At 39.2% G+C, this 144,179-nt stretch overlaps 1 protein-coding gene across 2 annotated transcripts; it reads left to right on the top strand.

The window, feature by feature from the left end:
* Positions 1–34,057: 34,057 nt before the first annotated feature.
* ADGRL4 (adhesion G protein-coupled receptor L4) lies at positions 34,058–110,698 on the top strand. 2 transcript variants are annotated; one of them, XM_009944902.2, is made up of 16 exons: positions 34,058–34,242; positions 35,754–35,903; positions 74,175–74,327; positions 80,634–80,789; positions 81,313–81,383; positions 83,060–83,233; positions 83,326–83,509; positions 85,689–85,805; positions 86,896–87,089; positions 88,358–88,528; positions 90,043–90,246; positions 91,247–91,467; positions 91,562–91,628; positions 106,594–106,685; positions 108,266–108,434; positions 108,994–110,698. In XM_009944902.2, exons 1-16 carry the CDS (start codon positions 34,221–34,223, stop codon positions 109,054–109,056), a joined length of 2,208 nt encoding a protein of 735 aa, XP_009943204.2. In that variant the 5' UTR covers positions 34,058–34,220; the 3' UTR covers positions 109,057–110,698. The 2 variants fall into 2 exon arrangements, with proteins under 2 accessions (XP_009943204.2, XP_075280897.1); XM_075424782.1 differs by lacking the exon at positions 80,634–80,789 and having other exon boundaries at positions 34,126–34,242.
* Positions 110,699–144,179: the final 33,481 nt, after the last annotated feature.

Genomic DNA, 144,179 nt, shown 5'->3' with positions numbered 1-144,179 from the left:
AGCAGTGTTATTCACACTTCGAAATACAATCTCCCTCAAATAGCACTGCCTTCTGATATGCGATATGGGCCTGATCCAAAGCCTATTTGAGTCAGTGGACTGATTCCCAATGACTTTAATGGGCTTTGGATTACACCCTAATTCCACTGATGTTCCCTTTACTAAAGCTTTTAGTTATAATGAAGATCAACAATGCTGTGTTTGTTTTTCCCTTGTTTCCAGGTGTTAATATTTTCTGTGTCTCCATCTAAGAGAAGCCTCAATTATCAGGGAGGAGAGAGAAAAGCCCAAATCTTTCACCAGTGGTGGTGATCTGCTGCACATAGATTGCTAATGCTTGGTGCTGAGTCACAGCAAGCAAGAGGATGATCATCATGTAAAGGTGGTTAATAAAAGCAAAAGCGCAGTGGCATTTCAGGCCTGATTTGGCAATAAATGTCTCCATGCATGAATAGCCCACCCTAGTCAGAGAACCAAAAGTACCTATGAAATAGGACACTATGAAGTATCAAATGGACCAGAGTTCAGTGGGAGGAAAAGTCTTAAAAGAATCAATGAGGGAATTTCCCTTTTGCTGTAAAAACATAAAGAAAACAACTCATAGTTCATAGGGATAGTGACAGTTTCTAGAACTTTTTTCTAAAACATATAAACAGCAAAAATCCTGCCCAGGTATGCCTTTTTTGAGCAGGCCTTACAAATGCTGGGGTAAATTGCCTTTCCGCTCTCTGGTGGGCAGCTCCCATGACAACGTGACTATCTATCCTTTCACTATAAGCAGAAGGTAGATACAACTTCCTGTGCCTATTCCCATGATGTAAAGCAGGATTTCTGACAAAATACGAATATCTACATCATTAAATTCTCATATCTGACAACAAAAAATCATCTTCCCGCTACTCCCTGGCTTCCTTGGCTTCTTTAGTAAGATGGGATACTCTTGTGACAGCTACTTGCTAACTGAATTTATTGACAGAAGCTGTCTATAAATTAATTAATTTCTTAAGCAAATTAAACAGATGGAAAATGGGCAATTGGCTATGAGGGAGGGATGGATGGACAGTCAGGGATGCACACATGCACACTGCTGATTACAGCCTCCCCTTTCTCTCCCTACAGTCTTCTCCTTTTTAAACAAAGAATATGGAGGATACTGAGTTTTGCTCATTTGATAAACACTGTGGTCCAGCTGAAGTAAAGTGGTAGAGCCCAGTGAAAGTGAATGGAGCACAGTATTTATTTTAGGTTCTCACTATAACAGAGGATGCCATAGATTTAACAGCAAACTTTAAGTTACTGAAAAAGTATAGGTCCAGGAATACTGGAAACTGAAAAATATTTTGCTTCATTTGTTTTCTTAAAGACAAGCAAAAAATTTCTTTTTTTTACCTCAAGCAAAATATTTTGCCCCCCTTCCAATTTATCTAATACATTTTCATTTGAGGTTGTTTCAAAATAAAATTTCAGAAAGGTGCATTTAGAAAATGTCGAAGTGAAAGCGTATGGCATTTCAAAAATGGAACATTTCTTTTTCAAAAGATGTCAAAACAAAACGTTACTTTTTTTCGCTGAAACTATTTGCCTAAGTTAGCCTGAATCTGCTAATAGATTCTCTCCTCCCACCCAAGAAGGGGTTTTTTTGTTTGTTTGGTTATTTTTTTAGCAAATTTATTATTCACCATTCATATTCAACTCGCGGATTTGATTCCATGTGTGTGGTTTTTGGTGTGGAAAATATTATTTTACTAACAAGGCAAAAATACACTATCACAAGGTAGAAAGCTTTATCTGAAAAAGACAATAGGTGAGATGGGCTAACGGAATGATTTGATTCTTAAAGTATGAGCAGAAACCACTTTACATACGCTGTCTGACAACTAACTCCTCGACAAGCTTGAATTGCTATCTCTCAGTAGTTCAGAATTTGCCCACAAAAGGTATGTATGTTCTGTAGACTATTTCTATCCCACAGAATCTATAGCATGCTACCTTTTCTGTGCACAAAAGAAAAATAGAAGTTCCAGAATGTGGAAAACATCAGAAAAACTTTAAAATCTCCTTAAAGTAAAAATTCCTCAAAAATCCCTGGCAATTAAAAACTTTCATGAAGAGTTACATCTTCAAAATCTTTATGGGACAAAAAATAGCAGTTAAATGTGTTTCAGCAGCTGAGCATCTCTCTGCATTACTGCGAACCACTGGTATTATTTTGTTATTATTGTTCTTATTGAGGGAAGATGCAATATCTGATGCTAAGTCCTTTCTAGTACTTTGGGAGTTCCACTTACCTGTTTTTAGCTGTGTGAAATGCCTGTATTTAACTGACAGTTTTTCTGGTTCTGCTCAGGAATTGTATAATATTGATTATTTAATGGTAGCTTTTTCAGGTTACAGGTTAATAAAGTTGCTGTTGTAAAACAAACAAAATGTTTACATGTCAGCAATATTGTAGAAGACTATGAAAAATGATGCCTAAAAAATACTTTAGTTTTTAGGTACTTTAGAACACTGTCCTATTTTTCATAGGTAATTTCCTCTCTCCTTCTAACCTCTTTTTCTTTGCTGTACAAATATGCAGTAGCTGGGTAAGCTATACTCCTCTCAGTGAAACATTCCTCAGGCTGTAAAATCCCACATATAACTTACCTTGGTCTCTTAAATTCATATTATTTTCTTACTTGTGTATGCCACACCCATTATGGCTCTAATCCTTCAAATATTAAGACAACCATGCAACATTTCTTAATTTTAGCTGTCTCTGTTGTATGATGCAGGACAGGAATTAAATTGCGAGCCCTTACTTAAATAAAGGCTTCAAAACAAACCTATAGTGCAATTTTTGTTGCAGCTGTAGCAATTTTCAAAAGTTTTCATAAAAAAAATTTAAGTTACTATGGAAATATTTGTTTACAGTCCTGGGTCTAAATATTCACTGCTTCAGCTGTCTACTACTTTGCCTATAGTATATCAATGGGCTCTTTTCTGACAGTCACCTTCTTTCCTTTCCATGACCTGCAGCACTTTATTGTCACATGCAGTCACATAAAGTGCATCAGTGGTGTCTCTTTCGCAGCCAGTTAGGGCTCCGGGAAGGATTATTTACACGTGTTACTCATTTGGTCTCTGCTTGGCCTGGCAGTTTTTCTCTTTAAGGGCTGTTGTATCAGTGGAAGCTATGATGAATAATCAAAGGCTTTCTAGATTAGAGATAACTGGTATCTTGAAATTTCTGTTTGATTTTAAAAGCACAAAAATATTTAGGTTAGTTAACATTGATAAGCTATATTTCCAGTAACACTGAAATGAGTAAAGGGCCCATGGTGAATCATACACTGTTAGTATATTTTTTGTTTGATCTTGGTCATAGATGTATTATTTTCTTCTGAAGTCTGAGTGTAATTTATTTGTCAGGTTGAATGATCAGAGAGAAAGTTGTTCATTGACCTGAAGAAATGTATGTTGTCTCCATGATGATGAAGAACATAAAAGAGTCTCCTTCTTGGGAAATATTAGAGTTGATAGGGAGTGTTTGAAGAAGAATGTGTCAAAGAGACTGACAGCAACATGAACAAAAGGAGGAAGGGAAACAGAAGATGAGAGAATGAATTTGTTCTCTTTGGGATTTCGCATTTAGGAATTTTAACAAAGAAAGGGTCATTATCTGGGCAGCATAACTTCCTGAACCCAGCTTTTATCTCTTCTTGTCCTTCTTTATAACTGAAAAAAAAAAAGGGTCTTTCACACAGAAGAACAGTGGAGAAACTGGAGGAAACATGATGGACACAGGGGAAAATCCCTCCTGCACACAGCTTTTCAGTTCTTCTCACGAGGCAGGATGTGGCAACCTCTCACTTGCACCCTAGGTTCACTGCTCTTTGGATGCTGGCTGTCTCCCTCTGAAGTCAGGAACTATTTGTTGTGCTCTTTAAATGTTCTTCTTTCGTTTTTTGCTAGTTGCCATTCTTCTCAAGAACTGTGTTAAGTCTTTCCACAAGCTGTGTGATCTGGGTCTGCTCCTTTACTAGTGCAGTTCTACTTAATCAAGGAGAAATTCCACTCTTCATTCATAATCCAATTGAAATATTATACATTAAGCCAAATATTTGCTATACTGTATGAAGTCCATACAGGTTTGTTGTTTGTTTTCTTTTCCATGGATGGGGTTATTAGATTGTACATCCCAGTAATGCAAACTGTGAAAGGCAAATAAGCTCTGAAGTTACCTAATATTCTGCTGGCATTTGATTTATTATTTCTCTCCTTGGCCTCATCCTTAACCCTTCCCTCCTTAAACCTTAGATTTCTTAACCTAGCCTAACTCAAATCGTCACCTCTTGCCTGGCTTGAGACTGGTGAATCTCTTCAGGCTCAATACGAAGAAAGCAGCTTGCATCAGAGTTACGAAGCCTGTTGGGTAGGGGCTGTTCTGCGGCGGGGAGTTTGGCCATTGGAATAAAAAAGGGGAATAAGTGAAGGAGTTACGAGGCTAACAGCAGGTCTGTAAAGAAAAGCTTCAGAGCAGGAATGAATGAACTACATAATTGACTCAGATTCTATCCAATTTCACAACTCACTTTTCTAGTCCTTATGATTAGTTGTGGATCAGTTCTCTAATTCTGATGAGTTGCCTGGGTCCACACAGAAAAAAAGGACGAGTGAATCCAGGGGGCAAGAGACTTCTCTTCATCGGAATAAGAGCCTGCATGAAGGGTCTCTGCTACATACAACTCCAATAGGTTGGTTTAGCAAAAGAGTGTTTTGTGCTAAATTTAGAATTTCTAGAGTGGTCTATGTTCACAGTAAGTTACCAGGTAAGAGATACACAATGGGATGTAGGCTGTGTACATACACATATATGCACTTATGTATTTGTGAAGTTTGCTGGGCTTAAGGACTGTAAAAACTAAGAAAATGAGACACCAAAGAAAAGCTGTTTCCTTTGCAACTTTCCTTTGCAAATATTTAATAATTGTGGTAAATATTTGCTAAAGAAAATAAAAAGGAAAATTCTCTGAAGTTTACTGTGCCAAATTTAGAGACTACTCAGTCATTAAAGTGTGACACAAGGGGATTTCAGCCTTGATTTAAATGTAAATCTCAACCCAGTCTTAACTTGGGAGTCATTAGCAACACACCATTATAAAAGAAACCATTCAGTGTATTTACAGTGCTCAGTTTTCCTGCCATCCTTCCTCCCTCAGTGTACCATTCACCAGGAAGGAAAGCTTTCCACTTGATAAGACGCTGGATAAAAGATGCTACTGGCCAAAATCCAATCCTATAATTTATACAGGTTTTACATGAAATTCTCTTATTTCCTCTGATAGATATCTTTTTAACTGCTATATATGTCTGATACCATAATTCATGCTGGCATGTATGTAACTTTAGAATTGCCAATATGCATGCAAAAAGTAATTCACTTCTTCGAGTGAAATGCTAGCTTGTTTTGCTACAACATGTCAACAGTTCAGAAATGCTCATGACAGTCAGATGCTTACCTCTTTCTTTTGTCAGAGGTTTTGGCTACAGATTGTTTTAGGGCCATGTTTCAGTGGTTGGCTGAATATTTATATTGAGCTCCACAATGTTGAGGAATCCAGGCATTTTAGTTTCTGCTCCAGGTAAACAAGATGTGTAAGAATTCCCCTGACTTTCAGAACTGCACTTACAGGTCTTTTATCTCACCTTAGCTGATCAATGAAGTGCAAACTCTTCTCATCGATTGCAAGTTTCCACTTATACAATGGTCAAGAAATACCATTTCTTAGGGTTGTGACTATTTGCTGTAGGTCAGTGCAGGTGTAAAGCCAGCTTGCATGAAGGCAAGACTTTAAACATAGATTTTTCAGTTTAATGCCCAGTCAATTTCATATGACAGTCTAATGGACTTTGCTATAGGTTTTAGTGGATAGAGGAGCAGTTTCAAGGACTGTTCATGAAATAAAAAAGAAATACTTGAATGTTGCAAGAGAAAGAGACTTGATTAGCAAGCTACACGTTTCAGCCCTGATCTGATGTACAGGAATGCTCAAAGGTCTTCCGTGAAATGCTTTTAGGGCTTAATTATCTCTTACAAGGAGCTAAATATGGTACCAAAGGAGGATGGTCCCAGGCAAGACAGATGTAAGCACTTAACCTCACTCTCAGTTTAATTTCTGGGATTCAGCTCTTGTGAGCACAGAAATACTATTCATGGAAAACACTGAGATAAGATAATTCAGTCTCCCAGGCTGCTGGGTTGAGGTTTGAATCAGAGTTTTCAGAAGAAACATCAATACTAGTATCTATCTGTCATATAATACCTATATATATGCACATATATAAGGGAAGGAGAATGAAAGGGGTGTATCATTATTTCCGTGTTACTGAGAATAGATGTCAGCAGAGTTAAATAGAAACTTAAGGTAAACATTTGTGTTCTTCATACATTGCCTGCACTGGAATGTAGATTTTGGCTTCTTTTATAGTCAGATTCATTATTTGAACATATTTATTCATTTTTAATCAGTGTGCTTCGTTTTAAAATAGCTTCGTACTTTCCCTCCATGCCCACACTTTATACTTTATTTAAAAGAGAATGATAGAAGTGAATACCTGATTATGGAAACCCACTGAAAAACACTGCCTGCCTACTCATTGTAAAAACAAATCAAACATCCAAACTTGATTTTTAATAAAAGTTTGAGATCAAAGGACAAAGCGGTCATGTTCTTCAGAAAACAGCAAAGAATCCTTATATTAATGTATTTGAATAGGGCAGGTGGCACTAGCAAATTACATCACTGTCCCTGAGTAATACAACAAGGAAAATAAGCAAGAAAATATACCTTATTTGAACTTACTACTACAGTGAATACTTGGTTTTATTTTAAAAAGCTCTGTCCTTGTCACTGTACTGTTATTAAAGACAAAAATTGTTTGGTACCTGCTCACATCTTATGACTTTTTCTTTTCAAATAAGGATACTGTTTCTCTGATCCCAGCCATAGTTTCTGCAATGAACTGGAACACAGCTGTGTCTTAGCTAAATCGTATTTAGACTGTTGTATGCAGGAGGCTGCCCATTTAGCAAGGTTTCCAGGTAGTAAATATATAATAGATACTGGTTTCTTATGGGCCCCTGAATTGATTTAGGGTGTGAATTTTAATCTATAGAACTCACGAGAGTTCGGAATATGGGATGCACGATCCACCTCAGCCATTGCTGTGGGCAGTAGCAGTTTGCCACCTGCATCCCCTGAAGTTCTGAGAGGGATGGCTGTGAATGGACTAGGCTTCAGAAAACCAGTCAGAGGATGGTGAAGTATCCACCAGGTCAAAAATAGCCAGAGTTGTTGGTCTTGACAACATGTAGGTAGGAAGTCTGGAGAAAGGATGGAAGATAGGGTAGAGTGTCTGCAGAGAGGCAAACATATTAGGGTTTAGATTTGCGACAGGGAAAGAAATCGTGTTCATTCTGTTGTAGGCAGAGTTCTGTTGGGAGATTGAAGTAAAAGACTAAATTATTTTTGATCATTGCTTGTACCAGAGTTCAAGACTCTACGCATTGGAGAGACAATGGATCCAAGTAATTGTCATAAATTACTGCTGGTTGGGCAGGGGAGGGGAGGAAGGCATGTCAGAGTTTTATGATATTTCTATAGCTTTTAGTGGAAATATTAGTGCATATTACTTGCATAAAATTCACCCACATATTCAAGATAAAAATGTGCTACAAAAACTCTGGGCCATAAAAATAAATAAATAAATAGAAGTCATTAAAATTGCACTTGATAAAAATGAACTAAAGCCAGAAAAATCTAACTTGATTCGGAGCCAAAACACTTTTCTTCTTTGGATTTGGCTCCTAATTGAAGATGAAAATAAAGCAGATGCTACAAATGTCAATTAAACACATTTTTCAATCTGTTTTTTATAATCTTTAGCTCTTTATACATGGATAGACTTCTGCTTTTCAAATCATTAATACTCCTTATTTTTATTTTTTTAGGAAAGGAATTATGTTGGAACATGACTCAATGTACACATGGTTAGTATGTTCTTATAAGCCTGTTTTGCATGCCATTTTCCATCATTTAATAATTTATCTTCTTTATTAAGAAGAGAACATTGCAGTTATAGTATGTAAGTATTTCCACAATGGCTAGTGCAAATTATTACTACCTCTACTGATCACCTACTTACTCCTGTTTTATAAATACAAAATATAGAGTTGGACCCTGTAATATCTGCTATGGAGACTCATTGTAAGATGAGAACCTGACGAAGTTATACCTGAGAGACTTCAAAAATTTCATTTACTTTTCACTGTTTATTCTGTTTATTTCCAGTTTTCTTGCACTAAAATATATGATGTGACAACTCTGCTTTATTGTTTATTTCCCTGTTACAAGTGTCTTGTAAGAAAGTTTTGCCAGAGTTTTCTCGGGAATTTATACACTAAAACCTTAGAAAATATATACAAATTGCTCTTTTGTTTTTTAAAAATGGAATCTTGCGAGGTGTCAGTTGGGAACTGTATTTGATCTTTTCAGTTGGCTTTACCTAAAGGAGAAATTTACTTCTTTGGCAGAATGATTTGAAAGGTTTGATGTTCCACAGTTTTACAGTCTGGCAGCTGGTTGTGCAAAGACGCAGCTGAATTTGGCACTTCCCCGCCACATGGTGGCAACTGTGCATGGTCTGGGGTGTTAAAGGGAAGGGAGGAGAGGCTGCACCTCCCTCCTTCCACCACTCCTGTGGGGAAAACGTATTGCAGAGCCACAGAGCGATCCACTACAATATGTTGTAGCTCTGGGGAAAATTGGCCTGGACCCTCAAACTACTATTTGCAGCTTGACTATTCACAGCTGGAATAGCTATGGGTTTGTTATTTGTAAAACATCCATGAATTTCACCACAGGCTTTTCTAGCAATATTGAAGCATCTGTGAATCAAACTGTTTCCCAGCTGTTCATTCACTACCTGCCGACTCCTCCAGCACCACAGCCCTGTTAATGCTGATGGTTACACCGTGCTCCTGGTGAGCTCCTGCCACACGGGTCCCCTCTTACTGCAGCTACAGGCGTTAATTCCCAACGAGAAGATGAGTGTTATTTCTTCCAATAAAAAGTTCTTGCCAATGGTTGGAGTCCTTGCCAATGTTTACGGACAGCTATTGATATTTAAATTTCAATCATTTTTTGGTTTAGTCTTTGCAAGCCAGTCAGAAAAACTCAAGGTGATTTCCTACCTTAAAAAAAAAAAAAAAAAAAGAAAAAGAAAGTATTTCTGTTAGGAAGGGGAAAAATTAACTAGAGACTGTGGACAATATAATGAATGTCCAATAAACATTGTTCAGAGCTTATCTGCAAAAGAGAGAATCAGCTCAGAAGTCCTCAATAAATGGCCTTATCAATAAACCTCAGAAACTGTAGTTTCTTTTTACAATGAGGCTATATTTTAGGTTTTAATTAAAAGCTTTTAGTGTTAGCTAAATCATTGTAATCAATTACTTGTTTTTAGGAAACATACCACATTTACAGATTGGTGAAAACTGTTTGAACCTTAATTTAGTTGGTTCTTTGTTAGACAAGGGCACTGGAAAAAGACATCAGAGACTAGCTGGTGTCCCCATACTCAGAGAAAATTCCTTGGCTTTTCAAGTGTACATAGTGTTATTTTAAACTTCTAACACAGGATATCTGAAGATTGTGATGCTTAGATAGGAATTCAGAGGCTTAGGAGCTTTCCCAGGTTTCATCCGAGTGTGCCTAAGGCCAAATCTTATTGCAAAATGTCCATGACTGTTGTATGCTTCATCCTGAACGACACAGGGAAGTTCTTCTATTTTAGAAAGCTTAAATCAAATTAATTAGTTTGTTCTGTTGATCAGGGAAGTACATGGTATTCCTCCATGTGAAGGAGAAGTTCTGGTGCCTCCAAACTGTGGACCAGAAACTTATAATTCTATGGTAAGAACTGCCATACCTGAAATGTATTAGATTCTTACTGGCTTGAAGGGAAGTTTTGCATTTGACCATCATGGAATCATCATTTTCTATATTCTGAAGAGATCTGCAGGTTTTCTTCAAGGAAGGAGCTCACACCTGTTACGCTAATTCATGATTTAAGCTACCTTAAACTTCTCAGGGGGCAGCGAAAGTGTAAAAACAATTAGTGAATTGAAAGAAGGTGGAATTGCTTTTTCATAATTTATTTTTTTTAATCTTGTTTTCTGTCAAGGTAATTTTGTCATGGGAGGTAACAGCATCCTCTTGCTATTCATCTGTCTGTCTGGGCAGAGGGGAAAAGATGAGATGACATATATGTCTTGTCTGAAACAGCCTTTGAACAGAGCCATCAAACACATACACCCTCTAGCAGATGTGGTTGCCTAGAATCTGAAGAAAAATGGGGCTGATACATACCCAGACACTTCATAGGGACTGCGCTGGAACAGGTATTTTAGTTCTGTTTTATAGAGAAACTGTGCCACTGATGTGAAGAGTTAGAATTGCCTGCATTAAGGTGTGTGACTTTTTTTCTTTTTTCTATTTGACCAAATCTAATTTTTTATTATTATTATTACTACGACGGTGATGACAAAGACATTTTTTACTAACACTTACTCTGGGGGGTAAGTTCATAAAAGTACTATGCCAATCATTTTATTCTGGGCAGTGATAATCAAGCTCTCATTAAGGGAACTTCATGAAGTCTTCAATGATTACACTAAATTTGTTGGTTCTTTGCTTGTTAAGATATGTCCTCAAGTATTTTCTCTATGAACATTTGATATCTCTAGGAAGTACCATTGCTTTAAAAAAAAACCCCTCTGTGTTACTTTTTTGGAATTCCATTTGCAGTGATAGCATATGACCTAAGAAGAGGTTTCGTCCTTAAAATTCAGAAAGAAAGAACTGACCAGCTGTGCAAAATTTGCCATGGTTTCATTTTGGTTTGTTTTTTTTAAAAAAAAACCAAAACAAAACACCTAATTCAATGCTTATTATTTTATACTAGTTTTTCTGTAATCTGTATTTGGTATTAGGGTAGCTAGATCAATTGGATCGTCTCAGATCATCTAACAGTGAAATGGATCTATTTATTTATTTTTAAGTGGTCCTTTATTTCCTTTTATTTTCCATTCTTCAAGTTTATGTTTTCACCTTCCACAGCTAAAGGTGCTGGATGGTTTAGCTTAAGTTCTCTGAGGAAGTTTTTAGATCAGTTTTTGTATTAGAAGAAATACCACAGAATTCAAATCACTTCACTTTTATTTCAAAGATTTTTGGCAAGCTAAAATATTATGGACATATGAGAACACTTGGCATTCATGGTTTTTTTTCCCCCTCTGTAACATTTCTGCTATACTTGCATAAATGAAGATATACTGCAAACAAGGGAAGATATTTTTTTGTCCCATTGTCTTGCAGGGCACTTTGATGTGTAGATTTAGTAGAGAAAACGGGAACAGGATAGCTAAGTGGTAGCCATGCTTTCTACCGTTAGCAAAATATATTTGTGCAGGTTTTGCCCATGGCTGCCTGGCACCCCAGCTCTGATGCTACGTCCCCATTCACAAACTGCTCCTGGAGCGGCTCTGATTGCTGCAACATTCTGTGCATACGCCAAAGCCCCTCTCTAGCCGTAGCTAACAATTATTAATGGCTATGTTTAGCTGTGTGTCTGCAGTTCTAGTCTTAAGATAATATCTTGGAGAAGTTTTTCATTTTTCTCAGTGAATTAGTGAGCATTTCTGTTCACTCCATTTAGAAGCTGAAGATTAAGAGGAACATCATACTGCAGGTATTATTAGACAAAAACAATGGATATTAAGCCATTATTTGTACATTAGCAAGTTTTCCCCAGGTAGGTTTTATCATTTCAAGACATTTTGTTTTGTGTTGTTCTTCTTTTTTTGTCTAATCACCTCTAAAATTATGAACACTACAAGAATAAAACATCCTGAATAGCAAAGCAGCTTGAAATATTCATAACTAAGAATGCAACTGGTAATGCTCATAAACAAAGTTGTTTGGAGACCCCTTTATTAATTTTTAATTTATTTTCAGTCAATTCCTTATTACTTCCAAATTCCTGTAGGGGATTCTGTTAATTAGTCATGTGTAAAATATTCATTAAAAGCAGCTTCCTATTTTCTTCTTTTATTGCAAATTTACATTTCTAATCTTATAACCAAAATAAATGCCATTGGGTAGAGAGACCACATTAATTTTGATCAACCCCTTGAAACAGAAACCCAGAGAACAAAAGATACGGTAATAAAATCGTAGTTACATTGTGATTCCAACTCACTAGAAACAGGTATGCATATTTCAAATTGTTGTCTGCTTGAGCTATAAACAACAGAAATTTTAGATTATTTTAGGAATTATTTTTAGGAGACAAAAGAAAAAACAACAAGCAAGCAGAAAATCAGTCTTCATTTGGCACTTTCCATGGGCTTTTATCCTTCTGAATTTGATAGGCCTAGGTATAGAAAAAAGATACTACTTTTGAAGTCTGGCCCAAAAATGGAGGCAAGAATGTTTCCAGAGAAACTGAAGTTAAGTATTTCTTCAATCTCACTTTTTATCTAATGATTAAATAGAGGAAATATGTTCTTGTGATTTAGTTGTATGATTGAGTCTCAGAGGCCTGAATTCAATTTTACTTCTGATATATAGTCACTTCCTGGCAACTCACGTAATCCCTGTAGACCTCAGTTCTCTCTGTGTAAACCCTGACTCATATTTCTGGCCTTGTGAATTCTTTGGTTATACTCCACTTTAAATATGTGATGAGGCCAGTGGAAAGGATTGATTACTCATAGTAGCAGAAGTTAAACATGTGCACAAATGTTTCTGGGGCCAGAATCTTTGGATTTTCTATTCTAATGAGTAGGAAAAGGAGATGTTTCTGTCTTTCAGCTGTATCTAGAAATGTGGAACATCACCATGTTTTGGATGATAATCATGTAATATTATGCTTATGTTAATCCAGTTATATTATGTTTTATTATGTTATGTTATAGGTTCCTTCTATGGAAGTAAGGCTAAAGCAATGTTTCTTCTTTTTCTCATCTGCTTTGGTATTTATCAACGTAACCACAGAGGAAGAGTTCCAACAAACCTGTGAGCATCAATAGAAGTTCAGTGTTCAGATCAGAAGCCAAGCCTGTATCCTGGCAAAGATCTCCATATAGTCAGGGGCTATTCTTTCCTCTCAATGGGGCACATCTCCCACTGATGCCAGGTATATGGTTAATTTGTTAAAGTAAGCCAGCTTGGTTCCTTTCTCTTTTGTTGTCAGAATGGCAGACACTCCAAAAGAAAATGTTGTTGTTATTCTTTGTTTTCCTGGAGAAAAGACACTAAAAAAGCAGGGAGAAATACTCTGGAAATGGAACCTACTGTTGAGTAGCAACCTCTGAGAACGTAAGCTGTGGCAAAATATTGGCCAAAGCCACAGTCTTTACTCTTTAGTCTCTTTTTACACTAAATACAGAGAGGTTGATGTGGTTTCCTGCCAGGCAGAGAAGACTGGAAAAGGTGAAAACACATCCTGTTAGAGGGATGGGAATACAAAATTTTGTATATACAAAGGAAAATTCAAGACAACATCAGGCAACAAAAATTAGTATTCCAATTCCAGCACATCTGGACTGGAACCAGAATGATTGACTTCTGAAAGAGTTAAAAATATTGAGGCAAGTCAGCATAATTTTGCTACTGCCAGCATTTCTGGTTTTGACAGGTTTTTATCCCCACCAAACTGATCCAGTTGTAAGAAAGCAGGGCTGGGTCAGAGAATCCATACGGTGATCAGTGGCTCCTATGACTTGTTATCTGCTCTTCTGCGTGTACGCTGCACACCAGAAAGGTGAACAATATGGGAAACGATGAGACCAACAGGCCAGAAGGCTGTTCCCTACCTGGGAGAAGCATCTGAAACCCACTGCAGCGGTAACAACGTCAGGGTATTGCAAGAGGGACTGTTGAACCTTCCCCCTACACAAGTGCAAAATAATTATTTGACTCTCCAAGTAGTAATACATTTTGATCTTCTCTAAATCCCAGCCTGGGCATTGTGATGGAGGAAAATGGATGGGGTTATGTGGAGCGGTGTTATTGGCAGGCAAAGTAGAGCTTTTGTAGGGCTGTTGTGGAGAAGGAAGGCTCAATTCCGCATCAGCTAGGGAGATCTGCATTCAGTGTTAAATTTCCATTTCATGAACCGCTTCTCTCTTTGTGATGTCATTTATAGAAATAATGCACATGGACATAAAATGCATGGTTTGTGGTATTCTAAATATAATGGAGGCAATTTAGAATTTCTTTCAAGCTTCTCTGGATCTTTGCTGACCTGATTCTTCCACTTGGTAGTGCAAGCAGTCTGTCATGCTCCTGAAAGTGGTGAGAAACTGCAGCCAATGCTTGGTAGCATTTTGTACTTGGCTCACACAAGTACCCATTAGTATACAATAAGCATAACTTACCTGCCCGTGCATTCATCCCAGAAGAAAACTGGCAGTTCAGCGGCCTTTTTACGTGTATTCTTCCCCTACTTTATCCACTGCTTCTCCCCCATCACTATCTTTGTAATCATTTTCTAAATAACACTTTAAAAATGGATTTCTAAATCATGACTCACCAGCTTTTCTGTTCCTTGACATAAGAGCCTCATAACTGCTGCTCAGTCAAGACACAGAATCCTCCTCAGATGCATTGAATGTATATAAAATCAGCTCTAAGGAAATAATTATTTATTGCTGCTCCCAATTCCAGCAACAGATTTGATCAAGACCAAATTAATCACTGCCTTAAAATCATTAGAGATTATGTAGTACAGTGCTGGCTGAGCTGAACCATGACTCAGCCCGATAATACTCTATCCGAAAGCTAATCACCATCTACCATATCATCATCTTGAGCCAGCAATTCATCTCCATTATCTCAGTGGCTCTTATGATTGCAACTAGATCAAAACATCTTGCTGAAGTCCAGATTAATTTTACCTCATCCTTTCTTGCCCAATTTAGTATGTGGAAAAAGTCGATCAGTAATGTTAGCCTGAGTTCAGCAAACCCAGGCTGACTCCGCTGAGACGTTTTCCGCTCCATCAGTTCTCATAAATTAATTCCTCTGTGATCCTTTCAAGTTCTTCACCTGGAACAAAAGCCAGGTTAAAAGTTTACATGTCCTGGTCACTCATCCTTTCCTCTCTGTTAGACCGGAGCACTACTTTTTGTTCAATATTTGGGTAGTGGATCCTGGTCTGCAAAATCTGCCAGATGCCCCCTGCTAACATCATTGCTAGTTCCTTGTCCCCAAGGAAGAAAGTCATTCAGATCCTGAAGTCTTCTTTGGTTAACTTTTCTTAAGTATATATTTACGTTCTCTTTACTGAAGATTAGTTTTACATTTTCCGTTTGGTTTCTTGGATTTTTGTCCCAATACATCTCTGCTTCTGATTCCTTCCTACTAAAAGGATGAAGAGAAGTATTTACACAGGAATTTTGCCATGTCTAAGTCCTTTGTGATTGTTTCTCCTCTGTTATTCAGAAATCTTACTTAGTCTTTTGTTCTTCTTTCCCCTGGATATATTTGCAAATTCTCTTCTTTTTCTTGATTACTGTAACACACAGGAGTTCATTGTATTTTTAAGCATCTCATTTTTCTCCTTCAGTTCTTGACTGCTAGCATGCATTTCAGGTGTGTTAGAGGTATTTTTAATCATACACTCTCTCTCTCTCTTAAGAAGTCTTATGCAAAACTATTCTGTACTTGATACACTTCTGTTCTGAAGGAGAAAGTTTTTAATGATTTAGCTGAAATTCTTCAAATACAAAATCCACACTACTAAAATGTTAAATAATGAAAAGCGTGACTTCACATTAGAGCAAAAGTTTTAGCAGGGGACTTCCACAGGTCTCAATGAAATAATGAAGAAAGAAACTGTGAAATACATTATTCCTATGGCAAACTTACAACATACATCTCTTTAGAGGCATTGTGTATGCATTGTTACAGGAACCAAGATCATTTCCAAGTGGGCTTATATTTTGATGCTTTTGCTCCGTTAATCCAGTTGGCCAGTACAGGGTGGTAGGGCAGAGTGCAGGAATGGCTGCTTTATTTCTCAGATTGGGGTTTGGTGAAGATTTTCCCCTTTTAATGTTTCCAGCATATTGCTGATTCCTACCTCATTATTTATTATTGATTTCATGCTAATGTACTAGGAGGATAATTTTGCTAGGAATTGTATACAAAATACATGTTAATTTTTTTCAAGGATATTGTGCATACACTGTAGGCTATAATTGTTTTGGTAGATTGCACTGAATTAGACAGAGTACTTAGATTCAAAATGAGATGATATTATGCCCTCTAGGACTCACAAGGTGTATATTTAGATCCCGCCTTGACAAAGACTTCCAGCATAACCTTGGCATGTCCCCTCATCTCTGTTCTTCAGGTTTGCAGCTACCCAACCAAGACAGAAATACTCCACGTTTCATCTTTTTGGGCTAGATTGTGGCACACTTATGTGTTTTGCTTGATTTTTCCCCAGAATGGTCACCGTGATTTTGGTGGGATAACTTCCATGTTTGAAAACTCTGTCCAAGGCAATTTTTTTTCTAGCACAAGAGGTAGATAAAGATTTAACCAAAATAATTTTAATGATATGTGAATTATGTTGTCTCCAAGAGAACACTAAACATTTTTCTAACTTGTACATCCTAATCACAAAGGTGGAATTGAATGACATTGTGCTCTGAAAAGTATCTGATAATTTTTGTATATTTTCTACTAAAGGCATAAACTTTTCCCTCTGTAAGTTTAATTCTTTCATTTAGCCCATAAGATCACTGTCCAGTTGTTGTCTTTCAAAAGTGTATTTCCCTGTTATGAGAAGACATGTTATTTTTATCTGAAGTGCTTAATATACCATATTGTAAAAGCTTTCCCAGAAGAGTAAATCTTCAGCCTTAAAGGTTATTTCACTTTAGCGTGCAATATACCACAATTTCTGCTGTGTTTGATCCATTTCAGCTGTGGAGTTGGTAAGATTATACATGGTTTACACTACTCGAATTTTTAATGTGTCACACATTAGCTTTTAAAAATTGCCTTTGTAGTCCCTATATTGATTTTTTTGGGTCCCAAAATACAGCACTCACTGAGTGGATTTGCCAAACTCCCCTGATGAAAAGATGATACAGGAATCCTCATCAGGGGCAGAGACAACCATGGATTAAAAAAACTAGCATCCAGTTGACCATTTTTCTTAAGCTTCATTGTAAGCTTTTTTTTTTTTTTGCTTTTTATGATGGCATGCACAGTATAACTGCCTAAGGGCAAGCTTATTATAGACCGTATTTTAAAACTGATTAAAAATAAATTCTCCATGCCTGTCTGAAACTTATTCCACAGAGAATCTTTTTTCATATCGGACAAGTAAAAGGATCTGTTGATTAGTTAACTAGGTTCACCTTTTACCTCAGCACACATTTATAAATTCATATCAAATTTCCATTACACTTCATTTATTATCCAATCTTTCTGCTTTCATCAGAGAAAGCGTTATAATGACTGTGACTTTGAAAAGTTTTATAACTAATGTGTGCGTGTGTGTACATATATATTTATGTATTATTTTATTTATACTCCATATAAAAATTAGGGTATCAAGTCTGACAGAAAGATCTTGGTACTATAATAAACAGCCTTGTCTTCACAATCGCTCTGCAGCACACAGGACTTGGCAAACTGTCAGATGGCAGGATGAAGAGGTAAAGCACAGAATCTGCAAATTCTGGCCATGCACATGGGAATAGGTTCTGGGCTTTCCAAGAACTTGTGGAGAAAATGAAACTTGGCAGGATCCATGCGGAAATTCATTCCATCTGTTTTCATTTTGCACTGTCTGTCATCTAGTTTCTGATCACTAAAGGAAAAAGAAAAATGAAATTCTGCCATATGCTTTCTATAAATTTCAATTTAGCTATCAGGTGTCACACCTGCCACAACTTTGCTTTTTGCTGCGTTTCAGACAACAGACATAATCGTTTGTTTGTGTTACCAATGTTGGTTTGGGAAAGTTTATTTGTGGTAGCATTTGCTGTAAAATTGCTCGTTTCCAACCACTGCTGAATAAACCTACTCCTTGAGATATAGACAGTTATGTCAGCTTGTATAGACAACATATTGTATAATGTTAATTAAATAGCAACATTTATACTCTGTGCTCCTCTACTGAAATGCTCGGAACCCTGAAACTGGCTGCTATGACATTTTGAACAAAGTCACACTGCACAAGTTTCAGGCCCAGGTTCCCCTAAACAGGAAAGGGTGATTTACATCTCACATTCCTGGTGTGTCAGTCCCCACCACGCGTGCGCTGCCCTGCAAGGACGGGTGGGCAGCCAGGTTCACTGCCCACCACCTCCCCGCAGGACTCGTTTTCCCTGACCATGAAGGGCTCGGCTGGGTGAGGTCAGTGGTGGGCTCTTGGGTGTGTGGCCGATCAGAAATTTTGTGTTGCTGTGTTTGGCCATGAAATACTGACTGGGGCTTTGGGCTTTGGTCTTCATGAGCCACACTTTCCCCACACCCACAAAACCCTCAATGCACCTGCATAATAATAAGCCGCTTACTTTTTCCTTAATCTCTCCATACCTTACTTTTCATACCCTCAGAAGGAGGACTTTGTGCCAGGTGAATTTATGCTGTTATTAGCCAGCAGGATTAATGGCAGTAAGTTATCTCTCCATGAGCTGTCAAATATATTTATGCTGGCACCTCTTCCCCAATTGTTGTTGTTTCTTTCTGGAAAAACATAAAAAATAAACTTGAAAAATTCATAAATAAACTAATCTCCTTGCCAAGTATCAGGAGAAAGCTAGAGGTAGGTCAAATTTTGTTGAAAAACGCTGATTAGGTGGCAATGAATTTTTGCTTGGCTCCATTTCAGTTTCTCTGAATTGTTTGTGCCAAGAAAAGATGGATGGAAATTTAAATAATAACTGAAACAGAAGTCAAAACGCTTTTCTCTGATTCAATATATTGATATTTCAGTATTTTAAATTGAAAGGATTTTTCTATTTGAAGATTTTTTTCTTTACTATTTAAATTTTTTAAATGATGTGTTTTCAGACAGTTCATGCTTTCTTATTTTGACTCAGGTTTTTTGGAACTGTTTCAGGCTTTTTAGAATTGCTGGAAAATCAGAAAATCTTCATGTGGTTATACACAGAGTAGAAACATAAGCCTGTTGATTTACCTTTTTTATTTCCTCTTTTCATATTCTTTTCTTTAAACAATAAATCTCTGAGCTATAATGTGAGACCAGGTATGCAACACAAAATGCAAGCATAATCTATTTAATATTATTCCAGTAATAAAAAACAAGTTATATAGCAGTCATATTAATGAAACAGCATGATATTATGCATCATGCTATATACCTGAGTTTTGTTGTTTTGGATTACAGGATCATGAAGTCCCTTTTCTTTTTTAGCTGGGAGTTGGAGGGAAGATTAACAAATGCATTGTGGTTCAGCTTTAATTTATACCATAATTTTTAATGACACTTCATTGCGGGATTTTATACTTGCCCTTGGATAGGTAAGGATTTTACAGGCTTTCCATTAATTACAGTAATTTTGAAAAGTTCCGATTCATGCTCTGATAAATGTTGGTCCAGGATTTGAGAAAAATATAATTTACTTTGAGGAAATAAGGGAGAGGATTCATAGGGTAAAAGTGAACATCTGTAGAGCGACTTACTGGATATATGATTTTTGCAACTAACCCACCTGAGTTATAATTAGAAAGCAGCTGTAGCGGAAGTTGTCACGTTGCATACCAATAAGCGTTGTGCAGATGGGTGGATGTTCTCCTTGCACACATAGAGCCATACACTCCATCATACCCATCCAAAGGTGAGTGCATCAATCAGTATGAGATTCATATATTTTTTAGCTTCTCACAGCAGAAAATTTGGAAAAAATATCATCACATTATTGCTAAAACTTTTTTGCCAATAAAATTAAGAAAAAAAACATTTAGGGTAAGGTAGTGTATTTTTTTTTCTTTCTCTTTGATTTCCTGGTATTTCACAAACATATGTATAATACATTTTACTGTAGTTTCTTTCTTGGAACAATGGCAAACCTCTGTACTTCAAAGACACTTGGTCACTGTTGCCAGCCCCACCTCTTGCTGTCGTACACCTCTGCTGCCTCAACAGTTCAGCTGGTGACGGCAGTGCCAGTACCCCATTGCCAGGCACATTCCCGCTCACCTCATGAATCGGGCTCCTTCTTGTGTGCCTTTCACAGGAAATCCACTTAAGTGTAAAAATATACAGTGTCTTATACCTGCATCGCTAAAGGATCTGAAGCACCATATACCTATTAACAAAACTGTTGAGACTCAAGTATATCAGAGCATGTATATCCTGCATTTTTAGAAGCTGACAGATTTAATCAATTCCATGCTCTATTCATAGCTCAAGTCTTTTTATGGTACAAAGATTTGCATTCTAATTAGCACTGGTAAAAAAAGTTTTCATGTTAACCTGATCAGTAGTATTTCCCCCTCCTCAGTATCTATCTTATTCCATTGAGACTGCAGCTATGTGTCAGGCAGAGCATCTCTGTTACCTTCTGATTGAACGAAACTCTCTTAGGCTTCCTTTGAAATCTTGAGGGCTTGTCACTTGAGATGTTATTTTTCTAAGCATGAACAAATCTTGTCAGCCTAAGCTGAGAAATGAGCTGTATTTTATCAGCACTTTGGGATCAAACTTCACATTCAGCGTTCAGCACTGGGTGCTGTGTGTGAAACAAAACTGGAGGTTAAAGTCTGCTTTCGGAAGACCATCTCTAGTGGCAGAGGGGATCAGTTTCTTACTGTTTACAGAATAAGTTTACAAAAAAATAACTCAGATACTTCCATTTGTGTGATATATAAAGTGCTTAATATCTTGCAACACTTGCTTAGTTATGTAGCTGCATTATGTTGAATTAACTACAGCTTCTTTGACTTTAAGTGCCTGGAATCCACACACAACTTTTTAAAGAGAATTAATTGGCATCATAGGTCTTTTGTAATTAATGCTCCTTAAAACTGAGGTAATGCTGCTTTGCAGCAGGTCTATCACTTACCCAATTACACACTGATTGCTGCACTCCCTAGTCTTCCATCTGGACATCTGTAGAGCTCTGGGATTCAAAGAGCTGCAATCGCAGTCCCATCTGGAGGAGTGTCACAAAAGCAAACATCTACAAGATGTCGTTGGAGCTAATAAGACTGAAATGGTAATTCCTGCTTCTGCTCCCAGTGCCAAGTCAAAGCAAAAATGCTCTGTGATAGTGACTGAAGATAGGACAGGACCAAGCCTCAGTCAGTGCTCCCAAGACCTGCCTGTTTTCTTGGGAAACGGAGAGCGCTTTCGCAAGCCATTCTACCAAGGCACATATAGTGTGTTTGCCAACACACTGGATAGTTTCTCACAAATTGCTATCACCAGACAGGCACCCAGTAAAAGGCGTCAGGCTCCCAAAATACCATAAAGGAAAGAAAGCAACAGTTTCTATATACATGCTGAGCTCTGACTAGGAGGACACTTTCAACAGCGATCATCAACTGTATGACCCAGCAGACAGGTGAGAGCTCATCGTGCACAGACGTTTCTGAGTCTGTGCTGTGAAGCTTGTAAAAGCCAGGAATGGAAACTGGGTCCCAAGACTGAGCTGTATGTCAGTGCTATAGTGCAAAGAGAGCATTGGGGCTGAAACACGGCGTGGCATCCATAAATCAGAATGTATAGATATGAGCATCGATGGGCTAATGTTTGAACTAGGGACACTTATGAAGAAATTTTAATAGTTCTTAAAGCATTCTTTGTACTCTGCGTGCAAAGTGAGATGTGTTAGTGTTGGTTTCATAAAGGAGAGCCCATGGCAAAGCAGATGGTTTGTTTTAGCATGCTTATATCAAGACAGTGTTTTTCCTTAGAATTGTACTTCTAACCAGGTCTTCTTCCATTTCTGAGGCAGTCATTTCCCACCCAGTGGCAGCACTGTATTTTGCAGGCCTAGCTGAATTTGCTCAATGGCTGTAGGGAACATCCAAACTACCCAGTACATTCCCTGCTCTTTGCTGCTGCCTTTCAAGATTTTCCTTCTTCGTTATTATAGGCAACAAGGGTATCACACTGTTTTCAGTTTTGGAGAGAAAAAGGGTTTTCACATGGGTATTCTGTCACTTTAACTGAGCACCAAACAGCTTAGTAGGATCATCACCTTCCCCAGCACAAAATTCTTCAGCACTGCCTTTCCTCCCAGGATTGCATCATAGCAGACATTCACAGCTCACTAAGTAAAGCAGCAATGTTGCACTTTGTGAAAGCATTTGCGGAGAAATGCCTCCAAGGACAAAAACAAAACAAAACAAAACCAAGAACAAACCACACACTGCTTTTTACTTCATCTTCCAGATTTCCATCTTCTGAAACCATAATGCTACTCCTCCAAAGCTACAAATCCAAATCCATATGACTGTGTGAGTGCCAATACAAAACATTATCCTGTTTATATTAAAGACTGCTGTAAGTGAGCAGTGTGTCTTCCAGGCTGCTTTCATGGCAGTTTAGAAATGGAGCTGGCAAAACGCAGTTGAGTTATGGGAGAAACATCATGGCAGTCTAACGCAGCAAGTCTCAGGCCTCCTGCCAGTTCTAGGAGGTATCTCATAAAGCATAGTGAGAAGAATCACAGAGCTGACATGCAAAAGTTTGCACTGGGTTCTTGGCCAAAATTGTCAGCTACGAAGTCAAAAAAACAGAATCTGTAAATGAAATGGTTAATATGGGAATTTCTGTAAACTAGCTTTAGGAAGCGATGTGGAAGCCCTTACTTCCGTTTAACATAGTCTGGCACTAGCTTCTTTTCCTCATGTTAAAATCCCCGTGCAGACAAGCTTAATATGCTAATAAAACATCAAGATAGCTCAAAGTTTAGATTTTATTTTCATCCAGAGCAGCTTAAAATAACTTCTTTAGGCTTTTCATACATCATATCAGAAAGCAAGAAATACCAAACATTTCTTATTTCATCTACCATCTTGAGCACACACATAAATATATATTTTAAAGGAATGTTTAAAACATCTTTTTCTTACAATGTAGACCAGTGTGAGAACCCTGAGAAAAGAATAACAAGCATGCATAACAGTCACGTCAGTTTAAAAACCATGCAATAGCTAAGCATGAAAGGGAGAGTTAAGGGATTATATGTGGAAGCAGTAACTGCAAAATTTGTGTTATTCTAGGTTTAAGTCCCACCATTATCATTACTTTTAATGGTGTTTTTATATACTGTTGAGTAATAGTTTGTCCACATCCTGGCTTTTATTGGAGGAAACTGCTTGTACAGTAGTTGTGCTGACAATAACCTCTAATGCAGTTATGGTCACTTAATTAAACAATTTGGATGTTTACTTTAGGTGACATTTAAGATTGAAATTTCAAGTACGTTATTCTACTGTGTTCTCTTGGTATTGTTCAGTAAAATGCCATATTCAAGGAAATCGATGAAATTACAATTCAAAGACTGTGATAAGAATGGATTAGTTTTGTACTGTTTTTAGCTCTCATTACAATTTTTGTTGCACGACTAAGTCTACAGATTGAGTATGAAGTATATCAGACTTTAAATTCAGTGATAAGTCATTGTTAGGACAGAGAATTTTGTGATAACACAGGCAGAAGATTAATCCACTCTGATGACAGCCTTGCAAGTCTATGAGGAACAGAACACAGCAAGATTTATCCGTTGCATTGACAAGGACGGTAAAGGGAATGGGAAATGGAACAAAATGAGTCCATTTGCATGACAACCTAAGACTATAATCATATGGTTCCACTCAAATCCTACAGTAATGGACCATAAAGAAAAAAGCATAAACAAGGCACATGATTTGAAACTATATTGTACTCATCAACCTTTCCACTGTCTGTAGAAAACATAATCAGGGAAGAAAAATTAATTTCAGTCTGCTAAATTACACTGTAAGTGCAGAGCGGATAAAACAGAATTGTTCAAACAAAGTTATTCATGTGGCTTTCATAAGTCTGAATAAATTCATTCTGCTCTGTATTCACAAAGATGAGACTATCTAACCAGATCCTCAGCTTGCATAAAGCGGCATAGTTCCCTTGACTTCAGTGAGCTCAAAATCTTCGCAAAATCTCCAAGGAAACCCTCTTCTTGATAGGGAGGCTTTCAAAATACTGGAATAAAAGATAATTCGAGATACCTAGGGGAGAATTTTAAAGCATGGAGATTGGCAAACAATGTGAAATATAGAATAGCAAATGTATGTATGCATCTTCCGCATCCCTGTAGCTCCCTGAAACACACTGGAACTTCTCACACACATCTGTTTGTGTGCCCAGATGTTTCTAGGATCACGGCTGTAAGTCTGTGGGGAAGGGCTATGTGAGCTGAAGTCCAGCATATCATGATTTGAATTAAAGCAACAGTGATGAGTGTTAGGGTTATAAATTATATAGCATATCATGCATATATTATAAATCTATAGTTGTTTGATTCTTTGTGTAATTAAAAAAATGCAAACTAAGGCATAGGCATCAAGTAAATATGATGTAATTACTGGAAAACTCTTAAATGTTTTGTCTAAAGGTCAAAACCAGAATTACATTAATTTAGTCACGAACCTTTGCACTTTCTCATCTAAACAATGGAATCTCATTTTAGTTTCCTTTAATTACAGGCTTTTCTGTGAAGGAAGTTGCATATGAATATCTGCACGTCTCCTTTCCTGCAACCTTATGAAAAAAGCTGTATCGTATGGTCTAATCAGCACTGAGTTGCCACTTACATACAGCAGCAGTATATTTTGAAAATATTTTAAATAGTTAATCTGAGAAATCTGAATTAGTAGGTGAAGACTTCAGTGTACCAGTTCAAGCAGTACATGAGTAGACTCATTGTGTTTCAGTTCTTTCAAAGAACAAGTCTTCTAGCCATGCATTAGCAAAATTTCCATTATCTTTAGTTTACAGGCAGGAATTTTTTCAGGAACTGCCTGCCATACTTGGGTGTTCACATAGTGAACTATATATGACAGAGGCAAATATATATATCTTGCTGCTTTTTCAGCATTGCAGACTGTATTCTGTTCTATTTTCGTCATTATACTAACGTGCAGAAGAGACCTTAAAACAATTTAGGCTAATCATCCAAAAGGCCAAATGATCCTCTGTGAGTGTGTGTGTGTGAGAACTTTGACATTGTGTTCACACAGAGCTTTATGTAGAGCATAGATCTGAATTTACTGAAGCAACGGAAGAGCCTTCTTGTCCTTGTATGCACACTTAACACAGTATCAATGCTACTTAAAAATAATAAGGAGTAAAGCATGGGGAGAATCGAATTAAAATGCTTACCAGCTGCCTCCATTCAACCTCCTCTTGGTGTATGGAAGACAAATAAATTTAATCTTGCTGCTGTAGCAATGTTTCTCATGAATTGTGTCACAGTATTGCAAATTCCCTGCCTTATTTACAAGCTTTGCTTCTCCGTTTTCCCTTCCTTGCATCTGTGTCAATTTCAAAGATAACCTTGATCATGGTTAGTGTTGCCGTGCAACACGGAACAGAAGTGGTAACAGACTGGACCAGTTCTTAACTGCTATTATAAAATATCTCTTTCTTTTATGATCTTGGTTTATGACATATCTTATGATGTTGTTTTAGAAATACACGGGGTCACATTTAAAAAGAAGCTGTACCTCACATAAACATTGCAGTCTTTCTTGTATGGGGGAGGGAGACTGTTACTTCTTGAAATGGCTAGGACCAGTCGGGTGCCTCAAAGTCCACTGGCCTGCCTGGGGCTTCGTCCGAGTGTGTAGCTGCAGACCAGAACAGAGATGTCGAGGCCGGAAGCCTGTTAGCAGGAGCTGTGAATGGCTCAGATGACAAACACCAGGTAGCACCTGTGCAACAAAACCTGATGTGAGCCCACAATCCCCTACCAGATGGGACTGAACCAGAGTGCCAGGATGCATGCAACAGCTAATCTATAAGCCAAAACAGTGGGAAATACGCGACTGGTCAGGAGCTACTGTAGATGGCAATGGAGGGCGAGTCAGGACCGCAAGTTTTGCTGGGCGTTGGGTGGGCACGGACACAAATGGCAGATGGGATGTGTCAGAAATGGAGTTCTCTCCTTACTTGTCTTGTGTCAGATTGCCTCTGCATGAGAAAGGGAGGGGTCATCCAAAACATACTCTTAGCTTCTGGGTCTGTGTCCCCTCTCTAGAGAAAACTCCTCTACCCCTGAAATGTGAGATTTGCCTAGAAACATGCAGGTTGAATTTTGTTTGGAGGGATTATTTGCATATGGGAGTAAAACGTGAATTTCCTGCATGCTTTTGCACTAGTAAATCTTTAGCACTCAACTGTTTGCGGAGAGTGAACAAGGGGTAGTCACAAATGCTGTCAAAATGGAATTTGTTTTTAACTTCAAATGAATATTCATGAATAATTTCCTCCATTATTTGCTCACCACTCATATTTAATGATATGGGAAATGGGATAATAACAAGGTGCTGAAATTTGCTGATGATACACAATATTTAAGTTAATATAAACCAAGGAGCAAAGTAAGGAATTTCAAGAGGAGCTAATAAAACCTGAGTGACTGAATAACAAGATACCAGATGAAGTTCAATACAGACAAGTACAAGATAATGAACATTGGAAGAAATCTTTTGAACTACTTGTACGTATTAGTGGGGCATGAATTAGCTCTAACATCTCTGGGTTAGGATGGACATACTGTCCAGTGGGAGTGAGGATGGAAAAAAGGCTGCAGTCCACGCCTGGTGAAGGGTGGGTCCAGATCAGAAGGATCTCTTCAGTCCTACTGCAGCCATAAGCAGGGCTCATGTAAAATAGAAATAGTGACTTCTAGACCTCTGTGCAGAAGTCTAAGTTGGGGGAAAAAATCACTAGATTTATTTATTTATAATTAATTCCTCATATCAGGGATAGAATTGCACCAACTTAAGCTAACAAGCAACTCTGAAAAGACACAGTCAAAATAAACTAATTCAGAGAAAAGGGCAGACATAGGTGAAAAGTAGCCTGAAGGATGCAAGCTAAAAAAACAGTTTGCTTTCAGAGTCGAAAGAGCATCATCATCATACAAAATAATATGAAACTCCATGACAGGCATATTTTGAGGTTCTTCAAGACATGCCACAAGCCAGCAGCTAGCCTTTGAGAACAAACAGAAAGGTTTAGTAATGAGAAATTAGGTTTAAATGAAGATGCTGAGCTTTTCGTTGGAGCAACCGAGACAAATTTTTGTAGTGGTGATCTCTAGCAGAGGGTCAAACAAGCAGTTTTAAACTTCTTCAACAGGACTTGTCAGAGCTGAACCATCAGTGCTGTAATACCTCAGGAACATGAGCCCTCAGCATGAAGAAGTGAGTGAGAATACGGCTCTAAGTCGATGTCCTAGGCAGTAACAATGCATGAACTTCTCTGTGGCTGCGACTAACTCTGTCCTGTGCAGTACTGAGGTTCAGAGGAAGCTCTTTCTGCAGTTAGTCCACAGCAATAACATAGTGTGCCAAGTGACTGAGATGTTAGAAAAGCAATCAGATAATAGCAGGGATGTCTCAGGACTTGTCCCTGCCATTCCTTCTGCTTTTCTCTCTGTCAAAGCATTATCCATGCTGTCATTGAGTGGAGAGACTTCACTCATGCTCTGTGGGCTACTGGCAACTTTTCTCCAAACTTTACAACTGCCCGGTGAGCTATCATGTTCCTGAAACCTTGAATGAAGGAGATGATATCACAGAGCAAGAATATTACAGAATAATTGATTTCTTGGCCCATGCATCACAGAGAACCTTCTGCCTAGGAAAGGATAATGCAAAAAGTCAATAATAATACAGTTGTTGTTTTCAATGCAGATGTTTTGTTTTGACTTATAGCACTCTTGGCAGTTCATAGGACGAACTTTCCACTCTAAGTCCTAAATGATCGTCCATTATTTTTCTCTTCTGAGTATTATTTTGTTCCCCACCATGGTCTTCAAGCGGCTTTCCTTCTGCAAGTGTTCTTGGATAGGAAATGCACAAATTCCTGAGGAGTCACTGGGAGAAAGGAGGAAGGGATGCAGCTGGGAGGAGGTGGTGAGGAAAGAATGGGGGCAGGGGGAAGAGAGCTCTGGCAGAGCACAAAAGCAGCAGAGAGCTGATACGTCTAGGAGCTGTTAGCCAGAACATTTGTAACTGTGAGGGACTGAGAGGATGGAAAAGAGCATCTTCTATTCTAACATTCCATATACCTTATCTGACCACAGTCCTCTCCATCCCTGTGGCCACATCCAGCTGGTCACACCTCCTCCTCTGCTCCCTTTGGGCCTGTATCTCTGCAAGATACAATCCCAAGGCAGCTGGAGGTTCCTGGGAAATGTAGGACCAAATCCTGAGATCATTGCTTAAGATATAGTCATTCCCCAAAAGACACAGAAGTTAATTTAATAAGGACTCAAACCTGTGTCATAACGTAAGCATTTTTCAGCCTATTACCTGAGGAGAAAAAATTCTGGGTGGCTATGTGGGATACTGGCTTGCTGGAATATTGACTGGAGTGTTATGAGGGTAAACATCTGGATAGGTTAGGACAGTGAGTGCCACTATTTCAAGTGTAAGACTGTATGATAGATGAACGAGAACTGTCAGGAATCTCCTCTCATGTGAATAAAACAAAGAAGAGATAATTGTGGTCTTGTAGGATCTGGTCTGGTTACCTTGTGGTTAACATATTAGCATTGTACTGTAAGATCCCTTCATGTCTAATGCTCTGGTATAAAATAAGTGTGGATTAAAAGCAACAGGTAATCTGACATTTCATTGGTGTAATTATTCACAGGGTTCACTCTGTTCCTCTGCAGAAATGTGACTATCATTAGCACTACCATAGCAAGACCACTCCCAGGAGAACACAAACAGACATGGAAACTGAATTACTTTATCCCTTTTAGCTGTAAGGATCTTTATACTCAGTCTGTAAATCTCTTCTGTATTATAGCAGATATGAAAACAGAGCCCAGTTTCAGGGCAGTTAATCTGGCTTTCAGAAACACTGAATTCACTTTTAAATTCCCTCATTTCATGACTTCATCCACGGTAAAGCAAAGAACAGAAAGAAACTGGCTCTGAACACTGAAATGTGCAATTTCTTTGAGATGGACATGGCTACGCAGGTTTAGTAGGATGTGTGCATGCATGTGTTTATGTGCGTTTGTGTGTTTATTGTTTCAAAATTGCCTAGAGTTACCTCATCCCAAGAGATATATTCAGCCCTGTATGCTCAAATGGAATATGATGTTTGCACATAAAATGATAAGGATTCGTAAGGCACTCAGACGGGAAGGTGAGGCAGTTATAAAACAGATGCTAACACTACTGTTGGGTTAAAGTCCTCTGAGGTAGGCTGCTCTATGATACGCTAGTCTGTGTTCAAAAAATGTTTTCTCTGGAGTTTTTAATTGAAAATAATTTTAACCAACCATGGAAATTCATTATCTTGATCTGACATTTAAGTACGTTTTCAATTGTATCCAGATTTTATTGACTAGAAAAAAAACCTATAATTGCTCTAGTGACTAGGATAAATGAAACATTTCTGAAGTAGTATAAAGACCATCTAAATTCTGGATGTGACAGGATTTGGTTTGAAACCAATAAATTAATTTGATATTTAAAAAAAGCAGCAAGCATCAGAGAAAAATCTTCATCCAAGACATTTGTGCATCCTCAGCCTGCTTTACATCCTATTTTCCTTTCGGCAGCAAGCTTGGAGATTCAAGTGAACAGTCATTTGTCAAGAAAAGCAAAGGCTGAAAGGAAAGATCATGATCATCTTTTCGTTATTGGCATTAAATATTTGTCAGCCCAATTCAGTAATAGATACATATATGTGCTTATGTGACAGTCAAAACGTGAGTGTGTGCACTCTGCATATATGGAGTGGATGATATTGGAGCACACTGTTGGTAGGTTAGATATCAGAGTTTGAGGGTGCTGAATATATGTGGAAATCAACATCAAGGAGGTTAAAGACATATGAACCTGAAGAGTTCAGGATTTCTCAGTCTGATACACACTCTCACCATCCCCTCTCAGGACGATCCATAGTGGTCTGAAAGTGCGGTCCACAACCATGGCGGATATATTTGTAAGATCCACATCAGATGACATCTTTTGGCTCTTGCTAAGTGTCTACTGGCGTACTTGTAATTTGAGAAAGAAATATATATCCTGATACACTACACTTGGTTTTCCCCACTGTAATGTAAAGCTGCAAATGTGCTGAGACTCATTGGTATATATCCAGCTAGCAGTCCAAACTTGATCACACCAAAGGAATAAGTATCCTTAATACAGTAGATCATGATGATGTTCATTTAAAGGAAAAACACCTAATACTAGCTCTGCTCAGGTTTTTCTCCTTTGTTGGTACTATAGACAGTTTCTGGAATGAAAGCAGTTACTCTATATTCATCTATATTTATCTTTCTGAAAGATACCTGAGACTGAGCTCTAGGAAGCATTAACTTCCCTCCCTCATCAGATGAGGGTGTTAGTTTCATAGCATTGTCTCCACAATCAGCATCCCAATTACCTGTAAAACCACTGTGAATAAACACATTTCTTCATAAAGCAAAGCTTGGAAAATATCCAGTAGTTTCTAAAAGCAGGCTGATGTCTTCCTATCGGTTCACCGGTAAAAAAAACGACTTGAGAATTCTACAGTCACATATAAGATATTGTGATCACGGTGATCAGTAATCAAAAATGTGTGGTTTGAAGTCACGCATGTTAACCTGTGTATATTCATTTACTTACGCCCTCCTAACTCAGTCTTGCAAAGATAAATGTGCTCATTATGAAACGAACAACAGGTTCAAGTTTAGAATTGGGGCTTTGCTTTCCACATGTAAGAATGGAAAATCTGTCTTTTGGAATGATTCCACAAACCATTTATTTTTAATGCTTCTTTATTTCAAGGCAAACATGGACGGATTCTGCAGTACTGACATTCCACATTCTTGTAGTGTTTTTATTTAGTTTAGACATATTCACATATTCTCCAGTATTCCAGGATTATGCATGTTTGTGCATGTCCCTCATCTCTACCTCTAAAGACAGGCATCCATCAATACTTCAGTTTTATGACACCTCAATATTTTTTCTCAGCATATTTTGAAAATTTTGACAGCACAAATTTGACAGTGTCTTCCTTCTCGAGTGTTCAGCTGTTCATCTCCACTTGTTTAACTCCTTATCCCTGTATGCCAATAGATATTATCACTAAATCCTCCTGGTTTAATCTCCAAAATGTCTCTGAAATCTCCCCTTTCCTCTTCATTCTCCCCATAAAATGTTTGTCAAGTCCATCCTTCTCCACATCCATGCGTACTGCGACCTTGCTGTCCTCAGCCTCTAACTGACACTCATATTAGCCAGTTTTTATAGTAGTCTAATGCAAAAGTAATCCACTGCTCCCAGTATTGAGATCTCATTAAGATATTCCTAAATCCCTCTTCTTCACTGTCTCCCTATTGCCTTCTAAATCTGATCGAAGCTCCTTTTATCACCCAGAATTCCTCTTGACCTAACCTTCCTTCTCCTGTCCTTGCTCTGTTCTTCCACATCTTTCTTCTTTACGTGCTCCCTCCTTACCCATTGCCGGTCACAATGTAAACCGTTTGCCAATTAGACCTACGCACCGCCTTTGAAGTTGTCCACTATACCTGTGAGAGGAGTAGTTCAGCTATACCATTCTAGATGGAAGGTATCCTGATCAGATTGGCATAGTCCTCTTAATAGGTTTGAACCATTGACTACTAAAAAACAAGGTATCTTGCTTTTCTAGCAAAACGAAAAGGAGGTATTTGTCTTCTTATATTGAGATTTTGAGTTTTTTCTGAGTCAAGCACAATTTCTCCCGTGTCCTTAGGCCTTGAATCAGAAAAGGAATTAAAGTTTTTATAGAAATTTACAATTGCTGTTTCATGAAATTGCTTTCCGACCAGTCTATCCAAACACCCCTTGCAGAAAGCTGATGTCTAGATGAAACTGAAACATGCATCTCTGACTTTTTAAAAAATATGTTTCCATCTCCTAAGACCTGAATTTTACATTGTGACTTCTTGCTTTCTCCGCCTGCTTACTATTAAACATCTCTTAGCTTGATTTTGGGGAGTAAAGAGACACAGGGCAATAAGATATAATTCCTGCATTATAGGATTTCCAAACCAAGTCCTTAGTAGTCAGCTGAAATTCAGCAGCAGGATCTGTAAGTTAGTACAGACAAGCCAAGCCTATGATACAGCACGTCAGCATGAAGGACAGGACGTGCGGATCAAAGCTCTCCTTAGTTCATTTGACTTTCTGTTCCTCTGTGTCTCCATGCATTAGATTATGGGAAAACTTAACAAAACAAACTAACTCCTAGTCTCTTCCTCTCTTCCTCTTTAAGTTCTGCCCCCCCCTCACAATATCAAACAGGAGAAAAACAGTCTTCCTACACCTGCACCTTTTGTTCATTATTTTGCGTTTCATTGAAAATTAACATCCGGTTACTGGAGCTTCCTCTCTCTTTGCCAAGGTGCTGTAGAAGTGCTTTGTGCCAACCAGACACCTACGTGCTATTTCTACACGTCTCACACCTCCCTGACCTGATCAGAGTTTAACCAGTGGAACTCCAGCCAGCAGACCATGAAGCTGGAAAATGATGGTGAGCAATTAGTTCCTAACAGGTTTAGAAAAAATGTTGCCACATCCACAGATAGTTCCTAAAAGCAAGCTGATGCCTTCCCATCAGTTCCATACCAAAGTCCCAACTTCAAAACTTTCTAGTCAGGCATCAGATATTTTGTCTCAATGACATTCCACAGCCGTATGTCTGTTGTATTTATTTTAGAGATATTCTCAGTTCTTCCAGCAGCATGCCTGTTTGTGCATGTCCCTATGTTTCCATGTGTAAAGACAGGCAGACATAAATGCTTCAGTTTTACAATGCCTCAGTGTATGAGTTGTCATCTCCAGGAAGCTGGGAAATGACAGTATGCACATCATCCGTAACAAGCTTAGAGAAAATATTACCAGGTCCATGCATAATATAAGTACACGCTGAAGTCTCATCGATTAGGATGCCATAATGAGGACAGAACTGCTCTCACGTTTAACACAAAGAGATGCCAAATGCTTTACCAAATTGGCTGTATTGACTATGTCCTATTACACAACACCCTGTTTCAGTCCCACGAACTGTAGAAATTTCCGCTCCTTCGGCTCCTGGTATTCCTGACCTTACAGTTGTTTTCCTGCCTCTTTCCTCCCTGCCTATATATCTTTGTTTTCCTCACAAAGCAGAGTTCAGTGGATTTCCTGCACCTCCTCACATGCAATTAGCCTTAAAGCAAAATTGCTTGGCTGCAGTAAGGATCTATCTCAAAACCAAAGAAAGCAGCAGGAAAAACAATAGCCGTCAGCCAAGACTATCTCCAAAAAAATGGGTCTTGGGGTTCATGTGTACTCAGCTCACCGGGAAAAGGTGGAAGGAAGCATGTAGACCATTACCTCTGAGATTGTAAATGGTGAACTAGTTACTAATCTCCTCCACGACTTCCTCACCCTTCCTGATCCGCTCCACCATCCTTCTGCTGCTCTTTAATCCTTCTACCAGCAGGCTGCAGCTCACCCCTTGAATCTTCATCCTTCCACTGCCCCAGGCACTCTCCCAGGCAGCTCCTTTTAACCCATGTTCCTCTAACCCACTCACCTCTGAATCTTCTTTGGTATCCACTGCAAGACCCAGGCTCCTGCTTCTCTGTTTTCCAATTTATTTCCTTCCCATTTATTCCCTACTTGCCAAAAGGCCAGGTCCTCAGCCCCTCGTGACCCTTCCTGTCGTGCCTGTGAGTCTCAGGAGCTTTTGGAAACGCGAAGCTCAGGACAAAGGGCAGTGTCAGGGCAGCGCCTGCACCAGGACGTAGCTTTCCTGATAGGCATGTGTGCGTATTTGGCACATGGTCATACATTTTAAGGAAGGGAATTTTTTCTGCGACACAGGCACTCTGCACCAGGCACTGTACAGCAACAGCATCACCAATGAAACTGCTTCCATTCCTAGGTAGGTGAAATCTCCTTCCCTGGGGAATGTGTGGCAGGTGGGAAGGGAGTGGGGTCTGGCAGGGAGAAACGAATTTGTTGGAGATAGTGGAAAATCTGCTGGGTGTATGGGACTAAAAGTCCCCATAGCTTTGATCAGTGCTGCTACCGGATTCGTTAATTGCATGGTTAGGATGATCCCAAAACCAAATCCCACAAATGCCAGTCTTTATCTCACTGTGGGTTTTGTTCTGTAAAAACCAGAAACATTGTGGGTTTCCCTGGGTTTGGATTTTTGTGTTTTTTCTCTCTCTCCATCTGCTTGGGAGATTTTAAGATGTCACATGTTAAGAACAGTAAAACGGCAACCAAATCCCACAGGTTTCTGTTTTAATCTCTGGAAGACGGTCTCCTCTCTCAAAAACAGAGGGAAAAGATGAACCTTGTTGATACATAAATTGATTTGGATTATATATAATTGTTAAAAAAATGTGTGTAATTTTTAGTCTTTTACATTTTTCATGAAATTTTAATTCGTCCAAGAAAACAACGCCTCGGTGAGATTTCCTGAAGCAATGAAACCTGTAATTGTAACACTAGGCTAGCAAATATCCAGAATAATATTTGGGTAGGGAAAAGCAGAACTGCAGGGGAAGACATCATCCAAAAGGGTCTTTGTGTTCTGCAACTTTTATTGTGTCCTGCTAACAATTTATAAAGTACAAAGTAAAAAACTTACTTTCCTGTCTGAATTAACTGCCTCATTTCTAACCAATTACAGGGTACGTATGATAATTCAGTGAGCTGTTAGTTTTTTCTAAGGGAGAGATTCCTTTTTTTCTTTGTGTTTCGAACCATACACATTCATACAATAGGAAAGTAGTTATTTCCTTTAGAAATCATCCAGTGGATGTAAAAAAAAAGACAATACTTTTAGAACATGGAAACAGTATTTCAAGATATTAACTTTAAATAATTTGGAGAAGTTTTTAAACCCTAATGTCATAATGCTGTAAATATTGTGACATGTCATTTTAATCTCTTAGACCATGCATATGTGTTAGCTACAAAAGTATGGAAGTGCTTATAAAAATGAGAATTCTGATCAGGGGAACCCTCTGGTATTTTTTACTTGATATCTGTAGGGTAGTGTAGATTACACTCAATACATAATCCAGAGTGCAAATAAATGTCTGTGCTTTAATGGAAAGTACTAGAGAGCTCTGAAAGCCTTTCAAAAGTTTTCCCCAGATCACGGAGTAATTTCTACGTTGTTTACCAATTTTGTACTAGTTGAGTACATACACAAGTTCTCTATCTACAGTGTCTGCTCTTTCTAGCCCCTGGGTAGTTTTATCAAAGAAGTCCCTGTAGTTGGTGGCCCTTGCCCCATCCTGAAATATAGCTGAGTCTGATGATATGAAGTTCACTGGAATACACCAGTTTTGTGAATACCTTTTGCCCAGATCTGGTTTTAGAGCTCGGAATGAAATTTTTAGATAAAGAGACGATTCTGATTTTCCTTTGTTCCAGTTCTGATTTCCAGTCTGCTGGACTATGGCTGCACTTCTGCAAGCTGCAACATGACATGCCATAAAGACGCCAGGTGTGAAGTTCAGGGTGGGACAACAGGCTGCTATTGCTCCCAAGGATATACAGGAAATGGCATAACATTCTGTTACGGTAAACAGATTTTACCTGTATGCATTTCTGGTTTGTGCTTGCTTGAAAAACTTACTGAAGAGACCATTAGTTCAAGGGTTAAACTTCATGTCACAACATCTTACACTAACATCTTCTCAAAGCCAAAAATTTTAGCAGTTTCTGAGAAATTCTGCAACTTACTCTCAGCCTACTATTTTAATATAGCATACTGTGCACCTTAGTTGAGTATGACCTGTTTTCCAGCTTTCCTTTTCCATGACAGATGCTGATGTATCTTCTCTGATTTAGCTTCAGCAATTTCCCTTGTGACTCAGGACTTCTGAATTTTGGAGCTGGCATGACTGCTACTCTACAGCCCTCACATCTCATCCACATACACATCGTGCTAAGCTAATCTGCCCAGCAGCTGATCATGATCAAATAATGCAGCTCCTGGGCTACTCTAGCAGGCTGAGGGAGGTATGTGCGCCGCAGAGACATGCCCACATGTGAGGCCAAAGTTAATTTTTTCACTACAGCTGCTTGCAAGGGAAAAATGCCAGAAACCCTATGGAGGAGTCTGCCTCTGGATGCCTCTATCTTCCATACAAAAGAAAGGATATTTTCCCTGCCTTCATTTCTGAGACGTCCTCCACTATGAATAGCTCTAGTACTTATTTCTACTGTCAGATATAGCTATGGCTAGCTGCAGGCGGGCTGAAATTCATATGAATCTTGTCAGTGTTCAGTGTCCTGAGAAATAGTTATGCATATTAACAATCCATTTGGTCAGTTCTTGTGTTTCTTGCATCTTGGGAAATTTAGCATTAACAGAGGCACTTTGGTTTGGTATAAGCATAGGTAAGTGGCCCACCTTTAGTTTGGATTTTTATAGCTCATTTGCCACTGTGTACTTGGAAGTGTTCTTCTTTTAGGAAAACTTAGAATGCAAAGAACTTTCTCCTAAGAAAGCTACTTACCTTTTCATAAGCTGGGAATGCTTTGAAAGAAAACACAGAATCACAGAATCACAGAATGGTATATGCCTGGCTAAAACAATAAACAATAAGGAATCACAAAAATTGTAATATAACTCAGTTTTGAAGAGACGTCTGGAGGTCGTCTGATCCAGTTCCGCACTTGGAGCAGGTCCAGCTTAAAGAAGGTTGGACAGGGCTTTGTCCAGCTGAGTTTTGAGTATCTCCAAGGGTGAAGACTGCACTCCTATGTGGGCCCCTGTTCCAGTGTCTATCAGAATTTTGAAAACTTTTTTCTGATATCTAGTTGTGGTTTCTCTTGATGCAGCTTGTAACTTCTGCCTTTCATGTGCACTTACTGCTGTACATTTCTAATAATAGTTTAGCTTAATCTCCTCTATAAACCCCTGTGACCTCCCATTAGGTAGCTGTAGATAGCAATATGATTTCCTCTTTGCCTTCTCTTCTTAAGCCTGAACAAACACTGTTCTCTCATCCTCTTCTTTGCATCATGTGTCATGTAGTCACTAAACATATTTCTTGAATTTAATTCTAACCTTGCCATAAATACAGGTCAATCATTATTTGTCTATTGAGCTGCTCAAATGAAAACAAGAAGAAATGGCCTTCACTACACTAGTATTGTATTTGCACTAATTCAATTTTACTACCATGAGTAAGCTGGTTGATTTGAAAGATAAGTGCACATTAAGTTTGCAGAGTCAAGGCCCTGCGCTTTTGGATAATGCAGAGAAAGAAGAAAAACAAGTCAATTTTTAGCAGTACTACCTGGAACAAATCAAACCAGCATTTACTTATCTACCATGATCTGGTGTCCACTACATTGTCTGAACTTTTCTAGAAAGTTGTGATTATGAATCATCAATTAAATTTAGAGTAAAGATATCTGTTGTTCTTCACTGACATTACTGATGTTCTTAAATCCACCCATTATATATATATCCATTATGACATTATTAAATCCATTTGTGTGAGGATGGATTTATCTTACCTTCCACATTCTTTTTTCTCATACAGTGTCTTTTTCTCACTTTCTTTTTCTCCTGTATTTTCTTAGGGAAACCTACATTCAAAATTCATAAAAACATTTATTCTTCATCTAAAGAAAATTCAGTACAGTGAAATGTACAATCACCAATCTTGTGAATTGATTGTTCATTAAGAGTTATACTAAATGCTTGGAAACTCAGTATCTAAAATAAAATATCCAATGTCAGTTTGGGCAAACTGGCTACTAGATGCATTTGTGGTGCTTTGCAGTTAAGTGGCAATGGTTTGAAGAAAGTCTCATGTCAGGGGACCAGCGTTTTCTCTGGTAAAATACCTTAACAACCACCAAAGTCACTTACCCTCCAGCCAAGCAGCAAAACTTGTATCAGAACTGTGTGACTGTTGCCCCTGAAAGAGAGACGAAGTTTCTCTAGGGCAGCAAGTTACACAGTGCGTTATTAATATTGTGCAGTAGTCCTCTAATAGCATGAACAAGTAACCTGAATTTTAATTGGGTAGCCTTTAAAATGGATTAGGAATACAGGCTAAACTGTAACATAAATAGTTTAAAGCTACAAAAACATGAAGTAAAGCCTCAGTTGTTTAATGACGTGTTAGATCTTGCTGTTCTGTGTGGTGAAAGCGGCAGGTGTATCTGCTGTTCTAGAGATAGCTTCAGTTAATAATCTTACCCTTTTTACAATGATAGTCCAGTCACCTTCAAAGGAGATCGTCAGTTATGTGCTAATACAAGCATTTTCTAAAGATTATATATGGTACATTGTGCTTGCATATTTGCCCTTTTAGTTATTTAAATAGGTCATAAGAGTCATAATTACCGTCAACAACATTAATAGTTTTGCATAGTGCAGAACCAAGTTCTTCATTGTGCGTCTCCTGGTAGACAAATAAGAACAGTGGTTGTTTTGAGGGTTTATTCTGGATCAAGCAATTCAAATTCTTTCTCCTTGTAAAAGTGTTGAACAAAAATGCTAGTTTTCATGTTAGTCCTCTTAAGCTTGTATAGCTGGAAAACTGTCTCATTTTCATTTATAGGCACACTCTCACTGTATTTAAAAGGTTTACATTTGTTTCTCTACTTTCACTTGCTTGTAACACCTCTTAAATACTTGTAAAAGTTATTTCTTTGCTAGTTCTGTCTTTTCAATGTGATACACTTAGACATTTTCCCTTGAGTTTACTGTGCTGCAAAAAGCAATAATGCCCTGTTACTTTTATTTTCTATCACCATTATTGATGAATCATGAATCACTGATGTCAGTACACCTTAGGAATGGGGTTTGTTAGTTTTTACTTTGCTCCCTTTGCCAGCTGGCTAAGTGACTGCAGAGAGCTCAAGATTATTGGATTTGCTGTGTATAGATAAAGACATATAGATATGAATTTAATTTCCTGGTGTCAAAGTCATGGCTCCCAAAATAATTATCCTCTTAAAATCTTTCCCACAAGATTTCAACCACTTCAAATTAGGTCATGTTTTGGACTTTCTGAAGGCATACTTTGGCCAGTCTAACAAAAAGCTAATCCTCTTCATAATCTCATTGTCTTCAGTAAGAATATGTGCAGGAATTCACATAGTCAGGAGAATAACTGATTGTAGGATCTGGCCTCTTTTAGATATTAGAATTTTAAGTTACATAGCAATAAATTCTTTCTGTACAGTATCTTCCAGAAAGCCATAAATGAGTCACCTTGTCAAGCTTTATGCCTCTGAGGTGCAAAATACCATCCCATTTTTCTTACTTCTTTTGTATTTATATTCCTTGCTTTATGTAGTATAAGATGAGTGAATGGCCTCTGAAAATATAACTGTTTGCCTTTTAGGACTCTGTTCTTGGACAGATGTGTATTCTGAATGTAATACATGAGGCTTTAGCTTCACATTATCATACACTTAATTGAAGTAGCACAGCTAGCGCTCTTGGCATAAAAATAAAAATATGTCCAGATAAGACTGATTTATAGATTTATAGACTTCCTCTTGTGCAAAAATGCCATGGATTTTTTACAGATAAATGGCATATATTTGCCACTTTTGTAAATCCATTTCTTTATATAAAAAGAGTCGGCTGTATAAGTTAGGTGTTGCTCATAATCCCAGCTTTCTTCCAAAAGAAAATTAAAGGAAACAAACAACATTTAAGATCCTTTAGAGAAGATTGGGATGGAAGTAAAACTTCATAGAAGCCAATATTTTATTTTTAAAACTGAGGGAAAAATAAGTTGGCATCATCGATGCTTCCTAAGCAGCTCTGCTGTTTCAATACTGGCTGCTTCTTGATTGCTGACTGCCAATTTGCTGCTTTGCTGGCACACTGCAGGAAATTAAAGTAAACAGTGTGATCACAGTGTTTACTTTAACTTTGCAAAATACGGAAGGAAAATGAAGCGGTGTTGTTTGTTCCAGGAGGGTAGGCAGGCAAGCAGGAAAAGTCTGAACACAATATCCCTCTCAGATATCCCTGCACAATATTCCCTTGAAATGTCACTTGAAAATTATACTGCAAAATTAATCAGTCTTGTAAAAGAGTTACAGTGCTTCCAGAAATAGTGAGCAGGGACTTAGGCTGTCAGGGAAACTTTGTACTGAATTAAGGCACTAACTCTCCTTCTGAAGTGCAGTGTAGGATGTTTTATCATTTTCCAGAGGCAAAAGATACATCAGTGCAAATTGGTATTTTTCATCAAAATACAGAATCACTGTTAGAACACTGGGCAATTTGTGTAAACTCAGCTGAATCAAACTGAAAGCCTACGCAATATCGGAACATAAACATATTTTCTTGTTTTACTGAGGGTCATACAACAAACTCTCTGGCTTTTGCCAGCCATAAAAAGGAGCTTTCCTGTGAGACATCAGCTTCTTTCTCTAAGGTGATATTGCTTTGTCCCACCACAGACTTTTGTTGCAGTCACTGATCTTGTTTTGATTCACTGGTGTCACCATTGCCATTCTGCAGCACCCAATTGGTGTATATCTTTGAGGGAATTTTTACTTTTCAAATTAACATGACCATGTAAAACCACAGTGTGTAATCATTTCATTCTACCCAGAAGTGTTCCTCAATAGAAAATGATCTAATCCAAATGCTGGTTCACCACAGAAGAATTTTTTTTTTTTTTTGTTACCAGCAGGCATACATCACTGGATGTCACTTCTGTGTTTATTTAATAGTCTGAAATCACTGATATGGAAGATGCAATCCACACACTTCCTAAATTCATTTCACTGCTAACATCAGTTACCACAAGCTATAAAAAGGCAAACTGCAGCTGCTCTAGCATAGCACAGCAGGAGAAAGATATGCCTTAGCCAAACACAAATAACAGGGCTCAACACAGTGAGTGACAGCTTGGAAAACTTGGGATGTGCTACGCAGGAGACCAAAGCAGACCACCGATTCCCAGACCTTTTAACATGCTCCTGATAGCCTCTGGGCTGGTCTCTCACTCTTCCTTACCCTTTTTCCTTTTCCCTCCTCCTCCTGTGTCTCACAATCTCTGCTGCTTTACCTCCAGATTCTGCCCGAGCTTTTACACAGTTCCAGGGTAAAACCAGAGCATAGGCTGTGTGAAAAGGCAGGAGTCGTCTTCAAATTTAGAAGTCCTACACCAGGATTAGGTGTCTGGCTTCCCGTCCATGTCTTCATTGGTCATAACGTAGCTGAATTTTTTTTATCTTTTCCTGATGTGCAGAGATTGAATGTTGAGCTGTGCTATGTTACCTGGTGGAGGTACCTTGATCAGATGTTCCAGATTAAAACTGTAGGCAGATCATGGAATTGAAAAGTCTGCACAAATTAGCCAGGGTTTTTTGATATTCCGGTGCATGATGGTCCACTTTTGTGAGAAAGTGTGGGTGTTAATGTACAGGTTAACGCAGCAGGTTCCTGGCTATTTGGGGACCTATGGCTTTATGTATGGCTTCTCCCTTTACACTTGCAAGATGTTACACTTTCCTGTGAATTTGGGAAGAGTTTGATGGCTGTGATATATGTAGACTGCTGGGGACTAACCAGCTGTTGCATGGTTGCCTTCCAGTTGCAAAGGATGGAGCTATGTTTATGTTCCTCAAAATAGTCATACCCTTGGCTAACATTGTTAGTCAAAACAGTGTTTTTGTAGAGTTTTTTTTAGAGTTCACTTTTTATAACTGAAATTGCTTATTGTAACTAGCTTCTATTGAAATTATATCTCAGTTGAAGCTTTTAAGAGTAGGTCGGGAATTTGAAAGGGGGGAGTGTGTTATGACAGTGCCTGGTGATGCATGAGAACATTGGTCAGATGAAAAGCAGGGCAGGATGTTTGAAGTAATAATACGAGCCTGCTGAATAAGGCACAGTGGAGGGTGTCTTACTCCAGTTGTCTTACCTCTGTAAATGGCTGAGTCCATAAAATTTTTACTTGAAGCATTTTATGCATTCAAAGTGCCAAATCCAGTATTCTCACTCATATGAAAAAATCCTTCCCAGTTTCTCACTTGAATGAGATAGAGAGAAATCTTCAGAGGGTTAGCTCTCCTTCCTACTGCCAAAAAAACGTTCACCTGGGCCAGAGATACAGCCCACTATAATAATTCATAAGATTGACCATAATTTTAATAAGCCTTGGACCAAGCCCATGATAGCCTCATAACATTCAGAATTTGGGGGGGGTGGGGAGGAAAGGGTAGCTGTATCTTATATTCCATGTTTTTGTTTACTTTTTCTTGAAACGGTACTTTGAGCATGACTAACATACTATAATGAATTTTTTTAAATGGCCAGGAAGAAAGAAAACTTCCTCTTGTTACATCTTTAACCATATCTAATCTCTCTTTTAAATTAGTCCTGTTCCCATCTAAAAAGAGTTTTAAAAATGTGTGTAGATTGTGTGGTAGAAAAGAGTCAGTTATGTCTCCCAAAAATGTACCCAAACTTTCAGGCTGATCAGCTGCACATGGATGGTTTCTTATTTGTTTAATTCAAAATGTGTTTCAGCCTTTGCCAAATAATGATGATTTCCTTTTTTTAGAAAATACTCTTTTTATCCTGCTTTATGATCCTAAGAATCAATCAATATGTTACATGTTTAGAGGATGTGGGAAAATTCATTTAAGGAGCTTCGAACTTATTATCTCAGAGTCTGCCTACTTTGTGTCTGCCAGAGACGTGATTCACTTCCTGCATCTCTGGCATGTGAAGCAGTCCCAAAAGGTCCAATGGTAACAATACAGTCTGCTCACTTGCTGGTTTGAAGAAAAAGGATGGAAGATACTTGCAGAATACATATACTCATACACGTATATTAAATGTACACAATTGTGTACATAGGGACCTATGGAGAAGTAGGTATGTGAAGAAAAACCAAACTTTTCTATGAAAAAAATTTTAAAGCAGTCTCGGAATTGTCAGTTTACTCGTTCTGTGTTTTTATATTTGAAATCAGCTTTTGTTAAGGAAAGACCAGGATTTACTGGAAAGAAATTGCTTCCAAAAATTCCACTTCCTTGAGACATCATCTGTACCTAGATCTGCACACAGTAGAGCCTGCTACAGCTATCCAATTCTGCAACTGCCTTTGGGGCTATGAAGTTACTGTTACCCGTGTAACAAGGAAAGTGTCATAATGAATTACATGCATACGAAATGGTGATGTCATTTCTGTGCATCTACATTGATATCCATGTAACATTCCACAGTCTGGCATACTGATTTTAATTTTGACTCTGTTCAATAACTTCTACAGTTCAATAGTAGAAAAGTGTTCTATTTGGGATTGTTTTTGCTTTTTTTGTTGGTTTGTTTTCCTCTTTCATAATAAACTGTCCAGCAGTGGTGAAGTTGTCTGTAACCTCATCTGAAATGTGTAATTTATCTAGGATGATATGCTGGTGCACATTTTTTCTGTGTATGACTGTGAACAATTGCCGACTGAGCTGTTGGCAGACAGACTATCAAACCCCACTCAGCCCAGTGTTTATGAAAGAGTTTAAGAAGGTAATTGACACTTTGTGCCTCTATTTGCCAAAGAAAGAGATAATGACGTTCTCCAAGAAGAGTAGAATCTAACCAAACATTGTGCTCTAAATACAGAGCACAAAGCCAGGTGATGCTTGTGAAAACATGGCTTGGCTGCAGGAGGAGGAGGGGGCTGAAGGACTGCAATTTTGAACTGTATATTTTTTAGGTACACAGATTTTATTTAGAGATTATGGCTTGAAAATGAAATTTACAGTAAGTGTGTTTTTCGGCGATAAGAAATTGATTTTGTGACCTTGGTACACACTAATTGAAATATCTGGCACTGTGTTTTGCTGAGGTTAAAGGAAGCCATATATGCCTGGAACGGCATTCTTCTTTCACCTTGAACTGTGCAGTTAATCACAACCACAATCACTGGCAGGAAGGAAGCCGCTGTTTCCCTGTGGTACAAGGAAGCTGAATAATCTCGGTTCATTGTCTAATGGATAGGTTGTTGTGTGATTACTTTGGGCTAAGTGTAAGAGATTCACAATAACTTCAAAATCGAGACTTCTGGTGGAATTAACATTCAACAAGCACCAGGGGCCGGAGCTTCACCTGCTGCCATGCAGCAAACGGAGGGAGCGGACAGGTCTGCAGAGCAGGGTCGCGGGGGCTTCTCTCTTCATCCACCCGCCGCGAGCATGGCTGCTCATTCAGGGCTGAGACAGCTCTGTCCTGTGCTCTCTGCTGCTGTGCCAGGAGATGATGCAGAGCAAAGGCTCTCTGGTTTTGCTGTCCTATGTGCTGTTTCAGCGGTGGAGAGGAGAGAGCAGCCCAGGGGCTGCTCTGCCCTTGGACTGTTGTTCCTGTGCATCCTTCCACCTGAAAGGCCAGTTGTAGCATTTAGGAACAGCAACTATGCCCCAAGGGACTCTGCTGGTGGGGTTTTGATTTAATATGTCTGCTTTATTTAACCGGGTTTCTGTCTTAGCTTAGAAAGTTGTCTATAAACTGGTGTGGCAGAGTGTCCCATTATTTTGCTTATTACTTAATGTTACACATTTGCTAGGTTGGCACAGGATCATGTTTTTCAAAAAGGAAAATGAAAGCTCCTGAAAGGCCTTGACAATAAATGGTTATTTGTTCAAAAACAGCCGAGTCAAATCTTTGTTTATGTTAGTAGGCTTCATGTAATGGTGTTGCAATAAAGAAAAATAGCTCTTCAGGATATGCACTGGCTTTTATGTTTTATTTGTAATGAAAGCTATGCACATAGGTGGCAATCTATGTAAGTTACAGTGAGGGAGAACATAAGCATAGATGGTGACTTGCATGTTTATATATTTAATATTTATTTGTGGCAAAGTGTCTGAATCTCAGTTTTAAATAATGTGAAATTGGGCTGAGGTACTGCAGTTTTCATTCCCAGAAATTTACCAAAGCGAGCCTAAGGGGAAAGGTGAATTTGTCCTACACCAGGAGACCACTGCGTCCCTCCTGCGCCATCCGTGCAGAGGAGCTGCAGGTCCATTCCCACGACCGTTGCCCTATCTTCTCATGTTCAGTCCCAGTTTGGGAGGGAGTCCAGTGACCCTCACAACCCTCCCAATGTTGTAAAGGTTTTTGAGTATCCCCAAAATTCAAATGGGCTGAGGGCAGCACAGCCCTGGCTCACAGTTTGTGTCAGGAGTCTCATGGGGTGCAAGGAGTTACTGCAACATTGATCCCTGCACTACATGAAGGTCTTCATCACTGATCTCTGTAACATCAGTGGCCCTAAAAAAACACCAGAGAAACTCTTCAGGATGTCTGCATGAAATGAAAGAGAAGTTCAGCTAAGCTCCGCAGGCCTAAATAGGAGCTCTGAGCCTTGCATTACTTCTTTGTAGTGGTGGGAAAGGAGTAAGTGGAAAATCATGTTACAGTGGAGGCTTTGCCTTATATTTTGTCTTGAAGAAATCATTTTGGTGGGTAGCATTGACCCTGAGGAAGCTCTACCATTTCAAAACCAGCCTGCAAGAAGTCAGAAGGTGGATCAGCTGAAGCTGGAGGTACTCTGGTGAACAGATTCGGGCCCTCTGTACCTATCCAAAACGTTTCACTATTTAGAGCTATGATGAAGGATGCATCAATTTATAAATACCACCCAATGTGCAATACAAAAATATCAATACTTCTGTCCCATTGTGTCAGGGTTATCTGGTACATACAGAAAGAATTTCATCTCATTAACTGCCACAAAGAAAATAGGAAAGGCAAATAGCCTTCAAAAGTGTATTGACTTGAAAGAAGAGATGAGAAGTTTCTAAAACTTAATACAGCTTTTCAGCTTGTCACCGAATATCCGGGAATAAAACCTCGTAACACCAATGTAGTGTTAAAAGGCAGGCATTCTTTATTGCAGCACTGGATGCACGGGGGATAATTCCACCGAACGTGCATACCTCATACCTTTTCCGTGCAGTTTATATAGATCAAAAATATACGTATTCATTAGGTTTCCCAGTCCACCTATACATATGCATAGCCTATCCCTTTCATATTAAAATCAATTCCAAGATGTAATTTCCATATTAAAATCAGTTCCAATAAGTCATTTCCATAGACTCCTCCCAGCTGCGCTTGCGCAGTGCCTCCTAGTGGTGGTCGTTGGGGGTCTCAAGATGAAGGCTCATTCTCTTTATCACAGTTTCTGCGCAAACTCAGTTCTCTTCTGGCTCCCATCCACACAGTGGGGTCGTCTTGACTGGTTCTAGGCGACTTCCAGCCCCTATCAAAAACTAATCCCTTTGTATGGAGATGCAAGACTCTCTGCTTCAGTTAATTTACACAATAGATAGGTACTATAAATGCACCTGCAACTTTTAGGTAATGCTATTTCTATTAAAAATCCCCTTCACTACTATTGTTTAACATTAATGGTTACCTAGAGACTAGACCCTCTGTTCCCAGACCTAATGTCCAGATGGGTAGGGCTGTACAAGCGACATAGCAGCATTGTTCGTGTTTATGGTTAACTGATTCTATCTCTCTGTTACAAGCTGGGCCAGTCAAAATAGAAACTATGCAGGGTAACAGCTGTAAATGATGCAGAGCTGCAATTAGGCCGGTTTTTTAGAGTTCTCGTGCAAATCTTGCTACGTTGATTCCACAAAGCTTTCATCATACTTAGCTCCAACCTAGGAAATGCTTAGTAAAGCTGTCTTTCAAAAAGTGAGGTCACTTCAGCGGTGCATCATACAGCATCACTGCTCTCAGGAGAAACTAGATATTCAGTCCTAGGTGTGTCAGGACACACTAGTGAGCTACAGAACGTGGAGCTCTGTTTGTATCATTTTGCACATGAGGTCTGAGGCTTAGATGGATGCCCAAGGAGAGGCTGGGATAATATTTACACAGCTGCAGAGAAAAGAACTGTTAACTGAACTTTTTGTACATCCTCTTGAATAAACAGGTAGTATGCTAATACCACCAAATGCTTCTTGTTGGAGGGGGGGTGTGCTTAAAGGCTTCTGGGCTGTTCTCAGAGAAAGCTATTGCAGCTTTTATTAGCTGTAAAGTGCTCTTGAATTATTACTCAAGTTTTGGCCTGAGACTGATGAACATTCAGAAAACTTCTAACCTGGCAACAACACATTACCCTCAAGCAATGCCATGCAGACAGCAGCGTTCAAGTCCAAGCTTGATATTCAAACTATTAAGAGGTCTGTGCTGCAATAGGGACACCTGGTTTTGAGCGCTACAGCAGAAATTCAAATGTAGGGCTATTGCTGCTTGCACTGGCAGTGTGGTAAAAATAGTCTCTTGATACACCTGCTGCCTCTGTTCTTGTTGCAGTAGGCAATGGCAAGAGCACGGATGAGTACAATAATGTATTTTGTTATAGCTTCCTGCAGAAGGGGTGATGCTGATGACTTTCCTCCGACAGGGAGGTGACTTGTGATTGACACTTGCAAGCCACAATGGCTGTAGGACACAAAGCCACAGTTAGGGGTGGATTTTCTAAAGAAATATTTGTTGAGCACTTTTGAACTGTCTGGCTCTATCCTAGGTGCCTAAAGGAGGATTGAGTTTTTTCAGAAGAATAATCCCAGTTGTGGGTGCTCAGCAATTGAAAATCTGTCCCTGAAGTGCTTTTTTTTCCCTATAACCTGTTGGTATTTTGTGCTTTTGATTGATTTATTACTTTATTTTTAACTGCAAAGACCCTTTAATTAAGGAGGGGAACTATGTGAATGAGCTGGAGCTGCTGGTGGCAGCAGCTCCTTGCTGTCGGAGATTCGGTAATTAAATAAGTAGATAATATCCTCCTTATTGAGAAGATTTAGAAAATCATAAGGACTTTGCATTATTACAGTGTTTAACATCCGCAAATGGAGGTAAAAAAACCCATAATGGCAATTTTCATTAGCTGCAATGCATGTGGAGGGCTCTTTTTCTTTCTTTGAACAGCCAAACACTAAACAATTCCTAAATCCCTTCTTGTTACTTATGTTTTCTTCTTAGTGGTTAAAAACACTATAAAGCAGAAATTGAAGACTTGCTATTAAAATACTTGCTGACAGCTCCATTCAAAACATCTTTTCAAATAGTACTACCACATCATGATTCATCTGCTATTCTGATACATTTCCTTTAACAACAAGTACCTTCCTTCTTGGTTAGGGGCCATCTCTTTTCATGGGAAAATTCTTCCTTTAGACACTTTATTGAATCCCTACTGTAAACAAGTCTTTCTCTGGTTTGGTACTGTTTGTGTTACAGAATGTCTGTAACCCTCAAAAAAGCACAGTAACAGACTCATTCGGCATGAAAAATGAGAGATGGTCTCAGCACGAGAAAGAAACCCTACCCTTTTTCACCTCCTCACCTGGAGTATGAGTGCAGGTGCCCTGTGCTATTAGCGTGGCAAGCCAGGGTTTCTGGCTCAGGATAGTGACTCTGCGTCCCTCAACGCTCCGCGAGTGCATGCTGCCCTGTTGGCTGCAGACCTAGCAGGGAGCACCCCGCTTCTGCCCGCAGGCTCTGCCAGTGCCGGGTCTTCACCCCGTGTAAAGCAGCGCAGCTCTATCAATTACGGCAGAGTTATGCAGCTCCCACCAGCTGAAGACCAAACCTAGGAACATTCTGGGGATTAAGTGGTCCCTAGTGAAGCAGGGTGAATTTCACTCTTCAAGCTTGAAGTCAGAATTATTTACAGTCACTTTAACAGGACAACAGCTGCTCTTTACCTAGAGATGAGCCAACAGCACTGAAAGAATTTGGATCTGAATTGCAGATGGATGGATTTCAATTTGATTCATGTAGCTGGACTGCATGATTCTGTACCGTAAGCTCTCAAAGTCAGAGATTGAGAGAAAAATCATTAATTTCGAAGCTGATAGTCTGAAATACTTTTATGAAGCAATATATTTTCATAGCAGACACAGATCAATTTAGAAGTAGTAATCAAGGGCCATGTGCTACATGTTCATGGACAGAAGATGTAAAGAATCCAGCCAGAGCCAGACACTTAACATTCAGAGCATTCAGACTAGCACTGAGGATGTTGCCTCTATGGAAAATACGATGGTTCAGAATTAAAGTAGTGTGAACTTGTGAGATAATCACCATGCTGTGCAGACATAAAGATGCTGCTGGATGGCTGACAGAAACAAGCTCAACATAACTTATCAAAGCAAATTTGGGTTTAACTTCTGTATAAAATCGGTGGAAGGAAAAGTCCCTGCAAATCTTCCACAGAAAAGATATGTTCAATTCTTGAGACAAAAGAGAAAATTGTAATATAATAGAACCCATTGAAATTACTTTTTATCACCTTTGAAAGGCATTCTCTAAATTCAAAGTAACCACACCAGTTTTCATCAATTGAGATTCAGGCCCAGGGATTTTTCCCTTGCCAGTCCTAAGAATTTTATGAGATGTAACATTCCCTTAAAAATAAAGCATCCACACACTACTGTTTTATGTCATGCAAGTAATAGCATTGTACTAAACCAAAATTTACATTTACTTGGATACTACTGCAAGTAAACTCCTCCTGGAAATTTTTAACCCTGCTCCCTTAGTATTCTCTTTGGGGATACTTATATGAAAAAATAGTGGCCGCTGGCAGTGATAGATATTTCAAAAGGCTGATTCATTTCATCTCTCACAGCAGTCATTGAAGGACTCTGCTCTGTACCATGCTAAGTGTCTGAAATCAGATCTTCAAGCATTCAGGATTTGTACTTGGAGCCAGACATGGTTTTCACTCCTTTGCTGACGTTGTCCTCTGTCATAACTTGAAGCAACCTGAAGGCACCTCAGTGTGAATTATTTACGCCCTCACAGGTTGATTTTTCTCCAGCTTTCCATATCAATCTTTACCAGCCAGGAAGGAAAGTAGAGAATAATGAAAACTTTAATGGGTGACTTTATTTTAGCTGATGTGTTAAGGTTTTCTGTGGGAGTGACATTGAAGCGTGATCATCCTCAGTAACTTTTGAACTCGCTTGTCTTCCACCAACTATTGTAAAAAGAACAAAGTTTTTTAAAAATTTGAATGTTTTGCGTAAATAATTTCATGTGAAAAGTTACACTGTTAACTCACACATACTGAAGAATTCACATGGAAGGGTAATTTTACTTTGGATTGAGCCATGAAAAAAATTGACCTTGAGCTTGCATTTCCCTAGCCACCAAAGTCAAGCAAATTCATGACATAAAACGGTAGGAAGCCAGGTTTCAACAGTTATTGGTCTTGTGTAACATTTTGTTTGCTGCAATTATTAAGAAGCATTTTTATATGAGATGTTCTTATCTATTTTGGTTGGCTTCTTTTTAACTAATTTAATGTTATCTTCAGAGGCAAAATTTTATTTGAACTGAAGAGTCTCGTTAGACCTACAGTCTATTTAGATTTTTCTATTTCTTGGGCTATAAATCAGTAGGGAAAGATTCTTTATAAATACACACAGGTATATAGACCATACTGTCTACGTACATTTAAAAGGCATTGAAACAATGTGAATTCCTTTAATCTGTATAAAAGATCCAAAAACTTAATTTATATAGTTTAGGTTCATATCCAGTTCATCATACTAATGTACTCCATAAATGAATAAGAAATAAATAAAACATACTGTAGTTAAGCACTCTGCATATAGTTTCACTAAAATGTATTAGGACAACGGAATATTTTCACGGGTTTTTCTATAGCACATAGAGCATAGTGCTTGAAAAAGATCTTATTTTTTTCCTTCTTTAATGTGGGATCTATTAGGCAGCTGCTGCAAATAGGTAGAGAATTTATCTTTGCTTTAATATCTCTAAGCAGATTCAATTCAGGCGGTTGAGTTCTTGTGGAGAGTGAAAATCCTGAAAGAGCTTATTATCTCTGTGTCAGTTTTTACTGCTTCTATTCTCTTAATGGTATAAGTAAACAAGGTATACAAAGAAAATGGTGAGATTTTTACCACCGATTTCTCCTCAGAAAAGGGATGTAATATAGCGATGTGAAGACAGATGACTCTGTATTACACTGCTATATGCTACTTTATAGCTTGCAACCAGGTAAAATCTTAGAAAATCTCAAACATTAAAACTTATTGAGACTAGAAATTGAGACTGAAGCCTTTTCTGGGATCTTTTGGGGAAATATTGTAGTTAATAATTATCTCCTAGCTGGTTTTGTTGTTATTTCTCTGCTCCAGCCTTTGACAGACCAGATGTAAACTGCTTTGGGCTGGTGTGTCATTGGGCTCCTGTTATTATCAGCTGGGACATAAAAGTCTCCCTCACATATTTGTATAGGTAAATCTGGTCACTGACTCTTCCCATTCCCATCCTCTCTGCTTTCCCTCTATATAGTATCTCTGTCCCAATTGGTGTTAACAACACCTAGTAATTTAGTATCATCTGTGAATTTAATTCTCAGGCTGTTCATCTCTTTTTCCAGAGCATTAATAAATATGTAAAATAAAACTGGGCTTAACACCAGCTCCTGTGGCAACACAACTGGATGCCTCTTCACAGCTCAGTGCAGTGCTGTTTGTCATGACTCATTATCCTTTGTTTACATTCCTTCAGCCAGTTTTCAATCCACATGACAGCACTCTTATCCAAGACATTATAAATTATTTTTCTAATAAGATTTTGTGAGCCACTGTATCAAATGCTATACTACAGCCCAGATATATTGCAGCCACTCTGTTCCTTCCGTACACTAATCCAGAAAATGGTGAAGAAGCAATTACATTTATCTGGCATGATCTGTTCTTTGAAAATACAAACTATTTATTGGTCATGGTTCCCCTGTTGTTCCGGATGATTTTTACACTCATAATATTTAGAAGAAATTGAGAACAATTGTACAAGAGATAACTGCAGGTTTGCTCTCCTTCTCTTCCCCTTCTTCTTGGAATACTTTCAGCAATTGCTGAGATTCACACCCAGGGATTTAAGGCAAAGGGGGCAAAATATCCCAAATGCATACCCTTCAGCAATGGGGTGTCACATGTGAGGAGTACCTCCAGAGCACAAGGTGTGGCAGAGAGATGGGATTAGCTATAATCTAGGCGATACAGTTAGAGAGAAAGGACAGAAAGGCATGGCATGGCTGTTGGGAGGGGGTGGAGGACTGGCATGATGATCATCTGAACAGAAGAAAGGTGCAGGGAAAGTCAAAGAGAGTCTCAAAACTGGGAGTCAATTTGACAGCTGTCAGCTCTAGGGGAGGATCCCTATGCTGTTACTTGTTCAGTGATTTTGTCTGGTGCTGTTCAAACCAGGAGCCATGGCTTGGTCTCTTTCATAGCAATTCTTGTACTGCTGTTTGTATTGCATGTCACTTGGGGCTTTGGAAAACAATTTTAAAAGTAACCCAGTTTCTCTGTATGAATTCAGATGTAGGCATCATGTTTGTGAACTGCGCAGCTTGTATCCATAGCCCATCTCTTCTCATGCCATCTGGGCTATATGGATTACTAGGGACAGGAGCTTTTGCCCTTGTAACCACACATTTGTGGCTTGTCCCTTACTCAGAATGGAAATACATGGACAGACCTCGCAGTTGGTTTACTGAGAGCTATTCTTGCCTGAGAACTGCAGGATCACACCACGGATCAAATCCTCTTTGTGGAGGGATTACATTTGCTGCCAACTATGTGACATGGTTCAGTTTCAAGCACATACAGAACAAATCTGTGACAAGACAGACGTTTAACAGTGGCTTAGTATCCAGGACTGTCATGGGAGACAGCTCTCAGCATCTGATCTAGCAAGATCTTCTGGTCAATGTCTGCAAGACCTTGGGATCCACCTCTCTAAAATAATTTCTAGGGATGGTGTCTAATGAAGTTTCAGTACTAATTTATATATACTGCATAAGTGTGGATATATACAGTTAAATTGTTCTGGGAGATGACCACTGAGAAGCCACGTCTAAAGAAACTAGTTTTCCTTTCTGCTAGCTCTTGTCACTCCTCTGCAAATCTTCAGTCTTCTTTGTGTCATTTACCCATGCTTATCCTTGGACTTTAAAACGCATTCATGAAAGAGATAACAGGTTTCATTTTGTATATAACTGAAGGTTATCCTGTGAAAACAATGCTACTGAAAGCATGTGATGGCTGACTTGTAAGGAATGTGTGGACACTTTGTACGTATTACAAAAATTTCAGTCCAGCTCCTGGAAAAAAAACCCCCAACATAATCTTGTTCAAGAGATTCCTGTTTCTTGCTGTGCTGAGTGCCTGCTCTGGGAACTCCCGAAAGCCAAACTTCCTGTGCTGGGGACAATCGGAGTGGCAGCTGTTGTCAATTCCATCCTGGAAACTAACTGCCAATGTAGTTAATACCCTGCTCTGACTACTTACTTAGGAAAGTATGGGTAATAATGGAATGAGATTTTTCCTTACACAACAATGCAAAAACAAAAGAAGAAGAAAAAAAGGGGGGCAAAAAACATAAGGAAGTTTTAAACCAGATATGATAGCCTTAAATATTTTGCACCACCTTCCTCCTCTGGAACTAAAGAATGTTCAAAGCAGACTAACTTGGGGTATGTCAGCATGGCTATATGATCGCAGGATCCAACCCATACTTCAAGATTGCACTGATTGGAATAATGCTCTCATGAATAAAATAATGCAGGATGAAGTGTTGTTTATGATTTCTTTTCTCAGCAGATTAGCTATGTACATCTTGTAACACAGGCTGGCTTTGTGGAATATCAAGCACGGCAAGAGACCTGTTAGAAAATGAATTACATTATCCAGCAAAAGCAATATCAGAAATGTCCTGGAGTCTGCACTATCCTAATGCTGATTTAAAATCATATATTTATATTACCTTTTTATGTCTAGTAAAGCAATGTGATGGAGCCTTTCTTTTGCCAAAGTTGTATTATCCCATTTCTCTGAGTTAGGTAAACTGTAATGTGTCTGCTTTACAGATGGGTAAACTTAGCATAAAGAAAGGGAAGCCATTGTTTTCAGTCAAGAATGTCTAAATGTAAGCAGTTTCATCTATATTGCCCATCCATAGTGGCAGTGGCTCTGAAAATGAGCCTCTTTCTATTCATTTATATGACAGATTATTTTACTTTAAACAGTTCTTGGATAAAATGCTTTAGGCATCCCTAGGGCAGGAACCTGAAATCAGGACTCCCGCATGAAGACTCTACCTGCCCAGCTGGAGAGATGTGCTGATGGGCTCAGGGTGATTGAATTGGTTTTGCCAACTGGAGTAGCTTCAGTAAGAGGGATGGAGTGCATTTCTGCTCAGGTGCTGCCTACAGCTGGGTGATTAGGGTGCTTTTCAGGACCAGAGGAAAGCAGATTTGTTTATAACTGCCTTTTAATTCCTGCATGCTAAAACACTGCTGATGAAGAGGACATTGCCACTACCTCTCCTGCTCTTTCTCCTTTTCCTCTTCCTCTATTTGAATAAAAGTGGCTTCAGCCATGCTGAGCATAGCACAGGTTCCCATAGGTATGTTACACATATTATGTTCACAGGACCCCACCCTCTTGGCAAAGAGTTCCCAGTGAAATTGAGGCATCGCTAAAAAGTAGAGACTGAGTTGCTTATGGCTGGCAGGGTCAAGGCAGTCCCAAGCATATCAAGGAGTACAACACAGGCGTTTGTCAAAGTCCTGCTTTTGGTGCCAAATTCCTTTGTCAAGTCGTAATTAAAGAAGTAAGTAGCCACAGAGCAAGGAATTAGAGTACCCCAGTCAGTAGCCAGTCTTTCCCAGACGGCATTTTGATAAATGTTGTATAAATTGCAGTATAGTATAAATTATAGCCATATAAATTACAGCTTGTAGCATGGGATACAGGACCTGCTGGTGGTTTTAGCCTGCATGTATGGTATAGCCAACATACTGTTTCCATCATTTTAATAACCTTTATAGAGCAGGTGGCTGATGTAGTTAATGCGGCTATCATTTTTCTTTCCTTGTGTGATTTGCTGTGATGACAGTTCTGTAGTTTCATTATGAGTATTTAAGGCTATTAGGAAGCATTTTTAGGCAATCATCTAGCATAGGTATTTTCAAGCATGTCTAAAGCATATAGGGAATCCACCCTCTTTTAAACTGCATAATTCTAAATAAGTATGTGACATATTCTGTGTTAATCTGTGGAAAAACTATGGACAAGATCACCAGCTGTGATAAACGGCCTAGCTTAATTCAGTTAGATGGAGTTATGCCCTTCTGTTCCAGATGAGGATCAAGCCCAACATCTTACAATTGCGAAGATTTCAAAGATGTGAAACATTTCTAAGATCATTGAAATATATATTTTGCATTTCAAAGATAAAATACAGAAACTAATATGTCATCAAACCATTTAATTTTCTTCCAAGTTTGAGCGTAAATTGACAAGAGATCAGCAATTGGCAGGAGAAAAAATGAAACATATTGAAAGAGCCAATTTGCTAGTATAGAGGGAAGCAGATGCGTCAGCTTTACATCTGCTCAAGCAAAGTCCTTGTTGCTGGTTTTTCCCCTCCTGCTTTTAAAAATTATTTCATTATCTAAAGGTTTAATTATTAGATAATTGAGTAATCCTTTATAAGTGACCAAGGAGCACTGTTCATTGAAGAGCCCCTTTCATCACCATGCTGTATTTCTGGCAGTTGCAGTTCGTTTGTGGAAGTTTCTGATTTTTTCCCAGAACTCATTGCACCTGACACACACCAGATTTTAATTGCAGCTGAGTAGTTTCCTGGGCCCCAATACTCCAGATGCCAATTTACTACCTCTTTCTTGAACTAGCTATTAAAAGGGAAGGAAGTGGAAACAGCCCTGAGATTTTTACTGACAGTCTGCTTCAGGATGTAGGCAGACATCATGGCAATGAGCAGCAGAAGGGAAAAAAATGCAGGTAAGGGTAAATGCTTCCATGTTTTTAACTGTAGATGGCAAGGTGGGACCCTTACATAGTTACTTTCTCTGTGAAGCAAGTAGGCAGGCATGAGCTAAGTCTGTCAATAGGTGTTAGTCAGATCTGTGAGTCTGAAGTGTGGAAGTAGCTGTTGTTTGAAGGAACCTGTATAGATAATGAAATGAGTAATTTGCTGCCCTTGACTTTCCCAGTAACTATTTGTTAGTCTATTCTCTCTATTGTTATCATCTGTTTATCATCTGTTAAATACTTGTGAGGAGGATTTTTAAAATGTGTCAACAAAATGAGGTAGTACAATTGTGTAATTCTGAATATTTTATTAATTTTCTAGAGGTCTGATATGTGGTATACCTGAAGTGCGTATGCAAAATAGGAAAACTAAATAATTTTATGAGAGAAGTTATAGAACTACTGGATTTGCTGAAGCTTTGTTGCCAGTTCATATAGCTGTGCATCAGATCTCATATATGTGTGTATCCTACAAATCAGGAAACTAGAAACATGAAAATATTTTCTTTTATTTAAAGATGTTTTCTGTTTCTGGGAGTTTGATACTTTAGTTTTGTTTTGTCTTGTGTGAGCTTTGAGTATTAGAGTTGTTAATGAGACTTCAGGAGTTAAAGCTTTAAGTAAAAAAAAAAAAATATTTTAAAAGTATTCGCTTTGTACACTGAAGGCATTTCTAAAGCACTGAGCACTGTAGCCTTGAGATACCCACTGATGCTTAAAAATAACAAGCAATTCTGCTCAAAATAGACTATCACAACCCTTTTTTTTTTTTTTTTGGACACAATTTTCCTCTTAAATTCTATGCTAGAAATGTTTTTCCGTAGGAGAAGAAACTCTGCTTTAGGGAAGGGTTTGGTCTGCTTGCTTACTGCAAGGAAGGCATCCGTTGACTGCACTGGAGTACCTTCCCTGTGTGTCTCCAGACCATCTCTGTTGCTCAGCAGTGGGAATGGTAGCACAGGTAAAATCTGGTTTGTGCAATGTGTAACATCCCTGCAATATTGAAAGGGTATTCAAGGTTAAATCTCCTAACCACTTGACTCCATGACAGGATTTCCTTTTTAGCTCTGCTTGTTAGCAGGGAAAAAAGGTACCTTTCTAACTATGCAACTTATTCTTGCACCATCCTTCACACAAAGTAAAAACGTTTGGAGAGTAGTGCTTGAAAGGAAGTTTCAGTTTGTTTCATTTCTTAGGATTCAGTATTTGGTTTGTGCTTACCTAAACAAGATCAAGGTGCCAGATGAGTTCATACTGTTATTGAAGCACATGTGACCTTTAGGAGTTTGGGTCTGTTTCACTTAAAACAGACAAGGTAGAAGAAAGGATTTTGTAGATAGGCAACAGAGACAAAGGCACGTTAAGTGATTTCCCAGACTTCCACCCAGAGACTATAGCAAAGCCAATAAATGAAAATGAAACCTGTAAGTTTCTCAAGGTCATATCTCCAAGAGTGCATGCAGCTCACAACCTCCAGTTGTGGAGGTGTTGTCAGGAGCATGGATAGAAGTGGAAAATCAGGAAGGGAGACTACTGTGCAAAGGAAGGACCAGGGTCTGCCTTCCAGGAGGAGAAAGAGCAACACAGACCTGTAAAAAATGTGGCAGAACCCACCTTTTGTATCTGGGAATTACTGGGGGGGAGGGGAGGGTTGTGTATGTCATTATGTCAGGGCTGTTGGATTCGGCACCAGTGAAAATGCCTTTTGACTCTCAGGAGACATATTGTATGTGTAGAACTATGAAGGTTAACAGAGATGTCTGTATTTGCCAGTTTACACTTGCCTGCTTTGCCGTTGGCTACTGGGGCAACCTCTTGTTGAGTAGCCACCAAAGATGAGATTTTCTGCTGTGCTCATGACTTCTAATTGTGCTGTTCCCATTATCATGCCAACCACATCCCACAGCAGAACTTGGTGTGTTTGAGCACTGCTGACATAAAAGACGTGGAAGGTATTTGTCATACAGTCCATTGGAAAGTCTACAGCCCTTCCCTGTGCTTAGTATAGATGGGAAGTCTTCAGAAGCAGCTGGCAAATGTTGAATTATTAAATTGTGTCTACAGCACTTCTTATAATTATTGCCCAAGTGATAGTACAGTGAGATAAGCCTGGTGTCGACAAGGAGATTTTTCTACCTTTGGAGTTTGGTTAACAGGCTTGCTGTTTTGAAATTCAAGAAAAGTCCGCTCTGTCAGGAAGGATTTAAATAGAAAATTAAATGGGTTTGCATATTGCTCTGCATGACAGATTTTTTGTTAGCCTTCAAAGTCTGCATGATCTAACCAAGCATGTGGAAGTAAGATACATATTTCTGAGTGCTGTAACAGTTGTAGTTATTGTGGAGAAATGTTAAATATAAGCTTCTGTTATTTTAATGTTATTTTAATCCACTAAATATTCTTTAAATTAATAATTCTGTATGTGGAGATGGGAGAACAGGGATGATTGAAGTCATTTTTGGGTGGCTTCTTGATTGGCTATCCATTCAATGGGAATTCACTCTCTGGTGGTCTTGTCTACATTTGTTTCCTTGAGGAAGAAAAGCGAGATGACTACAATTATGTCTGACTAGAAATAACTGCGGCAGAAATTTTGCTTGCTCTTCCCATCTCTTTCTGATAAAGTGCAATTAGTACACCCCTTGCCTCTGTGAGATGTTTGTAGGCAGTGTTACTGTGAAGGAACATAAACTGCCACTGCAGTCGTTTCTTTAAAGATGCAGTTGAAAATAACAGCTCTGCTATGGTGACAGAAAACATCAAAGCAAGAAAACACACTATTTTATCTGATGGGGGTAACAATATATCAGCTAATAAAATGGCTGTCATCCCTGCCCATTGTATAGATAAGGAAGCTAAGGACATTTGGATGCTCTTTGTTGGTATGCCAAGTTGCAATTATCCTATGACAGAGCCCTTCTGGGCTATGATTGATGAAACATTTTGAGGACGACAGCACATCAGTAAGTGAATTTCATTGGATTTGATGATGACATCACTCACACAATGGTTGGCAAAAACAAAAATACTTTAAGCAGAACTAGGAAGACTTGGCCTCATTTAATCTGCCTGGGATGTCCTTGCCACATTCATTTATTTGTATTGTATGTTGGATGTAAACAAGTCTAATTCTGAAGTTCTTGTGTTGACCTTTTCTGGCATTGAGATCAAAGTACTCTCTGTAATAAAGATGAGAAGACTTTAAAGACTTCAGTGGCTTGTCAGAGGAGGATATGTTTAAACATAAAATAATGCAACAGTGCAGCCTTTGGCTACAACAGGCACCAAATGAAGGTCTAAAGAATTTCGCTGCTTCTCAAGAAAACCCATCATTATCTTGCAGTTTAATGGCCTAAAAGTGGACCTGCTTTGAAAACAGTTTTTCCTTCTTTCCTGGGCCTTAGCTCACAGGGTGATTCTGCCACTTGCTTCTGGCAGATTTAACATGCATGTCACCAGTTAAGAGAAAAGGAATGCCCTTTCCTTACTCAAATTCCTGGGCAGATTTGAGGACTGGTAAAGCCCTCATCTGAACAGTAGTCGTCCCTCTGTAAAATATCAGCCTTTCCAAAGCATGGCATTACCCTTTTGCGACAGTGCGTGCTGCTGTCCCATCCCCAACATGCCCTTTCCCCTGGCTCTAGCTGTCTCCTATCCCTGATCTCCAGGATCTCCTCCAGAGACCCACTGAAATGTTGGCTTTACAGTGCCTGATCTGGAGCAAGGGCAGCTGGAGTAGGAATTTAAGCTCTAATCCAGTATTTTCATATTTAACAGCTTGACCATTTGAGAATAAATGTCTTTAAACAGTACTTTTCTCTGCACATAGTCTGTATTTAGATTTGAGATGTAAACCTACTCCACTTGACTGAATAAACAAAAGAAATCTTTAATGCTTACTATAAAATGAAGTTTGCAACAAATCCAAGCACAGAGAACCTTTTCCAACAAACTATTCTGGGATCTTCAGTATCTTGACGGAGCTGGGACTTTTGGAGCAAAACTAAGGATATCCTATAGAACTGCCTGTGCTGGTACATCCAGAGATGGGTGCAGAGGACAAAAGGCAATGACTTCTTTAATGAATAAAACATTTGATACATGATGTAATAGCTTTCCTGGATTAAAAATAAAGTAACGATCTTCACTGTTGCTTTTTGTGAAACCAGTTTCTTGTCCAATACTTTCAAAAAAGAAGCTTGCAGCACTTTTCCAGATATCTAATAAATGATCTAATTTGAGGGATATTTAACATGCTGTAGAAATCTACCTAATACTTCTGTGAGCTCAGTCTATTTGATAGTGAAGTTGTTTGTCGTCGTTATGTTTCCTTGAGCTTAGATTTAGGTGCTTACTTTGAGTGGTTTACTTGAAGGAAAAAAAAAAAAAGTAGCTTCCTTTTAATTTATTCGTGTATGTGTGATTTGCTTGGGAAACAACTTTTTAGCATTTCCAGCTGAGAACTTTGCAGCTGACTATTACTTAAAGTACTAGTGGAGGTTTCTTCAGTGCCTCAGTCTCTGACAGATCCCCAGCATGGCAGTCTGTGGAAATCTGTTATTTTTTACATGCCTTTATTCACTACCTTATGAAAATCCTCATATTCTGTGGCTTCTGCCTTCTTAGTATGTAAATTATACCACTCTCTTTAATCGGTGGCAGCAGTGTTTTCTCTGTGTTTTGTAATTGGGACTTTGTCTTGGAAGTGTCTGCTGAGCTGACACCGTGCAGTACTGGGTAAACCAAGTCAAGCAATAGCAAGCACTGTGGCTATGCAGTATGGTGCAGTGTCCAGGCTCATAGAGACCACGTTTAAGGAGCTAATTAGCTTGGCTAGAGAGCAGCACTAACATAGCATTGCTGCTTGTGGTACGCCCTACCCCTGGGCTGCCCTCCAGTGTGGCGTACAGGCATATCTCCTGTTGCCAAAAGATACACAGTGTTTATACAACATATATACAGCCTCCTGCCTGTCAGTACTCCCAGGCATAAAATGCACATAATAACACTATGTGGCATGTTGTATTATAGTAGGCAAACCTGAAAGTGTTTTCAGTTCTGACTTGTGCCATGTTTCAAAATTAGTCCCTGTTATAAGTATTACTTCTGTCCAAACGGTAGATATGTTTTTAATAGAATTTTAGATTTTTGCCTGCTAAGTATGTTTCATATCTTTGGGATAATAAAGTCCTCAGCCCCTGTACCCAAGAATAAACATCTTTACTGGAAAATGACAAGGTTATGTAGACAACAGTGATTATGAATAAATGGAACATTTCGACCTAGTATGTAATAACTATGGAAGAGCAGAGTTGTTGTTGTAGTCAGCCAGGGAAAAGTCACTTTAGACCGAATTAGGATACTGTATATTCCACTTACATTCAAAATGCATTAAGGGACTGTAGTGGCTTAACTCATTCTGCCATTTGACAGGAAGCTGAAGTTTTCCAGATTGTATGCCTTAGATCTTTCTGGACCTTTCTTTCTCTCAAGACCATTTGGCATAAGGAGACCATGGTCTCCATCATTTCAAAGCTGTAGGGCTCGGGGGACACATGAAAGAAGAAATCTGGCCTTTAGAGCAGTCTGTTTTTCGGAAGAGTTTTCTTCAGAAAGGAGGGAGGCTATATACATTTCAAATGAGCAAATTCCACTAGGGTGATATTATATGGGAAAATGACTGTGATTGCCCAAAGATCTGCAACACTTTAACTGAGCCTGAGCAGCACCATAGACCCAACTTCTCCCGAGTTTTATAACCTCTAATTCCTCTTGCATTATTATATTTATCTTTAATTCACATCAGAAGACAAGCATGGGGGAACCAAACCCTATATGTTTTTATAGTGAGCTTTGTTATCCAAAATGAATCGCTGGGTCAGACTCTGAGACTATAACTGTCAGTAGTTAAAATATTTTCACCATGGAGTTAAATACTTACAGCATTGACAGTAGCTGGAAATACTTCAGTGGTTATTGTTGAAGTCATTAGTCTAGCTGAAGTAATGCTGGCATGTTTTCCCTCTGGGTAGAATTCCTCAGTCTAATTGTCTCCTCCTTGCCAGACCATATTTGATATCCTCAGGTTTGGAGACTGGATGTTTTCCAGTAATTAATGGCTTTTCTCAGTTATAGATTGAAATTATTTCCTTTTCTGAATTAGTCTATTATCCAGTAGTGAAGCTATTGAATTCCAGAGCATTTAGATGGGATAGCTTACTAATAGAGATAATATGAAAACACACTGTCACCAACCAGCATGAAAGCTATGTTGGCCACTTTAGAAGATTCTTAGTTCACATGTAATTTTTTACAAGAATGAAACAGTATTGACTTTAGCAAAGACTAGACTTATTTTTTTTTTTAATTGGTGTTATTGCATTATTGCATGACTTAACCTTAATATTAACTTAGAGCAATGCAGGTCCATGCATCTCATAGACTAGTGGTCACCTCATCTAGCCTTATGAATAGTACTGGCAATCAAATTTCATCAAGCTACTCTTGTCTTGAGTGCTGTAACTTGGGTTTGACAAAAGTACATTGTGAACTCAATGTCTCTGATGCCCAGACTAGACTCCTTAGTACTTTGTCCGCTCAGAGCATAATTAGCCTGTGGTTTCAGGAATCAATGAATACCGTTCCACAATGGAGAAAAAAAAAAAGCTTCTCCTGTAGTCACTGTTTTATGACCTTCCATGTTATTTGAGCTATTATTTCTTTCAAAGCGATTTTACCACATCTTTTATTGTATTCTGCTTTCTAAGTCCAAAATGGAACATAATACAGATCTCAAAACTAAAAGCCAGAAATGTTTTAATGCTGTTTCAGATACGTTACAGCAAATTTTTTTCGAATGACAAAATTTATTGTAGAAAAGGTACAATGGTACCTGCACTTCATAATGTACCACCTATTTTTAAGCAGCAGATTCAATAGCACGAAGCATGTTTAACTTGCAGTTAAACACTGATGAGCCTAGTTGTCCTTTCTACATGTAGATCTGTCCTTGTTGCCTGAATAAAGGCTTCCTGCTAAAGCTCTTAAATCATGTTATATCACGATTTAGCAAAAAAACTTTTTGATGGAGTTCAAGTTTTCTTTTCCCTTTCAAAAATGCTGCTAGAGTGGCAAATATAAGCAGAGAGAGTTTATCTTCCCTGGGTCAGGAAGGCAGTCTGCACATGTGAGATGTAGGAACTCATGTTCATCCTGACTTCCAGCCTTGCATTTCATTTGCCATTAGATGGGGTGGTGTTAAAGAAGCCAGAGAGATCAAGACCTCTGAGTGATGGCCCCTGTGTAACTGGCCGTAGGGGACATCCATCTAGTAGTTGTCAGGGATTAGATATCCACAGAGTAATCCTGATATGGTTAAACTGCCTTTCTTAGAGGCGTTTAACAACTGCTGGATGCAGTTCAGATGGATCCCAAGGTTTGGTGCATGATAGTGTCCAATCTCTTTGCAGCTACTGGGGAAATATTTCCCCTACAAGAGGACAGTTTAAAGTTCCTGTTGTAATATGCAAATGAAAGCTTGGATTTAGACAAATAGCAGAATGTGCCATACTGAGTTTATGTATTTTGGTTCACAAAGTTCTGCAAAACAGATTTTTCAGAAATTAGTTTTGGAAATAACAAGAACCAGGTGCATTAGAAATTGAATAACAACTTTGAGTCTTATTTTCCTGGATTCTATTACACAGTGGCTACTGGAGTATTGGGGACACATGTGTACACATAATGCACCACATATATGCATACAATGCATGTACAGCAGAAATCATGCAATTATCTTCATAAACTGAGGAAAGGTTTAAATGTAATCAAAATTTCAGCCTCATGTTCTGATACTTCTACTTTCATGGTGCCAATTCTATGTCAGCATTACGGTACATGGGAAATGTAATGGGAAGTCTGCAAGAAATTATAATGCAGATATTGTCTGACTATGGATTGTTTGGGCTTTTTTGGTTTTGTGGTTTTTTGTTTTGTTGCTTAAATACAGTTCTATTTGTAGTGCTGAAACAGAACTTTTACTTGGGCTGCCCACTCAGTTCTGCAAGTGGCATAGTTATCCACGGGCAAACCCTCTTGGGAAGGGCTGCACTTAGTAACTGTACTGCTCACTTTCCCTTAAGCAAAAATATTCTGATTGTGTATATGCTGTTTTACTTTTCAGTTAAAGAATGGCTTGCAGGGAAAACAAGCAAGTTATAAACAAAAGTGAAAACTGGATTGAGAATGATGTAACTGAATCACAGGAAAGTTTCTAAAACCATCTGCTGGTAGCACTGAGAAAAACATTGACACCTGCACACAGCTGGTAGTTCAAATACAGCATATTCTCATTCAGCTGCACTTCACCTTGTAATGGTTCTGTGTTTTTGAAGGAGACTAACCAAGAAACTGATGATGCGTCTCAATTACTTTCTGTCTAATCCTCGCGTAGTAACCTGACACAGGGCGCCTGCCAGGATGTTGAGGTTGGTCTTGGTAATTAGATCTATGTGGGATGAGGAAAGTAGAAGCAATGTGGTCTTCATTCTCAACTTCTGCTCTTGGCAGATTTTGCCCCTTTGTTTTAATAAAAGTAAAGATGTAGGTTAATGGAAGCCACTCCTTGGACTTCACTGAGTTTGAGGTCAGGGTCTGTTATGGAAACAGACTTTTTGCATACTTAACCCAAACATGAGGATGTTCTGTTGTCTCAGAAGTGCAGAAGCAGTCCTGCTATTTCACAGCCTGCCACAAGGAGTGACGGAGAAGGTCAGCTGGAGGGGAAGCCTTCTTCAGGATTAGTTAGAGATGAACCTGAGCTTGCCCTTTAGTTCAGACACATCTGTCTTCTCACTCTAGGGAGGAATTCAGCAACTGAATCTGAATTTCTGGCTCCTGAACATATAATACAAACCACCGCAAACAAAATGACAGTCAATGATTCCCATTAACTCCAATTAAAACTACCTTTAACACACAACTAGCTTTGTGCCTGAATAGTTGCTTTATAAATCATTACAGAGCTCCATGTACTCTCTCATTTGTATCCACCACCATGCGACTTCTGTGCAGTGAACTCACAAGCCTCGCAGTGTCACCGGCATTAAATGTTTGGAACTGCCCATCATGTTCTGCAGAGGGCTCCCAGAGTAGCATGGTGATGATACTCTGTGGGTGCCACAGTGATTCCAGCCCTAGCTCCCTGGCACAGTGGGAATGCAGTGCTGCTATTGCTGTGTGGTGTTCAAGACCTGAGGACTTAATCCTATGTGACTGAAGGATAAGTCCGTATCCTGACAGAGAACAGCATTATTTCTTATCACAGCCTTTACTGCGAGTTTGATTAACTTCATCAGGTAAAGAATGTTTCCTCTGCCTCACTCAAGCTATGTTGTGTCTCGCTTACCCTCTTTCTCACATCTTGCTTACCCACACCATGATGGCACCGCAGTGGTTTTCATATATAAACTGTGAAGTGGTGATGAATTTCCTGGTTGTATCTTTTCTGGTTTTGTTATGAAAATTGGGAAAGTGCTGCCTGGAAGTTTTTCTTCCCCTAAATCAAACTGTTTGCTAAGCTGTTTTCCTTCTGTCTTATCTCTTGCTTGGGACTGAAACGTTTAGATTTGAGTGGTAACATCTCACTCATTTACATCCTATCAGATGGGAGCATTGGGTTGTTTGAGTTCATAGTATGGTTAGCCAGAAGACATGTGTGACTGGAACTGGAGAAGGGATTATCTTTTTATCACCTCCTATTCAGTGTCTGTAATCCAGTTTTCCAGAGAATTCACCCATTTGTCACTCCTCACCTCTAAAGCCAGTCTGAGAACTCTAGCAGACATCTTCATCCCGGATTTTTTCTGTTTTACTGTCTCTGATATTACTCTGCTGCAGTCTCTCTCCTTTAGCTTTGCATTTTAACAGCTCATCAGACCAGGTGCTCAGCTGGTGAATTAATGCCACGTTGCTGGGAGGAAGGCTGAAGGGGAGCCTGGAGTGCTCCAGGTGCAAGGAGGTCATGGTCTGCTTCCCCGAAGAGTGAGTGGCAGCTCCCAGTCTCCTGTGCCTGAGCTGCAGTGTGAGTTGTGCTCTTCACCTGCACCCCTGACAGCTGCCCTGAGACCCTGCTCACCACATCACCAGGGGATGCCTGACCAGTTCTGAGTTTCGTGTGTAATGGGAGGGGTGGATCTTCACAGCACTCACAGGTCTTCCCTCATCATCCACTAAGGTAAGGGGTGTCAGCCAGGCAATAAATAACTAATTCAGGCTTTGGACACCCAGAATGAAGCTCCTCACTTGCAGCTGCACAGCTCTGAAGCTGTCTTGCTGAGTCTCTACTGGTCAGTGCAGCTCTAAGGTCTCCTCTGGGGAGAGTGGCGGGGGCCTGCTGCTGCTGTCTGCTGGCTCTCCAGGGCAGGCAGTGCTGGGGAAAAGGTGAGACAGGGCCATGCAGCAGTGATTTATTCACCCCTTTCCCTCTGCTCCACTAATTTGAGCACCCTGTTCCTTTTTATTCTCAAATTCCTGCAGATGCTTGTCTGGCTAAATGTTTTGTTTCCAGTCAAGGACTAGCACTTTTGCAGATTCTCACCCACACACCCCCCTCTTATTCTTCACATATGAGTGAACACAAATTATAGATTTTCTTTTTGATACTTCACAAGTGTTGAAAAGGCAGGTTGTTCTGTGTGGCTAAACAAATGACAATTTCATCACTGGCACTTACCCAATAATAAATGCTTTTCATGTTTAATTTGTAAAGTCTGAAAATACCAGCAAGAGATGAGGGAAGAAGTTCAGATAATATGTTAACCTCTCCGAACCTTGTCTGATCTCTGAAACTCAACCTGAGCATGTTTTGAATATGATTTTCCTTCTTCTCTTACTGTTCTGCCCTGTTCCTTAAACTGGTATTATAGGAATTTTTTTGTTGTGAAGCCCTTCCTTTCAGCTAGACACACAAGAACTGGTGAACAAAAATCATCTCTGTATACACATAGCCTGTGAAGAATGGGAGAGAAAATATTTGTTTGCTGAACTAAGGGCTTTTAGGAGTCCAGCCAGCTGCATAGCTATAAAGTTCAAACCAGTTAAAAACTCCTGGCAAGCCATAAAAGCCTGAGAAGGCACTGCAAAGAGCTAGTGCAAGGAGGTAGAGAGTTACAAAATTTTAGCAAGACAGAGCTTGCAGTAGCAAGAATTCCTATGCAGCAACTGCGTGGTCCCCTGCCCCAGCGTAGGACAAAGATGAATCGGGCCCATTATGAAAGCAATTCATATTTAAATGAGATCTCCAGCCCAGTTCTGCAGTCTCAAGTGTCTTTTCTAAGCATCTGCTCTTTCATGCTGATTTAGACCGAACTTGAATGCTGAATCTTTGGAGAATCATAAACAAATTGTGTTAAATTACCATTAATGGAAACGCATCACAAGGAAGGAACACCAAGGTTGTTAATGGTATCGCTGCTCTTAACTCAGGCTGCGATGGCTGTAGACGCACAGTCCTGCAGCACAGAAGTAATGTATGTAAGATCACCCACTGTTCCGAGACCTCCAGATAAGCTAAGCACAGCAGGGTGAGTAGCACTGGAATTTGTTTTACAGGAAGCCTTTCATTTCCATGCTTTTGAGGGGTTAAGTGAGGCACTTCAGGTACTGTTCTCCCATGAGGGTTACACGGGGGAAGGGTAGTTTTAGTTTCCCCCAGGGGCTCCATAGCAGCTTTGGCAGCAGAGGCTGATGCCGAAAGAGAACAGCCGGATGCAATGAATCAATGTATTCCCTAGTCGCTCCAGCTGTGTTTCCTTCCTACCCAGTGCTGTCCACTTTTCAGGCTGCTGTGTCCAATACTGGTCCCCAGCTCTGTGCTGCGACTGCTGTTCTTGATAGGTGGGTATGCCCCAGAGGCCTCCAACCTTGGTTTCAGAAGGCCTGGATTGAGGCAAAATTAATTGTTGATGACATAAAGAAGCGATTAAGACATCTGGAGAATGCACTGCATGGAAGGTGAATGTATTGTAGTATACAGTAGTGGCCTCAGTATAGGCTGCTTCATTAAACTTATGCAAATCACACTATTGTGCCCATGCTTCTTCAGGCATGGCTTTGGGAAAACCCTGGTTATCAAACTCAAGCTCTGGCCAGAAGATCTTAATTCATTAAAATCTTTCTCTGGAATCTCAAGTTGTCAAGAGTTCACCAGCAACAGCCAGATTTCTGGTGCCTCTCCAGCCAGCCTGATGGTTATCCAGGTCAAAGCCCACAGAGCACCCTGGCTGCAGCACAGATTACCCTATGTGGGGAGCCAGGACTGTGGCCCTGCTGAAGAAGCAGAGGAACAAGAGGTTTGAGTGCTCTGCCTGTAGAAAGCCTTCACAGAATCACAGAACATTAGGCGTTGGAAGGGACCTCTGTGGGTTATCTAGTCCAACTCCCCTGCTGAAGCAGGGTCACCTAGAGCAGGCGGCACAGGGCTTTGTCCAGGCGGGTCTTGAATATCTCCACAGAATGATCCAAGACTTTGGGAATTCCAGCTCTTCTGCAGAAGAGATGAGAGCATGGAAGTCAAGGATTGAGCTCACAGGCTGTGCAGCTCCAGGCCAGGCTTTCCATGTGGTAGGCTCCCAGGTGGCAAGCTCCTGCAGCCATAGGCCAGCCCACCACTGGTGGCTACCACCAGTAACCTAACTCCAGGTTCAACATCGCTAGTTTTCCAGTGAGGTCACTTTACCAGTTAATGAATGCCAACAACCTGACTGATATCAATTTAATTCAATGCCAGAGAGCTCAGAATATATTCTATAATACACAGTTTCCCTTCTACACTTCTCATTTTGCAGACTAGTGAGGACTGAAAATACACAAATCATTCTATTTAACTTCGGTGATTTCCTCCTTGTTTGTTTGTTGCTTGAAGTGAAGGGAGAAACCATTTACTTCTAATTTTACAAAGGGGGGGGGGAATTTCTGTGTGATTGTGAATCAGTATGATAGGTTTCACCCCATAACTAACTCATCATATTGTATGTCATCATATCATCAAAAAGCCTAACATGGAGATGTACCCAGTGCAATGGAAATCCTTCAAAGCTGTTTTCATAAATCTGTTGCAATAAGACTTTTCCTCATGACATATTTAATGTAAAACATGTAAACAGCATTACAAAAATCTTATATCTAAAGCTGATAATACAAAGCACTTTCTCATGCTTGCCACAATAAAACAAATTGTGTCATTTTGTAGCTGTAGTTGCTCTGGCGCTTTCCTATTGTAGGTTATAATTTTATAACCATCCAGTACTGAAACAGGATATATGACAGGGTAAAACTTGCACTTCAAAAATGACATGGAATATAATAGAAGAAATTTCCTCTATGCTTTTTTCCTAAAATCTTATCAGATTCCTCTTAGCTTCAAACTGCATCATGGCCCTAAAATCCACAAATCAGTCTTCCTTTTTGTATTTATGTTGTAAAGTTCCTAAAATAATTTAATGCTCTTTATACAAAACTGTATTATATGAATGCTAAACAAAACTTATACACATTTTACTTTACAATGAACAATGCTACCTGATGTAAAAATGATTGTTCAAATACTGGTTCTAATTTAAAGCTCTCCATGATAGGCAAAGACTTTCACCAACACCCTAACTTATTAGTGGGGCTACTTAATCCTAAACCAATGGTGTTCTCATATTAATGAACATATGCATTTTTAATACAGAATGACCGCCTTCAATTAAAAATGGTGTTTGAAAGGGATATATCAGATTTTAAGATTTTTTGCTTTTGAAGATCCTTACACATTTTCAAGAGATTAGTAGAGAGATGATTATATGCAACTAGTAGCTAATTCCATCTAGCCATAATTACATTTATGTACAGTAAAATACATAGTAGCTGCATTTTTAAGGTGAAAATTGAGACTCAATTTTATTTACATCTATATTATGTAAGCAACCTACAATATCCAGGTAGACATATATACGCATTCCTGTATCCCCCTATCTTTGGGTTATTTAACATAAATTTCCTAGGAAACGATAACTTTCCTTGCACCATGATTTTTAATGATGAGATTTTAGAGCTATCCAAATATCATAGAACTACCATGCTAAAAAAAAACACACACAAAAATAAACAAACAAAAAAAACTTCAACAGCCTGCTCCCCGCCTCCACATCTGTCATTTCTCAAGACAGTTCATCTATTCAAGAAATGTCTTGTGTATCAAATAGACTTGAATGCAGCATTACCATTAGCCACAATAATTAACCTTGTCATTTGGCCAGTCTTGTCTCTAAAAGTCTCCAAATTTTTCATCAGTTACTGGAAAAGAAGAAAAAAAATCTTTAAAGAAATGTGCACTCCTGAAATACTGCCTCCAATGTTCAACGGATATCTGTGCCAGAAGTGAATGCACATGCCATAATTAAGTTAGGTGGCAACAAAGCAGGAGGATTATATGCTTGCAGTTGTTTAAAGTATTCTCTCTGTATAGACAGAAAATTTTCTTTAAAAATAAACAAAATTTAAATACATAATATTTTTCCATCTATAAATCTGTTATTTTTTTCTAATGTCCTTTAAATCACAAATCCAATAATATTATAAATCATGTAAAATATAGAAAATTACTTTAAGCCCCTGGGCTTCACATTGAACTAGTATCTGAACAAAAATTCAAGTTGTTTATATAGAGAACTAGAAGATATTTTTGCCATCATGGTTGATCTGGTAAAACAAGATGTGTGAAATTAGGCAGATTAAACACATCTAGTCAAACTAGATATGAAACTCCCCTTTTTTTTTTTTTTTTCTCCTCATTCTCTGTCATTTGCCTTTCTCATTATCCCACTAGTTTTCCATAGTGAGCGCCACCCTGGGCCTAATTACGTCAGTGACTTTTATGCCATTAATTTCAATGGAAGCAGGATGTGGTCCAGTAAATTATTCCCCAGCATGATCTGCTCGGTATTACATTAGACCATGGCAATAGAGAAAAGAAAGCTCCTTATGAACTGAACTCTTTAAAATATGAATTCTTGTGTTTGCAATGTAAGTTACTGCTATTCTTCTATGATCTAAAGGTTTCCCAAATTATCAGAAAGGTGGTCTCAATAGGCAAGCCTCATAATGCAATATAGTCACCATTAAACTCTTACAGACATCCTAAATATTGAGGGAAAACACCAGTAATCTAGTAAAGTTATTTAGGCTTAATTGTGCAGCTGTCATCAATAAATTCTTTATAAGCAATTTTAATACTGCTTGTAAACTCTTTGGACCACCACTTGTGGGTGTCAGGAGGATGGGGCCAAACTCTCTTCAGTGATGCCCAGTGACAGGACAATGGGCAATGGGCACAAACTGAAGCACAGGAAGTTCCGTCTGAACACGAAGAAGAACTTCTTCCCTCTGAGGGTGACGGAGCACTGGAACAGGCTGCCCAGGGAGGTTGTGGAGTCTCCTTCTCTGGAGATATTCAAGACCCACCTGGACAAGGTCCTGTGCAGCCTGCTCTAGGTGGCCCTGCTTTAGCAAGGGGGTTGGGCTAGGTGACCCACAGAGGTCCCTTCCAATCCCGAACATCCTGTGATTCTGTGAAAAGGCAACATTGCTGGATTTTGAGGACTACACTTGAAGTACTAGAAAACAAATCCAAAAGAAAAGTGTTTATATGTAGCCTGTAGCTTTTCTCTCCTTAGCTCTCTTACTCCTCTACTTTGAATAAAGTCCTGCAGTCATTAGTGTCCTCCTACTTCTCATCTTCTGTGATTACTATCCCATGAGCTTTCCAGAGTCAACACATATTGTTTTCTAGGATCTGTAGTACTTTCCCAAGACCAAGCTTACTTGTCAGCTAAAATAGGATAGTCCACTTTTTTTGTCGTGAAATGCCAGTGTCTGGAAGCAAACTGGTGTTGCAAAAGACCCAAACAGATACATACAAATGATATTCAAAGAAGTGGACCTTGTTACCAGGATTTGTAAACTGTCCTGGGGCCTGGTCTCTGCAATGCCGTGTGCCAAACTGGATGCTTCATATTCTTATTCTTTGCTTTTGAACTTGGATTCACACCGCATTTTTTCCTCCCTATCATAACTCCAGTTAAGCTAATTTCATTTTACTTTGGCATTCTTTAAGATCTAAATCATATACCTTCTCTGCTGTATTCTCAAGAATACAAAAGCTGTAGAACAAATATTATTGACATGTCTTGGCAAAGTGCTTTTATACTTGGTTTCTTCATTAAATTACATTCAGTTTTACTTATAATGAGCATAATCCATTTGATACTGTTGCCCCAAATTCCCCTGAGGAAAGCTGAAGTTCTGAATCGATATTTGCATCTGAGTCAACTGAGTAATGTTCAAAATCACATCAGACTTGAAATCTGAAAAATGTCCTGTTCCAGGATTTTGACTAAGTTATATTGCAGAAGTGTGTTCCTGCAATGCTTTACAGCTCTTGGTGTACTTTAATCTTGCCACTGCAACAGGTTACGTGACACTTTACTTATCTGTATCCTATCTCTGTAAACAGCTTAAGAGAACACTGACCATCAGGAAGCAGAAGCACATTTCTGAAACTCATCCTTGGGCGTCTTTTCTGAAATCATATTTCTTCTCCCTGTCACACTCCTTAATCGTTCCTCTTCTGCAATAAATTGTTATTTCTCTCCCTGTTAGAATTCTTTCCTGTCATTCATCAAGTTATGAGTACCTTTTGCTTGAGTACAGGAATAAAATCCCAGTAGATTTCAGGAAGCCTTTAAACATTTTCCTTTCTCATAATGTAGATAGTAGGGAACTCCACTCAGAATGTTGTCTGTGCGAGAGTTTCGTTGTTTGTTTCAGAGTTTTGTGGTGCTTTGAGACAAATGAGATATTTGGAAAGATGGAATTATCGGTACTGTGAGTATTATTCTCAGTTTTGTAAGCAGAGTGTCTAGATAAGGAAGCTTTTGAAATTTTTCACGTTTGGTCTGAAAAGTCTTTAATAGACAACGGGACCTTGGAAGATTCTGAAGAGGAAACAGTTTTACTGAGTTACTGCAGAAGTTCAATGCATGAGTTTATGATTTCATTTGACTTTTGATCAAGCTAGATGGATCCCTGTGCTCACAATGATAGCACATGCAGAGGCTCTGCAGAGACGAAGTAGTCTTAAACCTTGTGTGTATAGTTCCTTTTTTATGTATTATTGGAGGCATGGGATTAGCCCTGTAAAACAGATCATGTAAGTTTGCAGGTATGAAAATGATGACTTGCACAGCAATTGCTAAGAGGTAAAGATAGATGAAGCCATGAAAGTTGCTCATCTGTTTGTTAAGATCTTTGGGAAAACTAAGAAAAAACAATGCACTTGAAGACTCAGGTCAGTCAGTAGGACAAACTTTGTACGTTTGTCTGGGACCACTGAGAAATACCACAGAAGGTCTTCAAAATAGGCTGAAAAGAAAACAAACAAACCTCTTTAGCTATATTGATCCTGCTTTGGTGTTAGGGAACAAAGTGGGTGACTTCTTGATATCCCTTTGAGCTCTGTTTTCTATGATTCTAAATTCCCAGATGCATCCTCAGGGCGACTCTCTACCTGTAGATTTTTGGATAGCAAAAAATGTTATCAAATACAACTGTGGCAGAACATATACTTGTCTCAATTCTTTATTGCAAGTGAATATCCAATTAAACCTTTCACTTCAGTATCCCACTGGTTTTCTCATTTGTTGACTCACGCAGGATGAGGGCAGAAGAGTGCTGCTGAACACCTGATTACATCCTTGGCAATGGGAAAACTATATAGACAAACACCAAGACTGCTAGCTCAGCATTCAAAATTCATATAAATAAAATACCGAAGGCCAAATTAGGCTTTTACTTTACTGTTTTCTTCAATCGGCAAATGCAAATATTTCTCCATAATTTATGTCTTGACAGATGATAATGAATGTGAAAATGCTACTCAGCCTTGTGGAGAGCATGCCAATTGCACAAACACGGTGGGAAGTTATTTCTGCATGTGTATGCCTGGCTTCAAATCCAGCAATGGTCAAGAAACTTTCATACCTAATGATGGAACCTTCTGCGTGGGTAAGTTATTAACGTCTACCAGCAAGCTTTACATGTCACTCTTCTCTTATTGCTTCTGTTAATTATAAAAATCTAGAAAAATGCTTTCATATTTGTGAAGTTTGGAGTCTGGATATAAAATTCCCACAATCTGGACTGGTACAGACTTAATATTCCAGTTCAAGCCCACACTTCTCACTGATAACACAGCAGCTGCCATTGCTTTCAGTAACACTTCAATATTGACTCTCCTTGCAATATATTTAATCCACATATCACAGTTTTAGATGATGAATAGATAGTTAAGGTGACACAGAAATCCCCAATCCACCTATTTATGTCACTGTTTCAGTGATCTGTAAGGTGGTCATGTTCTTGAAACAAAGCAGGGTGACAATGTATTCTGTATTCAGGTTGCTCTGGATCAAAAAAATTCCCTATACATTTGACCTAATATGCTCCAAATATCTTTTGTTTAGGGGCTTTGATTGGGAAATTTTGGGTAATTTTTCAAGTCTGATCAAAAGCAATGAGCAGGATTAGTTATCCTACCTCCTGTGCCATTCATCAGCCTCTGTTTCTGTAGCAGCTGGATGGAATGTGTTCACGATTACAAGGGAGCAAAAGTTCTCTTGGAAAAATGTTATTTCTGAACCGCTATGCAATCCTTTAGGATTCCCTTTGAATGGAAGAACTGTAACTATTTCTCTTTTTTCAAATTCCTGGTAATTTTCTCTGTATGTTGCAACAGTCCTCAGGGAATGGGAAAATGAGAAATAAATCTATTGCCCTTTACACCTTTATGCTGACTGTGTCTCATTCTAGATATGTCTCCTGTGAGCTTGTGAGTGCTGACGACCTCTCTTCTTGCTGCTCTTAATATCAGCAGAATGGCTGCATATTAAGCCAGAAAGTGATCTAATCAACATTTCTTGCCAATTGCACACATCCATCTAAAAGAACTCTGCTTTATGCAGCCGCTATGAATCGTTCCTAAATTAGCTGGGATTGAGACTGTTAGCACATTGAGCTGTAAATATTCTCACTGTTTCTGGTCCAGGCTTTGATTTTTTATGTTATGACATTTCCTCAGCTTCAGAATTTTTGTCTTCAAAGTTATTTCTCTGACTGTTCTTGTGTCACTTTAGCTTTTTACCATTAGCTTCTTAATGTCTTTTTTTTGCCCTCTTTACTGCGCAGACTGATCTTTTTTTATCCTCTACTGGGGGTTAGTCTACCCCTCTTCTTCCCATTTTTGCAAATCCATATGGGAGGAGCTGAGAGCTTCCAAAATTCATACTGAAATAAAAAATTACCTGTGGGCACCTTTTCTCATTAAACAAGTGTACCAATTACTTTACCAAGCAGTGAGTCCTAAAGACAAACTTTTGATCCACAATTAATTTTCTACTTAATCTGTCAGGGAAACCATAATAAGATATTTTGTACCCAATGGATCTGCTGCTACAGATAGTAGATATGACTTGCACACAAGCAGCTGACCGTAGTATATTCAAGGTGTACTACACACAGCAGAAGCAAGACCAAAACTGTCATTGTAAATACAATGCAAGTTATCCAGTACAAGCTGGAGGACAGACCTACCAAGTTTCCATCCTACCCAAGTCTATAGGGCCCCAAAATATTTTCAGATTCTCCAAAGTCTGAAGTTTTCTTTTTAATATATGTGTATAATGCCTATGGCAGTAATTTCAAAATTACTGTGGCTGAATTTTGGAAAGTATGCCGTTATGCAACATATTTGTTTAGGCCGTCAAACCTATCTGGAGTTCCCAGTGGTGCAAGTGTGGTACATCTCACTCTGTGTGTGAGTCCATTTCAAAGTCCATGTGCATACGCATGTGTGTTTCTCCCCTCTTTGGATACTATACTAAACTTCCGAATACAAAGTGATTATAACTCTCAAGGTAGTCGACCAAGAGAAAACCTGGGACAACAGCTTTGGGAAATGTCTATTCACCCATAATCCAACCAGAATGTTGAGTTTAGAGTTGAGTCAGCAGTATTTTGTCCATGTTATCAAGCAGATTGCTGATGAGAGGACACTGAAACATGCAGATAGAGGAGGAACTGGAGGGTAGGAAGGGAGAGAGAAAAAAAGAGAAGGAGAAAGGAAATGGAGAAGGAAAAAGAGGAATGCAGAGACATGATATTTCCGAAGATGATATTTTTCTTCTGTCCTGAATGTGAGCTATTAAAATATATTTACTGTGTAAAAGCCATGCTTTTTCCTTAGACTTCACATTTTCTTGAATGTTCATCTGCAGATAAAAAGGTGAAGTATAAACCTACTTTTTTCACCCTGATCAACAGAGTGAAAACATGAAAATGACAATCTGTAAAATGAAAGTGACATCTGTGCCGCTTCGCCTTTTCCAGGAACGTCCTGTTAGTTTTTTTTCAGGTGTTTCTGAGAGCACTGGAAAGGCACCCATTTTCCACCGCATCCTTTTCTGTGTCAGGGGAGTTGTACAGTGAATGGGGTATGGCATTATGCCACATTGCTAGCTTTTCTTTTGCCTATGCCATTTGTAGGCTTTTTTATTTCTACTTTGTGTGTGCTGCTGCCTTCCACAGTATGGAGACATGGGGAGGGAACATATAGTCCTTTGCAATTCGACTTTTCAATCACTTGCAAGCTACTAATAAGCAGAAGGTATAATGTAGACATCAAGCTGTCTTGACTGACTGGTGAAGAATCAAAGCGATGTAGGTACAATCCAGTAATTGGCAAGACTGAACATAATAACTGTTCTCAGTACTTTTAATTTAATTGGAATTTCCTTGCCTGCTGCAGTAAATGAGGAGTGACAAAGCACAGAAATAAAATAAAAGGTTATAAATCTATTTTCACACTAGCCTAAATGGTGTTGGTGATATTATTTTTCTGATCGGAGCTATTATAAAAGCTTCAAAGTTCAGCTCCAGGATTTGTTTTGAATATTTACTAAAAGGCCAGGGCTTTTTGCAGAGCTGTGGCAAATGCTCTTCTGTTTAAAAAGCTGCTGTTCTTCAGGCTTTGCTCAGGAATGTTGTCTGTGAAGACTGCTCACGAAAGCCTTGGCAGCCCAGTCCCACTCCCGTAGTAGATCAAGGAGGATGGTTTGAGATCCTCACCCCAAAGCTCCAGTAAAATTGGATTGCTGAAAGCACTCACAAGCTGTTGTCCCTGTGTGGTTCAACAATTGCATATTCAGTTAAAAGGCATAACTACAAAATATAAAGAAACAAAAACCTACAGCTACTGCACACAGTATTTCAAAGCAGGAACTTAAAAGCAGCATTCTTGCAACTGTCACAAATTGTTGGCTGCCCCTGACAATCTCATTGATTTAAAAGGAATATGAAGCTGATTAGTACCTTGCAAGATCAGGCATATTGCCTTTTAATTTTGTCATCCAGGATAATTTTTTTTTATCCAGGAAACAGTAAATTAGATAGGCATGATATGGAATCATTCCATATGGGCAACTCAACTGCAGAAAGTCTATTTGCATATACTCGACAGGGTGTCTCTATCAGACTTTAAATAGCCATCCTGTTGCTAGAGATGTGCCTTGGTGCTTGAGTTTCTGCTGTTGTTTTGGATAATCCTGACTTCTCATTAAAATCTCCATTACACTTAATGTCTGACATAATTAGAAAAGGAAGGGTAATTTGTGTGACCGCCCCATAATAACAAATAAATAATTTACCAAACTAAGAGTTCATGAAAAGCATAATAATTTTGAAATGCTTCTATCAGTAAATCATATGGAAATGGTAGTCTTGTAATGGTAGTCTGGAAAGTATTCAAATATTTATTTATAAGTCATTCTAAGTTTTAGCAAAGCTTTTTGTCATTTTCTGGTGTTCTAGCACTGTATAACATGCTGAATATCTTGTTAAGATGTACATGTCCTTCTCTGTGTAGCTGACAAGGCCAAAGAAATCTTTGGTATAAGGCTGATGTGTGTTCTTGTTATACAAACTGGTATTGTCATGGTTTTCACCCTTGCCACTTCAACTTCTTTAAAGTTTGTCTATTTTACACAGAGTCACCCAACAGGGCACTGACAGGCACCCACTTGTTTCAAAAAGAGCTTTATAATTTACTGATGAGAGAGGTTATTTAAATGCCAAGAGTAAGAACTTTGGCCTTATGTCTTTAAATGACAGCATATAATTATGAGGTAGCCTGCGTGTAGCACTGTATCACGCTTTTTTTTCCCCCTTTTTCTTCACTTGTGCCAGATTCATTGATGTATAGTGCGGTTAGTTCCCTGACTATGAATACTGAGGTCACAGAAACCATAGAAATATGGATAATGCCAAACTCAGTCCAATAAAGAAAAAGATTTGCAGTTTGGGGCAGTAAATATGGAAACAAGCTATTGCCCTAATGCAGATAATTATAATTTAACCTCATACTTTAAACTTCTGTGCTTGCGCAAACCCATTCAAAAACATAACCTCCTTGGCGGCTCTCCCTGAAGAGCAGAGGTGGTTGTACTGGGGAGGGCAAATGCGCTTCCAGCTCCAGTTCTTCTTCCCACCTGTGCCATGTGGAAGTCTGAACAGCTTTTAAAAGGGACCTTCTGAACCACAGGCTTAATACGCAGTGATTCATGTGCAAATCGGAGCTACTGCTCAGTGACGAAAATGGGGATGTGAATGTGAGGTGGGCCTCAACCATCTCCTTCAACCTCAGGAAGACCTCTAGGATTGTGGACAGAAGAAAGGGAACTGGGGATTTAAGCATGAACAGCAACAAGAGTGTGGATGCAGAAACTGTTGTGATATTTAATTAAAAGTTTAAATGTATTTTACAGTTTTACAAAAAAAACAAAAAAAAACCACACAAAAAAAAAACCCCAAACAACATTCATCTGCGTATATTTATAGAGGCTCTCTTGCCATTAGTAAAGAACACTCTATAAAGCTACCAAAAATGCTGTCCAAATAGGCAGACGGCCCCTAGGTATTCTTCAGACATCTTTATGCATTCCCTAAAAATATCCATAGACACACAGTACACTTTTCCATTCTTCCATGATTTCTGTTTCTCTAGCAACCTTGTTTCACATACATTATTGTTACACTCCCTTTTGAAAACCACCAACGACTGTGTATCAAAATAAGTGTGCAAAAGTCATTCCTTTATGCTAATAGTGCATTTCCAGCCCCCTATATCTGTTCTCTGTCTGTTTGTTCTTGAAACCCACCTGGCTGCACAAAGGCCTCCTATCAATTCGGGTAGATATTCTTCTTCACTAATTGGTTAATCAGTTCTCCTTTTTCACCAATTTTCCAAATTCAGTGTCATGCCAGTTGTCCACTTAGGTTGTCTTCCTTTCCAGTTCATCTGTTCCCCTCTCTACCTTTCCTTTAGTTTAGTTCTCAGGCTGTTTCTTTAAATCTGCTCATGCATCACTTCATTTTTCAACTCTTTTCGTCACTTATACCTGTTTTAAAGCTGTTCACTTTTTTCTCCTTTCCAGCACAGCACTTCACAGTCCATTACTTCATTCTTCAGAATTATTTGATATTGTTCCCAGTTTACTTACTCCATTGAGTTATTTGATCTTTATCCGTAGCTAGCCAAATAATGCAAAATAATCCCTACTCCAGCTAGAGAGTTAGTAGCCAGCTCTCCTAAATTGATCAATTCATGCATTACTTTACTGGAATTCATCGGTTTTACTCTTGGACTGTGCCCCACCCGGTTACTGAACCGGTCTGCCTAATCACAAATTATTTAGAAGCACAAAAGCCATTTTAGGCCAAGGTAATTTAAATGTGGATTAAAAAAAAGACACGCCAAGCACTTTAAAGGGCACAGAGCTTAAATCTTAGATTAATGATATGGATAGAGTGATCTTTTGTAGCATCTTTTTAAAGCTGTGACTTAAAAGAAAGGCTGCCGTTTTCTTCCCTTTTCTAACTGAATTGTAAGGCTGAGAAAATCTATTTAGTCTAATCTCTGGAAAATGGATTTCAGATGATTTGCATCCTGCCGAGCATTTTGTTATCATAGAATTAATATTTACACTCATGGTTTTAAAACATGAACAATGCAGTATTATATCATAATAAAAGTGGTGCTATAAAAATATGATCAATTATGATTTATCCTTCTAATCCCTAAGCATTATAATTGACAGGTGTTTTGCCATTAAGTTTGCCTTTTTAGATTTTACTTTTTTTTTATTCCATGAAATTTTATTATGAAACTGCTTGCAGTGTGCAAGGCTATTATCAACAAAGCAGCAAGGCGTTAGTCTGTAAATACTTAATAAAAAATTCAATTTCTCACGATATTTGCAGATGTAGATGAGTGCAGCAATGAAGGAACTGTTGCCTGTGGAGATCATGCAAACTGTGAAAACGTGGATGGAGGGTTTAACTGCTCCTGTAAGGAAGGTTATCAACCATCCACAGGAAAATTGCTGTTTAAGCCAAATGATGGCACTTCCTGCCAAGGTACATGATATTATAAAGGTTTATGTGTTATTACAGAGCTACATCTTCTGAGAAACCCACTGGTGCCTCTTTATCTTCAGTTAGATTAATCAGCGAGACATCAAAAAGAGGCAAGGCAGTGGCATCTACATTTCCTGAGAATAGAATCATTTTGTAAATGTATTTTTGCTAACCAGTGTGACGAAATCCATTTTAAATAATGGGTACCTCCTCATAGCTGTCAGATTTGTACTCCTCTGCACATTTGAGCTGCCTCTTAACTTCACCTGTGGAAGACCCAAGGAAAGAGGCCAAACTCTCTACCTGAGTAAAACAAAATCTCAGAGTCTAAACCCGTGCTGTAATTTTGGCCAAGGTAAAATCTTTCTTGTGGAAGTTTGGGAATGGAATGCTGCATCTTATGTGCATAAACTCAGAATGCTGGTGGCTTGGGAAATTGCTTAGACAAGAGCTCGTACAATGAGTATATATTGAGTATTGATTAAACTGCAATATATAATTAGTTTCTTTCTAATTCCTACAGAAAATCCGAAGGCCAAGTGTGAGCTATACAAAGACTGTATAACTGAACACATTAATAGAACTTTAGCTGGAGTAAGTAGCATTGGTTTATAGATTAATTTCCAAATCCTTTAATTGTCTCTATTTGAAACTCTTATTTCAATTATAATAGTTCTTAAGGAGCTTTTAACAAATGTTTGAAGCATGCAATTGAACTTAAGCATGTTTACAGAAATTTTTTAATAATTTCAAATTATTTGAACTGAGTTGTACGTTCAAATCATGATGACAACTTGCTGGGAATCTGTGTGTTCTCTTTCCAGCAAAGTGATGCATGAAAAATTCAGAAGTCTGGTAATCACTCAACTGTTTCTGTAATTTCTGAAGTTACACATTGCTGCATTTACTGATGTGCAGTTATTTGCTTGTTCAGAGTGAAAGGCAGCAAGATAGCTTACAAAAGTAATGTCAACAAGTCACAAAATAGAAAATGGAGCAATAACATCCTGGTATGTAAAGATGTACAGAATTTATAGACTCCAACACTCTGAACTAATGAATTTTTTTTCACCAGAAGCAGATTCCTGAAGCAAATTAAAAATATTAATGAAATTGCTATTTATCAGTCTACAGCTATAGTATTGTCTGATTTAGAAGGATAAATGAAACTTAAGCATAAATAAATTAAAACCAGTTGTATATGTTTGTATTTCATATCAAGTTGCTTGCCAAAGCTACAAGATTCAGAAAGATACCAGTTTAAAGGCTTTCATTTACTTAGTGTAAGATATACATTGTATTAACATGCTTTCTTTGTTAACCTTCATTGCAATACACTGTATTAAATATAATACATGCTTTCCACATCTACGTGCAAAGACATGGTAAATGCCACAGCAGGATCTTAGTGAGGGTTTTTTTTTAAATATGTAGTCAAAATAATAATTCAAAATAATAATTCAAAATACCTCAATTTTATGTAAATAATAGTGTGCCAGATTTTAGCCTAGTTTTTTGCCTGTGTTCTAGCTCTATTCAGCTGCAGTCAAAGACGAAGCAAGTCCCATACAAGCTGTTCAGTAGCAGAGACTACAGATCTTACACAAATCAGGTGTTGGGGGGGTATTTCAATGGATTAAAATCTCATTAGATTACAGTATCATGAAGTAAGAACTATTTCTTTTATTCAGCAATGAGATTAAAACTTGCAGTCTTAATCTTCACCTCACCCTATCTAGCCTGTTTCTTTTGAGAATAATTATTTTGTGTAAGTGCACTAAGCAGTTCATAAACTGAAGCAGTGAAGGTGAAATGGGCAGTACAGTTTCACTAAGCTATATGCTTTATAATCTGCGTTTGAAAAAACCAACTACAAAATATACAAGTATTGCCCATCTGCTCGCACCTCTTCAGCTAAAATTTAACAGAAAAGAGTCAACGGAGTAACCATATCGCTGATATTTAATTATTTTTGCAGAACATTTACTAGTGCATTTTGGAGCACTAGGATACATAAAACTGAGCTGCAGTAAGAAAAAAAAATAATGATAGCACATGACTTTTTTTTTTTTAACCATCGTTGCTTGCTAGGGCTATACCAGACATGTGTAGCACTACTTTATAGGTCAACCTGCTGATTTAAATAGTGCCTCTCTTTATGCACAAGCATCTTAAAAGCCAGTATGTTAATTCACAGTTTCAGTTTACTTTGACTTCTAGAAATGTGACTTTACCTGTTTCATTAAGATGCCAGTTCTTGTATTTTTCAGATTAGTCGTTTAAAAACACCCCTGGAGATGTTACAAGAAATTCATAAACATACTTTGGGACCGCTTTTACCTGTAGATGTGATTTCATATGTTGAAGCACTATCTTATTCATCTCTGAATACCATGCATTACTCCATTTCTGACAACGAAGCAATTAGTAATTCAACCATTAATGTGAGTGGATCAAGCCTTTAAGTTGTGTGGTTTTTTCTTATTTTACAAACAGTGTATGACTCTTCCACTTAAAAATATTCTTTTATTTACAGGTTTTGGTTAACACTGTAAACAATTTTTTACAAAAAGACAAAATGACAGTCTGGGAAGCTCTTCCTGTAGATAGCCAAAGACGGAGCCTGACTAAGCTGCTGCATACTGCAGAACAAGCAACACTTCTCATGTCACAGAACTTCAAAAAGACAACACAGCTAGATGCTAATGCAAGTGACATAGGTAAGATAAAGAAAATTAATCTAAGGTCTACTTTAGATGTGGATTACACTGAGGAGCTTTTCAGCACAGTTATGAAGATTAGAAATGGTGTTATGTGAAACACACAGGTGTTAATTTGTATGAGTTTCAGAACTAACACCTGACTTTCAGTGTAGGTGTTATGATTTTCAAAGATGGAACATTGAGCCCAGAAAAAACTCGAGTGGCTGTCAGAACCTGTCCTTTTAGAGTCTCTTTCAATCTCTCATTGTAGTCACATTGTCACAGTGAATCTGGATGTATCTTATATGCATAAACACACCAATGGAATGAAATGTGAATTTGCTCTACACAGCTTTTTACTCGTTTTGGTTCAGTGAAGGTACTGTAAATGAACTTGGAATAAGGAGTGTATCTAGTAAGTCAAATTTTGTGTGGCTTTATTTTCAGAGGAATTTCAGAGGAGGAGAATTGGTCAGTTACTACTGCGCCATTTTGCTGTCCTACCTTGCCCTGTCTGCTGGTGTCTTTGTACCAAGTCCTACTGATTCTCCTGCAGTAAGGGTTTAATTATTCCTTCAGTGGAAGCAGAGTAAGGCTAGTACCAGCCGCTTTTGAAATTCCTAATAAAGCATTGCTGATTCCTTTAGCAATGGCCACTCTTTCATGTTTGTTTTTCTGAATGTACTCAAACTGTATGTGACCTGATTTCTTATTTTAGATTCAGTACAGTCCTTCAGTGCCTCTTACTGGTTTGCTGTTTTGTAAGATGACTTGATGAGAAAGATTCCTCCTTTGATCCTGAGGCAGGTCAAACTACCTACTCACCTTTCTGAAACTAAATTATCAAGAGTGATGAAAAATTAGGGAGGGATTTGTTCCATGGCATAGACTCTGTAGAAGCAGATTTATGTTAGTGCGGCGCACCTCTGGTCTGCAGCAGATCCGGAGTGGTGCCAGGACCTGGTTGTAAAGCCCCTCATCCTCCACCACCCTGGCTGAAAGCAGAGGCTCTCGTGGCCGCAGAGCTGAGGCCATGAAGGTCGAGAAGAGAGAGTTCAGTGCAACCTCCCGTGGCAGTGTAGATGTCAGTTAGACCAAGGCAACAAAAAAAGCTAATAAAGAGGATGGGAAGGAATTTTCATGTTGAAAGGTCGATCATTTTTTTGGCTTGCTTTTGTTCCAACATGGGAAATTCTATGAACTCTTTTCCAAATTGTCCCCAAACACTAAGATTTTCTGTTATTGATTCTCAGCATGAATGTATTTCCTGCAGGGCTTATGCATGCCCCACATGTCTATTTTGGGACAAGACCCACAACATTACCCCTATCTCTCTGATGATTTTCATGGTACAAGCTCTTGAGCTACAAGCTTTTCAAAACACCAGCCACAGAAAACTATTCCTTATGTCCTGACAAACATTTCCTGACAGCTGGTCTATTGAATAGCTCATATTATTTTTGTGTGCTGTGCTATAAGCAATGCAGATGGTCTAGCTTAGTGATATTCCTCCATCAGTCAAGTTTTAGATTTGTTTGTTGTTGTTTTGCTTTGTTTTTAAAAAAGGCCTGATTGACTTTTTTTTTGTTCCCATCCTGGGTGATTGAAACTCAGCACTATAATGAACCAAGTAAAGAGCTCAATGTCCTCTAATGTAGTTTTTGTCCTGCAGGGTGATGCTTGTTTGTTTGCTTTTCGACAAGACACATCATTATTTCATGGTGCAATGTGCATTTGGTAGCATGGATAGATAACTATAAAATATATACTTTTCAAAAATTGGCTTTTATCAAATGTTACTATTCAGTAGAGAATTTTATTCTTTGCTTTTTATAATTGTGATTTGTGGTCCCTTTCAGAAATGCATTTCTAATAAAGCAATAGCTCTTCCTAAACTAACCTACATTATCCTTTCCAGTGCCTAATTTAATGCAAGGTAAATAAAAGAACATATTTTTCATGGAAAGAGTAAAAAGTATGAGAGCAAAATTCATGTATGAAAAAAAAATAACAAAACATAGAGATTTAAGCAAACTTTCTATAATAATAGCATTTTTCTTGAAATATTTGGCACAATTTTATATCCTTAAAATTCATTATAATTATGCAATCCAATAACACATTTATTAACACGACTGTAAATTATGATGGACTGTAATGGAGCTGTGATTTGTGCATTATTTTTCTTCTTTTGCAGCCCTCAAGGTTTTTGCTTTTGATTCACACCACATGAAACACATTCACCCTCATGTATACATGGAGGGAGATTACATAAAGATCTCTCCAAAGAAGAGAGAGGAATCTCATCCTAATGGTAAGAAACAAAGGTTAGAGAGTAGATGGGTCAATAAACACCTTGGATAGACTTGTACCCACTAGTAAATAACCAAATGTGGAGTCTACTGAGGACTCAAGGTATTTTTATCACCTTTCTTGTCATTTTACCCCTTTATTGTCTCAAGACTGACATTTACAATGTTTCCAGTGGCACAGTGAGTGTCCAGTGACTTTTGACACTGGTTTTGGTACCAGCGACCAGAGTTTTATCCTTTTTTCAGCCATAGATCTGCTGTGTGACCTTGGACTGGCCTCTTCAACTTCCTGTGTCACTTCTCCAAAAATCAGTGCATCTTTTCTGTTTAGAGAGTATCTCACCGGGGCAAGAACATGTATTCTTCAGTACCAAAACCAGCAGGGTCCAGATCTTGGCTTGGACCTCAGAGTGCTACAGAAATAGCTTACAACTGCTGTCATCACTAAAAATAAATAAATGTGTTTAAACAGCTCTGGAATTAAACCACCTAGCTTAATAAACACAGAAATTCTTCTTTTAAGTCTTAATCTACCAGCTAATCTGAATCTTATCACCTATCAGTATCTAAAATCACGGTTTATCTTAGTACCAGGGAGAAAAATCATAACATTTTTTCAGATCAGCACTGCGTTCTAAAATACAGTTTGCTTTCTTTTTCCTTATGGGTCTTTTATCCTGGCACCACTGTAATGGAAGTCAAAGCAAGCCAGGTACTTCAGAGAGGCCCAATATTTACCTCAGATCTGAGTCACTTTGGTTTATGTGACCTAACACCGCATATGTAGCCAACTGCAGAACACCAGCAAGCATATATTACTCTGGAAACAACGTATGTGCTTATATCTAGTTAGAATTTCCAATGCGAACACACATTTTTATTTCTAATGGCAGTTACATTGTTTTAAATAAAGCTATATTTCATTGTCTCCATAACATTTTTATAAGTATTCCACAAAGATTCCATCTGTTTTGCATATTTTATGCAACAGCAGTAATAATGTCAATTGTTTATCGTTTCCTTAATGTCTTCAATTTTGTTCTTCTATAAAAAAGTCCACAAACTACTAAATGCGGTCTGTTTGATTGATAGGCACCGTTGCAGTTGTCTTTCTGCGGTACAGCAATATCGGTTCCTTGCTTTCATCACCTAAAAACCGCTCTTCAAAAGATACTACGGAGAAGAGACAGACAGTAAGCTCATCAGTTATAGCTGTTGCAATTAGCTCAAATCCACCTACACTCTATGAGCTTGAGAAAATAACATTTACCTTAAAGTATGCCAAGGTAAGGGGTTTTTTTTATTATCAACTGCAAATAGAAGAAAACAATAGCTAATTATTTTATGTGATGTGACTATACTTGCAGTGTATGATATATTGAGACATAATTCTGTTGTTTGCTGATGTGAGTTTTATCTTACTAGAGAAATAAATGACAGTCTCGAATGTGACAACATAAGTACAATATACTAAATATGATACGGCTGAGAAGTGTTATGGACTAAAGCAAGGGCAACAATGCCATCTTTGTTGGGGTGTAGTATGAATAAAACCTAGATGCCTGAACCAGAGAATATTACAGGATCTTGATTATTCTGTATTTAGGTGGGGTTTTTTTCTGAAAGTTTATCAGATGGTTAAGCATGCATACTAAAGTGAAGAAATGCTTCAAAGTTAATGCAAAAAGTTCACCTGGAGCTAGGAGTTAGTAGCAGGACCTATAGTATTGCAGTGCTGTTATTTCTAAAATCTGAATGCGTTTATTTAAAACTGAGGGTTTTACTTCCAGTAGATATACATTTTTCTGACTTCTGCATGAAGGATCATCTTACATGGCACCCAGAATTATCAGAAAGAACAAGAAAGTGACTCTGTAGGGAGGCAGTGGGACAAGGTGTTAACCTTGATTATGCAGCTTTTAAATTTGTTACTTGCCTTCTAATATTTAAGCCAGAGATCCCCTTTATATACATTTGCATATATATACACAGCATCTAGTACAGTGGGGACCTTATCTCCGCATAGTGCTAGTAAGCACGAACCAAAATAAATAGTACTGATGGTCTTATCCATCGCTGTTGTCACACCTGATATAACAGGTGTGTTATGACCCTGGCTTTATTCCAGATTACTTTCTAAAATGCACAGAATAAGTCCCAGTTTTTGAACTGCTTGTTTGGAAGGGACTATGAGAAGGACAAGCAATGTGGCTGTAACCTTGGGGTTTAGTCCATGTTCAGCAGGTGCGGGGATATATATAACAATGTTTTCAGTAGGTAAAAATTCTAACACCTTTGCAAGTGCCAGAAGGGTTCTGGAATCTGATTAGCCTGCGTGTTTGGTGGGGTGTGTTAGCTGTGTGGATAAAATGCTTCCATTCCCAGCCATGTTTTAATTGCTTGGAAGAGGCCTTCACAATGTGCTTTTTGTTTCCCGACTTTCCAATGGTAACAAGCGATTTTTAATGAATTGCGCTGACAAATGCAAGAAAGGTCTCTCAATGGGAAATATCCTGCCTTTTGCCATCAGTAAAACATCTTGTTTCTGTTCCAGACTGTGGATAAAGATATTAAATGTGCATTTTGGAACTACTCAGCAGACACAATGAATGGCAACTGGGCTACAGAAGGCTGTGAGCTGACACATTCCAACTCCACTCATATCTCATGCAAATGTAATCATCTGACTCATTTTGCTGTTTTGATGTCCTCAGGTGGCTCTGTTGTAAGTGCTATTTTAATTTAGTGTTTTACTTGATACTTTTTCCAGTTTTCATTCCTTATGTTTTTATTTCAGTGCAACTTATGTACTTTTCCCTCTTTAGGTTGTCTCTCATTTTTTTTCAGCAAACACACAATTTATTGTGCGCATAGCAAACAAAATTTCTCCCATATGTGTTTCAATTTCCTAATGTCCTTTCTGCAGTATTACAGAGCAGTGATGCAGCAAAGTATCTTGTTCCAAATACACAGTCTGTTGTGCTTATTTTTGGTGCATTGCTTTTAATTTTAAATCCCAGTTTAAGACTGCTGTGGGATTTAACTGGCTTTCATTGGTGGTCAGTAACCATATGGCCCTGAATTTCTCCCTCACAAAACCTTGCCACCCATTTGTCTAATGCTGGCATTTAAAAATCTGCTTTAAATTCTCTCCTGAGAGTTTGCAACAGCATAATCAATTTGAAGTTTATGACTATTAAACATGGACACTCATGACCAGCACAAAACTGTGAGAATGGCCACTCAATTTATATCCTTCTTATATTAAGAGGCCCCATAGATTTCCAGGCTCTATGTGGGGATCTGCAGGAGCTCAGGTCCTGCCTCAGGAGGCAGCTTTATAAGGTATCAGAACTGACAGCAAGCAGAATATTAGCATGAATATACTGTATCGAGACAGTTCTCTCACACTGTGAATTTCATGCTGATAGAGGCTGTTTCCTGGTTGCTAAATGGCATCCTAAGTCTTCAGTTCAGATTTAAAACCTTTGCAGGTGCTTATATAGTTATTTTGAAAAGGAAGGCTGGGAAGAGAATAATCTCTGGTCCTTTCTTTAGAAAAAAAAAATACTTAGATACATTCTATGGTTAGCTGAGTACTATCCTTATGCTGATGCGCAGTCATGTATTTCAGAGATTCTTTGTGTAAATACCAAGCAGCAAATGTAACTGTGTTCCTATACGGAAAATACTCACATCCAATATTAAAATAGCCTGTGTTTCTTCAGAGAATATTCATGCTACGTATTTGGAATAGCATTTGTTTGAAGTGATTGTTATTTCAGTCTTGTTTTGATCGTGTTGCAAATTCAGTAAGACGATTATTCAATTTTGCTTATCTAAGTCACTGCTGTGATAAGTCTTTTTATACTAGAAATGTTTATGTGATATTAAAATATGTCCTACTGCCAGTGTATTTATCATTCACTAAAATGATCTGATTTTTAAAATCATATTAGGAGATACTGATGTTAATAAACAGATTTGTTAAGAAATATCAGAAAATGCAAGAACAGGAATATATGGAGTTCATTACTAATTTCCTCTAGAATTATATGTGTCTCACAAAAAAACAATACTTTTTAGATTATCCAAAGTGTACATTTGCACTGAAACTCTACAAAGAGTTTTGATTAAAATTTTGTAGAAAAGAAGAAAAGAACTGTATTATAGAATGAGGTCTTTCTTGTGAAGGTACAAAGCTATTCTTTTAAATATTATATTGTAATTTTCCCACAGGGTGTTACAAATTATAACATTCTTACAAGAATCACTCAGCTAGGAATAATTATTTCGTTGATTTGCCTCTCCATGTGCATTTTTACATTCTGGTTCTTCAGTGAAATTCAAAGCACTAGAACGACAATACACAAAAACCTCTGCTGCAGCCTTTTCCTAGCGGAACTTATTTTTCTGATTGGAATTAATATGAACAATAATAAGGTGGGTAGTTTTCACTTGTGTCTTGATTTGTGTTGTAAGTATACAGTACAAGATATGAACTTCCATCTACTTCTAGTATTTCCTAGTATCAGTATGAATATTGTAATGACACTGACTTCACAGTCTAGTAACAGGAAATATAAAATGGTCATTTAAAGAAGTAGGGCCTTCTTCAGAGCTGCTGTATATTGACTTTGCTCCATGGGTTTCATTTAAACTTTGTCACCTTAACCAAGACTGTGGTCTCAATGTGTTTAGCATTTTCACTTTTCACATCCATTTGGATGCTGTACAAAGCCACGTTGGTGGCTTTCTGGGTGCCAGCTTTCCATAAAAGCTGGCATTTAAGATACTGTTCTGCTGGCTGGAGGACCCCTTTCCCTTCTACGTGTGAGGTCTTCACCTGTCCCTGTTGCTTTTCATGCAAGTTGGGCTGTTGATTCTTGCATCTCAGATTAGTTGTAGGAAATTATATTATGCATAGATTATCAAAAATACCCTCCTACAAATAGCACAGTTTGATTTAAATTTATTGAAAAAATATGAGCTATGATCCCTGAGGTAGCACTCCAGTATTGATTGAGAAATTTAATTTTACAAACACTTTGCAGCAAAAAATAAAAGTTATTTCAGAAATAATTCATTGCAATGCCTAATCACTTTTCTTTCAAAATCATTACAATATTTGTCTAGATCAGGAAAGCATACAGACTACTTAGCTGTAACTATGGGATCAACCTTGTCAATATATTTATGCACTTTCTCTAGCAAGATGTGCACCAATTTTAAAAGTAGAATATAGTCCTTTTTCACCAGTACCTACAGAAAAAACTAATGAACAAGTGTGCTTGTGGGTATAGGCCAAGTTCCTATCAATCAGCATTACATCTGGGCTGCTGAACCACCACCTTAGAGTCACTAGGTTGCTGTGCGTATGTTGTTACATTAAGAGACATATTAATAGAATTATGACTCTTGCTTTCTCTGATTGAATTTCTAGCTCTTCTGTTCAATTACTGCTGGATTACTCCATTATTTCCTTCTAGCTGCTTTTGCATGGATGTGCATTGAAGGTATTCACCTCTACCTTATTGTTGTGGGAGTTATCTACAACAAGGGTTTCTTGCACAAGAATTTCTATGTCTTTGGCTACGTCAGTCCAGCTGTGGTCGTTGGAATCTCCGCCGCATTGGGATACAAATACTATGGCACCACAGAAGTGTAAGTTACTGTTTCCATGTCCAAATCAACATATATAAGGAGGTAATAGTCACAACTGCACATTTCAAGGCATTTTCTGCTGTTTACTTTTCAGATGTTGGCTCAGCACAAAAAATAACTTTATATGGAGTTTTATAGGTCCAGCATGTCTAATAATTCTTGTAAGTATAATTTTCGTTTTTTATTGTAGTACATAAAACTGATAATAAAAGGTGTTTAATAATCACCCACCCATTGCCAGCATAGCTGTGAGTGCTAATTATAGGGCAGAAGTGGCTAATTTAGACCTTTTTATAGTGTTTCTAAATTATTTATATGCTGTACATCTAAATACTTTACTAACCTGAAAAAGGAATGTTTGACAAAAAAAGCTCAATATAAGATCAGAGCTTTTTTTCTTACTTGCTTGCTTGCTTTTATCCCAATGGTTTGAGCAATTCTGTGAAGCATTTCTGGTTTTTAAGGAGTAGCATCTTTGTATGTTGCTGGCATCTCAGCATGGCTCAGCAGGAGGTGTACACAGGCACTATCCTAGCAGACAGATAATCTGGTTTTTCAAATGTTGTATGACTTAATCTCTTACCAGTGATCGGTCATCTTTGTAAGATTACACTGTCATCTTTATGGTTTTATCACTCGTGTGTACCCTGTCATCATCAAAGCTATTTTAAACTAAATTGCGATGTCAGAGAAAAGAACCCACTATTTCACATGGGCAGACAAGTCAAGTATTGATAGCCCTATTTCAGCTGTGAAGAGGGCTTTTTTAATTCTTATTGGAAGTGGTTTCAAACCTGCAAATTTGGCAGGTATTATATGTTCAGTTCTGAATAGAGACATTTTTGGTGCCTCGGGAGCATTTCTAAGTGCTATAAAGTTTAACAAACCATTCCAACTGTAATGGGGGGCATTATTGTGTGTGACTGGGTTGACAGTGATATGGCAATAGCTGGAGCTAACAGGAGGAGAAGGTGCAATGGTGAGGCCTTGTGACATCTGCGGTCAAGTCAGTTACAGCTCTTTGTTGCTTTTTAAGCTATTTGGTGATAAACGTGAGGATTTGTAAAAAAGAAGTGGCAGGGCCTAACACGCACAAGATGATAGTAAAACAATTTTATTTCAATGCATTAGCCATTTCAAGGCTCAATGAAGTAAAAGATGTAATTCTGGTCAAATTCCACCCCAAATTCCTCCTGTAGTTTGGGGATAGGCTAAGAGTGACCTGCCAGACATAACTGTGGGGTGATGCCTCCCCATGTCACCCTCCTGGTGAGCACAGCAGACTTCAAGAGAGGCAAGACACTGTGACTTCGCTTGGCTCAGTGCTTCTGGGGTCAGATGACCCTGATGGCCACGAGGTTACTACGCTAAAACATAATCACGGGGAGAAATCATCCTTTACGAGGAAATCCTTACAAATCTTAGGTTTAAGTTGATAATTTTCGATTTCTTCTTTGGACCTTATCTCTTTCTTCCATGAAGGCAGCAGGGTTGGGATTGTTTTGTTGTTGCTCTCATTCCTGTTCCTCGTCTGCCTTCAGGTGAAGATTTATGGGCAGTGATATATCTCTGCACTGTGAGCACAGGAAAACAGCATTGCCAAAATACAAAAAATGCCCCAAATTTATGTATCTGTAACCTTGTTTTCAGCTCCAGCTGAGCTTTGCCTGATGTGGGATCTTAGGTACAGAGTACAGAGGCAGAACAGGTCTGCAGTGGCTTTGATACAAGTCTAGCTGGCTGCAGAGGCAAATCCTGCAGGCTGGGCTCTGAGGCTCATAGCCGTTCTTTGAGCACTCCAGATCTTCCAGCAATCTCTGCAAATTAGAAGAAAAACAGGTGGTGATAGAAGTTGATACGGGCCCTATGCACCAGTGCAGTCCTCCTGTGGATGAGGATAGCAGCCAGACAGGTTCTTTCTTTTCTCCCACTCCTTTGCCTAACTGAAGCCACACAAAGGAGCTGTAGCTGGGCAGCAAACAGCCCTGTGGTGGTTTTGCCATTTTTTGTGTGTTGTGTAAGTATTTTGTCATAGCTTGTTTTCACAGTATTCACATACCTTTATTATTGTCTCTTCATAATCGTGCACTGCTAGACTTGGGAGGAAAGGCAACCTGCTTTCAGCAAAATGCTTCGTCTGCTCTGTGACTTTTTTGAGCGTTTGGACAGCTTGTTTTGGTGAGGTGACAGCAAATTGAAGCCTGAACTGCAAGAGGGATGTTTACAAAGAGTGCAAGGAGCTAGGTAATTTGCTCACGTTCTACCTAGGTTATCGTCTAAGGAAAATAAGGAAAATCTTCTGAAAATGGGCACTGAGTCTAGAAGATTAAGTTGGTGTTAGATGTCTGCTCTGTGGAAGGCATGTTGGTGGCGGTAATTCTGTTTCCATTGGCTAGTCTTCCTGTTGAGCATACTGCATGGGCACCACCGTAACAAAGATTAAACTCTTTCCAAAGTGGAGCCACTCAGGAGGTCCTTTTCATTACAGAAGCCAGTCTCTTCCAAGTTTTCTATTCTGCCCACAGCTAATTAAAGAAAAAAAATGCTAAGTAAGGACTCTGAGAAGGAAATGTTATTTTTGTTCTGGGATAACCAGATAGGGCACAACAACATTCATATAGAAAGCTGCAAAATCTGGCAGCTTGAAGCTTACGTTTAATCCTGAGCTTTACTAATAGCATTGAGTTTGCAGGTTTTCCCAGCTAGCCTGGAGGGTTTGGATACCAAATCTCAGGAGAGCCGTTCACCACAAATGTGATTCTTGCACAAAAATGTTGAAATTGTCAGCGCAAATGCCCATGTACCCAAATGGTGCTTGCAGTTTCTGTGCATGGGGACCCAGGAGATTTTTGGTTTGGAATATATTGTAATATGCCTTTGAGACAGCATGTAAATGGTGAAGAACAGAACTGGTTCTGTACCAACGGATTTTCTGTCTCAGGACGCATTGTTTCAAACACATCCTTGGATTTATAATCTGCAGTAATAGTGAAGCACAGGGAGCTCAAGTGTTTATCAAGAGTACAAACTATATTGTCCTCTGATTGCCTGAGCAGAAACACTACTTCTGAAGGTGTTTGCTTATTTAGATTACGGTCCTATTAGAATTCTTAAGTGCAAAGCAATGGCCTTATTGATCCCATCTAAAAATTATTATTATTATTAGATTGGTGACTGTACATGAAAAGGAGTAGGTGAGAAGCTCTTTAGATGGAGTTAGCAAAGAAAGGGTATTTTAAACCTTTGTAAAGCAAGCTGCAAGCTGAAGATAATTTCTACAACTTACTTCTTCCTCCTAATACTTGTAATCTTTAGAACCACAAACATTTTAGCTAAAACTATGCAGTAGATTAGATCAAAGCATACAAGTATGGAGAAATTATTTATAACAAGTATTTAAACTTTTTAATGGAAAAGTGAGTTTATCACATGCTTTAAGGGACAAGCATTCACACACACCACAACCCATGCCTGATTGAGGCAAATACAAATACGAGCTCCAGAGATAAAAGGTATGAAAATGAAAAAAAAAAAAAGTCCCTGGAACATTTTCTTTTCTTTTGTAATACACTTGCAATAATGCTCTCCCTTTAATAAGAAGTGTGTAGTATGGAAATAATCATTTGTCTGCAGGGTAATGTGACTGCAGTTTTGATGAGTATGTAATGTAAGCCAATAACAAATTCCTTCCCCTTGTGGAGGACTTCTACAGGGCTTTCCCCACCTCTGACATGACAGCTTGCTCTGTGTTGAGTGGGTGCAGGCCTGTGTAAGGGCTTTATTCTGCAGCACTGACTTTTTTGGAAACTTCAGGTTTTAAACTCTGTGGACACAGAATAAGTCCCTCCACTTGTAGGTATTGTGAGGGATAGATTTATATTAGTTGTCCAGCTGGCAGTAGAAATGATATCATTTGGAAGGGTTAGGCAAAGACTATTAACATCGTACTTATGAAAGTCTACAAGTCACTAAAACGAGAATTTGGAAAAGAATTGCTGCTACTCCAAGTGCAGCTATAGGCAACGCTTCTACATACCTCTCTCCTACAACCTTCTACCATTAAATCTGTTCAGCTGAGCTTTGTGCAGCAAGTTTAAAGTCACCCACGATAACATGATTTGCACCTTTGCAGTACTGACAGAGTCATACAGACTTGACTGTTGTACCCTCTGTCACTGTCACAATAAATTGGCATACCTCTGTGAGGAACCACGATTCAGAAGTGTGACATGTTCCAACATTAATAGGTGCAATTTTCCATTTAACAGTATAAATCTATCAGTATCATTTGTTGAGATCACTTCTGTAATAACAAAATACAGGCTTTTTCTTTGAGGGTGGAACATTTCCAAAATTGAACATCATCCAAATAATCCTCTTGTGGCTTTTATCCAAACATACTCGCGCTGTGCAGTGAGGAGGTGGCTCCTGTACGTTCTTCCTTGTTTTACTCCTCTAATGTGTATTTTCAGGGACCTTCAAGGTGTCTGGCTTGGCTTCAAACTCGAGTTTCTTGAAACAATTGGTAATTGTACTGTTTGCAACTACAAAAATGGCTTATAATGGACCCTGCAATTTTCAGAGCATTCTTGTAAACTTGGCTCGGAACACCGAGAGGTGTCTTCAGAAAAGCCAAGTTCTTTTTATTAAGCATTCCTGTATGTAATAAATGTAATGAATAATCAACTGTAAAGCAAAAATATTCTAAGAATTGCAGTGATTGATTAACCATACTGTTTTGAACTTCCCTTGTATAAATGAATGGGCAAATGAATAAAATATACAGATTGCAGTTGCAAAATACAAAAAAGTGACATATGAGTTATGAAAGCAGGCTAACAGTAGAGTAATGCTTTTCATTAAGGAACCGCCTGCATATTCATTAGAGCTAGTCAATTACTTAAAAAATACATTAATCAGATAATTTATTTGATGAATTTTACCATTATTTGTCAAATAATTTATTCAACAAAAAAGGTAAAATTAATGTAATAGTGTATTCATCAAATCTTATTGGACAGCTCTAATACTTATTCAGTTCTGTACATTTAGGTTGATTCAGGTTTAGTAATACCGCTGCAATCAATGTAGAAAAATTTCCTGGCAAATCCATTACTCTGCTGTTTTCTCATATACTCACAAATTTCATGTACTTAATCTAGGCCATTCAAACTGAACATCTTTCTTGTAGAAAGTAAATATTCAAAGAGTTTAAAGTTTTACCTTTTCCCAGACTTCCATACTGAGCATGATCTGACAGTCCATTGCTCCCTCCCAAAAAAGAAAAAGGGGAGAAAAAAAAAAAGGTAAAGCAGCCCCTCTGAGGTCAATCATGCCACAGTGGTGTAATCAAGTACACTGCCTCTTTGGGCTTCTTCACACTGTTATTCCTCTTCTTCAGTGAAGCAGCTCATGTTCGAAACTCTTGATATTCTAAGGATTACTATCAAAAAGGTTGTTTGACCTCTGACCTCCATTACAACAAACCATACAACCACCTCACATTTTCTGGTGAATATTTATACTTTGGAAAATTTGGTGGTTTTTTTCCAAAGAGTTATTTGTGTTCAATGCCTAATTATCTTTTTTAGATAGATGAGAAAAGCATACTCTGTACCATTTACTGTACTTTTTTCAGAAAATAGCTGTTTTAAACATTTTTTTATATCCACTCTCATTCCTCAGTCTGCCTTTTTAGTGGAAATAAATTTCCTACAGGGACTAGCAACAGCTTTATTATTCTTTATGGAAGAATAATAGTCCCCTTTTCATTAGCTCCTCTGTGGTTTCCATTAAAGCTGTCTCTGTGGTAATTCTTATGCCATTGTGGATAAAGTGGAGATAATTAATTATATAGTGGCATTGAAGACTGAGTCTGCAACTTTGGTTGAAACAGATTAGTTCAACCTGCAATGTTGTTCAGCAACAGCAATACCTGCTGTGCTAAATAACCATTGAGTTGGAGAGTACTTGCCCTGTTCAGTGGACAGGACCAGCTTTAATCTCCAAGCCACAGCTTCCATACTGCCACACCCAAAAGATGCAGTTTCTCAGCAAGACCAGGGCTTTCACACGATATTAAGGTTTCTCCTTCCTTCCCTCTGTCATTAAAGCCCCTGTTCTAAGGTCCCTGGAAATGCAAGAGGCTGTGGCTGTTAGTCTACAACGTGAAAATTACTTGCTCTTGTGTTGTTACATAGGAACAAACTCATCACATATGGCTCAAAGATCCTTGAAGGATGTTCCACAAAAAAGTTTTTTTCTTTTTTAAACTCAACTTCGCTAGTAGTCTTATAAGAAAAAGCGTGTGAAGTTCTCCCCCAGATTCACTGAAAGGACATTAGACTTGAAAAGTCAAGTGTGTCCTCTGTCGTCAGGAGTGAAGCAAGCGGACGCAACAGGTTGGGGAGTACAGGGGGATGCCAAGGGGAAGGGGAAGAGGACCCACAGGTGCCAGCTGACTGTTCAGATTTCCTGAGATGTCCCGCAGCTCGGTGCAGGTTAATGTCCCAGGCATTCTTCTCTTCTAGCAAGAGAAACTGTGCCCACTGTTTTAATAGATTCATGTCTACTAAGCCTCAGTGGACTTTTTTTCAGGAAAGCCACACAACTGTCTGAATCAGTCTTTTTTTTTTTTAATTGCTTAATATTCTCTTGGTGATCCTTTATATTGCCTTGCTATAAGCACAATTACTGTAAACAGGTATGCTTACGCTAAATTGTTCATTGAAATGATACCGTAGGTTTGCTTTAGATGGTTAACATAGACTGATGATATCTTTTGGACTTTCTTAGTAATTACATAATGACTACATCCACACTACATATTTTCTCACTCAAATCACATTTTCTTCCACTAGTCTACTGCCCCTTTGATTCATCACTCACAGGAATTTAGAGAAGCAAATTTAAATTCACAAGTGGTAATTGCACGTGAATACTCTGTTTGGAAATCTCACTTAGTCATTGAAGGAGCTCTTTGTGGCTTTGAGTAAGATCGTAAGCCACAGCATGGGATTTTGTGACCACATCCACAGCAGAATCATGAATATTTCTAAAAAGCAAAGGGCCAAATCCTTTAGAGAATATGGCAAACACAGCCTGTTGTCAGACTCGACATGTCAGTCGTGCTCCTGGTGCTGCCTTCCTGCTGGTAGCTCATCCGTTCACTGAAGCCAGTTGTGCTAAAAGGTAATATACAACTATTTCACTCCTCTTTGACAGGTAACAATACTTCTGCAGGGCTCCTGCGTAAGGCTCCAGATGCAGCCTAAGACAGGTTTGCATTTATGCAAAGAAACCATAGAAGAGGTGTAAGGTAGTCTGAAGTCTTTGATGCACCTGGAATCAGTTCAGTAAACAGCCTGATTTATGTCATTACCAACTCCCAAGCAAATATACCTTCTCAAAATCTTCTTGGAAAAGGAGAAGAGTAAATCTAGCAATTAATTACACTGCAAGCAAGATAGACCCCAGTCCTACTCCTGGATCTAGTTAGGCTGATGTTTATGGCTGAGGTCAGATACAGCTCTATCGGTTCATCCCTCCTGCCCTTGGCTGAAGAACTGACATTAAATAAAAATATTTAGGTCCATATGTGTTTAGCTTTGCCATCCAATAAGAAACAACATTGAATCCAGAAGTCTGAGAAGTTGTTTACACTGATGAAAAATACAGAAACCCTATTTATTTATTTATAGATTACTATAAATGTTCTAAAAATATGAAGGAAACATTTAATTGAGTCTATACCTATAACTTGAGGTATGTAAAAGAACAACTTTGAAGTACTCATACATAAAGAGCAACCCTATGTGAAAATTACATGTTGTTATTGTTTCCAGAGATGGGGTTTGAAATAAACTCATTTAGCTACATCTTCATTTTTAAAACAAGAAAAATTATTAAAATCTTAGAATTATAAAATTCTAATCCTGCATTGTTGAAAATATTTCCCCAAAATATAGCCTGTGAAGGTTTTTGTTACATTTTCTACTCCCAGATAAGAGTGCTGTTGTATACCTAAAGCATTCGAGAAGGTACATTCACTGGGGACATGATAATAAGACAAATCAGTTAGGAGACAAACCCAGACTGTTTGACTGCCAGCTTGTGTCCAATTTTATGCAATTAATATGGCATATATTTTCATTTTGAAGCTTAAACTGTTGTATTGTTAATAGCTTAATTCCATTCTCCCCTGACTGAAATAACGATGACCCGCTGAATGTTGTCATTTTACCCAGCCATTAGCCATACAGCTAGAAAGACAGAAATGTATTGCTCTCTGTGGCAGAATTCAGACCATCACAAGCTCATTAATTCAAACACTCATAATGAGGGTCATTGTAAAGACTGATACAGATACAGCTCCTCTGAACTTCAGACATTTTTTGAAAGAGCCAAATTCAATATGATATATGTAAAAAATTCAAGTATATGCCTAAGAGAGCAGCAGGAGAAATTTTCTCATTCTTTTTTGTGAGATCTGACATCAGCATATAGATGGTTTCATCAATTATTGAGACAGAGACTAAGAAAGGAAAAGGGAATGATTTGGGGGTTTCGTTTTTGAAGTTTGAATGTAAAGTGCTCAGACTGAATCAGAACTAGTATGTCTGAATCTTTAGAATTAGCTGCCTCTTTCTTATACCTTCTCTTCTTTGTAACACTAGAGAGCCTTAAAAGGCTGGTGTTCAAAGGGTTTTAATAACTTTCAAAAGGCTAGAGTGTATCTTTTACACAAGGATATCCTTTTTCATGATATAAATACATGTTTATTGGAAATAGCCCTCAAAAAATCAGTCTCATATTAAACAATTACTTCACTGTTTAAAAAAGAACTGTCTTTAGATAGTCCTGGATGAGGAACCGGTGGATGAGGGGCATTCAGGTCTCCCTGCTCTAGTGAATATTTAATTATTTATATGGCATGGAATAGATCCAGCAGGGCTGACAGAGCAATAGCGGTGAATAGCTGGTATGGAGGCTGGAGAAACTAAGGGTCATAGCCTAGTCTGAATATTAAGTACCACAGAAAATTGCACTCGTGTCTCCAACATCCTGGATAAATGCCCTGTCCACAGGGATTTTCATTGTTCAGGAGTGTCCTTTCTGGTTTTAATCAGAAAAGCTATCCTAGTCAGAAAGCCTTTCCTGTTGGAAGTATAGTCTAAAACAGTAAACGTCTTTTAGTGCTAATGATCTGACATTTTTTCAACAAAAAAATTTTCTTCAATGGCTCTCGTCCTGATCTGTTTCATTTTATCAGATGTCCAGGTGCTAACTGAGCTACCGCCGTGAAAGATGGACCATTTCCCTTTTAGCTTTCAAGTGCTCTTTTGTCTTGCTTAAAAAAAGGGAGGGGAGGAGGAAGGAAAAAAAGATTTCTTAGTTGCCAAATTTGACAGCTGTCAGCTACCTTGATGGGGCAAAATGATGATATATCACTTCACTCGGTATCTTAGAATTTAATTGTAATTAATTACAAAAGAAACTACAACTCTTCAACATGAGTGCAAATATTTTTATTTGCAGGCAGATGTTTTGCGTGCTTTATTAAGTTTTGTGTATTTCATACCATTCAGTGCTCAGCTAAAAATAACTATCATTCTATACCTACACAGAGAGTTTCATGCAGTGTGAAGCACTAGCATCATATGTACTTGAGGATAGAACATTATGTTACTCGTGCAGTAGGTAAAATACGTGCATTTAACAGTGGAATTAAGAACCTATTTTAAATATAGCAGTTGCTAAGCAATGTGCTATTAGCAGAACTCCAACAGCTTGGAACATTTAGCATTTTAGGACCTATGTGCTCGTTTTTATATTATTACTTAGTTTGCAAAATACAGTTAGTAATCAACAGAGAAGCTTGTAATTTGCTTAGACGCTAGATTGTTTCTCAGTGCTCTTCTGGATCCTCATTTTAGGAAAAGAACTGAGTGAATATTATTATGTCTTGATATGAATACAACTCTATTACTTTCTTCTACAAACTACAGATGGGTGAAATCCTGCTGCAGTGGTCCCAGAACTGCTAGGAGTAGAAGCCAAAGCAGCAGTATCTTGCTCTACCCGCCACTGGGCAGTTTTCCTTCATTACGAAAGCCTATGCAGAATTACTCGGTTCAGTAAGCTGTGGTAGTATTGAGACAGAGGGAGGGATGTAAATCTGAAAACAGATTTACAGAGCCATCCTAGCTCTAAGTAGAGGTAGGTTAACACCATGCACCATTTTTCCCATCCTAACCTAAAATATATATGATTGATTGAACAGAGCTCCCCAGGCTAATGCCTTTGGTGAAACCTCCTTATTGTAGACAAGATGATTAGGAAAGCACCAGGAAATTTCTTTGAATTTGCAATTGCTTTTTCTCTCCTGTGAATTTCTTTACAAGAAGAAATTATCCAGACTGATGCTGTGGCTGTCGGTCAGATCTGGTCCCAGGCCTTGTAGCAGTCCAGACAGCTTGGAACTCTTCCTTGCATACCTGCTGTATCTTACCCATCAACATCACAGTTGTGAACATGGGAACTGCACCATGAAGATCCCCAAAACACAGCTGCAGAAAAATGTCACTATCCTGCTCTGTACTACACCGTGCATCTGCGATACGTACAAGTGCTAATCTGCAGAGTGAAACCCACAGCAGTGCCCTCTGTTGCCTCCATTGAGACTGCCACTCTCTGTGATGTGTAGAGGTAAAGCTGTGACAACGCTGGAGGCAATGGGAGTTTTACTGTTTAACAGGAGTTCTGCCATTGGTTTAATGGGGCCAGAAGTCACTCCAAAGTCCTAAATCCTCATGGCCCCAAGAGAGATGTACCAAACACTTGCCATCCTCCCTTTAAACTCAGTCATGGATGTACAATAAAACCCAGCTCAGACAGATTTGTGCCTTCTTGGAGATTATCCTGCATTATACAGATACATAAATGTAGCTGCCAATATCTACAGAATCTTGATTTCATGGGATCCTAATTATTGCCCTTATTTAATGTCTGTTTCATATAAATATGTTTCCTACCATTTGTTCATAAATATACCACAACATTTCTAGAATTTAAGAAAGCTAAAAATACTTTTACAAATATCTTTAAGGAGAAATGATTCCCTGAAGATGCTATGAGAGGAGGCTGCTCCTATATCAGCCCTTGTCTTTGATTAACCACTTTAAAAAAAAAAAAAAGGAATAGATTAATTATTAAAATTAGTCCTGTAGTGCACCTGAGCTCGCCGAGTGAAGCCTGATTCCCACTGATTCTTGAGGGGAGGGAGAGCTGAGGATGCTCAGTGCCTCACAGAATTGGACTTGCAGGGAGAAAGTCAGAGATTTCCTTTGTGCAATAGTAAGGACTGAGTGCACCCGTTACCCAGTAGCAGTTTGGGGTGGTTTCTTAAATAAATATAAAAAAAAAGAATTCAGTTCTGGGCTTGGAATCAATGCAGTTCCACTTTAGCCTATTAGACTCACCGAGAAGCCGCTCTCAGGACATGCAGCAGTTTCTCTGACGGCTCAGCCAAGTAATAACACTGAAAACAAAGGCACAAGAACTTACCGTGTCACAGTGTAATGTCGTTATTCACTTGATAGAACTGTGGCCATGCCACAACGCTGCACACTTTGGGTCTGCCCAAAGCTGCGGAGTAGCTCTGCTCATTATGCAGGTAACTTCTCCTCAAAGCCGGCGTGTGGCAGCAGCAGTCCCACCCTGTCCCTTTCCAGGCTTGTGCAAAGCCTGTCCTCAGCTTGGTTTCACAGTTGCCTGCACATCTTGCTCTACGCCAGCTTGCTGCCTCTCCAGAGACAGCATGCCTTATGTTTGCCATTTCATTCTCATTCACCTTGCCTGTCACCTTAAGGCAGCCTTAATTATAACGTCATCAAAGGTTTATTCAACAAGACCTGAAGATTGTGCTGTAATTACAAAAATGAAAACACGCAATTACAACCAAACTAAGCATGAACCACAGTATTTGTCTATAAGCAGCAGTTGAAGCCTTTTTGGGTATTTCAGTGTCTCTCATCCAGACATCCCTCAGTTTGTCCCAGCTGGAAGATTTGGGAATCCAGGTTGCCTTGTGGCTATCTGTATTGTGGATGCCTTTTACAGCCTACAACTTCCATTTGTGCTCATTTGAAGCTTGGTTTTGGATACAAACTTAAAAGTCTTCAGTGGTTGTACCCTTGGCCGGGCATTTTGGGTGATTTGACTTCCTGTCCCACTTGTTGCAACAGGAATAGCTCTTTGGGCATATCAGTTATCTAAAGGCCGTTTCTCCTTCAGTCCTACTCAGCCCAACTTCTCAGTATTCCTGCTCAGTCCAACCGTCCAATGTGAACTTTCTACTTTACATTTCACAGATATACCTGAGACTACTGGTATGTGCATAGCAAAGAACATGCAAGGTATCAGGTCAAAGCAGAAGGCGTTAAGCTTAGGATGCCTGTTAGATTACCAGTCTTCTTTAAAGGCCACACTTGACACATTATTAGCATTAACTAGTTTTTTCTCCTGGATTTACCCATGAGTTCATGTTTTCCCTCAAGTTTTGCTGGATTTCTGTGTCGTAGCACAGTTATAACTACTTTGGTTTTACCTATTTTGTCCCCCAAAGGACAAAATACAGTGCCAGCGGACTCTAACTTAGAGTTGAAAAGAAAAAAAAAAGAATTGCTATGTTGCCTAAAGCTACTGTTCTGAGACACTGAACGTTGTGTTAGGGCAGTCTATGTACTTTGCTATACGTGTTTTTTATTAATGGAGTTCTTCAAAATGGGACAAAAACCGACTTAAGGCTTTAATAAATCTTGGAAATGACCGGGTATTTCAGAAGTTAAGCTTACCCTCATTACCCTGTAACACTACCTCCTGCGAGGCTACCTGAGACGTATTTTACAATAATTGGGTTCTGGCAGCTGACTCCAAGAAGACGGCATTAACCTCTCTCGCTCCCCCGATACATACAGATTATTCCCATTAGAATGGATTGATGAATGAAAAGATCATAGTTAATGGGTATTACTTTAATGCAGAGGGCCAAATCCTATTATCCTGTGCAATGGACAGTGTAAATAGTATTTGTCTAAAGGAGCCCTGCTGGGACAAAGAGAAATGGAGTCCACTGCCACAAGGCCCCACATCTGCCCATTGCTTGCCCCATCCTTGCTCAGCAAAACCTCTCCAGTTCTGCAGCTGGTTTATGTGGCTGAAGGATAACGGAGTTTGGCTCATGGAGCTTCTTCCAGAGCCTGTTAATGGCAATAGGAAGGCTCTACTTGACATTAGTGGTCTTGGTGACAGGCCATCAGAGGGGAAGGTTGGTTGCATCGTTTGTGCTTGTGATCTTGATAACATTTTCTGAAGAAGTAGCGGTGTGTATTCTCTGTGCTCATGGTGCTTTGATCACATTTCACCCTACATTTTTCAGATTAATAAATACATTAGCTGGGTTATGCAGATTACAGTGTGTGCACTAAGTTATTTGATATATTATTCACCAACAAATATAAGACAAAAAGTAAGTCTGCATATAATTACCCACAACTGCTGACTGACTTATAATTAACTTTGAAAAATTGCTGGTTTAGGAGATATTACAGATTACAATTTTAAATATAAGGAGCTTCAGAATAGCTCTCACGATCAACGCAAGTACAAGGTATTCAGTGAAGGATTAATTCCCTAAACTGCTAATCAGCTCTATCTCCTGTCTTATCAAATTGTAAATACATTATGCTGTATTAAAGTATGAGCATGCAGCTAATTAAAACAGAGCCTGCATTTAATATCAGATACTCCCCCCTTGACACAGAAAAAATGTTCTAAGGACATACATAACAAGTGTTAAAAAATGAAAGTGATTCTTTTCACAGTGATGCTGTGCTCCTACTGCAGCCTTTTGTTTTCAATTCGGAGGGGTTTTTTTAAAGAAAAAGAAGGAGGGAGGAAAACCACACAGTCTTTCTGGAGAGACAAGTTGGGGAAGACATTAATTTTATTCACTCTACAGCTGGAAGCCCACAGGAATCAACCAAGGGATTACAACTAAGGATCTACAAGTAGTATCTGGATGATATCCAGCTAAAATTTGGTTCCTTTACAAACATTTTTAATAGAGTTTCATGTTAAATGCTGCAAAGATAAATAAGAATTTTTTAAGCAAGCAAACCTATCCACTTTGTTAAAGGAATGCAGTATAAATTTAAATGAAAGACCAGTGAAGCCTAGCTGAGCAAACAGAGGTTCAGAACCGTAAATGAGCATCATTTGCAAAACTGCTTCTTTTAGTTGCCTTTTTCTGTTTCAAACTCAAATAAAGCGATGCCATTATAAAGAAGGCAGGAAAAAAAACATACTGAAATTATTCACCTATGAAACAAACATAAAATATAGAAGAGAATACGCAGTAAGGAGCCTTTCAACCAAAGTTAGTTTTTTAAAAATTCTTTGTGTAAACCTCAAAGTTTTCTTGTGCCATTTGAAAGTTTTCACACCCCAAAGAGCTCAGAACATACGATGTTATTAATGTTATTCAGCAACAAAAGACATACGTTTTGTCAAGACCTACGCAATACGGTACAATAGAAAATCTATGGGGGGCATGGGCTTTTTTGGTTTTCTCCCTTTCTCTTTTCTTTCCTCTTCTCTTCTCATCTCTTCTTCTCTCCTTTTCTTTTCTTTTCTTCTCTTTTCTTTTCTTTTCTTTTCTTTTCTTTTCTTTTCTTTTCTTTTCTTTTCTTTTCTTTTCTTTTCTTTTCTTTTCTTTTCTTTTCTTTTCTTTTTTTCTACTTCTCTACTTAGAGGAAAAAAATCTCAGCAGGAAATCAAAGAGATTTACCAATAAAATCAATAAACATTTGCAGACTGTTGGTAGTGATACTGTTGAGATAAGGTAGAGTTACAGCCCTGTTTGATCAATGTTTATTACAGGGCTCATATTTTTTTAATAGAAGTGGATCAGAAAAGGGTGGCTTTTTTCCCCTCCCGGCACTGGATTCTGTAGGTTTCAAATACACAGAAACTTTATCTGACTTGTTTCATTTAAACGTGTAACAGCTACAGACATTCAAAAGCATCCTGGTTTGAACTAAAAGTTCCTTTCTTCACTCCCCCCAGGTTAATTTGTTGGCTTTCGGAGTGATTATTTATAAAGTATTTCGACACACTGCAATGTTAAAGCCAGAAGTTAGTTGTTATGAGAATATAAGGTAAGTTTACCATTTAATACAAATTCTACTTTCTGTACATTTAAATATAGCCAGAGATGAAAGTAAGTATTCAAAAATAACAGTTTAATCTGGAAGATTTGTAGAAAAAGAAAGATGGTGGTGGTTTTTTTCTGTTATGCCCTCATATAGATTTGGAGGTAGATTTTGCAGTCATTATTCCTATTGAGCAATACCTTGTACAGTAACAGTGGGGTTCTGTGAGAGATGTAGGAGGAATACGAGTGGCCCGTATCAACTGGAGGGTAAAGGCTGACGGCAAGGTTAAAGAAATAATTGTCCTTTTCTTCTTAAATACATTCCAGAGCCTCTATGCATACCAAACCAGATTTCAAAACTTATGCCTGCATTAGGATCAAAATATTTGCCTTGAAGTAACAAGTAATTCAGTGATAAGAGAATCATTCATGTTATTTGTAAAAAGTCTACAGTAGGACATTGTGCACCTGTGTCGTGAGGGAGGGTGGGGAGCTTTCTCTCCAAGATTTTTACTTTGCATGCTGCTATGATTTTTCCATCAACTCATTCTCTTTAAAACTGATTTATAGAGACCTTGAAAACCGTTTGTGCAGGAAAAGCTGAAGTGTACTACAGGGAACATTGAAAACAACTTGCTGTTTGTGTTGCTTAGGAACGCTCCTGCAGTTTCAATGCATTGCACTACATTTATAGTTAGGATTTAGCAATTGTTTGATTGATTACTTTCTCTTATTCCTCACCCTTCGTAGCTTCATGTGGTGAGCTGGTTTTAATGAAGCTGAAAATTATTCATTTTCAGAGGAACAGTGCTAAAAATGTCTGTTGTTCAAAGGAAGTCCTGCAATGACTGGGCTGAGAATGAATAAGAAAGTAATCAGTGGCTTCATTTCCAAGACAACATGCTGTAATTTGCTCAAGTCTGTGAGCAGGGCTCTACAGCATGTTTGAAAAAAAAAAATCATAGCCAATCAGTTCCTATAATTTTGAAGCTTCAATATGCTGACCTAGGAACTATTTGAGAGTATTTGTGTTCTAAAAACAATTTTTTTTTTTTAAAGAGAAAGAATGAAAGAATGGAAGTCTAGTTTTACAATTGGCACTGTCTTCTGCAGTGAACCTGAAAAGGCAGCCTGGGAACCCTTTGATGTCATGCACATGTACTGACCTAAGAGCATACTGTACATTTTTCTGGGTTATTTTTTGAGGAAGATAAGGGGGAGGAGAAAAAGTGGGGGGAATGCTTCATAACAGACATATGTTTTTGCTTGGGGAATTACACTAACAGTAGATTTAAATCAAATCATATGGTGCTGCAGTATACCAGAGAAAACACATCTGAAGATTAAAGAAGCCAGTGTTTTAAGGCCCTCCAGTTTTATTCCTTTGCTCTTCTGCAGTGATTATGTGAGCTCATTTGTGCCACAGTGCTACAGCACACCCTAAAGAGCAGCCCATGCATTTGCACTTCTCAGGCCTTGGCAGCTGTGAAAAAATTGCCGAGGAAGCATTCACCATCCAAAGTGGCGAAGGAAGGAAAACAGCACGTGCCCTCGTGTTGTTCACAATATTTCCTTCCTGTCTAGATCCTGTGCCCGGGGTGCTCTTGCTCTGCTTTTCCTCCTTGGGGCTACCTGGATCTTCGGGGTCCTCCATGTCGTCCAGGGATCTGTGGTTACTGCATATCTTTTTACAATCTTCAACGCTTTCCAGGGGATGTTCATCTTCATATTTCTTTGTGTGTTGTCTAGGAAGGTAAGTGTCCCATTCTTTGTGGGAAGCGACTCAAGCAGTCCTGTGTCCCAGTCCTGCAGTGGAGCTGTGGTGCAAATATTTTGTCAGAGCAATAGAGGAAATCTTTGTGCCATTAACGGGGAAGAGGAGGGAAGAGGGGAAATTTTGCTATTGCCTTCGGTGGAGACAGAACCTCTGACCAATTTTTACCTTCTCACATATTTCCTCCCAGTTTTCTGACCAATTTTTACCTTCTCAAATATTTCCTCCCAGTTTTAAAACCAATGTATGAAACATGGAAAAAAAATTCTTGAATTGTAAAGCTGGTTATAATACCATTAACCCGATGAAATAACACAACGTGTGTGATAAAACTGACTTCCGATCTTTCCGGTCAGCAGCAGGATTCACCCACACTGTCCTGAGATGATACTTTCTTCAGTATTCTGTCCTAAAATCAAAAGCATCCCCACCTCACCTTAAATATCTAGTGGCAGAAGCAGAACAAAATGTGTTTAAAGACATATAGACCTATTAATAAATCTATTTTTCATATTTGAATTCAATGTTTTTATTTCAGATTCAGGAAGAGTATTATAGGTTGTTCAAAAATGTCCCTTGCTGTTTTGGCTGCTTGAGATAAAGGGAAGGAAAACATGCAACAGCATCTCAGTGGAAGAAGGGAGCAACCTAGATAACGTTGTTATGGATTTTACAGAAAAATATGGTATTGTGAAAGTATGAAATGACCCAATGAGCACGCATATCTCTTAACTGAATTACTGTTTTTTTACACACGTGTGCATTCATGCAGAGCATTTATATTATGCTGTATACAAACAGTATACAAAACAAACTGGATTACTGCAAAACAATGAAGACTAGGGAAAGAAGCATATTTCTAAAGAATCTCAAGACTTTTCATAACTTAGGTTTTGTTTCTAATATTAGAAATATCTGCAGTTCTTGAAAGTAAGATACCAAAAAGCAACTGGCACAGCAGATATTATGAATTGCTTTGCCAGTGGAAACACGTTCATTGTCTTTTTGTAGTAATGAGCTTCTTACATGAAGTTGTATGTGGCCATCTGCAAGGAATGGGTTCCATTAAAGAGTCAATAGATAAAGATCTGCTTCAGCCCCGACTTCTGAAAACATTTCTTTTAATTTAAAGTAGATTAAAAAAGGTATTTGTTTAATATTATTCTCTTATCACTCTGAAATATATATTTGTATATTAATCAATTCTTTATTTTTATAACTTTTAAAGAACTGTTTAAATCTAAAGAGCTGAGGTCAGATCTGATAGAAGAATGGTGGGACAGCCATTTTATAAGTGAAAGAAATTTTGTGAATACTTTGAAAAAGATCTGGTTCTTGTTCTATTTAATTGCCAAGACAACTGAGATCTGCTAAACTGGCACTATGATTTTGGAGGCTGTGGGAAGAAGGTGCTTTCACAAGTCTGTCACTTGACAGAGATGTTTGGAATCCAGACCTTGCAGGATCAAATTAAAAGTAAAGTGGTAGAAATCACCCATGCAGAAGAACATGGATTTAAACTCAAGGTCATGTGCCTCCATACCACATAAAATTGTAACTACAGCAGTCTTCTCTACTCATAGCATCTTCGAGTCAAGCAGTTGTCTTCCTCCGAGGCTCCTGGTTTTGAAACACTTATCCTGTGTTTAACCTTAGGAGCATACATAGATCTGCTGAAATCAAAGGGAGTGCTTGAGGTGCAAGTTTTGTCAGATCAGGTCATAAACATGATGTATCATCAGTTCCAACTTTGCCATCTTACTTTAAAAGTATGCTTTAATTTCACCCTTCTAGCACCTAGCTTATGCGAAGTGCTGGCCAATCCTCAGTCCACATGGCCTTCTCAGGAAGTGTCTAGGATCTCAGATGAAGCCAAATATTTTTATCAGTAAGGCACTGTAAATATGTAGTTGTTAATAAATCCGACTGTTGTTTTGTCTGTTAAAATAAAGCACTGCTCGGGATTTTATTTATATTAAAGGAAATCTTTTTTTTTGTTATGGTCAAATTTGTTTGGTTTTTATCTTTTTTCCATACACACAAGACTTTCATTGTATGCACTGCAGTGACATGCTTCACTAAGTATATTCCATGTCTCTGTCAAAATTCTGGGAACCACAAGAGGAGACTTTTTTCTGGAAAGAAAAAAAAAGAAAAAATTCTGTTCGTCCTTTGAATGTAAAATATGTGAATAAACTGAAGTGCTCAGCTTTCACATTTTGGTATTTCCCTCATTTAAATAAATACAGTGGTAAAAGTTCTCATGGTTATCTATTATTTGCCCTGAATTATTTGCTGTATTTCATTTGCTGTCGTGTATGTTCTTCCAGGTTTGGGAAGACGCAGATACATATTACTTAGAAGAGTATTTTTAGAAGGATATCTATGAATACATCATTTTTAATCTCCTGCAGAAATGTAACCTGTAGTAAATCTGTTTGGACAAAGAAGCATCTCTAGTAACTGTATAATGACTTCAGCATGCTCAGTGAGATTGAAAAGTTCCTTGGAAAGAAAATATATCATAGAGTGTTTAGGTTACAATAGTCTTTTTAATGATAGAAAATCTTTTATGGAAAAACTGTGCTCTCCAGTCTCTGGGTCAGATCTTCATTGAAACTCTGTTTTCCTTAAATGCACGGATGAGTTTTCATCTTTTAATACAGCACACAAGGAGCAGAAAAATTTTGGTTAGATTCTTTGCCTTAGAGCCTGAAGGATATTGTAATTGTTCTCCCTAATGCATGCAGAAATACTGACAAGAAATAAATGGGTTTATTTGTCACAGCCCTTAGTAACACAAGCCCCAACCCAGCAGAGAGGAGGAGAGACAATGAACATAAATGCAAAAAAGAGAGGTTTCAGCAAGATATGAGGAAAAATCTTTTCACCGTGAGGATAGTCAAGTGTTGGAAACGGTTGCCCAGAGAGGTTATGCAGTTGTGTCAAAATCTTTGGAGGTTTTTAAGAATGGATAAAGCCCCCAGCAATCTGATCTCATACCTGAGCCTGCTTTGAGCAGGAAGGTGGATGAGATAACCCTCTGCAGTCCCTTCTAGCCTGAATTGTTCCATGAGTATACAATACGAAATATCAAATCAGAAAAATAACAGTTGGACATTAGGTATGATTTTGTTAAGCAAACTTGCACTCAAGGGCCGTGCATCTGTGACATATTTGTCAGAACAACTGGTAACTAGTTGACTGGTTTGAAAAATATAATTTTGTTCAGCATCTTTTCAGATTACATGATTTTGAGAGGTACATGACATCTCCAGGTAAGGCCAACAGAAAAAAAAATAAATCAATGATTGACAAGACAGATAAAAAGTAAAATGTTAAGGTTTCACTCTGAAAGCAAGTGCTTGCTGAAGAGAAAAATTGTTTCCATTAAACCAATCAAAGAGAAATTTGTGTTCAGTGTTGCATTTCAAGGTGTGCTTCAGAATATAATAAATAAGGTCTGGATTAAGAAAAACTGGTTTATTCTGAAATAACAATTTCCTCAAAGAATTGGAAGTGTATTTCAAAGAAACTGCAACATTTGGGAGTTAATTGCCATCACAGCCTTTGGGAGGTTCAGCCTGCCAGAGCTGTGCTGATGAACAGATCATCTGCACTCTTTACCTACTGGAGTGAAGCAGGTAGGCATTGAAAACGCCACAAATACTGTTCAAATTTATTTCACACTTTCCTCCACTCTGCAGTTGTCACAGTTCTTCAGCTCAGAACATGGTGGTATCCTGAAGCCAGGACTTTGTAAATTGTGCATCTTATTGACCAGCCATATAAAGCAATGTTGCACATGATGACTTTAGGCAGAATGAACAAATATTTGCATGGCTGATTCCTCTGGCAGCTACACCTCCAGCATCACTTTTCTCACCAATAATACCACTTTTTATATCTTTGTCACGACAGTCCCTTAAAGCCCAGTTCAGAATCACACTCTTGCCAGAAGCCAGTTAGTCACAGGAGAAGTCCTGCCTCCTCCTTTGAAACCTGCACAGATGAGATAAAATAGTCGAAGCTTAACCCATGCAGAAAGTTAAAACCTTCTTTCCTTTGGGAAAAGAGTGGGAGGAGGGCTCCTGGCGAACAACCTGCTCCAGCCTGTGTTACTCTTTTCACTTTCCTCTCATGCATTTAGGACATGCAGCATTACTGTGCTGTGAGATTAGAGACAAGAAGATGCTACCTCACCAAAGTCATTTGCCCAGAGCTATTTTCATATAAAATTAAGCCTTTAAGATGGATGCAGACTTTGAAAACAGCTGGTCATCAATGCACCAATACTCTATTTAACCACAGCCAAAATGTCAGGTGCAAATGTGCTAAAGCATTTTCACAAGTTGCCTGGCTCCCTGCCAGCTCAGCTCTCCTGGCCATTGCTGTGGGCAGCCTGTCCATATAGACTGCAGCCACATGAAGGACTTTACTGCCTTTTTCAGACTCTGTATCTCCATGACAACCCTCCCGAACAAACCCTACAGAGAACCAAGAGCCCTTGCAATACCCAGACTTCGCCAGGAGTCAGATACATGGCCACGCATGGGACCTGGACATCCTGGAACGGCTGCTTTGAAACAAGCTGCAAGATGTGAGGAACAGAAAGAACCATAATTCCATCAACTTTACTGTTACACAGCAAAATTGACAGCAGCAATCCTACTGGATGAAAAGCAGAGAAAGTATGAAAAAACCCCACACAACAAAAAAGTAGCAGTAAAAGTGTCTGCTGAGAACGTAGTAAGTTTTTCAAACTGGAGTTAAAAAAAAAAGCTTAAAAAGCATACACAAATTATCATGAAATATAAACATTATTTTTGGCTGATTCTATTTATGATAATAAGACCTTATTTTTTGTAGAGGTCTTATTTTTATATCTTCCCAATGCAGGGTTGCAACTTTCCCAGAATTCCTTTTCCAGAACTATCCCTTTAAATTTGGCAGAAGCTTGTTGTTTTACAGCTCTTTGTTTTTTCTTGTCTTGCTGGTAAGTACTCAAATTTTATTGTGTTTACTCTTTTGGATTCCCAAGGAAATAGCATATTTTCATCAGATTTCATAACATAAGGGAGCTCTTCTGTTTTCTGAAGCATTGCTGAATATTCTAATTAAAACTAGCTCTAAGACTAACCATCAGTCTTTGCTGCAGTACTATAGGCACCTCCCTCCTTTGTATTTATTGTAACTATTTATATAAACGCTGCAGTCGGTTCTGAATCCATATAAACCTAACACCATTTAAATTAATTTTGTAAGACTTTTGTGAGACACTGCTGAATAATTTAGTCAAATCTAAGTTGATTATAAACAGTTCTTCTTTACAACAACTAAGCTTGAAATCTGTGTTTTTAAAGGCCAGCCCTGTCTATCTTGTAAAATGTGATGGGAAATACTATGTCTCCAATACCCATAATCAGTTATATTTTAATCTGGGCAGGGATGTTTTCCTCCTGTGTTTGACCCACCATTATTGGACCTAATGGATTGAGTTAAAGGCAGCAATCTTCAAAATCCCACTTCTCTTTCTCTTTGAATGTTTCTACGCTAAACAGACTTCTGGCACCACCACCTTGGCTTCTGATGGGTTTCAGAAATAATTGTTGATGATACAGTAAATTTGTTTTCTATCCCTTGTGTTTAAATCCAAGTCTTACAAACACTCATGCATTTGCTCAGTTTTATGCACGACTAAGTCTTTGGCGTTAATGAGACTGCTCACGTGCATAAAGTTAAGCATATGTGCAACTGTTGTATGATCAGGGTCTTAGGATGCCAATTTGCAGTAATAACAGATTTGCATAAACTCATGATCCCAAGCACTGGGTTTCCTGCTCATTATCAATAGTGAAATTCGTTTAGTTGTTTTTCACTCACTGATGTTATAAGCCTTTTTCTTAAAGTGAACTTAGAGTTGCTTTTCTTCCCACTCGTGAGCCACTGTTGTTTTCATCTCTGTCTTCCTTAATGTATGTGGGGTTTTTCCCTCCTGTTGACACACTTATAAATACCCACCTTAACCATGTTAATATCAGCTCATTTATGTTAGTGATGAAAGATCAGGTCACACTTTTTAAGCAGAAAATATGTTCCTTGCTGTGTGAGAGAGCTGCAGAAATACCACGTGCAAATACCCAGCAAGGACTCATCAAACTCTTGTGCACAAGTCACGGCTTCTGTCATCAAGGGGTTAGGCCCTAAATGAAATTAGCAGCAGCTGTAACCCATTTAGTACAGATGTCAGCTAAGGGAGAGGCAGCTTGTATACCTCTTTGGCAGGTGGGTTGCATGAAGCAGAGAAAAGCAAAGTATATCCTCACTGAAATTATACTGCACGTCCTTGTGAAGGATAATCCTTCTCACACTCAGCTCTGGTTTGTCTTTGTTACGATCGACACTTAATGCCTATATTATAACTCCTAAAGTCTTTGGGGTTTGACTCCTTGTCCTCAGAAGCAGTGGTGCATACAGTCCCTCTCTAAATGGATGGGGCAGAGCCACGTACCCACCCTCCTCTGGTAGGTACTAATGAGGATGTACCTACACTGACACCCTCCCCTCTGCGGTGTAGTCAGCACCCACAGCCTACCTGCAGCTGCCTTCCAGCCCGCAGCCTAACTGCACAGCGGAGGAGGCTGGAGGGCAACCTCTGGCTTCAGAGTGAGTAAGGGATCTCACTGCTGCAACAGGGAGGTAGGAAGAGAGAGAACTGGGATATAAGGGTGAAAATGGTGATGCTTGGTGGGTAACAGAACAAAGGCAGGAGTGTCTCCTATCCTCAATATGTGAAATTATCAGGCTGGGGGAGAGGGGAAGAAATAATAATTTCTGGGACAAAACGGATAGTTGAGAGAGATCATCTAGAGAATCACACGCTTCCCTGTCTGAATAACTGAACTTGACAAAAGAAAAGGGAAATATTGATGGTGAAGAGGAGATGGTGGTATTTAAGGAAGGGGAAAAAAACCCCACAGCCAGATTTATGGATTATTGGGGAAATGAGAGAAGCATCAAATGATAACAGTTTGCAAAGATGTGTCCCCTGAAGCTAAACAAAACTGAAAAAAAATTGACTGAATCTTAAAGTAACTACTAATGATATCCTACATGCTACCTTTTTAATGAATGATTTGTATGCAACACTTCTAGGCTAAAAATACTACAGGCTAGTGAATCAGACAGCATAATGCTGCAGAAACAGCAGGAAAAAAGGTTACAATAAGAGAGGAAAAGGGAATGATCCTGTAGTTCTGCTCGGCTTCCATGAAACCATGCTTCTACTATCACATGGCTTGCACGGTCTTATTTGTTTGGGATTTTTCTCCTTTACAAATACTGCTTTCTTCAGAAAGATATTGTATGCATGGAATATGTATGCTGCAAGCTACAAAGAAGTAGCATCCTTCTGGATCTGACAACCTCAGGGTGCATCCATTTCAGAGATACTCTGACCTGCACATGTTGTATGCCTGTGCTGAGAAGGATGAATAGAAATATACTCTGTACTTATCCATGGTGTACAACAGCTACATAAAATCAGTTTTTAAAGTAAGCTGTCCTTCCAAGTGGTCAATGTTATCTTAACTACCTGAACAGCCAAAAAGCTGGATTCTTTCCTCTATGTACCACCTATCAACCATTCAGAAATGGTTACATGTTGCATGGCTATTTTAGGCCTTCTCCCCCAGATCAAAGTTCAAGCAACACTAATGGAGGATGCTACAAGTAACGGTTGTACCATGACTCTTCTGCATACAAGGGTTGCTGGTGAAGGGCTTTATGTGATGACAATGCAGGAACAGTGCCTTCTCCAGGCCTCGCACAGTGCTGATGCAGGCTGACCTCAGGGGATTTACCTGTCAGGTTCTGCATATGAGTGTTACGCAATGGTTGCCAAAGCAAACATGTCTCCAGGAGGGCGGCCACGTTTTGGATGCCCCCTTTCTGTAGCAGGAAGAAAGGAAGGGAATTTGTAATGGATGCATGCTCTGGATGTGGTTCTCAAGCATGCTGCGTGGAAGTAATGAAAAAAAACTGTCCCCTTCCATGACAAAAGCAGTGGTTAAGATGGGTTCTGGTTCAGGTGCCTTAACGTGTCAGTTGAAATAAATGTACTGAAATAGCAGGTCTGATACCACTATAGAATCAGTGCGTGGCTCCAGCTGTTCGCGGAAGCGGGCGTCTGAGCGGGCAGCTGAGCTGTGCCGTCAGGGATGGTGACAGCATGCAGGGCTGGGCTCAGGAGAAAGCACTGCCAGGCTGGTTGCCAGCGTGCCCGCCACAGCCATCCGCCGGACTGCCAGGTTCTGGGGGCTGCTGCCCGAGGGAAGCAGCCAAAGGCTGGGCGGGAGGCTCCTGGGCAAGGCTGCACTGGAAGTCTGAGATAAAGTGGAGTGGGAAAAGCGAAGTGATGTTGTTGGTAATAAAGTGTCTTGTTCAGCATTACCCGAGAGCATGTATTCTGTGATCTGTACTACTGGCGCATTTGAGAGTGCTTCTGTGGGTTCCTGGGATTTCACAATGCTTTACTTCAGTGAACCTAAATTTCAAATTATAATTCCCACATCTGTCACTAATGAGGGCAACAAAACTTTAGAGACTTCTGAAAGCCATCTGGAGCCACAGAGAGCAAAATCTCTGGAGGCCAGCCCAGGAGGAAAGTATTAACCCTCTTAGTGCTGGTGGAAAAGCAGGAAAGCCAGTTAATATTACTACATAAATGAGTCCGTGTGTATCTCCAAGCCTTACTGCAATTATTTTCAGTATTGCACGCTTTCTTTACCTGCCCTGGGCCCTTGAAAGCATGCTCACAAAGAGGTTTCATTGTTTCTTTGCACGTGTTGCAGACTGGGGCAACCTGAGGGTATCACATACAGGTCCATGAAGGGTGGAAATGGCAGCAGGGAGCGTCCCATGGTGTACTGCCTTCTGCAAGGCAGGAGCTCCCCCTTCTTAAACAGCACTGTTCCCTACTGAGGTTTGCTCTCTGAGGCTGCATCTGGTTGTCGTAGCTTCCAAGCTCTGGCTTGGCTCTTGCGGATGGTATTCCTGTGACAGACAAGCCTGCTCCTCCACCACTTATTTGTTCAAAATGGGTTCAAAAGTTCTCAGCTTCCTGACAACTTTTTTTCCCCTTTTTGTTTTATACCAATCAGTTAATTTGCTAACATCACCCTCCGTATCTTCTGATCTTAGGGGGGGTGGCTGGGTTTACTGGTGCCTTTATCACAGCATTACAGCCAGCAGTGAGGAATGCAGGTCAGAAGGGAAATAAGGAGGGACAGCTCTTTTGAAATAGGGAGGAACGAGGTCAGGGCCATGGAGCAGACGGGAGAGGGTAGAAGTACAGAAAAGGGATATACTTTAAAAACAAGATAATGTTGCACTAATCCAACTGCTATTCAGCTTTATCCCACTTTGCTTATGTATTGCTAGAAATCTCTTTATCTTCCTTTACCTCTTTCTTATTCTGCCTGTTACGAAGTCTCCAGGATGCAACCCTATTTTTCTTATATGCTTTATAAAGTGCTCTGTGCATTTCACATGACATGCTTTTATTAACTTCTGATCAAGGACTCTGTTTCAAATGGAAACATTAGAACTGATCAGAAATGGGAACATTTTTCACAAAAGGTGATGGTTGTTGTTTTGAGACCAATTTACTCTTTAGTCAGAATTTCTGTCCTAACCAACTACAGAGCTTTTTCAGCTCTCTTCCAGTTATTCCAGATTTACAGGAGTGTGAATGAAAACAGACCACAATTTTTGTCTTCATTACGAAGGGACAGAGATTTAGAAGAAAAAGATTCATTGAGCAGTTTTATTAAAATAAAAGGATGCTGTTTGGTGGTTTTGTGCTTGTTTACATCGGTGGAATAATCCGTATTTGTTTTTTCCACTGGTCTGCACATCCTAGGTGAACAGAACAATCCTGCTTTATCTCTCACAATGTTCTTCCAGATAGTGGCTGAGCACAGAGGTATGACCATGAGGAAACTTGCCTTTACTTCTGCCAGCCATATACCAGTCGATAAAGAGAAATCCACTTTCTTTTTACCTAGCACTGAAGTGGAAGAAGAAAGGGTCTCTTTTTTCGTGTGTGCGCACGCAACAAAGCAAACGAAAGTTTAAAGTAAACTTTTTCAAATAACTCTTTTTCCTGGCAGAACTTTCTCTGCCTTCTTCTGGCTGAAGGGCATTGTAATTCATGCAATAAAAGGGGAAAAGCTCTGCTGGTAGAGACTGTTTACTTTAAACTTCTGTTTGTTTTGCCTCCACTCTAGGAAAGAATGCAGTATTTCTATGAAGCTCTGTTAATTTTTTTTTTCCCTTCCTTTGACTGACTTGAGCACTGGTGAAAGCACCCGATCGACAAACAGGAAACCAAAGGACTTTCAATCCCTATAGAACAGAGATAGCATGAACTGTTGCACTGCAAGCTTCTTTTAACTGGCGCTCTTTGTGCATGAACGGCTGTTACCTGGTAATAACCCATGTACTTGGGCCACAATTTTCGAACAAGTCTCCTAAGCTCAAACGCCAGTACTGAACTCAGTGGTAGAGTTACTAAACTACTTCAGACTCAGATTTTAAAATAGAATAAGGCATATAAGTGCCAAAACTATGGGTTAAATCAGTTGTTCACCATTCATGGAAATGCTCCCATTTTGAAGACCTCTGTTTCAGATCCAGTTTCCAGACTTCCGTCCCCATGTGGAGACCAGTTCCCAGACCAGACGTGCTGATCTGGGAGCTGGTCTCCACATGGGGATGGAGGTCCCTGGGAGGTGAAAGACCCGTGGTTGTTGCGGGACAGTAGCATCCATCTGTGGTGCCTCATCACTTTGCAGGCAGTGGATCATGAAATGTCCACCCTAAAGCAGCTGGAAACTGAGTTTCCAATACAGTTTCCCTTGTCACCTGCTGTGGACAATTGGCTGTGTCTGTGCTTTTCTCCTTACTGAAAGAGGGTGAACACAAGAATACGCAAAGGGTCATATGGATGAAATGCTCAGTCCAGAGTTATGTTTTTCAGGGCAATGAGGTATCTGACATTTTGTACTGTTTTCTTCTGTGTAAAACAAGGTTGAAAAAGGAGGAGCATGGGGACGCTATGTTCTCTCAGCGCAGAGGTGATTGCTAGGAAGGCAGCTGCTGTCATATGTGCTGGATCCAGCATTTCTGGAAGATGTAACCTACATCCAGTTGCTTGATAATAGTGCAAGGGTTGTTTTTTTCTCCACTTAATTCATAGCCAACAGCAATTGCTACACCGATCCACTTATGCCTAAGTGCCTAGTAGCTGATAGCAGTGTATCTGGGTAGGGCATGCTCCAGCTCCTGTAAGGGTTCAGATCTACATTTCTTGCTTGTCAGGAGCATTTGCCAAACACCTGCCCATGAGCTGGGACTTGGCAGAGTAGGGGCTGTATTCCTGACAAATCTCAGCTACTGAAAGCAAAAAGCATAGGACCAAGAGGGGCGTGAATGTCTCTCCCTTTGGAAGTGCACTGAGCCAGGAGGTGGAACCTGTACTCTGACAGCTCCTTCCAAGAATTTTTTCCATTACTTTTCTTCCCCTCCCCCCCCCCCCCCCTTTATGTTGTCCAGCTGCTAAGGATGAGCAGGAAAAGAGCAGGAAGAGTGAGAGAACAGAAACAACCCAGAGACTGGAGACCATAAATCAGGACTCCTCCCTGCCACTGTCTGAACTGCACAGCTTTACTGCCAGAATCAAGTGCTCGGCTTTCTTGTCCACAAAGATGTGTCAGGGAAGGGACAAGCAACTGCTCTCTTCTCCCTTTCTCTCTTTCATTGTGGTAGGAGAGTAAAGTTGACACTATGGCATTTTCAAGTCACTCTGCTCTCATGGTCATAGGTGTTCACTGGCCTCCCCTTTTGAATGATGCCACGCGGAGGGCTCAGGTACCACTCGGGCACTGTATCACTGCAGAACCCCATGTACCTGCTCCTCTCTACACAAAGGCACAGGCAGAGCTGGAAGTACCTGCACAGCTTAGGGTCAGGCAGGGAGATATCTGGGGTTGCAAGAGAGATGCTGAGAGTAGATTTGAGGGTCCTGATTTTGGTGGTTGGCCTTTACAGAGCTCCTTGATGTGCCTCGAGCTTCTATATGAACTAACCCTAAATAGTGATTTAGAAAGTGTTAGATTTTTTTTGGCAATATGAGTTCCATTCCCAGGATGTTCAGGAACATAGATCTTCAGAGTGAGAAGGGATTAAAAACTTCACCTCCTGTGTAACGAAAAACTAAGAACCTTAACCGAAAATGTTTGCCCCATGCTCATAGTTTGTGATGAGATACTGCAAGACTCTTAAAATTCTGGGATCTCAAGAATTTTTGCCCATTCAGCCCCTTTCCCTTTCTCAAGTCTGCCACGGTTCTTGAATAAAAAGCTCCTGAAAATATATATGTAAATGTGGGGCATTTTACAACATGCTTGCAAGGCAGGCAAATGGGTTAGGCCTTTGAGGAAGCATGAGTAGGTTAGGATTATAATTCATTGTAATGTCACGGCAAGCTGCAATTTCAAAGGCATAAGTCCTCCATTTTGTAGCCAATAAAAAATTTAAAGGGACAAAACCCCAATTTGCTTTATAATCAATAAAATGTACAACTTCTTTATCTTATTAGAAGAGGCTGTCGGTTGCAGTCAACCATTGTCAACAGGCTGTTTGATCTATCGGTGAAACAAATCATTACTAGGAACACAGCGCTGCTGCTGTGGCTTTTGCGGTATTTTTAATGAGGACTGGCAATACTTCTATTCCATTACAAGACACGAAAGTGAGTTTGTTGGAGTCACACCCAGGCTTAAAGTAGGAGAATGGGTTTAAAAATAATTAACTGCACTATTCCAAATAACTCAATAGATGAAGGAATCATTCAGAATAAAGCAACTCCCTGTCTCTATGAATAGTATTTAAATCTAGGGTGGCATTACATGCTGGTCTGCTTCAGCCTAACCTTGGGACTACACAGGATTAAAGGGCACACATGGCTGCTCTCGTGTGGGCTAATCAAGGGGAATGAAGAGTCTAGGCACTGATGTGAAAAGAGACAGGGAGGAGAAAATATGACAGAGTGGGAGGGGGGTGAGAGGCTGTTTGGCAGACGTTTCCCACCATGATCATGGCAGGCCCCACCATACACAATGGCCCTGAAGCTCATGCTGTCACCCAGCACTGGTATCCCTGCAGCATGTAAATTGGACAGCCCTGCAAAGGGGAGCCCTCCCTGCCGTGCACACACTGCTGGCTCAGGCCCTCCACCCCCATCCTCTACGCTTTCATGTCCCCTTAGGTGTTGAGCCATATAACAAGGTGATGAAGGTAACACAGGACAGGCTGAAGCCACAGCCATGGCTTCTGCGGTCATGTTTCCCCATCAGGAGCCCCCCCAATGCCATGGCATCCCTCCTGCAGCATCATAACTACTCACCCGACACAGCTGCTGACACATGTGGGTCAGGACAGGGTTTGCTTCCTCCCAGCCCCCAGGGAAAATGTGCAGCCTTGAGAGGAGGGACACCCCAGGATTAAATCTGATCTGAGGTTGAGATGACAAATGTGGGACAAAAGCTCCTGTGAAAGTCATCTTCCTAATTCAAAGGTGCTGCTAATGGAAGGCATACCCTTAGGTCATGTAATTCCTGAAATAAACTACAGGGTAACCCAGTAAGTCAAGGGGAACTGATTTGCAGCTCCTCATCCACCTCAGACTGTGTCTTAGGCACTTAGCTCATCAGAAAAAAATCTCATCCACCTGGCAAAATACATGGGGCTGGGAACAGCAACACCTCTGCCGAGTCTCGCCTACGGTTTGTGCTTTGGGGTAGGGGTGCGCTTGGCAGAACAGGTAACTCTGCCCCTGGGAAAGGGTTGTCCTGGCATGTGGCTGTGGAGAGTCAGCCCTGCCCTGGCCACGTCCTCCTGAGGAGCTGGGTTTGGGAGTCCCTTCTGCAGCCTTTGGAGCCGCTTCAGAAGCTGCTTGAAACTGGATGGGACCCAGAATTGTCAACAAGCGGAGTAGCCTCTCGCAGCCCTGCTGTGCACTGATTATCACATCTAACAAAATAATTTGCTGGAACAAATAACACTTCAGGCTCTGTTGTTTCAGGTGAAACTTAGTCCTAGCAAGTATAGATTTATAATAACAGCCACAGCGTTACGAGTTTCCCAACAGTCAGGCTTAATTCAAATGCGTATTTCAGACCCTTACGGGGACACTCTCATCTTTGTACACTGGGATTTGGGGATTTACACACATAATTCCCATTAACACTAACAGAGTTACAGTATGCACATATATGCCCCTCTTGATGCAGAGATTTCCCCCTGAGGATAATAACTACGTTTTAAATTCTCCTTCCATGACGGTTTGCTGACATTACACGTGCTCAGACGCGAGCCCCGGGTCCTTCCAGGAGGGCTGCACCCCGCGGCCCCCCGCCCGCCTCGGCCTGCCCCTGCCCGCGCGGCGCGGCCTCCCCCGGGCGGCACGAACGCGCTCACGACACAGGGCCCTCACGACAGCCGCTGCTGACAACTGGAGCACAGAAAGCGCCTCTTTGCCTCGATGCCAGCGCCGAAATAGGCGTTTGCAACCGCCTGCCCCTCGCTGCCCGCCAGCCCGGCGCCCCGCTGCCGCCGGGCCGGGCCGAGCCGAGCCGGGCCGGGCCGAGCCGGGCGGCGGGGCCGGCGGCGGAGCCCGAGCGCCCCCTGCCGGGCGACGCCCAGTCGGGCACAGCTGAGCCCGGCGGAATCCCGAGCCCGGGGTGAATGGGGGGGCGGAGGGGCCATGAGGCTTGGGGCCGGTGCAGCCGCAGGCACAGAGAGCCGTGCAAGTAAACGGTGTGGCATCAGGGGACGTGGCGCTTGGCGGGAGAGGGAGGAGGAAGTAAATATTTCCTTCTCAGCCCACGCAGAATTCATGTGTTGAAAAACAAAGTGAACGTGAGGTTTCTTAGGGTGGTGAGCTGAGCGGGGGGATGGCAACGAGAACTGACTTCTCTGCTTCCTGTCATCTTTTTCGCAGCCATTACGAGCACTGCTGAAAAACTTCTTTAAGGCACTTTACTTAAACAGGATTTAACCTGATGTCTAAATGAGCTGCCCAGTCAAGGCCTGGAGGGTACTAGGATATCCTCTTCGGAAGTGTACTCATTATACTCTGTTGCATTTTCAATGTTTCACAAACTCCTGCTTGTCTAACGAGATCTACTCACATAACATGCATTTGTAGCATGACTGTAATGGGGAAAAAAGGTCATAAATATTATAGCATGCCTGACCAAAACCTAGTCATCTTGTCTCATTCCCTTTCCAGTGACTGTGAAGTTGACCCTGTTGAAATTAATGGATTGATGCTTTTACAAACCATGTGTGGCAGATAAACCACATTATGTACAGGCTGACAGGGCAGCTGCTTTCGAGAGAGATTTTTGGGTTTGTTTTTTTGATGCTGATAGCTGCGCTGATGTTCAATGCACTGGTAGCTGTGGTGCTCCTCTGACAGACCCACTATGTCGTTAGGGTCGGAGTAGGCTGGTCGCTGGCTTGCAGGAGAGCTGAAGGCAGAGTCTCACTGATCCAGACAGCCCTGTGCTCTGCCTAGAGCTGAGATGCTGACATACTCCTCATATTTCTCAGGGTGATGAACTAGTCTTAGTCGCAATTATTCCACAACCTCAGAACTGTGATTCTGGTGTATGTATGAATTACTAATAAGAATTTGCCGTTGTGCTGTATGTACAAGACAGGACCCAAATTTATTCAGCAACAGAAAGTGGAATGCCCAAATCACCTTTTTTAACAGTTGTGATTTAGCCTAAATCAGACTATAAAGCCACAAGCATTTTGTCAGGTTTTTCCATCTCCTTCACAGATCTGTCCTTACAGAACTGCCAAGTGACACGCAGAAACAATGTGTTTCCATGCACATGCACACAGAGCAGAGTTTCATCCCTCCTTCATACATGAAGTTTCACTGCTTTATGCAAGCTAAGAATTTGGCCTTCTGTGTATTTCTGTATCTGCAAACAGAAAATCTTTGTTAATAAATCTCTATTATATGCTGTGAAATGCTGGAGGATCTCCCAGCTCATTGCAATTATGTGTATTTTAGATCAGAGAGGTGATGGCTTATGCTTGGAGGCGCTGCAGAGAGTGTTGAATGTTATGCTAGCGACACAGCTTTGGCTACAGGCCCTGATCCAAAGCCAGTTGCAATCAAATAGTCAAAGGTCATGTCTACACAGCATAAAGAAATTGTAATTGTAGCTTGTCCTAGAATTACCCTTGGTAGTTTAAGCCAGCTAGCATGAGAAATAATAACAGAAGCAAACGCGTAGATGAGAGCTACCAAAATACAAAGGTCTCTAATGTGGGTCAGTGGTGTCTCCTGGAACCCACCTCTCATACACATGCAGAAACAGACCAAGTCTGTGTAACGTTTGTGCCCAGCACTGGGCCATCAGTGCACCCTGGCACCTCCATTCCCCATGTGGCAACCCTGGTCGGAGGGGCCGCAAGACCTCCAGCCACCACCCTGCTCCCTGTATGTGCAGCCAGGACCTGCCACTTCCCTGCCCCAGCTCCCGCTGCAATCCCCCACGAATTGCACGAGACCACAAGTGCCAGAACAAGTGTCCCAACTGCCCCTTGTCACCAGATCAGTATAAAGCTGACCACACACCAGCTAAAATAGGCCGGCTGCTGGAAAGGGAGGATTGCGGCACGGTGTCAGCTGCCATTAGAGCGGAGAGAAGTCTAACCTTCATAGCCTGGAGGGCGTCAAAACCTTAAGAACATGAATGAAATTTCAGAAAAAGAGAAAGGAGGTGCTTAAAAAGACTGGAAAATGTATTATTCATGTGTATATTTCTGTGTATAAATACAGATACATATATACTCATTTTATAAAAATTAGTGTGTGTATGTATCCACTTACATGTGCACTTAAAAACACATTTAGATATACATTAATATGATTATATGTACATACACATAAAGATATATGTCTAATATATTTAGATGTCTCTATAAATGTTTTGTGGTGTTTGCATGATTTTTTTAAGCTGCCCTCCATATTTTAGGGCTCTGGATCAATATTTCAAAGCATCTACTTTATTTTAACAGCACGGGAGCTCTGCTTGCAATAGAGAGAAGGAGTAAGAAAAAGTTGGTGACCTGGACTTCTGCCATTCCAGTGTCCAAACTTTTCTTCTTAGAGGAAAGTTACTTATTAACATCTCTCTAAGAAGTCACTGTTCAGAGTGCGTTTTATTGTATTTTTTTAATACAACGGCAATCACTGTTTATATCATTATGCAAAAGCAAGGGAATCTCATACCACTGCTTAAAAAAAACATATATTTCTGCAGTACCTGCCTTAGAAATGAAATGGTTTTCTATGAACAAAAAGTCACTGATTATTTTAGCTCAGTATCTGTGAATGCTGTTGTGTCACCCTGAAATTTAGGGAGGAGGGGAAAGGAAAGAAAACAAAGAGGTAGAAGAAAAGAAAGGAGAAAGAAGCTTTACATTACTGACCTTTCTTGAAGGCAGACTTTCAGCAGATCACTTTGACCCGTCTCCTGTCTACCTGTCAGAATGATTATTTGTTCTTTCACAGTGCCTAGAACAATTGCAGGGTAAGGGTTTGTTTACTCTTTTGCATCATATTGAAATAATTTACTTTTATAATTGTGGACACCTGGAAAAGGAGAGTTAGGGAAGAAGATAGGAGCAAAAATTAAGACAACCAGAGAGAAGATTAAGGATTTTAAGAAAGGCCACCCACCAGTTTTAATGCTTGAGATCACATAGCAATCTATTATTGAACACCAAAGACTACCATATAACTTCTGTGGCTAGAAAATGAATTATTGTTTTAATCAAATGTCTGTTTCTCACTACAACAGTAAGAAACACGAGCAGATATTTTTATCTTTTACCCACACTTTTATCAAAATCATAATCTTGGAGGAGGGGAAGGGTTACTATCATCTGTCCCTGATTTAATGATCTTTTTAGTAAACAACTGAATAGCTATTTAAAATGTTCTGGTCTCTGCTCTTAGCCATTTGGTGTGTTCAGTCCTATGTAAACCCTTGCAAAGAAAAACATTATATCCTGCCTGATTTTTGAAATGAACGAGCTCTTTTTGCAAAATCTCCTCTCAGTATCCCAGAGTTGTTTTTTCTAAAGCCATTGGGGTTTTTGGTTTGTTTTTGGTTTTTTGTTTTTTTTTTTCCTGAGTATACTACTATTGTTATGTTGTTTTTAGCAGAAGACTGTTTTAGGAACAATAACCTAATGCTCAGGAATGATAACCTTACTGCTTCACGTACACACTGCTATTCTTACCCACAAAGCTACATGTCTCGTCTGTGAGAGTAACTAAAAGACAATACCTAACATGCACGATACTTTTCTTAGTGTTGCCACCAGGGGCATAGGGTCCTTTTTGATCCAAGTGTGATAGTTCTGTATTAGCCTTAATGACTATTTGTTTCAGAAGCTTTCAAATCAGTCATGTAAATTTTTCAATAGCTGAGGCACTTTGTGCTTAACAACACGTTCAGTAAAGAGGAATCTCCTTTCGTTTCAAAACTACTACTTGCACTTTCATTTCATCTGTGCCAGTTTTTTTATTAGAGTACAAAGTGAGCAATTGTTTCCACTTACTACCTAATCTTCCATAATTAAAAAGCAATCAGGCTGGTTTACGGTTTTACTTTTTGTAGGAAAAACAAAATTCTCTCATAATATACTTGCAAGTATTTTGCCCAGAGAGCTTTTTTCTCAAGTTCCTATGCAAATATAGGTATAGCTGGGATATATATTTGTATTTGAACACCTGTTTATAATGCTTCTTTAATCAGAATTGCATGCTCACTAGGATCCATCATCAGAGAGTGCAATACTAACTTATGCAAATTAATCTTGCAAGATTTTTTTCTAAGTGTTCATTCATATTTATGTCGATTTTCCTCTTCCTCTACCCAGAAGAGAGGACTTTGGAGTTCATGTACATGCAATGCTGCTTGTCAGTAGTCCCCTCCCTCTAGCTCCTGACATGTTCCAATTTCTGGTCAGGCCCTTCAAAACGAATCACAAAAGTCTGCGCAAATATTTCATTTACTTTATTCACAGAGCAGGTGTATGAGAACACTAAAGCTATGTGCCCTTATTGATTGGGCTTTAGTGAAATCAGAGTAAAAATTCATGTACCAGATGATTTTCAGACAGCCGCTACCACAGAACATTTCACTGATGGATGTCACCAAACAGCAGGTCACACCACAGCATATGCACTCAATTGTGCTCTGGAGTGACTTCATTTGTACGCAGCAAGGACAGCGAAGCTTGGGGCTGCCTCTGGAGGGAACAGTCAATCCTGCAAACATTTATGACACTGCAGACTAGCCTGGGGAAGTTTACCTTGCCCTTGTCCATGTAAAATGTTTTGTCAATCAAGGTTATCTGGTCAGAGCTTTCCTGGAGTCTCAGCACTACCAGTTCATGGAGCAAAGGGGTGGAGGGACATCAGAGAGAGTCTTTATAGCAAGTCTTGTGGAATATTTTTCAGACAAGCTACTGAACCAGGACTTGCGATTTCTGACCTCAGTTTCCAGGAATTGCTTTGGACAAACAAGAAACCTTTAGCCTTTCTGCATCTTTGCCACAGCTTAAAGACAGGGTACAGATCTTCTGTCTCCATTACATGGAATGAGTTCATCTCTTTAATGCTGTCTGGTGTACACAGGACCCTGATCTCAGCTGGGGTGTATAGACATCCTTCTGTAACATGTTGAATAATGAACATGTAATTAAAATCTTATTGAATTTTTGTCTGAATAAACTACATAAGGATAGGAAAGGAGAGCTAGATTAAAGTCTGTGCTGCAGGTTTGGTAAGGGTGAAATCTGAGCCTGGGTTTGCCACATCCCAGACCTTGTTCCTGCTCCATTTTGTGAAAGGCACCATCATTACTTGTTCTTCTCTTTCTTCATTTTTAACAGTGGTGCTTAAGTTGCTGTGAATCAAACCCTTTTTTTTCATGTTCTTCTTATCTTGTTTTTTTAAATTTTCAGAAAATATCTCAAATCAAAGTTAAAAAACAATTCAGATAAAATTAAACAGTTTTATTTAAGTCCAAATAATTTTTATCTCGATTGTGGATAATTCAGAAAAAAATAGATTCTGTTCAGGTGGATATCAAATTACTCGGGGATTTAAAAAAATGTCAGTGGTGAATCAGGAAAATCAATTATTTCTACAGGTCTTTTCTTAGCTTTTTATTCACACAACCTGCATGCCTGTCATTCCTTTCTCTGCCTCTTTCATTTTTTTCTTTTCTTGTATCTGTTCCTCTGCTTCCAAGATGTAATAGCAGTCGTCTCGGGTTTGTATTTTCAGATGTACTGCTTGTTATCTTACAATCTGCAAACAAATAGAACCCTTTTGTATCTCCTCTGTCCCAAGGAAGTCAAGTGCTTCAGAAATGAAGCCACAGCAGCTTCTCTTAAATACAGTTTCAATGACAAGGGTGGGTTAATTATTTGCATCTTCATTTGTTGTTTTCCTGAGAAAATAAAGTAATTCTTCATTGAGTTTTATTGGGTTTTGATCATCAAAAAAATGTGTTTTTTCTAATGAAAGACATTCAGATAATTTTTTTTTTTTTTTTGTAAACCAGTAGTATTTTTTTCTGCTGTACAGAGTGATATAACTAGCCGTACCAAGTGCCATGATGAAACTGAGCTAGGAATACATGTCTGATGAAAAGTTAGCAGAATATACAGAAAAATCAAGTGAATTATTATGAAAAATCATAAGTAGACATCATGTGTATATATATATGTGCCTCTTTTTTTAAGACACTCACTAAATCACCAGTTTAAATTAGTACAGATCTGGTAAAAATAAGCCCCACGTTTTAGAAGTGACCTCTTATGTTGTGACACTAGTGATGTTTTTCCGAGTATTTAGACGTGCTCAGGTGTCCATAAAGGTGAAAGGCTTACTCCTGGCTGAAGCGTGCTCTAGCACAGCCTGGGGTGTGCAGAGCAGCAACATCCCAGTGCAGGAGTTGTATGTGGACGTGTGGGTACGGTTTGCAGCATACAGAGACAACAAAATTGGCTGGAGAGGAGTCACAACCTCAAAAGCACATGTATACACACGCTTACATGAAGATTCCGAGCCAAAAAAAGCTGGTAAAGGAGGAAAAAGTCCTTGAGAACTGGTGGCTTTCAAGAGAGGAGTCAGCAGCAGCGAGGAGAGGGATGTGCCAGAGAGAAGTTTTACTAGTGACTCAAAGCCAGATATTACACCACACGTTGACTAGTTTACCTCCACAACAGCTCTGGCTTCACAAGTTAGGCTGAAGTCCACATTCACAGCTTCCATTTTCTAGGTATGAGATTTGTAGGCACACAGTTCCGCTAAGTCTGGGCATTTGGATGTCTGCCTGCCCAACATTGTGTATTTAGTTCTCATTTGGGAATAGAAGCATTGAGTTTGCTCATGGAAAGAAGTGAATGAACTCATTTGCAGGTGCAATCTTAATGTGTTCTTAAATTGCTGGCCTCTTTGCCTTTCCCAGTTTTATAGTGCTGTTTTGGGTTTGGGTTTTTTTGTGGGTTTTTTTTATTTTTAAATAAGTAGTCCAGAATGTCTCTTATCTGAAATCTCTTTAACCTCCCAGAATCTTTTCAACTGGACTTCCCCAGTGCTTAACAATGGCAGGGAGAGGTGGAGAGCAGAGAAGAAAGGTGCCCAGGGATCATTTGACCATTGGCATTTGGTTCCGAATCTCAGAGTAGATGTCTATATTCTTTGTTCTTTCTACTAATGTAACTTTCCAATCATGTAAAGTACAACATGCCAGGAAACTTTGTAACAGTTAATTCATTTCTGTGCAGTTCCCAACTGCCAGAAGTCAAGGGAGCAAACGCGAGCATAGTGTAAGCCACAGTTTGCACGGCTATTCTACAGACCACGAAGACTGTTGATTGATGCAGTGTGAGTTTACCCTCCAGGACACAGCTGAGGTTATTGGTGGGACAAGGAACTGAAGATTGTGTTGCAGCTATTGGCTTCATTCATGAATTCTTAATGTAGAAGAATAAAAGAATTCACTCAAGGCAATCCATTTCCCTTTAAAAATACAACAATTCACCCCAAAAGAGTGAAAGAAGGCTTAAGTGATAAATTGCAGGAATATTGCTTTCACATTTGACACCCATTAGCCCTGTTTTATATTGGGAAAATAGTATCATTAAGCAAAGTAGACAGTGCTTTACAACTATTAGCTTATGAAAAGATTCAGCTACTACATAAAGATAACTGTTATTAAATAGGAACATTTTGCAAAACCTTTAAAGGGTAAGAAACAAGAAAAGTTGTTTTTGGTAGTATAGGTCTTTTTCTACATGCTTTCACAAAAAAGCATGTCTCACATCTTTAAGACAGAACAATCGCAGCTATTTGATTTGAGAGGCACTTAATGGGGAGCTGGATTCCCTTAGCAATAAATGCATATGCCTGTATAAACTGAAGCAACTTGCTGTCTTCCTCCAAAAGCATGGGAGTGTGGCAATTAGTGTGTCCTGAATTCCCTCACTGAAATGATAGTGACTATTGTTCTGCCCCAGGAGGAACCACAGAGCAGAAGTAGGGTGGTCAGTGTCCAGTTCTCCAAGGTTAAGAGCCAAGCTAAACAGTGCCTCCTTCATCCTTGTCAGCCTTTTCAGGCATAAAGTGAAAACACTTTCACCAGCAGCTCTCATCCAATAGTCCTTTTCCAGCACAGTTCATAAACGCTCACTCAGTCTTACAATACACTATCTTGTAAGATGTTAAACAAAAAATGTGTGACCGAGTTTCAAAACCCCTGCCAAACAAACCTTCCTGCCAATGTCCAGAAACTGCTGTCCTTTCTATATCCATGTCTAATTTGAGGCAGATAAAACCAACTTCTCACCATGCTTTATCCATTTGTAACAAGTCTTCCCACCACATTATATCCCAAATGTCCCTTTGAGAAGGAAGAGTACAAGGCTGATAGAGAAGGGGCAGTTCATTCTCTAACCTATGTCCTCTCCATTCTGAACAAAAAGCATATATGTCTGCTGAAACCATTAGCCCTCAACCCATATGCCAGGCTATGTCCTAAAACAAGGTGCAGCAATATTGCAGATGCAGGGATTTGTGAAAGGAAATAATGAGAGAACTAGAATGGTGAGGACTGCATGAAGCATCAAATACAGGAACAAGGAGAAGCGAATTCAGAGCAAGGGTTCATTTTTGTACTGAATGTTGGCTAGAAAAAAAGACATAGAGTTCCTATCCTTGCTGTTTCCTATGCTTTGTACCTGCTTTCTGAACCATGGATATTTGACTATATGATCAGGCGGTTTTCCCCTTAATCCTTACCCCTGTATTTGGTTTATTTTTGATGTGAAAGCAATATTTTCAGATTCCCTGAGAACCATCTGTTCTAGCTAGTGCCAGACTATGAAGTGGAAATTGCTTGGGGTAAGCACTGATTGTTACTGACATTAAGCAAAAAAGATCTAAAAAGCCATTTTTACTGTCTTGTAAACATGTGGACAAGGAAACGCATTTCATAGAGCATGTGTGAGTCGCATGAGCCTTTGTCTCTATTTTGCCAGAACCCTGTCTTCTGTTTCCATAGCATTAGTTCAACCATCACTCACCCAAAGATCTTCCCTGGTCTCAACAGTGGTCTTCAGGAGCAATGGCTCTTCAGCATCTGCCCACCAGAATATCTTCACCAGCTCGTTTTCTTCCATCAGTTCATCCTTCCTTCTGTTTTCTCTCACCTCTCTGACTCATTTTTTCTTTGCCAGCCTTCCTGATCTTCAGCAGGCAAGAGCTGTCTGTCCCCAGCATCACAACAAATCTAAGCGCAGAAGAAAGCCTGTGTACCCAATCTCACATCTGAGATAAGCTCCAGCAACCAGGGGAGGCTGGGAAGAGACAGTAATATTTGTTTTTGTTATTGATCAGTATTTCTAATATAGGGAGACCTCAGCTTCTTGGTCAAGATAGATATTTCTTTGAGGTAGATGCTGAGTCTTCACCTAGTGAGAGATTTTCCCTGCCTTAAAACTTTTATAGTCCAATAGGCATGACATACTATCCACATTTTGTATGAAGAGTGATTTGCTCCAAGAGCAACATGGAACCATAAATTGAAACTAGTTCTTCTCAGGCGGTACCCACTACCTCAACCAGAAAACCAAGTTTTCTGACTCCTGCAGGCTATTTAGCAATTGGAAGTCAGAAATATTTCACAGTCTCTTTTTCCTAGTACCTATAAATTGGGTCTTACTGAGGCCAAAAGGGTCATTTCATTCTAGTGAAGTTTGTAACTTTGCTATGTTTTGTCATGTTTCAATTCAAGCTTGTAAACTACTACAGATTTTCTGTGCTAGATAAGAATGCCCTTTTTCCTTAGTACTAAACTATTAAAAATGTTTAAAAAATCAGGTCCAGAAGTAAGTGCATTGTTCCTTAAACTGTACTGCACCAAGTAACTCCAACATATTTTGCTTGCCTCCTTTTCATACCTACATCAGAAAAGCTAGTGCATCATACATTATGATTGCTGACAGATATTTTCAAGCCTGTCACTGCTTTGTGTGAAGATTTTTACTAGAGCTTCTTCGTAATCAGGAAAGTTGCTACTTGGACTTTCAGATGTCTGTCATATGTATATCTAAGTGATCCAAATTGTATCTCTGTACTTTACAGTTATGCTTAATGCCACAATTCTACCCAATATATTTCTTTCTGGCCACTTACCAAGTGAATGAGCAGCACTTTTTCCCCAGCCAAGCATTCATGCAGCTGTGCTGTAAATTCGAACTCATACCCATGTCATTTTCTCCTACAACTTGCCCAAGTTTTATTCAAGTTATCCATAGATCATTCTATTCTTTCCAGATCAAGGGCATATATTATATTTGTAGTTGCCATTTGATTGGCAGCAAGGATACTATTAGGTACTAAACAATCTGAAAAAGTAGGTCACATAAATTTGCAGAGTGTAGTTTGCTGAATACCTGTGGAGATTTACATGTAGCACATCATATGGATTTCTTCTGAACATCCTTTGCCCTCATTGTGCATTAGAACGATGTGGTGGATGAGAATGTTCTTCTAACAGAATACCCTTCATACTTTCTATAGGTCTATCCTGATGTCAGAGCTAGTGCTACCTGTAATTTGAGCATGAGCTGGGAAGTGAGTGTAAATGGAAGAAAGTGACTTGGGGACCACGAACAGAATAAAGAACATGGAAACAGATACTAAAAAAAGTACAGAAAAAGAAGTGATTTCAGACTCAATTTATGCAACTTTTTAGTCAAATATAGTGAAATGGAAGCCAGGACTAACTCTCTCATCTCATCTTCTAAATACTTCCATGGTTCTCACAGCGCATTGGTGTGAGCAATATAGGGGACCAAACTAAGCCCCAGCCTGACACCACTGGTGCAACTCCAAAGGATTAGATTAGATAGAGACAACATAGTGCAAAAATCTGTAGCCTGTGTTACTGAGGCCCCTAGTTTAGGTACCATAATGGTCTTTTTTGGCCTGTGAACCTTTGAAATGATCGTCCTACTTTTTAAAGAAGACTCTTAAGCATCTTGAGGTCATTGCTTTGGGTTACAATTGCAGCTATAAAATGACCAGTCACAAACCAAACACATTTCTTTTCTCTTTTCTGAAGCATGCTTCTTATGTTGCAGACACTGCTTCTCACTCATTATAGTGAGAACCCTTATTGCCCAGTATTGTACTAACTCTGTCTGGTCTATTGTATTGTGGTAACACTCCTTTGCCCATTGTATTAGGTTAGCACCTCCTTGGCTATAATAAGTATGAAAAAAAATTCAAGGTTTAGCTTGTCAAATGGAACTTTTCAGCGACTTATTAAAAGAACCCCTGTGGTATTACAAAATGCAGGTTTTCTGTCATCTAACTAAAAGATCCCTTTAGAAACCTTCATTTTTTATATGTGTAAAGACAATTTCTTCTAGTGAAACTCTTTGATTCTTCCTTGAATGAAATCAAGTGTTTTAAAACTTTTTGAGGTGCCCCAAAGGCTCACTTCTATACTATGGAACGTGAAAGACTATGAAACTCTCACATAATCATCACATAGACACTTTGCAGTGTGCTCCTGGCAGCAATCGTTCATTACATACTGCAGGCTTTCATAAAAAAAAAAAAAAACAAAAAACTGAATAAAATCGTGGAAGACAAAACTGTGAACGGTGTCTTTCTTGATCATGAGAATTTGGGGGATGCAAAGCTGGAGAGAAAGCAGTTGTCAGAGATTGTTAATGAAGTTAAGATAAATTGTTGCTGGAGAGTTCTTGCCTAATGAAATAGAGTAAGAGAAAGAAACGTGGAGAGAGCTGGCATCCCTGTTAACCTCCTTCAAGCAGATCTACCTTAAGTGTTGTTACCTCGTGTACTTCACAAGCAAACAGTAACATTTATTTGTATGAGTGGAGCTCACAAGTCTGCATTCTTTTCTCTCCCCTTAAATCCCTGCTTGGAGTACCTTCCTCCCACCAGCACATGAATTACTGCCAGCAAAGTAACTTGCTGCAAGTGAATTGGTTCCTTGGACTGTCTTCTTACACATTTGCTGTTTCTCCCTTTCTCTTTCTCCCTTGTGTTGTGATGCTGAGGTGAAGCTGGGCTTTCTGCCCTTTTAGCATCCCTATGGCAGCCATTAGCATACCTGGCAATCAGCATAGCATACACACAAGGAAGACAGAGAACATTTTACACAAATATCTCTGCTTTGGGTTTTGGGGGATTGTTTGGTCAGGTTTTTCTGGGGATTTTTTTTTTCTTATTTGTTTATTAGCAATGCCTATGGTAAACAGAAGACCAGTTTTGTGATCGATTTGGGAAGACAGTGCATCCCACACCTTTGTGTGCGTGCATCCCACACCTTTGTGTGCGTGCACAAAGGAGGGAAGGGAAGGGGCAAGGCCAGTGTCTAACTTGCTGTCACAGTGGCATAGTCAGGACACCACAGGATGAAGCAGCAGCACCTGAAGGATGGTTTAAATGGAGCTCCCGTTCCATTCTCTGGATAGCTAAAAGGAGTACTCATCTCTCTCCAGTTTTATGCAGTGTCCTTTGTAGTTAGTACAGTTTAAGTCCCCATGAAGCAAGGTAAATTAGTGAGAGGTTTAGAGAACTGCAGCATGGGCTGTTTAAGAGATCAAGGAACCATCTGAGGGATATTGTTGCACTGTGCTTCTCATTCGACTTTGAGTTTGGGACAGAGTCAACGTGTCTATAGAGCCACAAAGCAAGAGACGGCTGAAAATTGTGAGAGATGTTAGAGTAACTTTTCTACATAAGAAAGAAAAGCCAGCTGGGAAAAACAGAATATATGAAATTCAGGGGTCTTCCAGAAGTTCAATACTAAGAAAAAAAAAATACCTGAAGCTCTCTTATATTGTTCTGAAGAATCCAGGGAGGGATCAAAGAGAAAAAAAAGTTTATTTTTTGTTCTTTTTTTCTGCATTGTACACTTGCTCCTGGCTTCGGATAAGAGACTGAAGTAGACACCTTTTTCCAGCCTTCTCATCTGAAGAATTTTAAATAAGCTTCAAAATGGAAAAGTAGAATTTTCTATAAGTATCTTTTTTATTGTGTAGCTTCAAATCATTCTCATTTGTTTCCAGAGTAGTTTCAGGTGTGTATTTATTTAAATTGTTTAAAATCTCTCTATCTGCTTTTGTTTACAAGGGCAAATCCAAATCATTTTTCCCCAAGACAGCGAGACAAAAATAAACTACTTAGTGCTGAGGTAATAAAGTGGATAAAATATCACCTATGTGATTCAGTTTAAATCCCTTTTTCCCTCATGTTATTTCAATCTTCCTATTGAGGAGGCCTAAGAGTCTTTCTGTAAAAACAATAGGTTTCCAATTAAGTATCATTAGTGGGACAAAACCACATGTTTTGGGTCAAGGATCTTATAAGGCTCCAGAGTAAAATGAGTGACAATGAGGGCAAAGTGCTGTGACAAGAAATTGAACCGCTGCCTCCCTGGGAAGCCCAGCATCTCTTCCTTCTCTCCAGATCAATCTGAAGTTGTTGTCGGCTTCTTGTGTACCTTATGCTCTTTAGCAAAGTACACTTCCCTTATCTCTCAGCATCAGGGAGTAGCCTCGTGAAAAAGCTGGCTGCTTCCCTGAACCTGCCTTTTCATACAGTTTCCAAAAATCTTCCCCTCACACCTTGTACCACCTTTCGTTGCAGGAAGCTCAGGCCAACTTCAGCGACTATTCTTCCCACTGGTTCAGAAGAAGCATACTACCTCCTTTTGCCTTTGGACCTTTTGCAAGGTCCTTGGCACCTTATTTCTCACAACCAGAGGTCCATGGGCTCACAACCAGAGGTCCATGGGCTTAGTCCAGGTCCTTATTGAAGAGCTGTCCACAGGCCTCACCCTTCCTGCGAGGAAGAGACAATTTACTGATTAAATGGCAACAAATTCCAATTTGCTGTAACTTCAGAATTAAGAGGCAGACTGTTTCAAACCCATCACTAAACTGCTCCTTGGAGTCAGAGAAATGTCTCTAGAAATAACTTTAACGGTCTTCATGTCAATACACTTTGAACCTGCTGCTTCAATAATTATCTTCTTCAGTGCTAAGGCTGGCTCACACACCTGTGGTTCCATGTGTAGTGTAGACAATTCTACAATTTTAGAGCCTATTAACCACTGACAAGTCTATGGTAGTTTTATTTCATGAATGCTTTGTGAGGCTTGAGCTGATAGCCTATTTGCTTGTTTTTTCTTTTTTCTTGTTTCCCAGGTGACTGGCCTGGCTTTTCAAACTGTACTGTGAGATTGGTTTTTTTTCCATGCTTCATTAAGACAAAGCATTTGTTACCCTTACTTCAGACTTTGCCTAAGTCTTGGTACATGCACTGCTGTCACTCCCTTTTATTTTTTTCTGTACATTTCCCAACATGTTGGGTGAGTTGAAATTTACAGATGGAGCTACTGATGTGCTTTCATGTAGAGCATATTTTCTTTTACAGCTGTATGTCTCATATTTTAATTTCCTTTTGTTGTTACAAGCAGTTACTTTTATGCCTGGAAGAAGAGCTGTTTCCATACTCCTCCATAGCTTCTCCTAGCAACATTTCTTTGTAGATTGGTTGGTGAGGAGAACTGAAAGGTTATAGGGCTGCTACCTTCCAGAAAGACACTGAATTATTTACTATCAACACTTCTACCTGAAAAGATAGCATCTTTTGACTCCAAGTTCAACAATGGCACTGCCATAATCTATTAGAACAATGGCTTGAGTACACTGCTGCTACAGAAAGCCCAGGAGCTGTCTGGAGAGCCTGAACACGGGCAGATTACAAAAAAAAATCTTAATGCTTATGAACAATAGTTACAGTGAGAAAGATATTTGAGATTTATAAACACAAAAATCTTGTGTTGAGATTCTTGGCTGTGTTCTGCTGTAACTCTGTGAAAGGTGGCAGCCACAGGCACTTGCACTGAAGAGTAAATGTCCATGGTGGCTAGACCAAGAAAGCAAGTGATATAGGATGTTTGCATAACTAGTTAGATGGTAAAATAGATATATATGTTTAAACGCATATATGTGTTATACCTCATAGGGCTGTATGCTGCAAGTATTCATAGGTGCACAAGCACAGAATGGAGTAGTAAGGTTGATGTTTACTTCAGAAAAATCACAGATGTATGAATCCAAATAGTTTTATTGGCTGTAGGAAAGGTCTTCAATCAATCTTTAAATTAAGAGGATGCCAAACTTCCATCTACTTTTACTTCTTCCACTCTGCATTCAAAGTGTCACAGCGTCCAGAAATTCTGGGAAAATTAGTGGGAATGTTTGAATTATGTACTAGATAATATTTGTTTCTTTGTGTTTTGCAGCAGAAGTACTCAATCATGGGGTTCATGCACTAATATTCAGTTCAAAGGAATTTAGTTGTTGTTAGAAATTCTTCTAGAAAAAGAAGAAGGTAACACCAACCAACATCTTCCTAAGTTAAAAATATTAAAATATTGGGTTAGATACACAGCTGGGGTAAACTGACCCAATTCCATGTAATTTGTCTGAGTTACATCAGTTTATCCCAGGAGAAATTCAGCCTGTGAATGAATCATAACTAAACTGTCAGAGGAGAAAGGAAAACCAACATGACAAAACTGTAGAAAATGTCCATGGAATCTCTCTAGCTTCATTCCATTGCCCTCCCTGAAGAATTAAAAAAATGGCTAACTATGTCCAATTGCAGTATTGAGACCAACATTATTTGTTGATCAGTGCAGGAATTCATTGAAAATTAAATTCAGAAGTTTCTTTCCCAGTCATTTGCCTTTGAAATCCAAGAAAATAATAATCTTCCTAGTGTTTTCTCCAGAGATAAGCAAAAGAAAATTAACTTAGATGTTACTATAAAACAATAAATAATTGAACAATTAAGAAACCGAATGGTTTCCAAAATTAAATCTTAAAGAACTTTTTTAAATGTTCTGAGAGGTACTTATGGTAGAGCAGATTTTCAAGCCCTATTCATATTGAGAACTATTTTATTCTTTGAGTGTTTGCACTGAAGTTACAGTGATTACTCAAAGAGCAAATTACTGTCAGCATATACTAGATATAGCTTGAGTTAAACTCCGTGAACAGGTAACATTAACTTCAGTGCAGGGTAGCAAGAGTAGTGAGCCAGAGTCTGCCTTTAACTTTTGTCTATATTCATACTAAAAAGCCTTGAAAATAGAATTTGAGCAGTTAAACATTAAGGCTGCACATACCACACTTGAGAACAGCATTTGTATTGTTCTGGTAGTGTTAAATTCTTCCCGCGGCAAAAGACAAGCTTTATCATAAGACTGTTAAAATTGTTCCCAGTCAAACGGGTAAGAAAATTTCTACAAGGTGGGAGAAAACGCAGTTGTGTAAGAGCATAAGACACCAGTCAGCTGAAAATTGCAGGCCTGGATCTGCATCCAAATTCCACCTCTCCTGAATAGAGGAATTAGTTCAGCCTTCATTCTTTATATTAGTGGGGGAGAAATTAATTCTTCATAGTCTTAGCCAAAGGTGTGTTCATGACTTACTTTGTCCTCTGATGTTTATGGGCAGTGCAGAATCCTAACACTCTAGTGGGTCTACACTTCCTTGATAGACAGGTATGAACATCAGTGCTCCATTTAATATTTTAAACTGTAATTGTCTTATACAGAAAATGGGATTATGATTAATACATGCTATAGTGGGAATAATCACGTAGTAACTTTCTTTCAAAGTAATGAAACACATGGTGCTCAATTTATTACTGAACTCACTTTCACAGTAACTTGAAAAAAATATGTTCTTATTTTTATATGATTAGACTTTCTAATCTTTGGAAGTTGTAGTCATTGATTAAATAATGGTAGGTGATTTTGCTTTTTTTTTTTTTTTTTTTGAGGGTAAAGTCAATGCCTGTTGTTTGAACTGGCAGAGTACTATCTGCTCCTTCCTTAGGAATAATACACTGCTTATCTTATCTGACCCATGACCTAATGTCACAGTGACCCAGTGCTGTGAAACTAAGGTATCACAGACTTCATATATTCTGTACCGAGGCTAAGTTCGTACTGAACTTCCTCCTGATACTATAAACTTATCTGATACTCTGACACTAGAAAGTGACGATCCAGATCCATCATGTTCTTGCAGTGGTTCTGTGCTATAAGGGAATAAGTCACTAAGGTGAAGGTCTGTGAAACAGAAAAATAGTCATCATTATACATGACAATATTGGCTCCTGAGGAGAAAAGTCAGTGCTTTTCCCTTCATTCATAAAGAATCTTTTGGGTAGAACCACAAAATAAGTAGCAATACTGAGTATTCATTTAACATGTGTAAAATTCCACAGTTTAAAAAAACATAAGCAGCCCAATTCCTTTCTTAGGAGAGTCTGAAGTTTTGGAGCCCTATTGCACTTGGCCTAATGAAAACAAAAATAAAGATTTGAGAATTTTCTTCTTTCTAAGATTCTTCCAGCAATGACTCAGGACTTGTTCCTCCAAAAGAAAAGTATCCTTATGCAGGGTTATTGAGGATCGTGTGTCTTTTTCAGAAGCAGCAACCTTTTTATGTGCTCACAGCGCCTCCTGCAAAAGGGTTGTTGATGCTGAGTCTGCTAAACCAGGTATGCTTCCTCTTCCTGCCATCCATCTCTAGGCACGTGAGATGGCCTGGGATCTCCTCGCCTTCCTGTGGCAGTGCCTACTTTTTATACAGTCAGAGAACATCAGAATAAACATTATACAAGTACTTTTCCCTCTGGGCAAGTTACTAGCCATGATAGCTCTAACCAAGCATGCAATTACAAACAGTACCTCAGCCTATAGGAGAACAACATTTAATGCAATGCACAGAGCTCTCCATTGTTCTATATGTGAAGTCACCATTTCAAACCCAAAGTGACTGTGGTGGAGACATGACAAAGCTAAATTTCAGGGCTTCCTGATTTCCTGTCAGTACCAATGCCACAGCAGCTAATCACACGGTGACCATGAAGTCTAAGTTAGGGTTAAGATAAACTTGGAGAAGTTATCTTCTAGTGCAATAGAATTACGTAGCAAACACCAGTTCTCAAATATGACATGACTCAAATCTCAGATGGCAAGCTGTCTAACATTTAACCCTACCTAATGACTTGGGAAATAGCATATACTGAAAGGGGGGAATGGGTGGGGGGAAATCCTGAAGCCACTTAATCAGTATGCTCGTTGAAGAGCCAATGATGATAGTGATGACGGTGGACTGTTAGACTTCAGAATGTGTTTTCCACATTTGAATTAAAATAAAACCCTTTGAACATCTTAATAAAGCTAATTCTACAGCTATACTATAAATCTAGACCAACAGCATCTTTCAAACCATGTATACTCCAAAAGCTAGACAAAATATAAATAGCATTTCTACCTCTTTCATTTTGCAAACCTTGTGCCCAGTCCCCACAGTGGTGGTGTGCCAGCATCAAACTGGGATAACAGCAGGGAATTGGGCCTGTTGGTTTCTTTCTAGTAAAAGGAATGGAAGTCAAAAAAACAAAAAGCACCTTTTAAAGCAAGCTAATGTAACAAAATCCCTTTGTGAATGTACTAGAATCAGCATATGGCAATTTAGCCCAACCCAGAACACATTCTTATTCATTAGACAATGTCCAGAGTCTCTGGAGAGAATATCAAACATTGTCTTGGAGGCTATGCTACAATAGTAAATGCTGAATATTTTGAGAAAAAAATTCAAGGAGTGAATGTTGAATATGAAATAGGTGTGAATTTTTAAAATAATTTTTTAAGTAAGATTTCTTCATCTTTAGAAACGAGGAAAACTGAAGGCTAAAAATCACTTAGCTTAGCCAATTGATTCTATCTATTTTAACCTGCTATGGTTGCTTGGGAGCTGTTTCGCTAATCCCTGCTTTGTCATTAGGCTATATATTAGCAGAATGGAAATGGCATCACTGCACCATAATTCAGCAATATGAATACAGAACAAGGAGAGTGCAGAGCTATCGGCGGCAGTACAAGAGCAGATAATAAGACTCTGTTACTCAAGCAGAATGTGTTATGTAAAGACAATTGCAGTGTAGAAGCAATAGCTCTAATCAGGTTAATTAGGCTGCATTCATGTTTCATTTATGGTGCAAGTGCCCTGTAAATTCAAAGCAGTCTACCTCATCTTATTGCACTCTTTATACAGCCATCATGCTCTCTGTAACACTCAACACCATATATTTTCTTCCTTCAAAAAAAAAATCCCAAGATATTTCACATTGCTTTTTGAGAATTCCTTTTCTTCATTGTTTATGGCTAAGAAAAAGAGAAAAAGGAAAATATACAGGTTGTGTATAAAGCCCATGCCCACACTAAAGTTCTTTGCAACCAAATTAGGCACTTGGAAGTTGTTTGTGGAGGGCCTGTTTAACTGCATTTTGTTTATTTTTCATGTATTTTCTTACTCAGTAACGTGACGTGTTGAATGTTTAAGAAAAATCGTATTTGCTTTAAAAAGTGTGGCGCTCACCTTTCTTCCTTTTATCCATTTACTTAAAGTGATAGAGCATCTGTTTATTCCCTCAGAGCTAGCTGGAAGGATGTGTCTGCTTTGGAGAAAGGATTAGAGCCCAGGGCTGTGACCCTCAAACTCTAGCTGTGTCTCCTCTCCGCTTACTGAATTTATCAAGTTGTCCCTTTAAAGTAATAATGGGTACAACAATTCTGAGAGCACTTTCTCCTCACCCCCCAAAAAACAAGCCTGGGTAGAGGGGAGCTATTAAAAAGAGAGGGGACAATGCTGCAGAAGAAGAAAACACGGCAGCCTGCACGATCTTAATTATTTTAGCTAACTGTCAAGCAATCAGGTGTCTACACGCTGATTGTGAGCTTAGACTCAGTGTTCCCCATTAAAAAAAAAATGCACTATTTTCACTATGCAATTAGAAGAAATCTGTTCACATTACACCTTAATTACAAAGCCTTTTATTAAACTTCAGAAATGCTATAGTTCCAGTTTAATATGTATGTGTCCCTTAAACGTTATTTCTATATGCTCTTCACAAGAATGCTTAATTTAATAGTCTCACTTATATAGTTCTGTATATTTTATGTGTATATTCTTGCACATTCTGTCCTGAGGAAGTGTGACTGCTTGAGCACAACAGTGCAATGTTGCTGCAGAGGTCAAGCTGTGGCACTGGTGAGCAGTGCCACAAAAGCAGTGTGACCGAAGCAGGAGAGTTTTGCATGTTACCACCGACAGCATTACACTGTTGCTGTGCATTTGCTTCCATTCCGGCTGCAAAAAACGTGGCTGTTTGTAAGGCATTTCTAACTACCTGTGACAGTGCGTACGTACCAGACGAGGTATGCCGCTGAATTTCACGGCACCCACAAACGTGGTGCATCTTGCCATATCTCACACAAGTTAGCACCCTAGAAGAAAATATCAGGGAAAATCCATGTGCACTTTATTTCTTGCTATCTGAACCCACACCAAACCAACAGCGCAGTTATTAAGGTCTTGTGACGGTTCATGTGTCTATTGTATATTTTTAAATATTTCACTAGACACACATTTCATTTCAAGGAAGGTCTGATTACTCATCCAATTCCATATCTTTCCCGTTACGAAATCAAGCTGCAATATTAAAATCCTCAGGATTTCTGGAGGTATTGCTAGCGAAGGTGCCCGAACGAGACGGCCCAAGTTTGACGTGGGGCTTTGCCCTGCCCGCCCGGCCAGTGCGGCTGCGGGGAGTGGCAGCAGAGCGGAGTGGCCGCCCAGCTGTGTCCCTGACTCCAGCGCGGCTGCACTAGCACCACACTGACACACTTCATTATTCCTTAGTCAGGTAGCATCACTCCAAGTTAATGAAGTAGTCATGTAAAGGGACTGTTTGATGGGGCCTGCAGTAAAGGCATTCTCAGGACCAACGGTGGAAGCCTCAGGACCTGGGCTCAGGTTTCACCCTTCTCCTCCCTGATGGACGGCAACAGCCGAGAAAACCCAGTTCTGCTGCTGGAGGACAGAGTCTGGCTGCCTGTGTGCATCACTTGCAAGTAC

The sequence above is a fragment of the Opisthocomus hoazin genome, chromosome 6 (genome assembly GCF_030867145.1).
Source record: "Opisthocomus hoazin isolate bOpiHoa1 chromosome 6, bOpiHoa1.hap1, whole genome shotgun sequence".
NCBI classification, from domain to species: Eukaryota; Metazoa; Chordata; class Aves; order Opisthocomiformes; family Opisthocomidae; genus Opisthocomus; species Opisthocomus hoazin.
The sequence above is the reverse complement of the archived record's forward strand: the minus strand, read 5'-3'. Positions and strand labels throughout refer to the sequence as shown.

What these genes read in the sequence shown, in the direction of transcription:
- ADGRL4 (XM_009944902.2), top strand. Translation starts at nt 34,221, where the DNA reads ATGAAACTGCTTCCATTCCTAG. An exon ending in TTAATAGAACTTTAGCTGGA is followed by an intron (nt 81,384 to 83,059) that starts GTAAGTAGCATT and finishes TGTATTTTTCAG; the next exon opens with ATTAGTCGTTTAAAAACACC. An exon ending in CAGCATGTCTAATAATTCTT is followed by an intron (nt 91,629 to 106,593) that starts GTAAGTATAATT and finishes CACTCCCCCCAG; the next exon opens with GTTAATTTGTTGGCTTTCGG.